Below are 144,179 nucleotides of genomic sequence, written 5' to 3'. Positions count from 1 at the left end.
CGTTTTCTGCGAGAAGCTCAAGATCTTTAATAAATAGAAGATGGTTTGTTTCATAACACTTTCGTGGGTCTGTATTCCTATTTTTGGGTAAGTTGAATTCTGTTTCCTGCTCAACATTTCTTTAAATAGCACAAACAAATGCGGCGAAAGGAATCGCTTTGTAATTTGCCTCTTCAATCTTCAAATTTAGGTTCGTTTCAGACCCTCTTTTTATCTCAATGTGTAGCATTTAATCGTGGCTTCTAAGAATTTACTTTTTCATAAGGGAAATTTGACTTGCTAATACACGTTAATAGACAAGAATGATCTACGGAGTCGTAGGCTTTCTTTACATCTATCCACATAGTCTTCACCTTCTGGCATACTCTTTGTTGACTGCTATGATAATCATAGCTTGCTCTTTAGACTTGTTTGACTGTCTCTAGTTGTTTATCTGCCAATGCCCTAACTTTCTGCAATTGGCTGCATTACTTTCTTAATGAATTTCGTTGTATGCTTGTAGAGCTTGGACATACAAAGAATAGGCCTGAACTCATTACTACTTTTAGTGGGGTATCTTTTGGTATTAAATATTAATCCCAATATAAAACTAAGTTTTGGGGTTTCCCCATCCAGGCATATTTCCCAAACAATTTTGTGAAAGGATGGATGTATATCTCTAAGCTTCTAAATAAATAAATTAACGATTCTATCGCTGACTGTAGGCTTCCATTTGTCAAATATTTTGAACCTACAAATTCTTCCAAGGTCTGGAAAGTGATCTTATACTGGTTAACAATATAGTATTCTAGAGAACACACTTCTAAACTGTTGCAGTATTTGGTTCCTCTTATTATTCCACAAGGCGCAGCATAACAGACTTATTACTTTATAGGTTCATTGTGGGTAAACTCATGGCGCACTTAAGCTTTCTATAAAATTGCTAGTATAGAGCTCTAATTTTCGTTTTTGCCCTTTTACATCTGCGTCGGTCAGCAACCTCTAGCTTCGTTAAGAATAGTGCTTTTCCCTTTTTGAGTAAGCAATGGCTTTAAAAATTATCTCGATGTAGACATGCAGCATGTTGTTTCACTCATTACCTTCTTAGCTTTATGCTTTTTCTTATTCGAAAGTTCATCAAAAGCCTTTGCCTTTTTGATCAGGTTCACATTGTCTTAATGCCTGCAATCTTTTTTCATGAATCTTTTTTCTAAGACAAAGTTAGGCTTTTTAACTAGCTATTTACTGATAGTAGATCTATTTAGCTTGCAGTATTCAGACCCTCTCTGTCATAGTTCTAGTTTTTTTTAAAGTAACATTTATTTCGGCGTATAATATAATTTATTTTGAGCTTATTTTTTTTAATAAAAATGACTGTATTTATTTGAGGAAACATTATTGTTATATATACAAGGCTAATTTATTATTCTTTTTTTCCATTAACATCTAAGATGCTTCATATCCATACTTATACTATTACAACTTTTGCCCCTTATCTGCAATCAATACTTCGTAATTAATATGTGGACTTTTGTATGTCTAACAGTCCTTGAAGAATCTTTACTATTAAATGGTTTATTAGATTTCTTCATGCCCTTCTAGGGATGATTACAATAAAGAAGAGAATATCTATATACTAGTATTCTCTGGCCTCCGGGGTTGGCGTAGGACCCCTGGAGAACTGTCCCTTGACATAATATATCCAATCTTGGCATAGTAATTATCTTACATCTAAATATACAATAAAATATGTATTTTTGTATATAATATTTATTTAGTTCTTTGTATTGGCCTAAATTTACGTAAACAAGTAAATTAGACAAAAATTTAATTCTTTAATTTATCTATCTTATTTTTTTATAAATGTAATAACATAATATCACTTTGTATCGCCATACTAAATCCAAAGTTAGATATTGTAAAATATTGATAAGAAATAAAAAACGAAAAAATCAAATGATTTATTTTTCTTCGTATTCTCCCATACAAAAGAAATATTTTACCACCAAAGCTTTAAATTTGCAAAATATACTGTTGCTCTTTCTGTTATTCTTTTTATATAAACAAATTACATTTTTTTCCTGCTCAGGTATATTTTGAAACGAATCATCTAGCTGATTTAATTTCTCACTTTCTTTAAAAATCTTGTGATAATCATTTATTTTTAAATGCTCGTTTTGTAAGGAATATTTAGAATAAGTCTCTGGCCTTTTCTCAAAATATCTTACATTTATAGATTTCATTTCTAGAATTCCTGCATAAGAATTTTTGCAGTACATTGTGCCATCAAGTTTGTTCATTCTAATATTATTTGATTTTTTTTTCATGTAAATCATTTCTTTGATTTGCACACTAATAGTCTCAACTTCTTGAGTTTTCCAGAAGTTCAATACAGAATTGAAAGATTTGTTCATTGTTTATTTACTTTTAATTTATTTTTAAGTTTACAATTAAAAACAACAAATTTTTTTAAAAATTTGTTTACGTATTTAAATGTTTTTTGTATAACTAACAAGGTGAAAATATAAATTATTTTATATTTATAGAAAGAATAAATCATTTAAATTTTTTTCAATATCACAGAAAAAAATTCAAGATTTTTAATGATGTAGTTGATAATCAATTACATGTCAAATTGTGATTTTTTTTATATTACCAATCTTGTTATAATGTAGAAGCATTATTTTTATATTTACAATGGTTGCTTAATAACAGTGCGTCTCTTTGACTTAGGTCGCAATATAAAAATTATAGTTATAACAGTATTAACAAATATTTGAATTAAACAACCCAATCGAGTAGTGTGTACAATATTCCATGTTTATGATTACACTGAAAGCCTGATATTGAAAAGGCCCAAAATAATTTATTCATCTAAATAAAATATTGATAAAGCTAAGATAAGACAACGTAAAAAACAAAGGTCGATTGGAATGATGACTATACAAAGACGTAGAACATAAAAAAACCTTTCTTTACAAAAAACATCATAACATCTGTTTTTAGTTTTTAGAAGATAAAAAAGCCATAGCGATTGTTTTTATCTTCTTAATTGTGATGTCAAAAACATATTTTTTATTTTGAATATAGATCTTTCTTAACTTCATAATAGTATTATAACAAATTGGTATTATTATTGATAGGACTTTCAAAAAAATTATATTTCATTTTGTTGTATGTTGATTTTAAGCATCTTTTGAACATGCGCTTTATTTAAAACTTGTTAAATTTATAATTTTACAAATCAATTGTGTTAATTAAAAAAACTTCATTTAATTTTAATTTTTGTTGTTGTCCTACTTGAAAATTGTAAATATATTTTTACTATTACAAATATTATTTGAAGATAAGCAATTTTACAAGTTCTATACTTGAGTTATTTTTACTTCTATATATAAATGTGATAATCATCGTGCATTTTTATACACTTATTGTTGCTTTAATATGGGTTTATTATCGTTTAATATTTGAATTAGAAGTGTTGACAACAACATAAATATCAAAACTACAATAGAATTCAATGTTTAGTGTCAGTAAGTAACTTTACTTAGAGTAGAGACTAGGAAAATCTAATCAATACTAATTAAACATTTACCTAAAAGGTTTTATTCTCGGCTATACTGATTCGTTTTCCATCTCATTTGTAAATTTTTAAACGCTGCCATCAAGTGTAGAATAACATAATTTTATATGTTTCACCGCATAATAACTTTGAGCTTACTATTTCGAAAATTTATATCATACGCTTAATATTGTAACTCACTTTAAAGATATAACACTAGTTTAAATACATTATGTGTTATATTCATTTCTTATTTTTCAATAATGAATAAAACATGTCAAGATAATCATATATCTAATTATATTGGTTTATAGTCATGAACTGTTAGCGGAATGAAAATTTTATTAGGATTGGTTTTATTTAGTTGCTAGAATTGAATGACATTCTTTGTTGATATTATAGTATTATTTCATCTTTTATTTTATATAATGTCTAGATCATAATGGCCTTTTGACGTATTTTCGAGATATTATTTAATTTTTAAATCTAAAAAATGAAAATTGTCTACAACTTTATGTATGATTTTTAATTATCATCTTTCGTTTGAGAACATTTACGCATATTCTTTATTGATAACAATCATCAAATAAGTTCGTTAACTTGAGTTTGTAGTCAAACATATCCGATCCTTTTTTTTATTTGAAAATTAAAAATTTCATCCCATTTATTTATTTTTTTTTTCAAATATAAAGTTTGTTGGTTTTATTGATTCTGTTTATTTATTTTGTTTTCAGTTTTTTTTTTCAGTTAAAATTAATTTTTAAAGTAGAAAACGATATTATAGCTATTTTTTTTTGATTTAAAAATGTTATTATCAAAAAAGACTTGTACAATATAGATTTGTCCTATCGGTGCAATATTTGTTTGTGGTAAACTCGGCTGTTATCACATCCTAGAAGATTAAATAATTACTAAAAATAATCTAATAAATGTTTCTGTACAAAAAAATATGTAATACACCTCATTTAAGAGTCCCCACTGACATACTTTTCAAAATTTGAATAATTTCTTACCAACAATTACGATATTGCGACGCGCGACAAACAAAACAGCAAGTTACAAAATAATTACAATATTAAACAATATACTGACATGTAATGACAAAAATAAGATTTAAGAACATAAAAATAACGATATAACAGAGTAGAACAAAAAATTACTATAAATGAATTTAATTGGGGTATGCTTAATTTAGTTTATATTTATAGTTAACAAGGATATGTTCAGCGTCAGTATTTTCTGTTGTAGGTAGCTTCTAGGCTCAATGGTTCTTTCTCGCCGGCGTCTTTTCTCATTCAGCAGCCCAGCGAATGCTTTCAAGCGTATTCTTCGGCTTGATCATCTGGCTGTACGCTTCTACCTTCTTAGGTATTTCAAGTCTTGTGGTATATGATTTGGAAAATTTAGTCACAATACCATCTCAAGTGATTGCGTAATTTTCAATTTCTGTTTATAAACCATATATTGAGAATGTAGAATATAAATTGAATAGTTTTAGATCTGGTCGTACCACTTTAAATGGTAGATTTATAAAAAAAATCTCCTTCTATAAATAACAAAATATTAAAAAAATTCGAAGATTTAAAAATACAATATAATTCGAATGATGGTATATACATACATGATATCCCAAATATCATAAAAATAATTTATAAATATTTCCCGCCAAATTCTTCCAGTTTTCCCTCCAACATTTTTTAACCATTTTATCTGGAGAGGGGTACGGATAATGGAAAGAAGCTCTAAAATTTACAAAAAACATTTTTAATACTTTCCTCAGTGGTGGATACCACAAGATTGTCCAATCAAAAAATTTAATATACAACATATAGTTATTAAACATAATATAGTTTTATGATTATCTTACTTTTTTAAATTAAATTTTGTATACAAATATATATTAATTTGGTATTTTTACTGTTTAAATATGCAAGTAATTTGAGTGCTAATGATTGCTTCTCCTTTATCTTGCACTTCGTTTCTGGAGTTCAAAAAAAAATACAGTGAACACCCTCAAAAGAGGGAAGGTCTGTGGTATCCCTCCTCCTCATTTTCGTATCTATGCTATATTTGATTTTCTTGTATAAGATATAACTTTAGTGGATACAGAACTCTAACACAAGTTAGCGAATACTACGGTGTTTATCTGAGAAAGAATCATGTTTTTGGAATAATAAATATTTAACATAACATTTTTATGGTTTTTTGAAGTTTCAACCTCAATTACACTAGACGCTATTTTTATCATTAACAATCTAAATTGATAAGAAATTATGGTATAACAAATTGGCTTAAAATTTTTAAAAAAAATTATTATGTTAGTCTACGTCAAATATTATACAACTTTTTTTTTCTATAATCATAGTACCTGTCAAAAGTTTTTGATTTTTTCTTGTCGCCAATCAAAAATTTAATTTTTTCAGATGGCCAATAAAACTCAAAGCTACACTGTCAGAATTTATTGTCTAAAAAACATTGCTAATGGTTTTTTCTTATTATGTTTTTGATAAATTTAAAATTTATTAATCAGAATAAATCTTAACAATAATATTGCATTCTTAGCTATCTACATTTTGAAGATTTCAAGCTATTTTGACATTTATTTCAAAAAGTGACATTATTTAATGATAGTTTTTGAAAACTTTTTTAAATACCCCATGAAATTTTTTATTTTTTATATTACTGCAATACTTACTACCTACAATATATTTATAGTTTCATATGAGAACAATATCGAAATTTACATGAATATAAAACAAAAAGATCAACCTGCAATTTATTTTATATCGGATTATACAGTTGAAGAATGTGTCAAAGATTCAATTAATATTAAAAGATCAGATCTAGAGAAGCCCCATATTAATTATTTTTTTAAGCCATTGACTTTAGAAGAGAAAGACGACTTATATGATATCTTGAATTTTTACTTAATGTTTAAGATGAAAGATAAAGCCAAAGTAGATTTATTTAAAAGAAGTAAACTTTTACTAATGGTTAAAATTCCATATATCAAAAATAAAATTTGTATTGATAGAGTGACGACAGTGGATTTATTAACAGCAAACACCTATTCAAGAAGTAAAGTAATTGAGGTTCAAAAGAAGAAAGATTTTTATAAGCTAGAATTTGCCGATTCTTATGATTATAATGAGAATTACTCGTATCCACTTCTTTCATCGTCGTATCAAAAAAATTTAGCAATTTTTAATTCTCAAAATTTAACTGAAATTTTACTTAATTCATATTTTAATATGGAAAGAAATTAAATACTAATGAATTGCATAGTGCTAAAATAATAATAAAAAGAAATTCTATTTTCATAGCACCCTTTATTAGCAATTTTTATTGCTTTATTTATCAATAAGAAAATTAAAGAAGAAATATTTAAATACAACTTAAAAGTTTGGCCAGAATAAAAAGGAAGTTTTTTTTAAAAGTGTTTTTCAAGATTGAACATCTGGAAAATTTGTGATAAAGGATATAAAAATAAAGTAATAATGCATATCAGAACGTCAATCAAGTCATTATAATGAATTAAAGACCCCATAAACATTTAAGTACTAGTGTAATTAATAAATTATATTTTGAAAAGCTAATTTTAATTTTATGCATTTATAATAAACAATTCCATATAGATGAGGTGGCGCTACTTAAAAATTCGCACCCCCCTAAAAAAAATTACATTGACCAATTAAATTTATATAAAAAAAAATATTTTTAACCCTTAAAATTATATTTAAAACAATATTTTTATGAAAATATGAATTTACAAAAGTTAAAATATTCAAAAAAAACAGTTATAACATATTATAAGTTCAAAAATTTAATTACTTTAACATAGAAAAAATATCAATTATTTTTACGAAGGCTAATTTGATTGTTAATGGTTTTGAATATTCTATATTTTCTTTTTTCCATTTAAACTCATCTAACCAACATTTAATTCTTATTTTATTTATTCCACCACGCTTTCTATAATCATGCTTAAGATGCGACCACATATTTTCTACATAATTTGTATTTTGTCCTTCTTCATTACAAAATCCCATAGAGTGATTTACCACACTATGGTGAGAACCAAATTCACTTATAGCACGTGGATAGGATGGATAACCATCAGTTACTATATCCGTGCCTACTTTTACATATTTTTTTAATATTTGTAAAATCGTTTCCCATTTTCTATTGGGTATTAGTTCCACAAAAAACTCTCTACAATTTCCTTCCAATACACCTCCTATTATCCACTGAATTCCAGGTTCAGAATCCAATCGACTAGACGGATTTGATACTATAATTCCATTACAAATAGCTGTTTCGTCTATTTGTATCCTCTGACCAACTCCATCTATCGTTGTAACAACAGTAGAACACTTGGAAATTGTTTCCATTATTATTTCTTTTACAGAAATATATGTTGGTTCAGAAGTTTCACACATGTTGATGGCCTGAAAATTAGTATATGACAGACACCAATAATAAATGCAACGAAGAATTTTTTTAAATTCAATATCTAAAGATTCAAATTTAGAACCTTTATTTAATGAACATCTTCGTTTACAATTTTTTTTGCTACATTTGTACCCCTTTCCTTGAGAAAACAAAGATATGTTTTGAATAAACATAATTCCTTTGCACTGATCATTAGTACAGGGAATACAAGGATATAACAAGTTGTTCTTCAATCCGTAGTCGATTGCCCTGTCATTATCAGTGAAAATAGGATTGTATGGATTGAATTGAAGCATCTCATCCATCATCCTGTTCATTATAAGGGATAGATAAAATAAAAAAATTTCACGTTCAAAATACCATTACTTAAAAATTCGCACCCCCCGGAAAATAAATCCTTTAAAATTTGATTTTATCTCATTTTATACCAAATAATTTTTTTTCAGTGAACGTATTTTTTAGGGGGGTGCAAATTTTTAAGTAGCGCCGATGAGGTTATATCAAATAAAACATAATTTTGACACGAAAATTTGTAGAAATTAAAACATTATATGAGGAGAAAATACCAACCACATGTAATCAATTTGATTGCCGATGAAGTTTCACTATAATATCTTGCTTAAAGAACAACTAAGTAATAAAAATTGGATGATTTTAGTTATTATATCATTTCATTTTTGTAAATACTTTAAAAATTTATAAATCCAGGGATAAATAACTAAAAAACATTAATATATTTATATTTTCTTATATTACTAAAAACCCCCACATGACGCATAAATATATGGTTAGGATACTAATAAAAACAAATCTATTTTTATAAGTTGATGCTAACAAACAGATTGTAATGCGAATCGGCAGTGTTATGCGGTCAAGTAATAAGTCATAAGCTTACGGGATATGGGGTTTCAAAGGAAAATAAAATTATAAAAAAAAATATAATTGTTTATTGTAAAAAAGACAGAATTAGCATACCTAAGAAAAGTCACTAAAAACTTCACTTATAATGAAAAATCGGTACACGGCCGTTTGAAACTCGATTTGGGAAAATGAATCTGCATTGAATTTAAAAAAAATTAAAAAAATTGTAAAATGAGACAAAACAATTTATTTTTAATAATAAAAAGATTATTTATGCGTTAATTTTCGGTATTTAATAAGACCAAAAAAAATGTTTGAGGTAATCGGGTTCGTAATGGTTTATTCCATGTCTATACCGAATATCTCTCTCAAAAAGAAACCAAAATATCTCAAATTGTTTAGTATTGTGTCTCAGAATTCTGGATCGTTATAGTTTACTAAAATGATGATGTAATTCAAATCCTGTGCTCCATCCTTGTGATTTGTATACTGGAGCAACATATACTCTATTTTTATTAGTGATCAGAATAGAACTGGTAAACATTATCTTGTATCCCCTCGAGGAGAATACCCAAATTCACTAGCCACAGGATAAGTATTGCTCCCGCAGGTTTTTATGGAATTTTTGAAATGTACTTTAATTTTGTCATAAAACATCCTTTTAGACCCTCTAGAGATAATAGAGGAGATACATACTAATCCCTCAGTCAGAACTGTCAAATGTCAAAGAAGCCATTTGTTTACCATGAATTATTGTATACATACAATGGACAGAAGACAAAGTAATTAAAACAACTTCATCACTCAAAATATTGCAGTATTTATAACTTCATAAATTTTGAAAGGGCGGTAAAATTAAACTATAAAAGGAATTATTTTAAGCCCAACAACGACGATAAAAGAAATTACTAAAAAAACGTTAATTAAAACATTAGCTATGACTATCTTTACACACTGATCAACCAGGAAAGCAGCTTTTAACCAAATTTATTTTCATATTTAAACAAACTGATCTTTTTTAACAAATTTTATTCTTACCAATTTTGTCATTTTATTGTAGGAGATCCCTATAAATTTCTAAAATAAGTTCCAAACGGCTGTGTATCGAAAAAATATGTATAATTAGCGCGAAAGCGTTGACCCTTTAGAAGTTTCAACCCGTGCACGCATTGACCCCGGAGTTGAATTACGGGAAGCCTCAGTCTAAATCATATCTCAATTAGATAAATAAACGTCCCGAACAGAATTTATACTCACGACCTATGCGCAGGAATCCGTAAGCATATCAGTAGACTATGGCATACTTTGAAAAAAATAAATTTGCAATAAAAAAATTCATGCATAGTGCCATTTGATGGATATAATGATTCTTCAACCAGAAATGCTGTTGATTACGACAATTTAACATTATTTATACAAGACAGGGATATTGAAGTTGCTTAAAAAAGCAATAAATAACGGTTGAAACAAAAAGCTGGCAATTCCCTTCTAATAAATGGGGCGCTATTTTTGGTGGATGGGCCAATAGAAAACACCTAAAGTTTTTCATAGTCAACAGTTAAAAGCCATGGAAGTTTAATGTAGAGCTTCAACCAGCTTCATAACAGGGCATTAACAAATTCGAGTATCATTAAATGAGGCTTTATAAAATCCCTAGGGACATTACAAGATAAGTCGTCTCTTACATGCATCAAATGTGGGCAATTGTAACGAATAAAATTAAAGAGTGCTAATTCATATTATGTCCTCTAAAACGAAAAACGAATTACGATTGATTTAATCGATATGACGCGCTATAAAAAGTTTAAAGATGTGTGTTGTTGATTTTAACTTTAATAGATTTGTACTCTAAGTTTGTCTAGATTTTCTATAATTGAGTAAAACGGGAGAAAAGGTTACAAAATTCTAAAATTTCTATTTTAAAATATGACTGGTCCTCCAAAACCCCTTCAAAGCGATAATAAGAATCAATCTTGTAATTCCCATGTGAAAAACATTGCGTGAACTTTTTTATTGTTCAATAACATAGTAGACTGAGTCACCCACAGTCAAATGGGCAAATAAAAAGGTTTAATTAAACTTTTACTCGCAAAAACTAAAACAATTATTTGAAGAAGGGTTGCTTGCCGTTGACAATTTGGACATTAAAACGAAAGGAATAGTGAAAGATCATAATAAAATCATTTACAACTATAATTTAGACAAAAATAGTGCGACAAAGCAGGTCCCGTTTTATTTATTTATTTTTTACCAGGATTTAATTCTTTTTTTACGCAAGATGAGGACAACGTTTCAGATGATAGCTTAAAAGAAATTGAAATAATACTCGAGGCAGAAAATAAAAGAGATTTAACAAATAGTGTTTTTAAAGAGCAAACTGAAACTGGTTCAGTTGATCCAAATTACCTTGCAAGAATGAATCGTCATTCGTTGGTTAATATCTCAAAATTTACCTTTAAAATCGGTGACAAAGTCATTGTAGCTAAAGACTTTGATAATAATATCAAAACAAAAAAACATAAATTATCTTCCTTTTATTCTAAAGAAGTTAAGATTATAGAAATTTTCTCAAACAACAGAGTGAAATGTAAAACTACAGAAGGTACTCAAATTTTTCCTATGTCTAGGCATAAAAAACTTTAATATTAAACATTCGTTTTTAAAAATTTCTTTGTGTTCTTTTTATTTCATATTTTTTTACGTTTTTGGGGAGATCAACGCTTTCACGGGGTCAACGCTCGCGCGCCACAATAATTATGCTTACACGCCAGCAAATCTTATTGGCCTCGCTTGTAGGTGAAATTTTTGTTCTAGTATGAAACAGATCCTTAGTCATTTATGACTACACTTTTGTGGACCTGACTAAAATAAACGCCTGGTTCAAGCACCATTTAAGAACAAACTCGGTTCAGCGGCAAAATACAGCTTCAATATCATGATTAAACCTGTTCAAGTTAAAAATTTAAAGAATTATTCATAATATACGGCGTCTTTTTCAACAGCAATAGGTCTTCAACACAAGAGTATAACTAACATTACTTATCAACAAACAGTCAGTGATTTGTAAGTTGTAGAGATTTGCACCTAGTTATGAATTATTGCCCTTTCGCTTTCCGACATAAACGCTCTTTTGGGAGGGCGAAAATATAAATGTAAACACTTGTAATACTATGAACCCAAATGAATAATTATATTGCTAAATATATTTTCGGAAGCACTTTTTGCTCTTTTAATACATTCATAGAATACTTCTTTTCCAAACATCTTTATAGATTTTTCTTTAATTATGTACTTGTTGTATGTTGATTTAATTGTCTTTTTGGCTAATTTTTTTAGCCCATCTTTGCCAATATAAATACAGAGTTTTTATTCAATGACCTGTTTTAATAAGTCGAAGCATCCAGAGCGGAAAGGAACATGAAAATCTACGTAGTTGCGGGAGTTAAGGGTCAAGAGATCCGCCCATAGAAGAGAACATGGATCTCATCTATTGATATAAAAATTTAAAAATTCTTTTAAATTTTTTTTTAAATTTACTTTTATAAAAAAAATCTTACGCTCTTAAAGAAAATTTATAGGATTTCCAAAATTGCGTGAAAACAATTGCAACATAAATATGACTAATCTCGAGTTGCAGATTACTAGTAAAATTAAAGGGGTATTTTATGGTTTCCTTTTTTTTAATTAATTTATTTGGAGTTTAACACTGGGGCGGATCTCATCTACTAGTATAAAATTTTCATTTTAAAAGTCGTTAATTTTACGTTTAAGGAGGAAATCTTGCTCCGTCATCCTTTGTACAAAAAATGGTTTTATTAAAATACAATTTCAATAGTATTTATATAAACATTTTTTTAGATTTTTTTAATAACGCATTACTTTAAGATATGTGTCTGCATTTGTAAAGATTTCTTTTTTATAAAATCAATTATTGTTATTGTTAAACATGTTTTTCATCAATTTTTGTTATTATAAGCAGATTATAGGTTGTGTTAAATTATTTTTATGTAGATATATTAATTAAGTCTTTTTAAAAATATTTTTGATTTTTATGGTCAAACACTTTTGTAATATGTAATACTTATGCATTTTTATCTATTCTTAATCATAAATACTTCAATTTTTTGATATGTATTATTTTTTATCCAAAAATAAAAAACATATATTTATACAATTGTTTATTTATAATACGTATATCATTATAACGATTTAGAAACCTTTATAATATTGTTTATATAGAGATTAATCGAGACTTATCTTTATTATACTTTTTAATGTATAATAAAGATTAGTCTCGATCAATAAGTGGAAGAAGGAAAAAAAATCATAAACAAAACCGAAAAATAATTTTTTCATTTTTGGTGATTAGGCTTTTTATAATAACTTCATTTTTTCATAATCCACCTCCACATTTTTCCGAATCGACTTTAGAAAAACATGCATAAAAAACTTCTGTAATTATATTGGTAAGAATGTGGCCAAAGTTGAATTGCTCTCATTCTGATGATTATAAATTTTTTTTGTTTGTTTATCTTAATTAAATAAATTAACAATTTATTTACAAATTTGATATTTTGCATTTAACCTACAATTGTCCATTAAAGCGCATTTATAAAGTTTTTTAAAAAAAATCTCAATTTAATAAACATTTTTTGCATATTAAATAAAAAAATATTTACAGCCCTATAGGATGTATTTTGTTTCAATATTTGTTGTACTAAATATTCAAAGATTAATAGGAAACCCCGTTTCTGAAAACAAGGCGGAAGTATTCGATAAATGTAGGTTATATTTATCACGTAACGTTGGCTTTTATTCTTATGGTCATGAAATCCTTGAAAAGGCAGATAAAATACTTAAAAAAATTTACTATAATGTTCTAAATAAAATTGAATTTCCTCTTAAAGTATAAATTCCACAAAAATCTAAAGTGAAAGAATATGAAATAAATATAGATGACTTTTTTTTATGAAAAGTTTAGAAGTTTTATGACTTTTGAATACGTGTTGGGGATGAACTTACTGGTAAAGAGGAAGCGGTAAATATGTTCATGAATGTGATGATACATCATTTAAGACCTTTATTTAATTATTTTTGTGTTTTAATAATTCCGTTTCTAATTTTAATCTTTGTCAAGTTGAATTAATCGTTGATAAATATGTTAATATTGACATAAAACAGTTAATTACATTAACAGAAGAATTTATTATCATAAATGACCGAAATCAAATCATTAAGTACTTAAAAGATATTTCTGAAGATTGTGCAAACATTACGGATATTCGCGAAAACGTTAATAACGCCCATGGCTCTGACAATAATTTTGGTACAGCATTGAATTTTGATTATAGTACTGCCCTTACACTAAGTAGTTCAATTGGTATCGGATATTTGTATCGCACCAATTTATTTCTACAATAAATGATTCTTTTTATGTTTAGAGTTTAGATAAATCATCAGTAATTTTTTTATTATATTAGATATATAAATGTAATTTAAAGCATATTATATATATATATTTCAGCATGTTCAATTTTTAAGTTATTGATTGACAATATTCGGGGTTGTTAGTAGACATGACCTTCCTTGGCCTTGAATACTAAGATCAATACTTAAGTTTTTTTTTAATGTCAAATATAATTAATTAAGCACTTTTAGCTGCTTTTTTTAAAAATGGTTCTTTTCGTCGATGATGATTGATTTATAGAGAGTTGTGTGTTTTATGTATTTTTAATTTGGTTCTATACTTACCGCGCGAATGTATTATTTATATTACCTTTTTGAAGACATCAAGTAATGAAATACGTGTTAATGTACAAATTAAAGATTTAAATAGACCCTTTCAGAACCCCGCAAAGAAGTATATCAAGTAGGATTAATTTTATCACGGACCTTAATAAAATGAAAGTTAAACTGTTCTAAAATGATTCCGCATGAAATAAATTAGAGCGTAATTGAAACTAGTTTGCAATATGTACAAACTATAGTGTATTGATTGGGATCCTAACCTGAACATTAGACAAAAAGAGTCCTTAATATGACTTAACTAATTTATTCTGTGTCAATAATATATAACTAATACTAATAGCGATATGCTATTAGATTTTTATTTATCGAATTTCTCTAAGAGGTCTTAGTGTTTATGCAGGTAAAGCAGCCCTTACAAATCTTTAAAAAACTTGATTTGTATTCTTACTACAATGATATTTTATATATTGTTTTTTTATATATTATGTTTTACTACATAAATACTGTCTTTTGTATTCTATTAGTCATTATTAAAATAAATGTAAACTTAGTTAAGATATGTCTATGGATTCACATGCATAACAGAAACCAAACATAGATAATTCTTTATTATGCTCTTTGCGTGACCTCAGAAATAAGTTGTTTAATGAATATTGCTAATGTATTACAATGAAGGGTTAAGGTTACCACTGCCTTCTTTCGTATCATACATTGTTAAAAATATTGAGGATTTTAAGACCTTTAAGACCAGATCATTTTTTATTGTGTTATAATTCAATGCCAGTGTTTTATTTTTTTTTACAAAACATCTAGTGATTTTCGAGAATATTTATTAGAAAAGTAGGTTTCCCTCTTTATGCAGGCTGTCTAATCTACTTATTATTTTGATCACAGTTGCCAAATTTTCTATAAATCTAAAAAATTAAAATTGATTTTTTCGTTCTTCGTGCCTACTAAAAGCATTTTCTATACTAAATTTTGGTTTTCTTCCTTATTTATTGCGGTTCTATGCTTGAACTCCTTATAAAATAACATTTTAATATTCTTCTTATTAAGTTGATCGGTACATGACCATTTGGAACCCGTATTGAAAATTTGAAAGGACCCCTTTAAAAAACGACAAAATTGGTAAGAACAAAATAATTTAAAAAGATGAGTTTTTTCTACAAAAATTTAAAAAAATTAAAAAACTGATTAATGCAGAACAAGTTTTTGCTTACTTTTTCTGTGGCCAGTAGAAATGCGGCTATCATCTATAAGGTAATGCAAGATAAAATATTACCTAGTTCTATTGTGATCATCTATCAATGGAAAGCATATGATGCCGCATAGACAAATCGCAGGAATGAGGCACAAGGCTGTAGATCACAACGTCAATTTCGTAAACTTTAACGATCCTGTGACACAATACCAAACAAATTGAGAGAGAGTGTTTTTTTCTTTAATAGACATTAGAAATATTCATAAATAACCCGGGCCGAAAACTTTAAGTACCTTTTACAGTCTCTCCGGTCTTTTAAAATACAGAAAATCGACGTTGTTAAAGAAAATTGTATGTAAAGGGCTATATTTATTTAGCATATATTCTCTACATCCCGCGCTAAATTTAGAACTGGGCGATGTAATTATCATTACTACTACCTACGCTTACAACTTAACTTTCAAAATAAAAGTGATATTTTTTTATGTTAACTGACCATGGGCTGCGCTTTGCCCATGCGTCTTGATATCCCTTTCTGTATTGATCTTGCGGTATTTTTACCTGTTATAATTCATAAAGTCAATGGGCATTCGATTTCTACGTACTCATGTCATTCCAACAATATAACTGGATTTTATCCGCCTATCTCATTCTTCAACTACAACACAGCTTTTTTGATTTATTCTCTTTTTAAATCTCTCTGTATTTTTGAACACGGAGTTCAAAATATCAGCCACGTTAGCTTTTAATGAGAATACTGGAATCTACCACTACATTGCATCTGTTTCTTCTAGATTCTCTACGTCTTCACCTATGCGGGTCCCTCGGCCGATTCAAGCCATCACCTTCCTTTCTGTCAGACAACCAACTATCCCTATTCTAACATATATTGCATTTTTTACGTCTCATGCCTCGATGGAACTTGAAACCTCTTCTTATAATAATGTTTGGATTCGATCACTTTTCTCTTCACCATATATTGATACCTGTAGTTTAAAGTTAAAATTATAGATATATATATTCTTAAAAGACGTATAAATTTCTTCTTTAGCTTTTCAAATTTATCGTTAAGTCTTTTTTCTTTATTTTTTTTATTTTTTCCATTATATAAAATTTTCAATGCGGGTTTTTTTTCTAATGAGGGGTTTAAACGGTCATGTATCAGTTGATCTTATTTTTTTTTATTATTTCCACCCATAGCAATAAATCTTATATGATGTGTTTATTTTCCATAATGAGGGGTAAAAATAATAAGGATATATAACATCCCCCCTCCAAGACGGTAGTCTAATACTAGAACTCATTAATCCCAAGCAGACCTTTTAAATCATAATGCCGCTTTTTCACGATCCTACCATTTTCCAAACTAACTAAGTACGAGTCACCTCCGCAAACTTCCTTGATAACACCATATCCTAAAAACCTTCCTTTCTCATACTTACTACAACCCGATAAGTTCTCTTTCTTCGCTACCCTAACTCTCTGACCTTTTATAGAATTTCTCTCTTTTGCGAGCCACAAACCTCCTACTATAAAATCCTTCAGGTCCATTCTCGATCATAACATGGCCCGTTTCGTCTCTTGAGGCCTCAAACGGTGTACATCTCAACCCTTCATGATAGCTGTTATTATAACGCCATATACATCTATTAACCTTGGCTTCAAAATCCACAGCATCATCTTTCAATATTCCTTCTCTTATGGTTCCTATTACCCTTTCCACTCTTCCATTACTTCTATGACTTTCTACGCTTACTTTCCTATGTAATACATTTTCCTCTGAACACCAATTCCTCATATATTCATTACTAAATTCTTTACCGTTGTCAGTAATTATTTCTACCGGTTTCATTCCTGATCCACACAACTATTTTAAAAATCCTACAACCGAGCTTCCGCGTTTGTCCTCTATTACTTTTCCCCAAACGATCCTAGTATAATAATCAATCACGACCAACACATATTTCCCTAAAACTCTAAACTCAATCAAATCCAAAGCAACCTTTTCCAAATAAAATCTTGAACTAACAAAATCACAACCACCACTCTTTTTCCTATTATATATTTGGCAAACTTCACACTTCTTTAAAACATCCTCGATATCCTTCTTCATACCCGGCCAATAAAATTCAAACTTCATTGCATAGTACACTGATCCTAAACTTCTATGTCCCAAATTTTCATGAGCATTGACAATTAAACCTTCACGCAATTCTTTCTTTGGAATCTCCGCTTCTCTACCAGAGTCAAATACCCAAATTTCCTTCCCATCAACAACTTTAACATGCTTGTCCCATTTACCCTGTGCCTGTTTAATACTTCTCTCCTTATTCATTAGCGTTTTCTCATTTTCATGTACCCTACTCAGTGCATCTGCTACAACCATGGTACTAGGCTCTCTATATTCAATGCTAAAGTCGAACTCTTGAATCTTTTCAATCCACCTGTTAATTCTATTATTGTTAAATGCTGGTTTATTTCTAATCTCGATCAATGCCTTATGATCAGTTTCTACCCTAAATCTTCTTCCGCGTAGTTCATATTCAAACTTTTTAATTCCCCAAAAGACTGCATACATCTCCTTCTCACTGATTCCATATCTCGTTTCCGTAGGCGTAAACTTTTTTGATGCCCACTGTACTGGTACCCAATTACCTTGATCATCTTCCTGCATTAAAACAGCACCCATTCCAACATTACTCGCATCCGTGCGTAACAAAAATTCCTTATTATAATTAACAATTGCTAAACCTTTTAAATCCCTAATCACTTCCCTTAAACTAATATATTCTTTTTCCATTTCTTCTGTCCATTTCCAATTACTTCCTCGTCCTTTAAGAGAATCCGTCAACGCCAATGTACGTTTTGCATAATTATCAATATGATTTCTAAACCATCCAGCCAGCCCAAGAAACTTCCTAACATCTGATACACACTCCGGTTTGGGAAATTCTAACGCTTCATTTTGCTTTATTTCAGATGGCAGTATCTCCTTGCCATTAACTGTTACTCCTAACAACATCACCTCTCGTTTACATAATTGAACCTTAGCCAAATTAATTTTCATACTATTCTCCTCTAATATATCCACAGCCTCTTTCAACAATTTGTCGTGACCCTCTCTTGTCTTACTATGAATCACAATATCGTCCATATAAATTTCGATTCCCTTACCAATAAATTTTTCAAAAATCCCATTCATTATTCTTTGTAATATCTGCGGTGAGTTTTTAAACCCCATGACCATCGAATTCCACTCGTATACCTTTTTATTAAACTCAAAAGCCGTCTTAAACCTATCCTTCTCTTCAATCTCAATACTATAAAACCCCTCCTTTAGATCTATCACGGTAAAAAATTCAGATCCCTGTGTACTTCTAATAACATCTCTTATCCTAGTTAACTCATAAGGATCCTTCTCTACAATGTCATTAAGGGCAATTAAATTACTTACTAATCTTATATCACCATTCGGTTTCTCAATCGCTCTAATGGGATTTCTCCAGTCAGATGTCGACCTTCTAATTATCTTTCTTCTTTCCAAACTATTAATATAATCTTCCGTCTTTTTCAACAAAGCCTGAGCTATAGCCTGCCCTTTTTTAACAACTTTCTTGCCTTCTTGAGTCTTGATAATACATTTTTCAACCTTACAAAAACTAATATCTTCATCCTCTCTTCCTCCTACCCGTGAAATAATCTCCTCTAAATACGCGATGCCTCTTACATCCCTTCTCAACAGAACTCTCTTATTATTGTCCCTTTTGCTATAATCTTGTATATCCCCTAAATTTTTCTTCTTACGTTTCCCACCATCAACATTATAATAATCACATTTGTCCGAATTGAAATCGTCATCACATTTACCCTCTAAGTCTAATTGCACTTTACATTTACCAACATAATTAAAACTACTTTTATTTCTTCTGTCTTCAGAATCTCGCCTCATTCCCCTACAAAATCTAACACTATGGCCTAACTTCCCACAATTGTAGCAACGCATATTCTTTTTATTTTCCTCACGAGACAACTTATTCTTCTCCTCAAATTTAGCCCATAACGCTAGGGACAACTCTTCAAATTCTTTTTTTCTCACTTGTTCCTTTTCCTCCTGAATAGCTAGCAACTCTAATTTTTCCTCAATTTCCTTCCAACTACCCTCTTGCGAGATCCTCTCAACAATAAAATTTCTCAATAAAATAGAACCTCTCCTAAAAATTTCTAATTTAAATCCACACTCATCAATTTTCTCTAAAAACAACTCATAAACAATCCTTTTAACCTCTTTTAATAATATTCTAGCCTCTTGGCCACGGTCCTCCTTTGTAGACCCATTTTCTGGTATCGCCCCCATGTGTTTATTTTCCATAATGAGGGGTAAAAATAATAAGGATATATAACATATGATTAAACATATTCAGACCAACAAGATATGATTAATACAGCAGTCAATAAGAAGAATGGAAGAAGCTAAAGACTATGTGTTTTGTGTTAAAGAAAACCTAAGACTCCGTAGACCATTTTTATCTATTAAAAAGTATTAGCAAGTTAAATAACCAAAACGAACTAATAAATTTTAGAAGCTACTGTTAAAGGTTGCAAATCAAGATAAAATTAGGATCGGAAACGATACTGAATAGAAAGATCGAAGGGGGTATTACAAAAAAATCTCTATTTGCCGCTTTTGTTTGTACTATGTATGGATCCGTTGAGTAGGAAACTGAATTCTTTTTACCAAAAAGGAAATATAGACTCAGGAAAGTGTTTATGTAATAAAATATCTTCAATTTGATGATGATTTTGATCCCTGTAGAAAACGATGTTGTTTAGAAACTGATGAATGTGGAAACTAAAAAGTTTCCTCGCTGTAGATTCCGAAATGCACAGAGGTAAGTCTCCAATTAACGGAAGTGATTGTAGTGAAGATGCAGTGGTACTAAAAGAGCATCAAGGATACAAATGAGAGGAATAACAGATGATGTCTCTGATGCTATCAAAAGGGAGACCCTTAAAAAAGTAAGAAGTGAAATAATACAGAGGGTTGAAAAAATGTGCAAGACGTAATTGAATAGTAAGAATATTATTCAAATTATACATGAGCATGCAATTCTTAGTATAAAACTAGCATATAGGATTATTAAAATTGGAATCAATAAGATATAAAAGTCTCGATTTTGATCTCCGGCAGATAGTTGTTAAGTACAAGGTCCATCTACAGCCATCCTGCAAGGAAGACTACACCTACCTAGATTTGAAAAAAAAGAGGCCTCATAAGTATTAATAATAGAAGCGAAAGTATGCTTCTAATATATATAAAACATTTGATAAGTCTAGAACAGCCCCCTAAGGCGGGCAGCGATACTTAAAGTAGATGCAGAGAGAAAATCCAAACTGTTTGCTTTTAACGAGTATCTAGGATTAGCTATAGCTTTGAAGTCGAGAGCCACTAGAGGATGCTAAAAGAATCCAAAAAGAATCGCTTTACAACAAAATTGACATAAGGATAAATTATGTTAATGAAATTAAAGACAAAGGCAATTATTAGGCAGACATAGGGACTCTTATGCCTGATTAGTCAAAATAAATAATCAGGCTAGATACAAAAATATTTACCGCTTCACACAGGATAGAAATATTTATTGTAAACAAAAGGGACACTGTCCTCATTGTTGATCTCTTAAGAAGACCGTGAATCATTTAGCTACCAAGTTTGATTAAATGGCGGGATTTATTATATAAAAAGACACAACGAGTTCGTTATATGATCTCATCTCTTACTATGCATTAAAAATGGGGTTTATAAGAGCAAGAAAATGCGTAGGCATTCAGTATAAGAGATCACGGATAATGTTCAAGCAGAAATATTAGTAGATAAGAGGTTGATCATAATATAAAGGTGAACTATAATAAGCATACATATTTGTGTTTGATAAAAGGAATGAAAGTTCATTAGTTGAAGTTGATATATGCAAACAGTACCTACTATTATGGTCGAGAATTAAAACTAGAAAACATAACCCTTGCAAATTTACTGGTCTAATACACAAATTAAGAACGAGAATAGTTCCTTTTGTAATGACATGGGGAGGTGTGGAGACCAAATATTACAGAAAGTACATCAAGCTGGTAATTTAACTTCTGTTAAATCATACTACATTCTTTTTGTGCTGAAAAAGAATCTAGAGTTCATCTCTAAGAATACTACCAAGAGGATGCTTGAGAGGGAGAATCGGCTAGTGCTGTAAGCGCACTAGCGAATATTGCGACTGTTAAATGGGTGTTGTCGGCAAAGTGGAATGAGGCTTAAATTTGGAGTTGAAAAACATAAATAATTCCACAGAAACCAAAGTCTTGGAAGAGTCGAATCCCATGAGCGATACCTGGGAATGCTGTGCTATGACTATTTAAATTAAATTATAAATTAACTTAATAAATCTTTTTATACTCAATATATATATTAGTATGCATTTCTAAAAAAGGATATTATAAAAATTATCAAGTAAATTTATAACACAGAATGAAAAATAAATAACAATTTTTTTTACTTTATATTACCCGTCAAAAGTCTTTCATGGGCTTTAAGGCTGTCAAACAAATCAATATTTGTTTTTTTGTTTATAAAAAAATTTATAGATACATTCACAAAGATTCCAACTAAATTATAGATATTAATTTCATGTTATTATGTTTTTTTTGATAAATGAAAATTCTAAAGATAACATGTCTAAAATTAGCTGAACATTTTTACTACTATTTTGTTTCGTAGACTTGAAAAAAATTAATAAATTTTTTTAACGTCAAACATTTCGAAAAAGGACACAACTTAGAAATAATTTTTATCTTTTTTATATAAAAAAAATTATTTGAACACCCCATGATATTTCTTATTTTTTATATTACTGCAATACTTAGTACTTACGATGCATTTATAGTTCCACATGAAAATAATGTCGAAATTTACATAAATATAAAACAAACCGATCCGGCTGCGATTTATTTCATATCAGATTTAACAGCTGAAGATTGCGTAAAAGATTCTGTAAATATCGACGATAAAAGTTCGGATCTAGGTAAAAGTTATATGCAAAATTTTTTTAAGCCATTAACTTCAGAAGAGAAAAGAACTTTATATGATCTCTTGAATCTTCATTCAATTTTAAATCTAAAAGATAAAGCCAGAGCAGATTTATTCAAAAGTGGTGAATGTTTACTAATGGCTAAGATTCCATATGATAAAAATAAAATCTGTATTGATAGAGTAACAACTTTGGATTTACTAACAGCAAACACTTATTCAAGAAGTAAAGATATTGTGTTACATAAAGAGAGAGAATTTTATAAACTAGAATTTTGCGATTCCTATGATTACAATGAGAATTACTTGTATCCACTTATTTCCTCATCGTATCATGAAAATATAGCAAAATTTAAATTCTATAATCCGACAGAAATCTTAAAAGATTTATATTACAATAAGGAAAACGATATAAATGTTTCTAATAAACTTATTCCAAAAAATAATAAAAGAGGACGAATGCAAAGACGTTGCCGCTTGTTTAGTAAACAATTTGAAGAAGATGAAATTTTTGATTGGAAAAATCCAAAAAATAATGAACAAATTACAACTGAAAAACTTGACCAAAACGAAAATAAAAAAAAATTTCTAAGATCAAGAGATTTATCAAGACAGAAATTACGGGAAGAAACTTGTGAAGTTTCAGCGAAGAAAGAATGTTCAAATGGAGGCAATAATTATAATCAAAGCGTTGATAAAGAAGAGAAGGCTCAAAATAATGAAGAAGTTATTAAAGAAGCTACTAACAACCGCCTTAAAAACAAGTACAGATGTATTTGATAACTTTATCTACTAAAAGAAGCTATTATTTAATTTTAATATATAAATGGTATGTTATAGAAAATACATAATTAAGGGCAAAAATGATTGTGTAGATTAACAATTATATTTGAAGAAAATTAATATAGCGCATTATAACAATTTTTTGTATCATTTTATACTAGAAATACAATTAATAAATATTAGCTGATTTTAAATACTAACCTTGTTGCTTTTTTGATGTATATACTTTCATAAAATCAATGCAATAGGGGATTTTAGTCTTCAAATAGTTTTTTTTACTATAACAAAAATTCTCTTTAAATCACACGAATTATGCTTATATACCGATAAAAACAAATATTTATAAAAATTCTAATGATATTTCAATTAATAGAAATTTAGAACAAATTCTCATGTTCCCTGTTATCCAAATAAAGATGTTTATTTAGCGAGGGAGGAAAGCTAAATTTTTTGACTCGGCTAAGAAAAAAATTCTTTTGTGTATTGGATTTTAGGTAGAGCCTATATATCTTGGGAATAGATCTAATAGCTAATTAATGACAATGTAAACTCCATAGTAATTTTCTATCATTGTTCATTATAAAGTGTTTATCCATTAAATATCTCATGTTCTAAAATGGTGTATTGAGCCAGTCGACCAACATTAAAGGTAATTAAGTGTGAAGATGCATTTAATATATGCTTAACAAGCTAAGATACGCAAAAATATTGCAGAAAATTCATCATGAAAAAAATGCTATCTGGCCAAATATAAATATGTAAATAAAAATGTCTAATGCATTTGTCAAGGAACAGTTCTCCAGTGGTCCTAAGATTGCCCTGGAGACCAGAGAATACTATTCTATAAGTATTCTCTTCCTCTTCCCAATAATGTTTTTTGGAGGGAAAATATTGTATATTTTCCCTCCGACAAACATAAAAGAAATTCATGCCCAGAAGGGTATGAAGGATAATAAAAAATATGGTTTAAAACATTCTTCTCGGTCTGTTGGGAAACCAACAGACCACAATGGTGGTAACGATGATGAGGATAAGAGCGATGATCTCGACAACATCCTTTCTCAAATGAAAAAACTATGTCTTCAGAACAGATGGTTAGAATTTACCGGCGAAGATCTAAACAAAGCCGAAGACTTTCTGTCTCAATTTCGAGAAATTGAAGATGTGTACTCTCAAGCGAAGACGCTAGATATTGCCAAGTCAAAACTAAAAGGCAAAGCGTTGAAATGGTTTAAAGCTTTTGAGGGCGAGGAGATTGTAGATTACGAGACATTCAAATCCCACTTTAATAAAAAATACCTTAAAAAAAAACTAGTGGAAGACGTAACAGATCTATTCATGCACCTATACGTAGAGGGTCCGAAGGAAAGCGACATCTTGAGTTACGCTTATGACCTAAAAAGGTGTGCTAAAGGAAGCATTGAGCACTTTGAGAGATCTAAGATTGCGATTGGAAGAAACTCCCCCGAGATATTAAAGGAGGCGATCAGTGAAACCAAAGAGTGGATAGAGTTACTAGAACTCGTAGAAGAAAAGGATTTTTTAATAAATAAATACCTAAAGAAAAGGAAACCTTTTTATAAAAAGCCACAGAATGAAGTAACCTGTCAAGAAATGAAAGAATATAAAACTGTCCCCAAGAAAGCAGTACAGACAAATTCTTCATTTATTTTAAAGATAGGTAGAGTGGCTAAAAACGATAATTTTTCGGATGTCCGAGCAAGGATTAATTTTTTTTCAGGGAGAGAAAAGATTGCTGCGCTCATTGACACGGGAGCAGAAATTAATTGCATTAATAAAAAGAAAGCCCAATTATTGGGTCTGAATCCAAGAAAAGAGACGCTGAATATAGTAGGAGTGGGCGGTACAGTGAAATCAGAAGGCATAGTGGAATTTAGTGTCAAAGAGCCTAAAACTAAGAAATCAAGAATAGTAGAAGCACATGTAGTAGCAAACTTACCAGAAGACCTTATTATTGGCCTCGCAGATGTTCTAAATCTGAACTTACTCAAAATTCTTGATAAGATGAGAAATGCGTTAATAACGAAATCAGTCTGCACAACAACTCCCGAAGTACTCGAAACTCAAACTGTAGACGTCGGAGAAGAAGACACGGCACAGGAGGACAAAGAAAAATTTAATAAACTTATCTCAAAGTATCCAGCTGTTTTCTACAATAATGATTTAAAATCAAGCTTAGATATTGAACACGCCATAGAAATAACAAATGACTTTTCGGAAGTAAGAAATATTCAATACAGAAGATCTCCAGAACAAAACGAGATTATTGAAAGTAAGATTCAAGAGTTTTTGAGTAAAGGATTTATTGAGAACAGTGAATCAGACTATACTTCCCCGGTGGTTCTTGTCAAGAAACCTAATGGTGATATTAGATTTTGCATAGACTATAGAAGGTTGAATAAAATCACAAAGAAGATGATCTATCCTATTCCACTTGTAGAAGAAACTATAGAAGAATTACAAGGAGCATCTATATTTACAGTATTGGACTTGGAATCTGGGTACCATCAAATAAGAATTCGGGAAAAAGATAGATATCTTACAGCTTTTAGGAGTAGGACAGGAACGTTTCAATGGGTTAGGATGCCATTTGGACTCGTGAATGCACCCTTTACATTCCAGAAGATAATGAATTCTATACTGTCTCCGTACCTACATAAATTTGTACAAGTATATCTAGACGACATTATGATATACTCTAGATCGATTGAAGAGCACGTAAAGCACATTGAAGCAGTTTTTGAAATTTTAAACAAATTGAAATTGAAAGTTAATCACAAAAAATGTAAAATCGGAAAGAATACGGTAAATTTTTTGGGATATACGATAAATAAGAATGGAGTAAGTATACCACTTGAGCAACAGACGAAATGTCTTAATTTAAAAATCCCAGCCACTCTTAAAGAAACTAGAGCCTTTATTGGGTTCATAAACTATTTTAGAAAATTTATAAGGAATTATACAGATATAATGGCTCCTATCTATGACTGCTTGAAGAAAGGTAAATTTAAATTTTCTGAAGAAGCAAAACAAAGTGTAGGGAAAATAAAAGAAATTATTACGAGCTCTCCCGTTCTCAAGTTACCGGACTTCAATAAGAGATTTATCTTATACACAGATGCATCCAACCTTTACATAGGAGCAACACTGATGCAAAGATACGAGGAGACTGAAATGCCCGTATATTTTATCTCAAGGAAATTAAATACTGCTGAAATTAATTACACCGTAACCGAAAAGGAATGCTTGGCAATAATATGGAGCATATCCCAGTTCCGGATTTACCTAACAAATACTTTTACAATTCGAACAGATCATCAAGCCCTCAAATGGCTGCTGAGTTATAAAGAGAGCACTGGTAGATTAATGAGATGGATTCTCACACTCGAAAACTACTCATATGACATCGAATATATTAAAGGCAAAGAGAACATTATAGCGGACGGACTAACGAGATTTGTTCATGTAGTAAATTATGAAGATGAACTAGAATTATCGGCCGAGAGTCGTAAAGAAATGATTTTAAAATGTCACGAAGAGTGTGGACATGGCAGTATTTATCCAACATATGCTTTAGTTCTCGATAAAACAAAATGGAAAGGTATGTACGCAGATATTAAACAGGAACTCGAAAAATGTCAGGTGTGTCTAAAATTTAATTTAAAAAGAACACCAAAGCAACATCATAGAATTCGACTCAAGGACCCATTTTCACTGATAGGAATTGATATGGTAGGTCCTCTACCTAAGTCGGAAAATGGGAAAACATATTTAATAGTCGCCACGGATTATCTAACAAGATGGTGCGAAGCAAAAGCCGTAAGAAATAAATCGGCTAAGACGGTAGCTAAATTTATTTTTGAAGAAATAGTATGTAGACATGGTCCGCCCAACGAATTACTATCAGATAGAGGACTGGAATTTTTGAACAACACGGTCAAGGAATTATGTGGAATATTTAAAATAAAGAAATCTTTTACGTCAGCTTACCACCCACAATGCAATGGCACGGTAGAGAGAACCAACCAATCATTAGTAGCAAAACTGGCTAAAATGATAAATGGAAGGTGGAAAGACTGGGATGAATATTTGGAACTGGCTCTGTACGCATACAGAATTTCTCCAAGGAAGAAGACAGGATTTTCTCCTTTTGAATTATTATACGGACGGAAACCCTTATTATGGGAGCATCCCGAAAGAGAACTCTTATGTTTAGAAGATAATTTTTTAATATTTGAAAGATTGAAGCAAACCCGTGATACTATGTTACAAGCCGAAAGAGAGGCCAGAGAAAGGGAAATAGTAGAGGGGAAAGAATTTGCACTTCAAGTAGGTGATGTGGTATTAAGAAGAAAACCACCTATAAGCATTAGAAATAAACTGGACAGCAAATTTGAAGGCCCATACACTATAACGAAAGTCGGGAGGAAAGGTGCATACGAGATAATAAATCCCAATAATGACGTGTTTAAGGTAAATGGGAAAGACTTAAAAAAAATGGACTTTGAGCTGGAAACATGGGAGCCAATAAAGAAGGGGGGAGTGTCAAGGAACAGTTCTCCAGTGGTCCTAAGATTGCCCTGGAGACCAGAGAATACTATTCTATAAGTATTCTCTTCCTCTTCCCAATAATGTTTTTTGGAGGGAAAATATTGTATATTTTCCCTCCGACAAACATAAAAGAAATTCATGCCCAGAAGGGTATGAAGGATAATAAAAAATATGGTTTAAAACATTCTTCTCGGTCTGTTGGGAAACCAACAGACCACAGCATTCATTTCTATAAAATCGTAAATACTTTATTTTTTATAATATTAAATGTGTCAATAGACAAAAAATATTTTTTTTATTAATTAAAAAATAGTTTTAGCCCTATAAAATGTCTATGAAAGAAAGTAAAGAGAAATCTCCAACTAAAAGAATTCCTATTAAATCTCAAAAGAACTGGGCAAAAGATCTCTCCGATGAAGCTCTTATGAAAATTATTAAAGAGGGTATTACAATATCAAAATGCAAATTTAAATTTCTATTGGTTTCTGGATCGTGTTTAGGCGGAACCCACCAATCATGAGACATATGGGCTTCTCTTATAAACATAGAAACAAAGCACATTCCCCTAATCAAGAGGATTATTAATACTGATGTATATTTACTTATGGTTAGAGAAGGTGTGTGCCAAGAGACAAAAGATAAAATTAAAGAAGTTTTTGATGGAGTGTATATATGTGATGATAAAATACTATTTGTGTCTTTTATTTTAAGTAATAAAAAGGTTATTAATGAAGAAATGGTGAGGCTTAGTAATACATATAAAAAATTTGTACCACTTGTAAAAGCATGTAAATTTATTAAGAAACAGTTAAATAGAGAAATGCCAGATTTAGATTCTTTTATTTATTATTAATAGTAATAAGATTTATTAAGAGAGTATGTTATAAAATAATTGCAATATCAAAGTCTTGTAATATCATAGTTTTTTCAATAACAAATATTCGATATTGTCCTTAAAAAATCGACATAAATTTATAAAAAATATTCGTTTTGGTAATCGACTAAAAATAATCTATTGTCAAGTATATAAAATAGCATATACTTGAAAAATTAATGAGATATAAATACTATAGATCTTTTATAAGACAACTCGTGCTATATTCCGAATTTACTTTTACACTTTTGTTTAAAAAAGGTTTTAAAGTAAGATTAATAAAAATTATAAACATTTTTTCATTGACAAATTTATTCCCTATGTGCTTATTTCTTACATGTTAGTTAATATTTACTTTATAATTTTATATTGTCAAACTATATAATGTCCGTGAACATGCTATATCTCTATATTCTTAAAAATAAGCACCTAGTATGATATAAATAAGCAAAGGTTAAGATATTTACCACCTATAATAAATACAATTGATCACATCCACAAATTATATTGTTTCAGTTTGATATATCTGAAAATTTTGTATTAATTCATTTGATGATAGATCATAAGTGTTAAGAAGATATTTATGGAATATAACATTTTATGGTCAATTCATCTTTTAAAGCTTTGATGTCAATAAGTTCTTTCACATATTATAATATTCTCTTCGATCAAAAGTAGTTACATAAATATCTGTAATTATAGACTTTTTTAAACATCTTGGTAAAAAGGAGTTTGTCTCTTTGTTGGCTATTTCGAGTTAGTGTAGAACCTAAGATTTATTAACGCGCCATGATTCTTTTCAATGTTTTTTTGCCACATATATTCATGTAGCTTTCAGTGTTTGATTACATTATTTTTTTACATCTATATACATTGAAGATTATTAGAGGTCATTTCTGTCGTCTTAAGTATGAGTTATAAAACTAGCACCAAACATCCCAAAAATGTTTCAAATAGATTTTGGACGATTAAAACGCAATTTAATGTTCAACAAAACTTGACAATAATCTTCTATGTCAATTGCTCATTTATACCGTTGTAGATAAACAAAAGCAACATGTTTTTACATATATCATTTAACAAGGTAGGTCACATTAACCGAGATATTCACTATAATATCTTACTACTTGTCATTAAATTAAAATTTGATTACATTTAATTTTTGTTGCAGTATAGCTAGTCCACGTGCTCAAATCAATAATGCAATGTCGATATTGGCTGTATATTTTTTTTAATTATCTCAATATTGTCTCGTTTACCTATATATAAATTACAACATACAACCTTTATTGATTTTTTACTTATTTCAAATTTACTGAATCAATATAATTTTTTTTTATTTTCTTTTTATCTTTGTACCACATTCAATATGATACACTATTTATCTAATACATGTTTTTTTGCTTTTTAACAATAAGAGTTTGTAAAGAAGTCTTTTATAGACTATGAAAAGTTCTATACTTTTACAAATGTATACAGATGAAATCAAAGGTTAGTTTTTTTAGTGCAATGCTTGCTATTTGATACGCTCATCTTCTTTGGTTTCGGCATCTTGATTCCCTTCAGACATCCTCTCACTGTATAATTCTAATATTCTCTTTTGTTCAGTATAAAGTTCATGTCTTCTTGACACAATTAGACTTTCACATTAAAAAGACTCTTGTCTTGATATGTGCTCCAATTAGGATGATTGTAGTACTTTCTAAACCTCCAAGCTATAGAAGTTAAATATCTTTTTTAAATATTAAAGAGAGGTAGTTGGTACGAGTTGAAAAGCTTTTAAGACACATCAATATCTTCAGAATTGTAAAAAAGTTTAATTTAATGATCACTACATCCTTAATTTATATTATCAATTAATATAATTTATTTGGGTATAATATTCGGCTTATTAATTATACTAGAAAATGCTGTATACGAAGAAATGCTTAGATTTGTAAATTATACGATTAAAACTTAATCATCTACAATATTTTATTTAATATAAAATTCTAATAAAAATTTTTTAAATATAAAATTCAAAAATTTTAATTTTTTTTCTGTTGCTTCTTAATTCGTATAAATTCTTCTATTTCTTCATCACCACCCATTTCTTTTATTCTTTCTTCTAATTCTTTAACATTTTTTTCTTCATTTTCTCTCTTCAAAAAATGTATTATCAATTTCCTAAACATTTTCACTTCAACTTCATTATTCTTTATAAACTCATTAAACTCTTTTTTATTTATCAATTTCCTATCTAAATATTCATAAGTCGCTTCATTATTTATATGACATTCTAATACTTTTTTTATACCAATTTTTTCTACTATAAAATTTATATTTCTCCATATATTTTTGTAATTAAGTAAAGCTTTTATAAATATTTGAGTATCTGGGGCTTGTTTTAGTAGTTTAAAAATTTTTTTGTATAGAATTGGGTCTATGTCTATGAGATTTAAGAGGTTATAAAAGTATTTAGGGTGACATGGAGTATTAATTTTTAGTATTAGAGAGAGTATATCGCATATTTTGGCGATTTTTTGTTTTTCTTGTTTTGATAGGTTTGGGGTTGTGTATAAAAGTGCTCCTAGTTGTTTATCAAGTCTTTCTATTTCTTCACTGTCTGTTAAGTCGACTAATTCGAAATTTTCCAAACTATTATTATCATCTTGAATATCATCTAATTCATCTTGACGATCATCTTGTTTAATATCTTTTACATTTTTATCTTGACTTTCATCTTGACTATCATCTTGACCATCTGATTCATCTTCCACACACTCTAATTCATCTAATTCATCTTCCACACTTTGAAATTCATTATAGTAGTCCATTTTACATATTTTATATATTGTTCTTATAAATTTCTCTACATATTCATTACTATCTACATATATATTCTCAAAATACCATACACACACTATATTACTAAAATAATCCATCTTATAGACATATTCTTCTATACATGTAATTTTACCATTAACAAGTTTAGAAATACTATTTAGAATTTTATCCACTACGTTACTATCATTACTATCATCTTGAAGATGTTGTTTATCCACTACGTTACTATCGTTTAGATTATCATAATCTAGTATTTTAAGTTTACTGTAGATTTCTTGTGGAGTTTTAAGATTTTTTAATAAAAAAATTATTAAAATTTTTTTATTTAAATTTAAAAGTTCCTTGTTTTGTTTTAAGTTTAAAAGGACAGAGTTTATATTGTCTAGAGTAATGTGAAGAAGTTTTTTCATATTTTGGAAATGGGGTGTCAAAAAATTTAAAAAAATAACGGACAAATAAGAAATTTAAAAAAATGTAATAAATATTTTTATATACTTGTTTATTTTAGTTTCTTTACTATTAGATTGTAGTCATTTTCTTTATCTTCATTTATTTCTATTACTAGTACATCATTATCAAATATTAAATCATCAAATATTAAATTATGAGATATTTTATATTCTGCTTTCATTTTAATGAGGACTCTTCCTCTCTTGATCTTCTCTGTCTCTTTACACATGATTGTATATTCCTCATTTAGACATTTTATTACTATTATATCATTTATATAATATCTTATTAAATAATTTCTCATACCAAAATAGAGGCCTATTATGGAAGAATATAAAAATGAGATTTCTAGATGTCTCAAGATATTAAGAAATAAGCCAGTAAAAGATAGTGAGATTTACAAGATGTATATTTACACTATTTTACAAGTATCAGAGGAGAAGATACTAGTACAGAAACAGAAGAACTTATAAATCGACTTACTATCTTATTAAAATATAATTAACATTAAAATATAATACACATTTATAATGTATTTTAAATATAATATAAACATATTGTATTAATACTATTATAGTATAATACACATTTATAAATAAATAAATGTCATTATATTTTTTTGTCCTTTTTTTCTTGCCCTTATTTTTTTATGGCTGCAAATTGTGAACTTGAAATTTTATTACAAAAATCAAATTCTCTTCTTTCCCGTAAAGAACTCAGTCTCAAAATCCACCACGAGGAGTCACCCGTGCCCCAGAAGAAAGTCATCACTGACAAGCTCAGTAAGCTCTTCCAGACTAAGAATGATAATATAGTAGTATATGATATTACTAATACTCCTGGTACACATACCAGTATAGGAAGAGTGAATATTTACAGTAACCAGGATGATATGAAGAGAGTAGAGAAGAGTTACATGGTGGCAAGGAAGACAGGGGAGACAAGTATAAGGAAGCCCAGACGGACTAGAAAAGATGAGAGGAAGAAAGCTTATAAGAGATTTGGGACAGTGAAGAGAGCGATGAAGAAAGCCGAGAGGAAGAATAAATAATTTAACTATTATATTATATTATATTATATTATATTATATTATATTATATTATATTATATTATATTATATTATATTATATTATATTATATTATATTATATTATATTATATTATATTATATTATATTATATTATATTATATTATATTATATTATATTATATTATATTATATTATATTATATTATATTATATTATATTATATTATATTATATTATATTATATTATATTATATTATATTCAAACTAATATATTTTGTTTATTTTTTAGAATAAATTGTTACTACTGGCGAATCTACTAAATGCATTGGGTGTCTCTGTCTCTTTCTTTACTGTGGGGATTGAGCTCCCACTACTCGGCACATTAGTGCAGATATTTGTGGGGGTACTAATAGTCTGTGTCACATTACCAATATCTACTTTATTAATATCTAGTCTATTATTTATATCTAGTCTATTAGTATTAGTAATATCTACTTTATTATTAGTAATATCTACTCTATTAGTATTATTAATATTGTCTTCCTGTATTATTATGTTACACATACTTTCTATATTCAGTACCTTCTCTAATTCCACCATACAGAAGCCACCACTACTATTACTACTAAGAGTACTACTTATACTAGTTCTTTCTGGCTCCTCTATTATTGCTCTGTTGTATATGAAAGGAGTCCTTGCTTTATTCCTCTGGTTGATCTTCTTATCATAGTACTTTATACTCTTCTTTATATACTCTGAGTCTACACTCTGTCTCATTTGTATCTTATTTATCATGAAGAGTAAGTCATTCTCCATATCCCTCTGGAGATCCCCTGGGTCTTCTAACTTCATTATGTCTCTGTAGAGGGAGTGTAACTTAGAGTCAAGATTGTACTCTGTGTACTTGTAGTCTCTAATAGTAGACTTATTAACCTTTATATTCTTAATGTCCTTAATTATCTTATCCACAGCATCTTCATTTTGAGAATTAGATTTATCTTCATCTATTGTATTAGATTTATTATTAATGACTTCTTTTATACTTGAAAATGAAAAGTGGGCTTGAGACTTGAAATCTGAGAAAGATTTTATAGTCTCCTTTTCAGACTTAAGGGATAAATCATTAGTACTATCTTCCTGCATATTATCTTCTTTAAATATATTTGATATTTCAGGAGTAATACTTTCTTTATCGTCCTTATCTTCTTCATTAATATCTTCTTGTTCTTGTGTCTTTAAGTCGTCTTTGTCTTTCTTATCTTCTTTAAATATATTTGATATTTCAAGGATCTTGTCTTTTTCAAGACTATCTTCTTGTTCCTGCATATTATCTTCTTCCAGTGTCTTTATGTTGTCTTCCTCCATCTTATCTTTTTCAGAAATCTTATCTTCCTCCATATATCTTTCTTTATCTATCTTATCTTCCTCTATAATACTTTCTTTATCTATCTTATCTTCTTCCTGTGTCTTAAATGTTTCTTCCTGTGTCTTTATGTTGTCTTCCTCCATCTTATCTTTTTCAAAGATCTTATCTTCCTCCATATATCTTTCTTTATCTATCTTATCTTCCTGCTTATTATCTTCTTCTCCCTTGGTTGTATCTTCCTCCATCTTTTCTATATCCTTAAGATTCAAATATGATGTGTCTTCATCAATCTTAGCTTCTATAGTATCACTCTTAGTTCCTTCACTTTTTATTATCTTGTGGAATACATTCCTGCTTTCTTCTCCTACATACTCCTTAAAATAATATCCTTCCTCTGATCTCTCCTTGATTTTATATATCTCCACTTCTCCTCTCTCATTAATCTGTCCTATACAATCTTCTCTACTATCAAGTCCCCTTAAATATTTACTCTTCCCTTCTTCATCACATTTCACATAAATCATCTCATTACTAATTTCTTCAAGTTTCTTATTAAACATAATTATACTACTAGACTTATCATTACTAATAAATATATACTCATTTATTATACATGAGTAGTAGAAGACTTCTAAATCATCAAAATCTGTATATTTGACTATATTCTCACATTTATGTCCTTTGTAAGAGATATTGTCATCAGTGATGACAATATCAAGACATTGGAGATTTTCCTTGTTTATGGAAAATTTTGATCTATTTATAGTTTTTTGCATAAACACTTTGTTTGTTATAACAAACAAAGTGAAATCAAGAATATAAATATTTTCTGGATCAGTGATTTCCAGAGTATTATTTTTTTTCTGTACGTTTATAGGAGAGATGAATATTTCTATATTGTTGAATAAGATGAATTTGTCGTAGATTATAATGCAGACATTATTAAAGAGAAAGAGTCTTGAGTAAGGTTTAGGAGAGAGAAGACAATCTCTTGGGAGTGTAGAGATTTGTTTGAGTATTTTGAGCATCTCCATAAAAAAATAAGGGTGGTAAAAAGCATATAGATATTATGTATAGATATTATTTATTGTACTATGTATAGATATTTTATATAGATATTATTTATTGTACTATGTAAAGATATTATGTATAGATTTAATTTATTGTACTATGTTTGTGTATGCATTAATTTATGCTGCATAAATATAATCTACATAATACAATATGCATAATCTGCATTATAAAATAACATACAATCAATTATAAGTCTAAAGTCTATTTATTTGGTTCTAGTCACATAGGTACTTCCTGTCTAGGGCCGCTAGACATATACAGAAGGCTGTCAAGGCAGATAAGGGATATCTATAATCCAGTACAAATCTCTTCTCCCCTATCTTCCCAAATGTCAATATATTATAAGTATTATCTGTAGGATGAACTAACTGGAAGTTCTTTACACTCGGGACACTCACCCTCCCATTAAAATTCAAGGAATAAGACTGACTCTCTAAATTAAACAAGGGCTCTTTATTCCTCAATATCAAGTAACTAAGTCTAACTAAGAAAGATCTAGGCCTTCTCTTTCTAAAGAAAGATGTCTTATATGTAATCTCTAAATCTTTATTATAATAAAAACTCCCTAAGAAATTACTCTTTAAAATGCAGACACTCTTCCCATTTTCTATGATCTCGAAGCCACAGAATCTTCTGAGGCCTGTTAAGATATTCTTAGTAAGAGAGTTTTTATATTCAAACTCGTAGGGAGATATAATGGTTATTATACCTTGACAAGTTATATTAATCTTAAGGGGCTTGTCAAGGGTCAGCATATTAAAGTGGGGACAAGTCATGGGGGGATGTGTATCTTTTAGTATATAGAATTTGTTTCATAGGGGGAGAATTTGTTGGTGTTTCATTTGAATCAGCGTAGTGACAGTAATGATCTTGTCTTGATCTTATTTGATCTTATTTGATCTTGATCTTATTTGTCTCGTCTTGTTCTTAATTTGTCTTGATTTATCTGCTACTAGTAGTGTCATGTTTTATCTGCTACTATTAGATCATGTTTTATGATCTTTGTTCTTGTCATGTTTTATGACTTTATGATCTCGTTCTTATATTTGTTCTTGTCATGTTTTATGACTTGTATTTTTGATCTTTGTATTCTATTTATTAATATGAGTAAGGTCATTTTCATTTGACATATTATATTCTAAGATGTTCTTGTCTCTAGAGAAATATACTAATTCTCCTTCTCTTTTTATATATACTGTGTAGTCGGGTCTGATATTAATACTCTCTAACTCATCTTCCAGAAATATATCTCCTACTTCTATCATGGCATGTACTATATTTATAAGGAACTGGTCTACGAAGCCAGTACTGTAAATAAGCTTATTATTTCTACATACACAGAAGATCATAGTCATAATAAAAATGAGGGCAAGAATATTGTAAAATAGACATTCTAGTAGAAAATGAATATTAAGAATATTGTATATTAACCAGACATTCTAGTAATTTATCAGAAAAATGTGAAACATAACAGCCTGAAACACCAAGTAAGTGTAGTAGACACAATGTAAGTAGATATTATACAGTGTACTGTAATAAATTAGGAAATATCTTAAAAAGATATAAAAAGAAGAGAGAGAAAGAGAGAAGGGAGATAATAAAAAAATATATAAGGAATGAAAACATGGGTTTATTTATTATAAAGAGAAACAAGATAACAAACATTATATACACTTACAAGATAGCAAACATTATATACACTTACAAGATAAATTTATATATATGATAATATAAGTTATTATATATGATAAAACAAATATAATATAAGTTATTATATATGATAATATAAGTTATTATATATGATAAAACAAATATAATATAAGTTATTATATATGATAATATAAGTTATTATATATGATAAAACAAACATAATATTTCATTGGTGTATTATAAAACATTTGGAGACATTCTACCACATATTTGACTAATAAGAAATGACAACATTTCTGAATGTCATATAATATCTATATTTCTGTATGTAATATGATACTACATTTCTGTTTGGGATATGATACTACATTTCTGTTTGGGATATGTATTAGTCTGAGAACAGACATATAAAATCAAGTACTAGACTTGGAAGATGCAACGGACACAATTATGATATCATGTATAAATGATATTTGCAGGAAGATGTCTGGTATTAGGAAAACAGACATAAGATCATATTGAATTTAGATACTAAAATATAATATTGGGTTAAAGAGATAAACACAATTTTGAAACATAAAAATATAATTGGAATTATCAGGTAGATATCAAGAATTAGTACTATGGAACTTCAAAATTGACTCGGAATTTGTTTGTTACGTAAATAAAAAATAATTAATAAGAAGTGTATATATTTGACTTAGTTATTTGGGAAATTTCAATAAGCACTTTTTAGGCGAAGTGTAAATTAATATTTAACGAACTTTATAAGAAAAAATTTAGAAGTACATGGTAGAAAATGATGAAGTCTGGAAATTCAATATAATAGACAAATATCATAATATATAAACAAGATCCCTGTAACAATCAAAATATAAATCGGGGAAACTAAAATAATATATAAAAAAATGAACCAATAAACAATTTACAAATATTATACAAGTAGAAACTTCTTATATTACAACTAATATGTCTTTAATAAGAAGTTCTCATATTTATATTTTTGTGCATATTAAAATTTCGTTGATGATACAAATACGGTGAGAAATATTAAAAAACTGAAAAAACTAATATATGGCAAAAACCATAAATAATTTGATCAAAGAAAAACTTCTTAATTATATAAACATTTTTTTAATCAACTCTATGATAAAAAAAAATCAAAAGTAATATTTATTAATTTGTCTGGTTATGACAACTGGTGCAAAAATAATGAGCAAAATTCCATAAGAATCATTTAAGACTCGGCTAATTTAAGTACTTTTGATGCCTTTATATAAACCTCATTTACTATATAGAAAATGAGGTTTAAATTTTTTTTTTTGTGTGTTTTTATATAAAAATTTACATATATTTTTGTATGTAATATTTATTCTACGACGATACAGTAAAATATAAGAATCTTGTACAGTGTATAGCATTTATATATTACAAAATAATATTCATTGATCATATGTAATATAATAAAATCATATAATTTACAAAGATAATTCTTATTTTTCAGGTTCGATATATGCGCATTACGATTTTCAAAGCAAAATTTAACTACTTTGTGCAAAATTCTGCTTATTTTATATAAAATTACTTTTTTTACAGCATATACGTGTATCTTAATATTTTATATAAAAAAACTTAAGCCACATGATTGAATCTTCCCTTCTGAAAATGACTGTGATATTTTTTTTTAATCTATAAAAAGACCTATATGTCCTAAAAGATATTAATTATCTTAAATTGATACTTAACAACTAAAAAACAATCGACAGCATAAGAAATTAATAAAAGCATGAAAACAATTTGTAGAGATATATAATTACATCAGATCCACGGTGACACATTTGAGATATTATTTACAAGAAAGTGTATCGCCGAGATTTGTTGGCGATAACAAACAATCAATAGGATTTTATTCTGAAATGTTTTACCAAAAATTGCAAAGTATTATTGTTATACATTAATAGAGATACATAGACATAATATTAGAAATTTTCTTTTTAATATGTTTTACAGAAATTTATATATTAAAGTTGTAATCTAATAGACCTAAATGTATATTTATACTAAAAATAGACACTGGGATTAATTGTTATATCTACGTTTATTAAAAAGAACTATCTCAGATGATCTAAATAATAAAAATAATACAATTATTAATAACGATATAAAGAATGTTTTAACTGTATTGACATAAAGAAATTAAATATAGACATTTTTTATAATATTATTTACTTAAATATAATTTCATGCTACTATATTAAATACTCGGAGATTTTTTATATAAAACTTATATGTAATGTAATAACACGGAGTTCTTTTTATATTATATCAAAATATATATATAAACCATTATTATATATTTTAATTGGACAATACATGAAACAGACAAAGTTATATATTAGATATGCATGTATGACTTAATATTGTGCATTTACAAATATTTTCCTGACTAGAAAATTGATATATGTAAAATTTATTAATAAAAAACTACATTATTAATAACATTTTATTATATTTTTCGCCATTCTTAGTGTATTATATAAATTTGTTTAGTCATTTCTTGTATATTGATATTAAAATAAAGTCATAGACAAAAGAAAATTATTATATAAATTAATAAAAAATGTAAACATACTAAATTCATTATCATTCGGTACAGGATAAATCATTTCATTCTATATGAAACATATCCGTTATCAATTTTATAGTTTCAAATTTGATTTGTCAATAAACCTATAATTAAATTTTTTATTACATATCAAAAATTATGAACACACTTATTATCCATTTATTATTACTAACCTTTATCCATTCAAATCTAGTATCGTTTACTAACAAAAAATCTGGTTTAAGTTTATGCTGCAAAAACCGTATTAATATATACGGATGTTCTGAAAAAGAAGATACAATCCAAGCCTTAATTAACCACGAAGAAGGTGGTAAGATATCTATCGAAGTACCAAAACACAATAATTATGTATTTTATCCAATAGAATCACCACAAATTTTGAGCTTATGGCAAAACCAAGCAGGTATTGATAACGAGATTGATATAGTGTTGTATAAAGATGAAGATTATATGATTATGAAAAATGGGAAATGTTTCGGGTATAATGAAAAAGATAATAACTTTGTTGAGTCTGAATGTTTTGATAGTGGATCAATGTTTAATATTAAATTTGAAAATGATGAAAAAGACGAAATTGAAAATGAAACTTATAAAGAAGAAGAAGAAGGGCAGTCAGATGTTGTTGAGGAATACCGGCCTAAAAAACATAAACACTCATGTTCTCACAAGAAAAGACATTATATTCCAATGGACAATTAAATTGTTAATGTTTTTATATAATATTGTATTTGAGTTTAATTTGCTTGATGTTATATTGATTCCATTATTTGCACATATTAAAATTACATGCATTTATACAACTTGCATTGTGTTACATAAAAGGCAGTTAACAAGCAATTACTGTCCGTTAATAAAGATTAATATATTATCTTTTTAAAAATAGAAATTTCAATGTAAGTTTCAAAATTATTTGTTGGGACTATGTTAGTATATACCAGCACATAATTAAATTATTTTGATAAAAGTCTTTATATGAAAAAAATCTACAAACTTCCCATTAATTGTAAAATATATTTGTAATAGACCAAAATTATTTATTCAATGATGTTCAAAACGTCTTCTTCTTAAATGTGAATGGTGTCTATTCCCAAAATGTTCATGTTCATGTTCATTTTCCCTATGATGATGATGACCATCATCATCATGAAGTATTAATATTTTTCTCTTCTCACTAGTTCCAATTTTACTTTTATCAGTAAACTTCGGTTTAGGATCCAATTCGTCTTTATCTTTAAGAACTTGAAATTTCTGATTGTCTTGAAGAGTACAAGCTTTCGAATAATATTTATCATCATTTTTATCATATTCAATACACTTACCTCGATTTTTGATTACAAATGTTTTCGGCGCAATTAAAGATAAATAAAAACGTTGATTATCTTTCCTATGCGCATCTCTGTTGTATGTTAATGTCCATGCATTACCAATATCCCATACAGCTTGTCCATTACTTGATCTCATTCCTTGTACTCCATCGCCCCAGCTATTTATAACAGAAAAATCATCATTTGGACCTAAATCTGATTTCATAACAGAAGTTACATCGCCATTACTTAACGAACCTTTCATAAATCGGTCTTCGTTAAGATGCTTTATGTAGAATTGTAAAGTACTACATAAAAATAATAGAATCATAAAGTGATGAAAATAATATATTTATAAACGACATGAAACATAATCTATTTAATTTAACCAACAAAATCCGAAACACTATTAAATTAATTAACAGATTTTGATGAAACAAAAAAAATCAACATATTAAAAATGCAAAATTTATAAAAAACATGAATACAAGGTTGGCGTCTTTAAAAAGATAGGATTTGTGATATAATTACTCGATTGGCCGTTGTCAAAGTATTACTGTTATGACCAACATAATTTTTTTCGGCCACGTCAAAAAAATATAAAACAAGAAGCAGATGTCAAAAATCGCACCACTTAATGACATTTTCTAAGCAATTTGTTTCGTTTTTAAAATGAAATAAATTGTCTTAAAATATTTCCTTTGCATTATATTATGCATCATAAAAAAAAATATTTCTTTTAATTTTGGTAAAATGCTCTTTACTACAAAAACCTAAAGATACGATTTTTCTCAATATTAAGGAACGTAGTTCAACTGGAACACATAAAAATGCGAACTTTACAATGAAAATCAATGGTAAAAATTTTAGATAAATTAAATATCACAAAGGCAGTAAAATCAAAATCATAAAAAATATCACAAGTCTAGTATTTTTAATGAATTAAAAAATAACATATTAAATAAATTTAGTAATTTATTATGGGGAAATTTTCTTGTTTAGAAATTGGTTGGCAATCAATAACAGGTTTATGTATAGAAAGATCTTGAAAATAATATATAAATGCTCAACTTAAAAAAATGGTAAAAATTAAAATCTACTTAACATGAAAACTTTATTGTAATTGTAGAGTATTTCGTTATGTAATGAGAAATACATATGCATCTTGTCAAATTTTAGGACAATCAATGAAAGCGTTTATTGTTAAAAAAGTAGCAATTTCTGCAAAGCATTTTTAAAATATTAAATAAAATAAAAAGTTATTCAAATATAATTTGTAAATAATTTTTTCGGATCCATGATTTTTTTCTTTTATTATGTATAATCCTTAGGGGTGGGATCGAAGACTTTTGACAAAAAATTATGGGATTAATTTTTTTTATTATTTTTATAGATAAACAGCTTCAAAAAACATTATTGAAAGAAAATGCAAATTATAATTTATTATTTCTATTTTTACTCATTTACTCTCAATCCCGAGAGTAGTTCATTTGTTAAAAAAAACGGGTTTCTTAAAATTTATATTAAGGGTACGCATATAGGGTAAAAAATACATATGTAACAATAGTTGAGGTTAACATTGAACATTGTACTAAGCAGCCTAAAATATCATAAATAAAAAAATAAGAAAAACTATATTTCAAAATGAGTAAATTTCCGTAAAACATCGAAAGTCCTATAATAACATCTCGAAACAAGTAGTTTTGAACAGACAAAGCTTTTACTACTTGATCTTAAAAAAGAAGGATATATAACCTTATTTTACTTCAACGACTTGTTTATACACATCATTCGTTTTTTTGAATGCCCCTTATTTTCTATTCTAAGACTCTCGTAATGATATATAAGTGTAAAACATTCAAGACATCAAAATAAATATTTGTCTTAATGTCGACATGCGCAGCAAAACAAACAGTCAAATTAATACCTCGTTTTCTTTTCTTATAGACACACTCTTATTTTTAAATTTTTTTTTATGCTGGCACAACTAACCATCAGCACCAAGCCTTTTAAAATGGTATAAATTGAAATGGATCTTTACTTTTTTACAATGTTTATATTGCTAATATTACAGGTAAAAATTCTTGATGGTTATAAAATATTGTTTTTTTTCAAATGTAACATATAGTTAGTTTGAACAGCACACATCAAGCAATCGAATCATTATACTCAATATTTTGAATAAATTACTTTTAAAAAGCTTTAATGTATTGAGGATTATGCTCTGTAGCAGTGTATTTGCACAAAAAAAACCAAAATTAGATTTTTAGGTTGCCTCTTGTAAATTCAACGATTTTATTTAATAATACGATCGTATAATATTTTTCTGTGAATTTTTTATTCATTCTTAAATAATAATGTTTTTTATTGTAATCCGAAAAAATAATTTTTTCTACTTGCATTGATATAATAATTTGACCTTACATAAAGATCAGGGATTTTTATGACTGCAATTCTTTATAATCCTTTCGATTTTTACTTTATAGATAATCTACATTAAAATGCAATAGCAAGCTCTGTCATATAAAGATAAACAATATGCAGTTGTTAAAAAATTCCCCCTTATATCCATTTCATCAGCAGAAATATACAGCAGATATTATCTAACCCAAGAAAGAACATCGCCGTACTAGTTCAAAGGTCCCGCAATCATTTGCACAAACTCAAGGCTTCTCATACCGCCACGCCCTAACTTTGCATTTTATTGAAGCGTGATCATTTATCGCACAAATTTCGGACAAGGGGTTTCAGGAATCTTATAGAATACGTATAACAAAAAAAATCCTCTAAGTGTCCTGTCCTTTAATTTGGATTGAGAATTCAATCTCAACGTGCTCCGACCAAAAGAGGCTTTACCCAAGTAGTACTTCACTTATTTCAAAATAGAATTGAACTTACATTCCTTAAGGCCATTAATTGCGTTTTTCAAAATTATGTAAACCCTTATTGTCGGAAATACTAGCTTTATATTAATTAACTTAAATATAACGTAGACATATTTTTAAACCATATAACACACATCAGTAGTAACTAAATTTGGTGTTTTTAGCTCAACTCCCTCCTTTATGTAGCAATACAATACATTTAACCACTATTTTTCGAGCCATAATTTTAAAGCAAAAAATTTTGAGGAGTTCTATCAAATTTTATACTTCAAACGGTTTCCGTCATAATTGCCAAATTCAAACAGAAATAAGTTATTTAAACTTAAGTCACATGATAATTAAAGACACATTATTATCTTATGTGTTCTATTTTATAAATTTTTGAATCATGTTTTACATAAATCTTCACATTATTACTAGCAAATTTATTTTTTCCTTCTTCATAATGATACAATTAAATATATAGGTTATATTTACAACAATTATTCAAGCACTATAAATGAAATATTTAAACGTAAGTGTGCACGGAAATACTTATCTTTTTAATAGAGTATCTTTAATAAAAAAGAACAGACATGACAACATTTAAATATTAGCTCTTACTACAATTGCAATGTTTTTTATGAGGACACAAATAAAAAAAATGAATACATAAGTCATATATTATATAGTATAATTTTTTTTAAAAAACCCCCCATAATTGATATTTTTTTCATTTATAGTATATACAATGATTACACAATATTTTTATGATTAAGTCTATTCCAACTTAGATTATTTTTAATTAAAACTTGGAATTGAGTATGTTTTGTAAAGTACTACATAACTTGTTGGGTTTAAAATTAAATATTGTATAAAAAAGCTAAAATAGAACAAGAATATAAAATGAAACACATACGTATATCACACGATGATTTCAAAGGATCTTTTATGTTAAATTGAAAAAAAATAGACTATGGCAATTTAAAACAGGTATATAAGCGGATATTTATAATATGTTACATAAAGATTAGACCATCTTTACTTTAATGTTTGGAAAGTTCTGAAAAAACATTGTAGAAATTAACTCATTATCTTCATTTTTGTCATAAGGAAATTTTTTATCGACCACTGCATTTGATGCATCATTTAAATTAGAATTAATATCAAATTATGATTACTTAAGAGATGGTCATCTATATGTTGTCGAAAGGTATAATGTTTTTATTTATCACATTTTCATTAAAAACAAAAGTGCTGCAAAAAATTAGTATTTTGTTCATATAGATTATTGCTTATGAGTTTAATATTAACATATACTTAGCCATGAAATTCTATAACAAACATTCATTTAAGTATTCATGTTAGACATATACCGGTCGCAATAAATACATAAGTATATACATGCGCTATTATTATAGCATCGCTCCGCTTTTAAAAATACAGATAGCTGTTACCTTTAAAAAAGTTACTATAAATACTTAATGAACACAGACACCAAAATATCAGTTTTTAAAGTCTATACAAAATCGGAAAGAAGAAAATTTATTCTGCGATGTAAGGAGAAGTTTATGTTTTGTTGTAAAAAATATAAAAAGGACAAAAGTGAACAGACGATTTACAAACTTAAAGAACTAAGAAACCAATATGCAGCTATTAATTACTGCGAAACACATAAAAAACGATTGAAATAAAAAAAAAGGTGCTTCTTTCGTATTCGATCGGACCCAAAGACCCCCCCCTTGTAAAGAAAAAATAATGAAAAAATAGAAAAAAATACTAGAAATATAATTTTAATTAAATAAATTAGATAATAAATAAAGATAACAATCATAAAACTCATTTAAATCGTCACCTTTACAATAAAATTTCCTAAACATAAATTCAATAAGCCAAGTATCAATTTCTGTACGCTTAACTCCATGTTCCTTGGTCATTTCAGATTTTAACTGCGACCAAATGTTCTAATATTTTTTGTATGAGTTCCATCTGGAGATCTAAAACCTAAAGAATGTTTTACAACCTTATGCTCGAGACAAAGATTTCGAGCCAAACCGAATAAGTTGGATGATCATCACTATGTAAAATCGAACTTATACCTATTTTACTTTTTAAAGCCTCTGTTAAACACTCTACGGTTCTGTTCTCAACTCTTGTAATGTAAAAGTTTGCGCGATTATCAGCCTCTACTACCCCTAATATCCAAACAGTGTCAGGAATTGAATCGTCTGAGCTTGTTGGATATCTTATTTTACATCTTCTACAGATGACAGACTCATCAACTTGGACAATTTTACCTGGTCCACCAAAATAAACTTTAGACATTCTATTTTTAAAAATTTGTCTAAGTCGTTTTTTTGCTTTGGCTACAATTGAAGACGAAACTCCCAATTTTGCTTCTAAAATAAAATAGCTACTTCTACATAGAATTAAAAATATTAATTCGCAGTAGTTATTCAAAGACAACTTGCTTCCTTTATTTATGGATACTTTTGGATAGCACTTATAGTCTGTGCACCTGTATACCACTCTTTTAATGCCTCTTTCATTAAATAACATTAATTTTGCAACCTCACTGCATTTAAAACATATTTTTTGTTCTGAAAGCACTTAAAACTCAATTATTAAGTTCAAACAATTGTCATTGCCGTAGAAAATCCTCTTTAGTGGCTTGATTTCACTTTCGTGCCTTTCTTCGGTATTAGATCAGAAATTTCAAAATCCGAATTTTTCATTTTTAGGGGTCGGAATTTTTTTAAAAAAATCTCTGATCGAATACCAAAGAAGCACCAAAAAAAGAATTATTTTTAGCTCATAAAGTACTAAGAAAAGAAGCACTACCAAGTCTTTCTATAAAATATGGGGGTTTAATTTTATTAGTAAAAGATTTATTGCATAGTTTTTAAAAAAACAGTTATTATTTTTGACAAAATGGCTTTGTCTTGTTTTATGCAAATGGTGTCTTGATTAAGTGCTTAAACCTTCCTTATCTTATAATCTATGAAGTATAATTATTTTCATTGTTTTAATTTTTTTATTAGATTTTTGTTTATAATTCAGTTTTCCTTTGGCTTTAGAATATAGAAAATCAACTGCCTCATTTTTATCTTCCAGGACTTGGAATTTCTGATTGTCTTGAAGAGTACAATTTTTTGAATAATATTTATCATCATTTTTATCATATTCAATACATTTACCTCGATTTTTAATTATAAATGTTTTTGGTTCAATTAATGAAAAATAAAAATGTTGATTATCCTTCTTATGCACATTATTGTTGTATGTTAATGTCCATGCATTGCCAATATCCCATACAGCTTTTCCATTACTTGTTTTTATTACAAGCATTCCCTCGCCCATACTAACTACCGCAAAAAAATCCTTATTTGAACTTACATCTGATTTCGCAACAGAATTTACATCGCTATTACTATACGAACCTTTTATAAATCGGTCTTCGTTAAGATGCTTTATGTAGAATTGTAAAGTTTTACATAAAAATATTAGAATCATTGTATGCTACAAATATTAGATTTATACATAACTTAAAACAAATTTTTATTTATAACCAATAAATTTAGAAACAAAGTCTAAACGAATTGTTATAAATTTTCGAAGAAAATTTTGCTACATAATGCCATGATATTTCTATAAAGAATTTTTTATGTATTTTTTTAAGATCATACTTTTTATTCGATTTTTCGGTTTCAGTTTACTCGTTATTGTATTCATTGTTTTTTAGATATGGCCCATTGGTATTTTTTCTTAATGAACGAAAGGCAACGCAAATAATCCTAATGCACTTTTTTAAATAAAAACATTTTGAATTAAATTAAGAATTTATATAAATAAGAAGAGTTTTCTGATACTCACAGTCCAAGAAAACGTTTATTACGCGTTAATAGTTGTTGAATATTTTAAGTATTAAAAGTATATAGGACTTGGCAATGTCGTGGCTATATATATATATATATACGTAATCTTCATACGAAAAAAAAAATTCCAAGCTCACATGAACTACAATGTTTTAGAGAAACATTTTTTTTATGTGGCTTTGTATAATACCAAATTTAAGACACGAGTTCATACATGATTTGGCACTAAAAAACATAGTCTCAAAAATATATAATCAGCTGCCAGTCAAGCGAACTTCTTTTCGTAAGCACTTTCTGTATATATATAATAAGATTTTTTTTTGGGATGCCATAGAGTTAAAATTTAATATAAGATCAAGACCAGAAAAATAATAATCAACTAAAATATAAATCTAGATAGCTCCTTCTTATTTACAATGCAATGACATAAAAAGTAATATAAGATTTAAGAAATAGCAACAGAAATTGTGAAAGAATCATCGAGTTGGGAACATTTATTATAACCTATACTTACAATTATCTTTAACATGGCGGAGAACAAAACAATGTTCGAATTAAAACAAAAAAAACAAGGGAAGAAGTCGTAAGTTGCGTAAAGCATGTGACGTAAAAAATGCAGCAGATGTTAAAATGAGGATGGTTGGTTGTCTGACAGAAGAGAAGGTATTGGCTTGCATCGGTCGACAGACCCAATTATTTGAAGACTTAGAGGAGCTATGGAGAGTAGCAAAGAAACAGTATTGACTGTAAAAAGATTTGGCACAAAAGATGTCTAGATTGAGCGTAGTGGTAGTCCCACTATTTGAATTTAAGCTATTGTGGCAAGATAGCTAAACCACCAGTGTATAAAAATTCAAAAAAATTTAAAAAGAGAAGAAATCAAAAAAACTGCGTCGTAGTTGAAGAATGAGATAGACTGATCAAATCTGGTTTATTTGTTGGGAAGACATGTAATATAAAAAATCTTAAGCCCATATACTATATATATTATAACAAGAAATTAAAGTACCGTAAAGACTAATACAAGAAAGGATAGTAAGAGTGAAATAATTGGCGCCGCCCATGGTCAGTTAACATAAAAATTGCTATTATATTTTGAGAGCTAAGTAGTAGGCGTAGAAAAATAAAGATTATTATATCACCCAGTTTAAATTTACCGCAGGGATATTGAGAATATATACTTAGTAAATTTTACCCTTAACTTACAATTAAGTAAAACAATCGCGATTAATAATTTATATCAGTGATATTTTTTAAACTTATGTAAGCGCACTAGCGAATTTGGCGACTGTTAAAGAGGTGGTGTCGGCAAAGAAAATGAGGCAGAAAATTTGGAATTGAGAAACATAAATATTTCAACAGAAACCAAAGTCTTTGAAGAGCCAATATCCATGAGCAATACCAGAAGCTGTGCTTTAACTATTTAAGACTCATGATAGATTAACTTAATGAATCTTTTTTATTTTAAATTTATGAAAACTTAATTATTGTGGCGAAAAAATTTGTAAGTTTTAGGTTTTCTCTCTATCCTGACCAGTTCAAGGTTAAAAATTCTCAAAGCCATCTTTAAAGATTTATATTTTATATGTTAATATTATCATATTTTTTAGACATAAAAAAGATAGGAACAATATTTATTTGTAATGTCGTAAGATACTTTTACCCCACAATTAATTATTATTTCACGTAAACTTTATGATAAGTGGTTTAAAAATAAACTAGGATTTTTTTATATACATTATTATGCAATTTAATTTTATTTAATGTGAGGCTAAAAAAATTTTGGATGGTTCACAAACACTATTAATCACAGTGTTGGAGTATGTCAACTAAATCCATGGCATAAACATTTAAAAATTTAACGTCTCTGCTTTCAATTAAAAAATTTAATTCCCATAATCTTGTAGGAAACATTCACAATGGACACCTCTTATATATATATATCATTGAATTTTTGAGTAAAGTTTATCTAATCATCATTTTGGATGCATTCGAGTTACGGGTTTTATTAAAGGTCTAATTTTTCAGCTAGGAAAATAGAAAAAAATTTATAATAATAAAATCAAATAAATATACACATATAGATTCTCAATAACTTTATTCATATTTTCCATTAATTCTTTAGGAAATGTTTTAAATACATTTTGTAGTCAATCAAAGCAAGCCGATTGTAAGAAGATGATTGGTCAGTATTTGATCGGCTACGAAATAAATAATTAAAATTAGTGTATATTCTTTGTAATAAGCCGTAAAAATATAAATATACGAAAATGTATTTTTATCGTGGAAATTAAATCATAAATTGCGTCAAGAGTTATTCGATTCAAGATTAAAAATCTTCTTATGACTTTAACGCCGAGAGAATGTAATTATTTTTTCATTGTATCCATATGTGTCTTTAAAAATATAGCTCATATGTAGTTATCATAGTTCAGTTAATCATTATATCTTAATTTATAGCTGTAAATTTTTCCATTTATTCTCTACTTGTATATTTTCAATTAGAACATCTGGTACATAACTTAATAAATTTTCAGAATGCTAAAAATTCTTCCATTTTACAAGTTCTATGTAATAAAAATAAACTAGCGATTTAATATGTAACATTCTAATTTTATTATGGCTAATTGACTTGTGCCAATTTTAAAAACAATAAGTTTTGTAATTTGCTCCTATATCTCCACGTCAAAAAAATATAGTTATAAGAGTCTGAGAAAAGAGACTAAAAGTAAAATTTCGTCAAAAGAAATACAAGATAAAAAATATAATGATTCTAATAAACCCCCTTTACGCAGTAAACGTGATCTGTATAAATTAATACTATAAACTAATTACTTATGCATTATAAAATGAATGTTTAATTGGAATGCTTTTTAATCAATTGAATAAAAAAATAGGGTTATAATTTTTATTGAATATTATTTTTGTTGAAATTTTTCCAAAACAATTGCTTATGTATATATTTCAGATAGCAATCAAATCACTAAATAGTATAACACTTATCTTGATTTTTAGTAATTGTTTTTTATTACTAAAGAATGAAATTTTCGATCGAAGAATCTATGTAGAGAAATGGAAGTAAAATAAAGGCCATATGTAAAGTAAGTAGTATTTTTAATTTTTTTTGTAAAAACGCAAGAAAAGAAGTTTACAGTCACAAATGGATGATTAAAGAACATCTACCTATAGTTAATATACGAAAGCATCACAAAAAATTCACAATTATAGATATTGTCGACAAGTCGTCTCGGCCTGTAAAGAAACAGTTTTTGTTATAAAGGCAAGCCTTTCTACCATCATAGATCCGAATTTTGAGTGCACAAAGAAAAGTGAAGATAAATTTTCTAACTTAAAAGCTCGTTTTTCTTGATATAGGTTGAAATAATTGATTAAATAATTAGCCTCGTATTTTTTTATAAAAAAAATAACGCACAACCGTAATTTAAGCCTGACAAATTATATTTAAATTGATTTTCAAGTAATTTAAAATTTTCTTCTTATGTTAGTTTTCTTTTTTGTGAAATTTATGTTTGGTCGGCATTTTAAAAATCGAATTATTAAAAAAAAAAGAGCGGAACTCTAGATGCATGTCTATTTATTTGACGAAAAATAGTGCCATTGATTCAATGAACTAAGGCAATACTCACAAGAAAAATTAAAAGAATTTTTATGATAGCTATTTGTCAGAAATAGCCATGTACTATTTTTATTCGAGTTTTGAGAACATTTTTTATCAAAAAGAATATCATCAAAATCACAAGTAGATCTAAAATAATTTTCCATACTATAAACAACAATTTACGCCATTCGATATCAGTTATGTAATTTTGATATTATTTTAGTTGGTCCTATTAAGAAGTTTTTTATGTTTTGAGTTTTTATTAAATTTACTATACGCAAATAATTGGCTTTGCGCTTTTGGTCAAAAACCACTTTAGTCCCCCCCTTACATATATAAACAATTTTTCAAAAAAATCCCTTTTTTCGAAAACCAAAATGAAAAAAAAAGGAGGAGGAAAAAATTAAAATGATAAATTTAATAAAACTTCATAATAATTGTCTTTAGAGTTTCTAAGTAACATAAATCTTAATAAAAAGGGTAAATAAACGTTTTTGTTCTACATCTAAGCGGTGTTTGACGTTTTACAGCAGACCAATTACCTTCTATGGTGTGGGTATGAACACCAGTAATGGGATCTTTAACCCACTTACTATGATTAACTGTACAATTATTAGCAATTATAGACTCCATTTTCGTATACCCTTTACACATATCTGAATAAACTGTCGATTGTTTATCTATATATATTGAAATAAGGTTTAGTAAAGTATTTTTTGCATCTATTTGGGACTGGAACAAGTAAAATTTTTCTTTTTACAGTCCGTTCGACCATCCCAAATACCCACACACCTTCTACTTTATGGCCAACGTTGTATTTTCGTTTTCCAAATTTGCTTTCGTCAACTTCAACTATAATATCTTTACCTCCTAATGTTTCTCTTGCTTTTTCCATGTATTTGTGATAAACCTCGTGCAACAAAAACTGTTGAAGGGACCTCGAAACTGCACTGGAGAAAATACCTAACAATTTGGCAATATGTAGAGGCGAGATTTTTGTCGGCCAGAGGTTCAGGATCTTTAACATGGTTATATGATCCAAGTGTGTTTTAGCAAAAATTGTATTGTAAAAAGACTCCTCTCTTTTTTGGCATTTTTTACCAATGCATCTGGCTACATTCGGTTTTTGCTGTCTTATTTTGACTTCTTTCCCACATTTAAAGCATTTTATTAAAAGAAGTTTTTCTTTTATTTTTTTATATGCTTTGTATATTTCTTCGTTGCTAAGCATGAAATAGGGTATTGAATAAAAAATTCTTTATCAGTGTTACTAAGAATACTAAAAATCATTTAATATGAAAAATGATTAAAAGAAGTTCAACAAATGAATTTATAGAAGATTTTGTTTACTTATTATTTTTTGTAAAAATTAAAAACAAAAATACTAAATATGAAACATACGACGACTTAAAGAGTTAAATTTACATTTTTATAATTAATTTGACAATATTTATATCATTATTTTTGGATATTCGATTATTTTAAACAGTACTTTTTTTTAATTTTTTTTCCTACTTCTTTTTTTTTTCATTTTGGTTTTCGAAAAAAAAAGGATATTTTTTAAAAATTGATATTTATATATGTAAGGGGGGACTAAAGTGGGAAAGCTCCGCGCTTTTTTTTATCGTCTTCTATTTAACTAATCTTTTTAAACAAGAAGAAGCGTAAAATTTTACATAGGGTCCAGCTGGACTTTAAATAAATCAAAATTTAGTCAACAAAGTTCGAATGTTCAAATGCCGCATTATTCTAATTTCATGTGTGAAGAAGGCTTTGACGTATCAATTATACTTTGCATGAATAGACATAAGCTATAATTAATTTAAATCACATCATAAAGATCAATATTTAATACGCTTAGCTAGTGATTTGAATGTAAGTAATTTCATTGTGCTAGCTCCGAGATATAAAATATTATCTGCACCTAAACAGTTTTCTTACACTCCTCATTCTCAGGCTTATATCGTGTATGCTGTGCTAAAATTAAGTGCAGGAAGGCCACATTGTCTCAATCGATATGCATAGCCTATAGAGATCATAATATTCTTCTAAGTTCATCAACAAGTTCATCTTCTGATTTTTTAAGAATAATAATTGTACTAAAAGTACTATAAATAGCAAAAATTTGGGTTAATACGGCATTTTAATATAAAGCGGTCTACTAATGTAATATAAAACACGTGTACTTATCGACATACAGTCTACAATGTATAAAATGGAGCTAACCATGCATGAATAAAGTTTTATCGGATTATAAAATTCTTTATTAAAGTTGCGTTGGTTAAATCTATAGTAATCAAATTCCTAGATGAAAAGCCCTTCCTTGCTCTTGCATATTAGATGCAATGATATTATCTGTTATTTTTAAGATTATGTAGTGTTCGTAATGGCCGAGAATAAAAAACCAGAAATATTATGAACAGATGAGGCGAATGGTCTCTTCTAAAAAGAGGAAACTGAAAAAAATAGAAAAAAAACTGATTTGTAATGATTGTAATACTACAACCTTATTTCATTATTTAACTATTTGAAGATCCACCACAGTTTGCCGAAAGAATTTTTTAAGGAACAAATCTCCAGGGGTTCTAAGATTACTCTAGAGACCATCGATGCTATTCTATAAGTATATTCATTCACTCTTTAACTATGTTTATAGACTGAAAATACTACACATTTTTCCGTATAAGTAAAAAAAACTTTTAGATGGGGGTATGAAGACGGATAGGATCAATAAATATTTAGGTTGAGGCCATATTAATTAAATTAAAATGGAACAAAAGCCCACAGACTCTGTTAAGATTTTTCAGCGTTGTTCTTTAATTGTGTAATAAGACGATATCAAGAACGCAAAAACATTATTCTTAAAAATTTACTTTATTTATAAAAATTTTTTTCATAAATATCTTCTTTGGATAACTAGAAGAAAGTGAACTACTGTAAATTAAAAAAAACTTACACTTTGAATTAGCTCGAATAAATTTTACACAAAGAGCTTAAACAACCCCCAATTATCTAATTCATCATCAATTTAACTAAATATAATACTAGAGAAAAAACGCGATCTCAAGATACTCTATATGTTCCGAAATCCAATTTAAGTATTTACTAAGAAAAAGAATTTAAACTTCGTAAAACGACATTATTATGCACAATAGCTCTAATAAACTTCAAAAATATAAAGATACATACTAAATACAAGGGCATTATCAATTTTTTTACGTTAAAGCATATATATATATATACCTAAAATCTTGATTTAAAATAAATTTTGGAATTAATTTATTGTTGTATATGTAGTCAGTTGTTTTCTTAACAGTCCAGGTGATGTTTCAACCAATAATTTATAATAATCATGCCTGTATGCATATGTGTTTCTTTTATTGCTTGCTAACGGAAGATACTGTATATTTTAACATCCGACAATTATTATTGTGTAAAAAAGAGATAACTTAAAAATAGCATTCTTTGATCTACAGGATAATCTCAGGAGCACAGAAGAGCTGTTCCACGACGAACATTAGATAGATAATTTTTTTCCAGATATTTTTTAATTGCTATGCTTTTATAGAGAAGTCTTATATTGTGGTAAAAAATTATGCTTTAAAATTTTTGTCTTTAACATTATTAAGTATAAAGTTATTGTTCCATTTTATTATATTGTCTTTTTTTATGAGAAGATGAGTCTTCATGTTCGAAAGGCCAGTTTTCATGAACAGCGGCAGAATTAACTCCTTCTTGATCTTTAAAAGGGTTAAAATCTTCTTCAACATCATCCCTTTCATCATTTTCAAATTTTATCTTAAACAAAGAGACGGGCTGAAAACATTTAGATTCATTAAAATTATTGTTCTTTTCATTATATCCATAACATTTCTTGCCTTGCATAATCAAATATTCTTCATCTTTAAACCACACAACATCAATCACTGTATGGAGACCTGCATGGTTTTCCCATAGGGTTAGAACATTTGGATATCCTTCTGGGAAAAATACCCTATTGTTGTGTTTTGGTGCCCAAAGAGTCATCAACCCACTTTTAATGTGTCTTATTTCGGCTTGGATTATATCTCTTTTTTCAGAACATCCATATATATCTTTACCATTTTTGCAGCACATACTTAACCCCGACTTTACGTTAGTAAATGATACTAGATATGAACTAATAAAATGAAAAAAAAGTATGATAATACTATTCATATTTTATTAAAGTAAAATTTTTAGTTATATTGAGTGACAAATAAACTTGATGCTGAAATATCTATAACATTTTGTTTCATGTATATAAAAAGTGGCATAAGAAAGCATATATATTCTTTTGTAAAAGAAAAAAAATACAGCTTATTTTATTTGTTTATATTGTTTTTACTCAATAATTTTCCCTAGCATAATTTGTTATTAAACAATGCAAATAAATCAGTTAGAATGGGTTTATTACAATAAGAATTTATTTGGGAAAATTCAAAAGGATATTTTATATATATATTTAAATATAGTTTATGAATAAAATATTTTCTATAACATATTATTTACCTCAAAGAGATATTTGATAGTTTATTTATAAAATTTGTATTTTCTTCCATATATATTACGATTGATGCACAAAAACAATACTTTACAACAATATTCTATTCCAAGAATTTTTTTTTGGACGTGACTATTATTTCACATTAAAAATAAGATAATAATGATCTAAAAAAATTTAAAAAACCATGAATTTATCATCAAAACTTGTGTTATCATTTTACTTTTATTTATACACAGATTTTATTTATTTTAAAAAATCTTAAAATTACAAGTTTTACATTAAACATTATAAAATACACTAATTCAACTTATTATCTGCTTTTGCATCGTATTGTATTATTTTAATAAGATTATGTTTTTTTTAAGTTCCACAATAATTTAGTTTGAAAAAGAATGTTACAGATGTTTTATTATTTATCATTGGTTCATAGCGTTGCAAATTGTCCACTATAAATATATTAAATTATACAAAAAAACAACGCACAAAAATCCATTTCAAAGACCAAATTACATCTTAAAAACGAAATATCTATAATTTTCAGTAAGGTTAATATTTTTCCAACAAATATTTTGATTTTTATAAGATCAAATCATATTAATATAAACAATTTGCAAAACAAAATATAGTTCTAGGCATTTTATAATTCATTTCATTAAACAAAATTACTAAACTTTGATACGTTAAGTATTACAGGGATAACTTGAAATTATAATTTAAAATTTTATTTACAAAATTGACAATTGAGTTTATAACTTATATAAACATACATTTTTCGTAAAACCATGCTTTTTATATTTTTAGTAAAGCTGTACGTACAATTTTACATGAAACATTTTAAAAATGATCTGTTTATGGCCAGAGGATTGTCACATGAAGATGAACACATTATCAAAGCATCAAAAGTTAGTAGCAGTGACAATTTTATACATGATAGACTGTGTGCTTATGGATCCACAAAGCTTTAATCAAAAGACTCAAAAATGGTTTAGGAGATTAGCAGGAATTTTACAGTATTTTTATTATAAATATAATCCTACTTAAAAATTTTTTCTTTAAATGATAAATCTACCAAACATATTTGTCATCAAGATAGACAAATTAGTTCTGATTTTGATTTTTTTCCTAAAATTTATACTTTAAGTATTTTTCAATGATAATAAAAAATATTTGATAAGCAATATAAAAATGATTAGGTATATATGCTTTTATAAATACCACACAAGAAGCAAATAAATCAAATCAATAGTGCTTTATTAAGATATTCCTTTAAAAATAACATTAAGAGAATATTCATGCTTATAAATCTCATATAAGACGTTTCATAATACTTTAAACTGTAGTTTTAGTATAAGTTTTATGAAGATTTTTGTTACTGGCTCTGTTGCACACGCTAATGATCAGACTGAAACTTTATTTTGAAACGAAATATAATGATCTGAAACATACTTGTTTCAGTTCAAGATAAACTGCTTAAGAAATCTTTAATAGAATAAAATGCTAAATAAATATAGTTCTTGATCTGAAAAGGCCTTCTTTAATAACCAGCTCTCCTTCCGTAACAATTTTAAATAAAATTTATATATTTATTTCATCAACAAAAGTAATAGGCGAAAAATGGGTACATGACCGTTTGTAGCCCGCAATGAAAATTTAAAACGCCTCCTATATAAAAATGATAATATTGATAAGAACAAAGTTTGTTAAAACAGTGTGTTTTTTTAATATGTATGTATTCAAAGTTCATTTTTAATAAATTGAATATTGCATAATCAGCATATGCCTTACTTGTCCTGTGCATAGTAGAAATGAGGCTATTCTTCTAGTGTTAAAAAAAAACATATCACTTAGTTCTATTTTAATCACTGATCAGTGGAGAGCAAATGATGCCGCATTGAACAAACCACAGAGATAAAGCACAGTTTTGTATGGCATGTCATCAAATTCGTAAACTTAAGTATCCCGAGACACAATATCAAACAACTTGAGGGGGTTCGATTTCTTTCCAAATAAGATATTTGGTCTAAACATGAATAAATCAGGCCGAACTCTATGAGGATTTTTTACAGTTGTTCTACTTATAACAAATACCAAAAAATCGAAATATAACCTATCTTCTTTTATTATTCATATTAAATTATAAGTCTCTTTTTTATTTTTGTCTTTTTTTAAATTTTTTGTAGGTCCCAAACGGCCATGTACCAATATATTAAATACTGACTTTCAAATAATTATTAGAAATTACTTGTGATAATATTTAAAACATTCTAATGGTTGTAAATACATTAAATTGCTTAATGTGAAATATGATGTAAAAGAAAGAATATCATTTATCACATCAAAAATGTCAATAAAATTTAAGAGCAATATAAAACATTAATGTAATCAAATGAATTATTCTTTTACTAATTTTTTGAACCTTAAAATAAAGATAGTATCTATGCAATGAAATAAGAAAACAAATATTCGATTTTCTTTTGATACAAACAAATTTGATGCTTTTCGTAGAGCCAAATTTGATCTTTTTTATACAAAGATCTATTAATATTTTCATACAAACAAATTAAGTTTAGTGGCGGCCCGGAATGTTCTGATTGTAATTGTCTAGCTCTTTTGACTTGGGTTTTTCTTTATGAAGTCTGTTATGTCTATTGATTTTTTTTTAGTAGGCAGTACTTGTTACTAATATTCGACCCTTTCTCAAAATATCTTACATTCATTTTCATCATTTCGAGCCTTCCTGTATATAAATTCGAGCCGTCCATTTTGCTATCTAATTTATTTCGTCTGATATTTTCTATTTTTGTTTCATAATATCATTTCATTGATTTGTTGGCTAATGGCAACTTCTCTATATCTCATAAAGTTTATCGCAGAGTAAAAAGTTTCTTTCATTGTTTGTTTATATTTAATTTATTTTTATATTTATAATTTAAAACAACAAATTTTTTTATAAAATTTTGTATACTCATTTTAATGTGTTTGTAGAACAAACAAAGTGAATAAAAATAAACTATTATATATTACAGTGACAAAATAAAATATAAAAAAAATTCGTTAAAATAACGAATTAAAAAAAATTAATTTATGAATGGCATTAATACTCTGTTACGAGATATAACACCTTTTATTCTTTTTTTTTGTAATTTATATACTAAGTTTTTGTTTAAATATTTTTAAAGGCTTTATTGATACTATTATGATACTTCAGCAATCAACTGTGCATTTTTTAAAATTAGGGTCAATATATTCTATATTAAAACATAACAGATTCCGAAAGTTCAAATATAAACAGCTGAATTAAATTTATTTGCAATTCTCCTTTGCTACTATTCAAAAAATTTGGTCGTTAAAAGTTTTAACGCAAACAAAAATGTGTAATTTTCGATAAAAATATGTTGAAATAATCAATTAGTTATATTTGATACGGAAAAAGCTTGCCAAAAACTTGGAATGGTGACCCATAAAAATACTATATAACTATCATTTTTTTTAGTCATTGTGTTTGAGCTTTAAATTTAACATATATTTTATTAGATTTTGTAATTTTTCTTTTGTTTTAGTGATTTGTATTAAAACAAATACGAGTTATTATTCTTTTAAATAGTAGACGAGACAGTACGAAATTGCATATTTTTTAAAGAACTTTTGCTTTTATATAAAAGTTTGAAATCGGATTTTGTGATAACCTTATTTGATTGGACCAGCTTGTGGTGGTACAGTTTGATATCTGATTAAGAGCAATGATTGGTAACTAGAGTTACAATTATTATGAAAAAAATTTTACATGAACCAACCATCAATTTTCCGACATTAGGTTATATGTAACGTCTTATAGTAATTGTTTTTTTTTTAAAGTTGTAGAAAATTTTAAATTTAATTATAATTAAAATTCGTAATCAAATGTATAATATTTTTGGTGACCGGAATTTTCGTCCCGGTGGTAGGGGTTAAAAAAATAAAAAAATAAAAAATCTCGGTTTTTTTATTTTTTTATTTTTTTAACCCCTACCACCGGGACGAAAATTCCGAAAAAAATTTAAAAATAAAACTTTAATATTTCAATAATTTCAAAGACAAAATCTAAACCAAACCCTTCATCCACAGTTTTATTCAAAAAATCAGCTAGCCGAATCTCTTTTTCAATGTATTTTTGTTTACGTTCAAAAACATGATTTAAAATTGTTTGTTGGATTATCTTGATTCGCACTATATCTTCTTCATCCTTTAATTTGCTCACTAATAGATAAAAACTGTATCTACTTGTACCAAATGTGTTTTTAAAGGTATTATGCCAACCTTCAATCGCATTATTAGTTCTTGGAAAATCTATATCCATATTATTTCTCGTATGCCACAAATTCGGCGGAAAACGACATCCTAAATCAATATAATTTGTAAAGAAATAGGCATATAACTCAGTCAAGCATTCAGGGAAATTTCTGTCTTGTTTTAATTCCAAAAAAGTAGACAATATTTCGTCATATTCAACATATGCAAGTGCCGTAAGAGACAAAACAAATTTTTTCACCATAGGTGAACATGTGTAAACAGAAGAAAGTCCTGAACTTTTAACACGTCTATCAATAGCCTGGGCCAAGTGAAAAAGACAACCCGAAATTTGACAATCCGGGAAAATTATTGAAAATGCTCTTATCGCAGCATACTCAAAATCGGTTTTTATCAACCTTGGGTTGAGCTCTGGAAACCTTCTCTTTAACATTTGAAACAAAAAAAAATAGGTTTCGAAACTTTTATCTTTTAAAATTGCAAATATAATCGGAAATACATGCGCTTCACGGATAAAACTAATTGTGTAAAGTTGATAATATGGAATTGGAACCACCGTAAAGGTCCCATCCATCGCCCACATGTCATATAGAGCCAGTTTTTCCATGGCCGAATCTGTATAAAAAACTATTATACTGTCATTGGGTTTATCACTCCCGTAATTTTCAGGCCCATATCGATACCATTGTTCGCCTGTATGACTGATTAATAAATCAGCACATAAACCCAATGTTTGGTTGGCGTATGGTTTTGGATTAAAGAAATTTAGCCTAGCTTTCCTTAATATTCTCGTAATAGGCTCAATAGGGCCTATTGCGGCGATTGTTTCTTCACCAGCTCCTCTTAAGGAAGAAAAAAAAATGTTTCTAGGAGAATCTTTGCCAGAGATAATTTCCCGTTTCATTTTATCTATTTTATTCTTCCTACAGACCTGTTCAGGATTTGGTTCATGATTATGAGGCGAAGAAATAATAAAGGATTCGAGATTATTGACGTAAACAATACTACTAATGGCCTTGGCATTACAGCTTCGTACAATGCAGCGCCACTTTATAGTAGTATTGTTGATTCTTTTTTTCTCGTAAATATATAGATTTTCATCTATTATTTGGTCCATATTTCTTTTGCTTTTGATTATCCTTTTCGTCCCGGTCATAGGGGTAAAAAATTAAAAAATAAAAAAGTTCGTTTTTTTTATTTTTTAATTTTTTTAACCCCTATGACCGGGACGAAAAGACCGGGTACCAATATTTTTCATCGTTTGTTTTATGCATAAATTTATTTGTACAAGTAATCATTCTAGACTCAATTTCATTAATTTTGATTTGCTTGATTTTTTTTGCTTTTATTATATTTATAAAACGTATAATGTAAATTTTATTTTCATATTTTGATCTATATTATCACTAATTTATGTGCAGGTAACAGATTTCGGAAGCGTCTAGAACAACATAGGCATTTATAAAATACTGTAATTCAAAATTATATGCAATCTGCGACTCAAACGTTGGTATAAGAACTATAGATATTTGATTATATCAATTAAACATTCACAAGATGGTTTTTTTTCATGTAATAATGGACATCGTTTTCATCTTTAAAAGCAAATGATTATAAGGTGCTATTAAGGCGTAGGAAGAATATGGTTTACGCAGTTTACAATTCTAATAATAAATTTAATATACTTATGTAAATGATCTAGCTATGTTATTAGCTTTATAACACATGTAAACTTTATTTCGCTGGTTGTAAGTAAATTATTGATCACAACACTTTAAATGATCCCAAAAGAAAAAACAAATATAAATATTTATTTAGCATACGGGTTGGATTGGTTTAAATTATGTCTAAAGTTTTTGGGAATAAGAAAATATTTTGGATGTTTTTTTAATTTTCTTTAATTATGTGACATTTCAAGTAATATTTAGACTTGTTATTATCTTTCGTTCTGTCTAGAATTCAAAAATAATTGGTGTTTTTGGCGAATTTTGATAGAATCAAAATACTGGTTGGTCCAATCTGAAGAAATAATTTTTTACACATTAAATACTGACAATTATATTTGGTTTTTTTAAGGCAGAAAACACTTTGTCCTATTAGATAACATTTATCAGAACCTAAAATGAATTATTTGCATTAAATTTGTCTACGTAACTTTTACCTTCCTTCTTGAAATGTGATAATTTATATTTTAAAAGTGAAAAATCTAAAATTTTATCCTAAAAATTTTTATGATTTTTTTGTTAAAAAAAATTATTCGTTTTATTGTTTGAGTCTATTTATTGATTTATTGTTTCTTTGAAAGTAAAAATACATTTTAGGCTAAAAAAGACTCAAAATCACATTTTCTGTTTTTCGGAGGCTAGTATTAAGGGAAAACATACACAGTAAGATATATAACAGGACAAAATAATTCCATAAAATGAAAATTATAAAGGTAATATTGATGGTAACATAAATAAAAGGATTATTAGTAAAAAAATATATACGGATTTTGAATTAAAACTAAGCGTATAACTTTTTTATAGAGGATCTAATTACAAAGCCCCAAGAAATTTTAGTTTGTATATACTCAATAATCTATTGATTACCGACTCATGAATGAAAAATAAATAAATTTTTGAGCATGTTCGATTGTTTGATGACAAATATAAGATTATGGTTTTTAGGAATGGATACAAATCAATATAAGAGCTACAAGCATGGTAAAAATCTACGTTTTTGACAAAGGAGGGGGAAATGAGCTAAAAATCAAAAAAAAAGAACATTCGATAGATGTTTTGAGCCTAATCCCTAAAAGGGAAAATTTTCAAGATATTTTATTCTATTAATCTGTTTTAATATTGGTCGGTATTGTGATAAATAACCTCAACGAAAATTTTTATGGATTATAATAATTTTACATTTGTAAATGGTAATTTTAACCTCCATACTACAATAATCATGGTATACATATTATTAATCATAATATTGTATTTAAATTGTAATATTTTTTATTAAATCTGAGGGTAAAAAAATGTCGCTCTGTTTATTATCAAAAAAAATATTGCATTAGTATTTATTCGATTTATTCGTGAGATGTAGCTATGGCCTCCCCTTATTTTTATTAATTATTCCCTTAACAACAACGATTTTATCTGTTATTATTACCTTGTGCATATTTTTATGAAAGTCCTAAAAAAATATTCCAGTTGTATATAGACAAATTGATACACGATACTTGTAACTGAGTTTTGTGGAATTTTATAACATAGATATGTATCATACAATTTTCTAAAAAACTTCTATTGGTATACATCACAATTATCAATAAAAAGGTAAATTTTTGCAAGTTGATTAAATTGTTCATTTTACACTAATATAATACTAATACATTTGACTTGCTTGTATTCAAATATATTCAAAAATAATTTATTAGTTTTGTTTTTTCTTTTTTAATTTAAGTAACAATTTTTTGATACAATTTTTTACATTCTTTTTTGGAGGAATTAACAATTATCTATCTCAGTAATGTTTTTTTTCGGAGCTAAAAATTTTCTTGTCTGATGATGATTTAGAGCTTGTATTAAGCTATCGTATTCCTCAATAAAAAAAAACATTTTTATAACATGACCTTTTGCCATATCAATATATGCAATAATAATAATGATCCGTCTATGGTTACTATCATAAAATGGCTTTTTTATAATAATATCATTTATTCTTATAACAAAATTGTTTACAATCAATAATTCCAGCTTGACATATTAATATAAAAATCGACGAAATTTCTTTTACTATTTTGTTAATGTTTTTTATCTTATCTGTTTACTGCACAACCTCCTAGAAAGGCCGACGTTGACTTTAATCTTCATCGTGGGGACGTGGCAAGATTCTTGAATAAGACAATACATTCGGCTTCTGTTTTATGACCTTCAAAATACTTTTTGCGTTTTTTATATAGTCTATGACTTTATTTCTTGTGTTTAACACATAATAACATAAATGTTGTCTATTCATACTTCAATATTACTTGTATTTTAGATCCTATCATACGAATATGGACTCTTAAATTTCTTGTTGGTGAGACAACATCAGTACATATTTTTATTGAGCATTCCTCAACGTGGCTTTAGATCTTCAATCTTAATGCTTTGACATGACTGAACGATAATATTCTATTTCATGACTGTTGTATTGGGGTCCGCATTATTATAGTTATATAAACAATCTCTTATGCACATTGTGTATTCACCACAAGTTCTACCTTCGATATTGGGAATGGTGGCTTATTTGAAAATGATACCTTTGTACCTAAACGATTACCTTGGCCATATACATTGTCCTTTTCTATAATTAATTTAAAACTTTACCACGACTTAATTTTTGTAGAATTAGATATAACACCACGTCTTCCCATGGCCTTAATATATCATCTAGTAATCATATGCATGTACCCTCTGCAATGACGCTGTTAATGTTTCCATCAAATTTATCATCAATTCGAAACTTTACAAGTTTTTTTGGGGATAATTTTTTTTTAGATTTACTTGTTTACTTAAATCACTTTGTTAATTAAAAAACAAATTAAATATTAAGAAATACCCCTTTGACATCATTTTTATATTTTAGCAAAAAATTTAAATAAATTTAGCAAAACAAAATAAAGAAAAAAACAAAAAAATACTTTATAAATGTATATTATATCTTACAAAAGCATAATTTTAGATCAGAAAAGTTACAAAAAGATTTCCATCACAGAATATAATATTGATTCTCTTTGTTATAACATTGGTCATTGCTTGGAACAATGAAGTTTTAAAACACATATAATCTCTTTTCACTTTCACTAAATATAAATGATCAGCATCTTGCAAAAAAAAAGATCCGTGATAATATTAATTAAAAAACATATTTGTTACTAAATATTTATTATATAAAATTAGTCGAAAAAAAACATATGGAATGAATTTAAAGCATTGTCCTTATTTCTATCCCTAAAGAATACATTTAAAATTATTCTTGGTATATAGAAGACGGCGAAAATTTACAGAGGAAAATGATGCCGCGAACCAAAGACAAACGATGATTTTGACTATAAGGTTTGCGAAAGTATGTCAAAATTGAAAAATGAATGTTTACAGATTAGTATTTAAAAAAATTAATTTATCAAAGTGAAATACTATTTTATTACTCTAATTGTTCTGCGTATTGAAATTATTTATATGGTTTAATGGGATAAATTTGATATAATGCATTAAACATTCTTTTTGCAGTAATTCATAAAATTCAATGCGTTTGTTACAATTATAATTTGTTACCTTAAACTAAAAATACACATATAAGTAATGAATATCATTTTGATTTTTAGATTTGCATCTAAAAATCAATTTACAGTAAATTCCTCGTCATGCTCAAATAAATTAATTGGCACATTCTTAGAAGTATAATGCAATTCACGATTGCTTACAAGTTACTTCATTCAAAAAGTACATCTTTAATTAATTAAAACTTTAAACATCAACTAAAATTATTTATTTTTTTTAAATGATAAGAAACAAATCTGCATAGGAATAACAACAAACGAGATATAACCAAAAAACACCCAAACACTTCTATAATTATGTTGTTTTCGATCTTTGACATTCCAATACATCAAAAATTTCAAATTTCATTGAACTTTGTCCAACTTAACAATTTGTTGAAATTATTTTCACAACACACTTATTTATATCATATTATAAATAATTTGAGAAGCATTGTTTATTTTTTGAACTATTTTTTAACTGAGCCTCGCAAAGAACATTATACATTCAAATACAAGCAAGTATTGTATAGTCTGTATGTTGTTTTTTTTAATTAGATTGCACGTTACAAATTCTAGAGTCCTTGATCAACTTGACTATCAGCTTATTTTAATATAATTTTTAATTTGACGCCATGATACTAGCCAGACTGCAATAATCAAGCGTTGATGTAAACAATTAACAACATAACATATTTCTAAGGGTGTTGAAAATTCCTCATTTTTTATGGGAAATATATCAATTAGACTTAAATGACTTGTGATGCCCCAAATTAATTTTTATATTTGCTTTTGAATATCATGGAAGACCATATATTCGATTTGAAAAAAACAATGTTTTACTAATAAAAACAAAAATACACATGTAGTGAATAGAATCATGTTTTTTGCGTATAAACAGTATGTTTTTGATGTTAAGACGCGAGTTCCCCTAGGTATTTTTAAAAATGTAAATATTGTTTTTTTATATTACTTAACAGCCCAATAATAAATTAGTGCATAAACATATTAACTATTTTCTGAACAAAAAATTATCAAAATCTTTACAAAGATAATGTTAATAAAAAATTTACATGTAAAAATCTAAAATTACCATTGGGGTTTGATATATTAATTATTATCTCTAAAAACATATAAAAAATTATATTCACTTTATTTGTTGTACAAACACACTAAATTGAGCAAACAAATTTTTCAAAAAAATTTGTTGTTTTAAATTATAAATATAAAAATAAATTAAATGTAAACAAACAATGAATAAAACTTTTTACTCTGCTATGAACTTCTGGAGAACTAGAGAAGTTTTACTTATTAGCGAACAAATCAATGAAATGATGTTTTTTAAACAAAAATTGGAAAATATCAGACGAAATAAATTAGATAGCAAGATGTACGGCACGAATTTTTATACAGGAAGGCTCGAAATGTTGAGAATGAATGTAAGATATTATGAGAAAAGGGCCGATATTAGTGATGGGTACACGTTGCAAAATAGTAATCTAAAAACCAACAATAATCACAGAACCATTACAGCAACTGTGAAGTCGAAAGAGTTAGATGTGTTTAATCAGAAAATACATATACAGAAACAAAAAATTATTAGTCAATATAAACAGAATCAAATGTATCTTCATGAAAATATCCAAATTTGTCTTTATAAAAAAAATCAAATATGTTTGTATGAAAAAGTTCAGATGTGTTTGTATGAAAAGCCACAAATTTGTCTCTATGGAAAGAGACAAAAACATCTCTCTGAAAAAAATGTAATATGTTTATATAAAAAAAATCAAATTAGTTTGTATGGAAAGACACAAATTTGTCCCTCTAGAAAGAATCAAATTTGTCTTTATGAAAAAAAGGAAAAGAAAGCAAGTTTTATTTTTTCTTATTTTATTGCGATGATACTAAATTTGATTTTATGGTGCAAAAAATTAGTAAAAGAATAAATCATTTAGATTTTATTGTTTTTTATTTCCTATTAATATTTATATTATACCAAATATCATAAAATATATTTCTAAAATCTTTCCCTTCAAAGTCGCTCGGGGTTCCCTTCAACATTTATTGAAGTATTTTACCCGTAGAGGGGTACGGAGTTTGGAAAGAAGAGAAAAAATAATAATAAAAATATTTTACATAATTTCCTCAGTGGTGAAAACCACAATATTTTATAGTAACTTAGTTCAAGTATCTAAGTAATAAAAAAATAAAACACCTAAAAGTATTTTTATAATTTTTTTTGTGTATGGACTTCCAACACCAAAATTATTATGTCAATTTAATATCATATAAAAGATTATACTTTGTATATGCTTTGTGCTTATAAATTTGGTCCATGACCGTTTTAACCCACTTTGAGAAAATGAACCTGCATTGGAAATTTGAAGGCCCCCTATGAAAAAAATGACAAAATTGTGAAGAACAAAATTTGTTAAAATATAAATGTTTTTGAATATGGAAATAAATTTAAGTTCTTAAAAAATTGAAATATACAAAACAAGCGCGCGCCTTACTTGTCCTGTGTCTGGTAGAAATGCAGCTATTGTCCTTGGGGTGATACAAGATAATGTATTGCCCGTTCTATTGTGATCATTCAATGGTAGCATATAATGCAGCATTAGAAAAATATCCTGGATGGAGCACAGGACTGTGAATCATGTCTCAATTTCATATATTGAACGATCCTGAGACAAAATACAATACAAATTAAAAAATTTTGCATTCTTTCCAAGAATTTTTGCGGTCTAGACATAGAACAAACCAGGACGAACACTATGAGTACGTAATCAGTTCCTCAAGTCTTATCGAATACCGAAAAATCGATGTATAAATCATTTTAAATTATACAAAATATCATGTAAAGTCTCTTTTTTCTATGATTTTTTTCATATTTCCTTTTTATATATTTTCAATGCGGGTTCTTTTCACAAAATGGGTCCCAAACGGCAATGTTTCATAAATTATGTATCAGCATCAAGCATTATTAGTTACAATATTAATTGTAGGAATGTTAGGAAAAAAAGTTAAAATTACGGGAGCACCGATTAGTAGTTTTTTATTTTGCAAGGTAAAATAGGGAAAGAAAATCACGTCGACTATTTTAAATTGATGTTGTCTGCACACATTTAAGAGATAATTGGTCACTTTAAAAACTTAAATAATTTTGTAACTTATTCATACAATAGATATAAAGCCAATATGAATATAATCTTTAAGCGTGTAATAAACAAAATATTACTTAAACTCTTCATAAGTCATATTTTGTCAAATATACATATAGTGAACGTAAACTATAATGGTCAACATGACTAGTTAATGATCTTAGAAGCCTATTATCAGCATGCCTTAAACCGAGGTACCAATAAATAAATGAAAAACAAGATAAGTACCAATAAATATTATTTGAAGTTTAACAGATGATTAGATGTAAGAAAAAATTATAATAACAGGTAAACATGATAATATTTAGTTTTAGAATTAATACAACGAAGTGGCACTTCGTTTTACGTGTAAATATATGTCGGTATTAAGTGTATGAAATTTTTTAGGAACATCCTCCTTTTGTGTTTCAGTGGTATGCTTTTTAATAATTTTAAGACTTTATAATAGATAAAGAAGAAAATGTTGGTGTATTTATCAATATAAAATCATATAATTAAGTTTTTGTGTTGAAAATGTGTCATTGTACATAAATTTTAAAATTAAACATTTAAGCTCTGTAGTTTTTATACTCAATTGTTTTTTTTCAATATAATGATTTTCATTTTAAAGAAATAAAGAATGATATTTATATTTTACATTGGCAAAATTAAAATAGTATCATAAAAAATTTGCCACATATTTTTATATTTTTTTCATGTGTTGTGCATGTAAACTTTACTATGATAACTAGTCTTTTCCCATTTTTGTATTTACACAGAATAATTTAAGTTAGGTTTGAATACAAAAATCAAATGCTTGCAGAGACTTCATTAGAGTTCGAATCTGAAACATGAAAAAATACCCATAATATATAAAATATAATACTTAAGTTTAAGCAAGAAATATGCTAATAACATGAAAAATGTATACGATGTAACCAATAAACTTTTCTTATATTTCTATGATAAATCAAAAAATCACATATAAAACATTAAAGTATATTATTAGTAGTATATTGGTTTATCATTGTTCTTTTCTACTATTATTTGTCCTAGCGTTTCATCTTAAGTATAAAAAAAAAAAATTTATAACTAGCATGCTTATATTTGTATACGTATTATTATCCACAGCACATCTGATAAAAAATGAAAATTGGGATTTATATCTATGTGATCCCGTCGATGTTAATAGTAAAGATAACAAAGTTAAGATTTGTTCTGCCTTAGAGGCAACAAATTGGATAATACCAAAAAAAGGAGACAAAAAACCGTTTCGAAGTCCAAACACATTTGGAGCTTTAAATACTTCTGGAAATAACTTAATAGTGGACAATGACAATAACTCAGAAAGCGTTTCTTTAGTGGAAATGGACGGATATGAAGGTCAGTTCCATTTAAAAAAAGGGGATAAATGTCTTCAACCCAATAGGGAGACTGGAAATTATGATTTAGCTGAGTGTAGAGGTATTTGGGATCACTTTTACACGGCCGTACCTGTACCTGAAAAAGAGCAAGAGAAAAAAGAGTCTGTTGCAAATAAAAAGAAACCCGAGAACCGACCCAGGAGAAGATACGACGATTCGAGTTCTGACTGCAATAGTGGCGATACTAGTAGTACTGATATTGATCATAATCGACTCAGTGATGATCGCCTACATGATGTATCTTTTATTAAAAAAAGTCCAAGTGTTGGTATCAGCGGATCAATAAAGAAAAGTAAAAGTCAAAGTTCTACAAATCATCCAAGAAAAAAAAAACGTTGTAAAACTACTAAACCACTTCCTACACCAGAAAATTTCCCAGCCAGAATAATACGAACGACCAAAATTGTAAGATCATCTAATCCAATGCATGATCAATCAGCGAATGAAGAATTTGTTCCGCTACTTATCCCAGGAAACGCCGGAGTAATAAGAACGACTAGGTTTGTTCGATATTCAACTCCTGAAATAGGTCAAAATATGTATGAAAATGATGGCCCAGAAAATATACAAGAAAGTATTCCGCCAAATATCAAAGCTCTTGATCAACTCCAAAATAGTTATAATTTGAGTTCGTTTTCTTCACGAAGAATTTCAAATTCTAAAAGTCGTTCAACCGCACAACAATAGTTTTTTATATTAAAACCTCTTTATATTAATATAAATAATTTTATCGGAATGTACATAATTTAAATACACAAATTAATTTTTGTTATTTCGTATTGTCCTATCATTTCTACTTTTACGCATTTGACAAATTATATTGTTGAATATAAAACATACAAATCAGATGTGTTTTAAGTATCAAAAAAATATTTTTATTTGTATAACCATTGTTTTTATGTAATTTATAACAGTAAAAGAATGTTTTTTGTTTAAAAAAAGAATTTGATTTTTATCTAGGTATTATTTTATTTTTTTTTATGTCGAAGCGTTTCCAGCGACTGTGAGTCTGTCGAAAGTTTTAGGAAAAATTTTTAAACTATAAAGTTTGTCATATATTAATTTGGGACATTAATAAAAAGGCTTTATATTTTTTTATATAATTTAATTAATTATAAAATGCTTCACATGTCAATTTATAATATAAAAATGACTGTTTTTTGATATATCACATGACAACGTTTTTAATGTCGATTTCTATGTTTTTATTGGCCATTTATCTATTTAAAAAATAAAAAAAATAAATAATTATATGATTCTCTTTTATTTTGGGTTGTCATTTCAAGTCTATATTAAATCCTTTTATTACGACGTCTACATGTGTGATAGGTCAATCGGAGAATCCGGTCGTTTAGTCACTCCTTGCAGTAAAAGACATGCTAAAAAATTTGTTCTTAATTTTGACGGCTATGGCTACACAAATATTAAACTTGGTTCTGGAGAAGAATATGTAGTAGAAGCAGATTCTAAAGACAACACTCTTAAGTATGTTTGGAAAAATGATGATGACAGACAAGTTTTCCAGTTTTTGATGTTAAATCCTCATACATGTAAAATAAGGAGCAAGTATGGATGCGTTACATATGACGATGAAGATGATAAATTTGTATTGAGCAGTTGTATTGAAGATCAGAAACAGATTTTTAGTATTTCAAATCATAAAGATAAAAAACATAATGGAGTACTAAAAAAGAATACAGGGTTTCCTATATATGGAGATTCGGAGTCTACTTATGGAGTAAATTATGATAGTAGTGAAGAGTTTAACCAGAAGAGCAAAGTGCTTAGTAAAAATAAAAAGTTTTAATTAAAAATACTGTTTTTAGTAACTGCCCTTGTAAAAAAAATTTATACGTACCGTAAAATATATATGGGATTTGAAATATCTAATCTAACTTAGTCTATTCAAATGTAATAATTTAGGCGCAATCCCAAGTAGAAATCTTAAAGAGTATTTCGCGGTCTATTTTAGAAAGTTGTTGAATAAGCACTCTATCGCTGTCCAAATGCTTTGTTAAATTTGAAAAATATTTTAATATAATGTACTATTAGCGTCATGTAACAATAATAAAATCTGATTAATATAATGTTTTTCGTCCGAAGAACGTATAATATTATATTATTATCCTCTGCTTGTATTTTTCAGCCTATTATTTTCAATGATAGCTCCACTAAATTAATCAGATTATAGGAATCTTGCCTCATGATCTGCATCGCCGCTGTTATGACTTAATATAGGACTAAGCTTTTAATTAAATCACAGAAACCTTTCTGTGTGCAGAAATTAATTCCTATTCTGTGGAAAAAATATTTTTTTTTATTTTTCATATTTGAATTTATTCTTGTATGTCTTTAAAAAATCATTTTCACTCTTGTATCAGAAAAATTCTTATAAATGGAAATGAGTTGTATAAATAAAAGCTTTTTATAAATAGCCATTTTTTCTTTTTATTATTTGATTAATTGCAAGATAAATGCAAGCCGCAAACTCATAATTTTGACAATCAGAGTCAAATTATATAATTAAAATTTTTATGGCTTACACATTTTATTATTTTTTTGCGAGATTGTCTTTTGTTTCATATAAAGATGAAAAAAAATCACTTTGGTATGTGTGGGGTTACTGGTTATGTTTTTACATTATTTATATTACATTTATTTTTATTGCGTCTCTTATCCTTGTATGCACATTTTATTTTTCAAAAGTTATATATCTCCCATCTTGTGCTTATTATTTATGATCTTCGCGGTAGATATATTTTTTATCTTAATTTAATCCTGACAAATTTAAATCGAAAATGCTTCCAAATTTCATGGTTTTTTTTTACATGTAGAAATAAAGATATTCGACTTTGGTTTTCAAGTTAGATGTTTTATTTTATTGTGGCTCTACTTTGAATGATGCAAATTAGATTTTTTTACATATTAAATTGTAAAGGCAAGTCTTTTTACAATTTAGTAATATGAATTGCTCCAATTTGCATTCTTTTTGAATTCATCAGAATAGTGCACTAGATGTTCGTTAATTTAGTATAATTGACATATCTAATATGCTTGTTTTTTATTGTCCTTTGACGTATTGGGACTTTTACACAGCAGATGAAGAGTGTGCATCTCATCAATGGTATTAAAATTTTTTTTTTATTTATTAATGACATAGATCATTTTTATAGTATTAATTGATCTATGCTACTTTGCAATGTTTTAATAATAAGTGTAATGTGTTACTATTTTCTCAATAAAACAAATCATTTGGTTTTATTATTCAAAATGTTTTCCCTATCAAACAAACGTTGATGACATTTTGCCTTTGTTAGAACACCATAAACTTCTGGCCAATGTTCCGATTAAAATTTTTATAGGTCCAAATATTATTAATTAAACAGATCAATATACTATTTGAAGTGGCATTGAGAATATTATATATCTTATGTACTGATCTTAAGATATAAAAATCTCTATTTCTATTGAATAATATAAAAACTTTCATATGATATTAAAAAAATTCCTCATATAATTAAGACTATAGAATTTTGACAGTATTTCATGGAGATTGATTATATTTATGATCAGATTTTTGACGTGCCTGCAATATCGCAAAGCTTTGCTAACAGAAGATACAATGATTTCTTTACCTGTGATTAATTTTCTGATAATATTTGATTAAATCCATGTCAGCTTAATACAATAAGCCTAAACATCTCTTGTAAATTTATTTCTTTGTTGATTGTTTATTTTTATTACAATATTCTTTTACATGTAAATATAAGCTCATACAGTTCTTTCAAAATCAATATGCCTTCCTTTATGATTTCCCTTTGTCACACTTGCAAAAAAAGTAGGCTAAATTCTTAGTTTTTTACTCATAATGATAATTTTACTCTTGCCTTGATGTAAATGATGATATTTCTTATTTCGCGGGGGTTTCTCTTATTGTTTATCCAATAATTTAGGGTTATAAAAAAACCGTTATTTATTTAACTACTAAATATTTTGTATTATAATTATTTCTTAAATCTAAATATTTTAGTTAAATCTAACAATTTACATTATATTTTTACCTTTGTATTGTAATTTCTGAGTATATTTGAAAGATCAATTACTTTTAGACATCTATGCTTTGTTTATACAAGCCCTTTTATATTATAGTGTTCTTTTATTCTAAAAAATTCCCATGTACAGATTATAATTGATATGGTTTTTATTTACATTGTATATATGTTTGCACACAATTTTAATTTAGCACATATTACGATTTAATAATTTAATTTGAAGTAAAATACAAAATATATTGTCACTTGTATTTAAAAAATTTACAACTGACCTAAAAACTAATATTTAAAAAATATTTTAAGATAATATAAAATTTATCATTTAGATTGCATGTATAGGAAAAAGAAGAATATGTATCATAATACAATATATAAAAAACTTAATAAATTATAAAAATTTAATTTTAATGATCATCATGATCTAAAAAATGTTCACTTGAGTGACATCGATGCGAATGATGATTATGATCTCTGTGATGATAATCGCCTTTCAACCTACCATCAAAATCATAAATACTTTTATCTCTCGAGAACGGCGTATTAATAGGACACTCGCCTATTAAATGATGTGACAAATGTCCATGGTCATCCACATAATCCATATGTGGCAATTTATCGAGTTTCATAAACTTTTGTTCGTCACTACCATCACAGCTTCTCAACACATATCTTTTAGTTGAATCATCCCATTCAACACATTTTGAATTCTGCATTATATTTATTCGATCACCTATTTCCTTAAAATAAAAATTCTGATTAGAGTTTCCATGTTGAGTGAATATTTTGATAAATCCTGCTCTGCCTATATCCCATACACCATTTGAGACCGGGGTATGAACGATATGAATATTAGCAGTGTCTCCTTCAAGCGCAAAATTGGTAGCTTCATCTTTTTCACATTGAGTAATAGGTCTGTCATTTTTAACAGGTAAAGAAACATCACACATGTATAAATCTTGGTTTAAATGTTTTATATAAACAGATCTCCCTGTGTAAAATACTAAAGGAAGGTATTTCAAAGAAAATTTCATAAATTTTTAGAATGAAAAAAAATTATTTATAAAAAATTTCAAAACAATTTTTTTTGATTGACCAATTTAATGAAAAAAAGATACCAGTAGATCTTGATAGTTGACAGGTTGTAGGAGTTGTAAATATGTATTGTAATTAAATAAAGAATTTCCTTTCTTTTTAAAAAAATTTTATATCTGATAAATAAAAATATATTGACCAAATGAATAATTTTTTGAAGCGTATCAATTTTTCAACTCGTTAAATAAATCATAAACAAAAGGTTACAGCATGCAAATTTTTTAATTTTTTGAAGTTGCAAATGTCAACGTAGGAAGTGTCAATAAAATTTAATGTCATCATTTTAATGAAATCTTTACTATTCGTCGCATATTTTTGGATGCCAAATTTTTTTTGAAGTTTTATCTTGTAAATAACAATAGTAAAAGTAACTTATGTACTTCTTTTTATAATTATGAATCAAATTAACATGACAAATATATTTTTTTCCAAAAAAACATTACAAATATATAAGAATACAAAAAGTTAGTGTCAATAACATATAATAAAATATTTATTTTGTTTGTTCAAAATCAACAAATACTAATATAATCTAGATTACGTTTATAAAAAACATATAAGTTAATTTCTATAGTTTCTTAATCTTTTTGCATTGTAAATGTACTTTTAATATTTTACATCCTATTAGATATCTTACTACAGTATATAATTTAGAGTTGAGATTATTGACATATTTATATATTTACGATCCTTTAAAATATCAAAAATTATATTACTTTCAAAATTTAAAATAAATTTATAATTTGTTTAAACAACAAACTTTTTTGATTTACAGTCAACTTAATGAACTTATAGTTTTTTAAATTAATACTAGTTTAACGGATATTATTTTTGTATTATTTTTTCCCTCCAATTACAAAAAAATCTTTCGTATTTGTTTATAAGAATTTTTTTTCATTTACCCCTTAATGGCAATTAAAAATAATATAGAAATAACGGATTCGTTAGAAGAAAAAGAATTAAAAAAATCAAAATTTGTCGAATTATTACTTGACCCAAAAGAAGAAAGATTCGTCTTATTTCCTATAAAATATCATGATATTTGGCAAATGTATAAAAAAGCCGAATCTTCATTCTGGACAGTTGAAGAGGTTGATTTGACTGCTGATAGAAATGACTGGTTATCGTTAAATGATAATGAGAGGTACTTCATTTCTAATATTTTAGCATTTTTCGCAGCTTCCGATGGTATTGTAAATGCTAATCTGGTTGAGAGATTTATAACTGAAGTTACAGTACTTGAAGCTAAATGCTTTTATGGATTTCAAGTGGCTATAGAAAATATTCATAGTGAAATGTATTCTCTGCTTATTGATGCTTATATTACAGACAGCGATGAAAAAAAACATCTTTTCAATGCTATTTCTACTATACCGTGCATTAAAAAGAAGGCGGACTGGGCCTTGAAATGGATTAATGATCAAAATAGTACTTTTTCCACTCGTGTCATAGCCTTTGCATGCGTAGAAGGAATATTCTTTTCTGGCGCATTCGCCTCTATTTTCTGGCTTAAAAATAGAGGTTTAATGCCCGGTCTGACATTTTCTAATGAACTTATTTCTAGAGACGAAGGATTACACTGCGATTTCGCTTGTTTACTCAACAAATACTTGACTAATAAGTCGCCATACATTCTAGACATAGTAAAAGAAGCTGTTGAGATCGAGAAGGAATTTTTAAGCGTAAGTTTACCAGTAAATTTAATAGGTATGAATTGTAAACTCATGTGTGAATACATTGAATTTGTAGCTGATCGACTTCTAATTAATCTTGGTTTGGAAAAATATTGGAACACAGCAAATCCATTTGATTTTATGGAAAATATTAGTCTTGTAGGCAAGACAAACTTCTTTGATAAACGTGAGTCGCAATATCAGAAAGCATTTGTAGGAGTCGAAAATGGAAATGACTCATTCGCACTTGATGCTGATTTCTAAATTAATAAAGGAAATTTATCATTTAAATATTTATGAATTTTATAAATTTTTATGGTTTGTTTTATTTAAGTTATATTGGTTTATTTTAATTAACATTTATGTCAATTTAAAAATATAACTATAAAGGAGATTTTTAAAAATATTTAGTCATATTAGTTTCATTTGCGATATATATAAGTGACAATTTACATATAAACCATATTCCTAATTAAAATATAAAAGAGATATTTAATCAGATTATTTAGCTAAATATCTACTATAAATGAAACTTTTAGTAACCACATTCCTCATTAATACTTCTCTATCATACAAATTTATATAATCTTCTATTGTCTTCAAATTTCTAGTTACTAAACTCCTAGTACTTAAAATTAATTTATCAAAAACATAACCTCCTTGGGCCGCGCCAAATACAAAATGAAGCAATTGATAATCATCTAATGACCAGGAGCCTTTAGAACCCGCTGGTTCTAAGTTAAACTTAGAAATAAAATGTCTAGAAACACTCCAATATTTTTTAAATAAATTGTAGACCTCATTTAAGCTCAAAATGCTTGCGCATTTTGCTGAATAACAAAAACATAGGAAATTTAGTTCGTGTCCTGTGCCGTAATCAAGTCTTTTACTGTTGCCAAATGAATTTTTCAAATATTTTTCTAAATCTTCAATGTCGTTATATTTAGTATTAGAAATATTTAAAAAAACTTCCTTGGCATTGGGATTGGCATATCGGCCTCTTTCTGAAGATAGGGGCGTGGAGGTAATGATATTATTGATGTCGTCTAATATTTTAGTAAGTTGTTCGTTGTCATTTTGGTCTTCAGTTTTTATAGATTTGACTATTTCATTAATAAAAAGTTTGAGGGATTTATAACTTGACGAGACTGTAAACGAAGATTCAGTGTTCAAGTTCATAAAAGGGGATAAAATATGAAAACTATCTGCTATTTGTTTTTTACTAATATAAAAGTAAGTCAAATATGTACATAAATTTTTGAATTATTAGTTATAATTAAATTTGTGTTTTTATCGTGTATGTCTTGTAATTTGTTGTAGATTTCATCTTATTTTTTATATTCGACTTGTAATATAATATAATCAATAAATTTTAGTATAAATTTTCCATTTTATTACTTTTTAGATATTTGCATTTTAATTTACTATCTTATATTATACTTTTTAATCTGTTAGTAAATTATAGATAGTGCCGTGAAAATATTCACTATCTTTCATTAACTTGTTTATCTCCATAAATTTTCTATAAAACGCTTCTCTATTAATAAAAAACAGGAAATAGTAGATTTCTTCATTTCTAACTTGTAAATCAAGAATTTTTTGCAAGAAATTGCCTTTTGTTTTGACAGGTGAAAATTTTTTAGGCTGACAATGTTTTTTCATATTTTTTATAATAATGTCGTAAATGTCAATTACGTTCCAAATATCTTCATTTTTATATTCTGCACACATGTATTTGCCAATATAAGTTGAGTATTCATTAATAAGAAATAATAAAAAGTCTAAATGTTCTTGATCGCCATTAAAAATAAGTAAAAAATTGTCAATAATCATTTCTGTGATCTCGTCTAGTATGTTTAAAGATAATAAAGATTTGTAATAAGAAGTTGGCTTGTTTTTTAGATCTAGGTGTTTATAATCTGCATCGTCTTTGATAGGTTTAATATCTTGGAATTTGACGTAATATTTACCATATGAGTTTTCTATCATATTTTGTTGATTATCCTTTGAATTTTGTTTATAATCATTAACAATGTCTTTATAATCATTTACATTGTATTTATATTCATTAATATTGGGTTCTAATTTTATTTTTTGTTTATTTTCCAAACTCCATACCTTTTTATTTTCTTTTTCTTTTAATATATACATCATATATATCCCAAATGTCTCTACATCCATATTATTATTAATAAATTGTATCATTTTCTTTGGTAATCTATATTTATGAAACTTACTAAATACATCCAAATTGAACAATAATAAAGTGGCATACCTAAACATCTTATCTTTATGAAAATTATCAGTCAAATATTTTATATAAAACGTGTCTACTTCCATATTATAAACTACCAATCTTTCCGAATATATTAAACAGACTCTACTAGTTAAAATATTTACTACTATAAAATTTTTTAAGTTGTCTTTATTCAATGAACCAATAATTTTTATAAAAAATGTTTCAATATTATAATTTTGTATTAAAGAAAAAGATGCAGCTAGTTCGTTGGTTATAAAATATTTTGTACAATCAGAAGTTGGTTTTGACTGTTCGTAGGAGATGTAGTCGTAAATCGTTTCAAGATTCTCAGAGACATTTTGTAAAGTTAAAACTTTTTCTACAAGTTTTTTGAACTTTTGTAGAGTGTCAGATGATTTTTTAGTGAATGTAGGGATGTAGAAAAGAGCCATTTTTGTTTATTTTAGGGATAAAAATATACAAAGATGAAACAAATTAAATTAAAAACGACATTGATATAATTACAAAAATAAAACTATGTAATTATTAATGCATGCATATTATACTAAGCGTCTTAAATTAAGTTATGATAATTTATCAAACTGTCCTGTATAAAGATAGTTCTAATTTTGGAAAATTATTATCTTATGTAACAATGAGATTCAAAAGACACTGTAAATTGTAGTTATTATATTTTAGATCTCTTTTTAACCCTTATATGAACAAACAAACAATTAGTTTTTAAGTTTTTATTGATTTATTAGCCCTATAATAAGATATACATCAGTATAATTAACTAATAAAGTATTCCAAAACGGGGAAACATTCCTCAAACTAATCCAATAATATTTTGTGAATATATTTGACACATTTCACCTTATAAAATACAAATGTAGTTTTTTTTTAATTAATAAATTAATATTAATACCGTTATAAAATTAATAACGACTTTTAGATTAAAAAAATGTTTCAGGGGCACAAAAAAACAAAGCACAAAAATCATTAAAATGACTTAAAAATTTATTCTAAAAATTTTCTAATAATTTTTATCATTTTTTTCCTCCTTTAATTAAAAATGATCTTTTTATTGGATAATTAAAAGGAGAGATTTATATAAATAGAAGCGAATCAGTTTACCCTTATGCAGGGAGATAAAAGCAATGATGATAACAGAAGACGTAAAAGTATTATGGTAATCGATAAGAAAGGGAATACTAAAGAAGTACCTAAAAAAGATGCAAGTGCGTCAAGGATTATTGACACGACGGAAAAAACCAAATTAGAAGATTTGGCTAAGAAATCTAATGAGAGTGTTCAGAAATTAATACATAGTGGAGTTAGTGAAAAGAAAGAAAGTTCTGAAAGTAATGTATCAAACAAACCAAGTGAACAGGAAAAAACCACAAGTAAGGTGGCCGCCGCAGGAGGAATAGCACAAAAATCAAGTGATGATCCTAAAGCGTCAAGTAATCCTTTTCTTCAAAATAAATCAAGTGAACTTGAAAAATCTAGTTTATCAAATAAACCAGAGAAACCAAATTTATCATCTTTGGCCGCTGAGAAAAAAAACCTAAACATGCGAAATGCAGAAATCGCCGCTGGAGCTACTGCCGCTGGGGCTGGTGCAGCCGCCACTGCCGGCGTTGTGCTTAATAAATCAAATGAAAGTTCAAAGCTATCAAACAAACCAAGTGAACAAAATAAATCAAATATATCAAATAAACCAAGTGAACAAAACAAGTCAAATATATCAAATAAATCAGGTGAAAATGACAAATCGCTTGTTCAGAACAAGTCGAATAATGGTAGAAATGCTGGGATAGTAGCAGGTGCTACTGCAGGCGGGGCTGGTGCCGTCGCCGCAGGAATGGCACTTAATAACCCGAAAGATGACAAGAAAGTGTCAATTGACGAGAAGAAGAATGAAGAGCATAGTGTACAAGCAGAAGGAAATAAAAGCACACCACTCACAGACAAAGATAAAAGTGATCTTAAAGCTAGAAATCCTTCATTTGTCCCATTAAGAATTCCCAATCATGATTTACATCAAGATAGTGAAATATTAAAAGACAGAGAAGAAGGTATAGTTGAAGCAGAGGGACACATGTGGAAAAGAAGAAGGATTTTCGCTTGTTTCTGGCATGAGAAGTATTTTATATTGACTAAAAGTGGTATATTAAGATATCATAAGGCAAATGGAACAAAGAAGGCTAAAGGGAATTTGGAGTTAAAGAATATTGATAGGATTCATGAAGTGTTTATGGGAGGAGATAATCATCCCTTTAGACTTGCACTTATGAGTGAAAATGAGAATTATTTATTTGCCTTTGATGATTCTGATAGTAGAGAATATTGGTTAGGTAAGCTTGGTAAGTTTATAAATAAGAAAGACCCATAATTAGCAATAAATTATTATCGAGTAATATTGTATATTTTTATTATTATTTAAAAAACAGGTCTTAATTATTAGTATGCATGTTTAATAATATTAATTACGAGTGCATTTTATAGTTTACATATAATATTTACTTATTTATTATCAATTACTAAGTTTTATTTTAGTTTGTTTATTGACATATATAAATTTTTGAGCACATGACAAGTAAAAAATAATTAGAGATTTTAAATGACAATTAGACAAGTAAAATTTCTAAATGAGCATTATAAACATTTTTAAAGTGTAAATTTTTTACTTTATTTTTTACATTTAATCGGAGATCATAATTTCCATTACTTTATAAAAGAACTTGGCAATCTGCCCTTTCTCAAAACTTATCTCATCTCCCAGCACTCCTAATTCGTCTATATTTTCTGAATTTACCAGGGAATAAACAAACATGTCTTCTTCGGGCACAAGTTCAAAGTGTAAAAAGCGATTATCTTTGTCCGAATTATATTTGACAACATATTTATCTCCTACCTGGGAAATATCTAGTCCTAAAAACTGGACATATAAATTAGTACTTCTTAGTAATTCATTCTCTTTCTGTAAAGAATTTATCAAATCTTTCTCTGTGTTCTTTATGTCTATTTCTAACTCATTGATAGTTTTATAAGGGTCATCAATTTTATCAGACACTGGCACGACTTCCTCCTTTTTGCCCTTCGTATGATCATTAGACTTGAAAGTCGCCTTCGTACTCCTCTTAGGCGTCTTAAGAGTCATTCTTTTCTTCGGCGTTTTCATTTCTACCCCTAAAAAAAATAATTTTAAAATTTGCATGCCCTCTTTTTGTTGATATGTCACACGTTATAATTATTGGCCCGCCGGGATGTGGAAAAGGCACAGCAAGTAAACAAATATGTAGAGACTTTAATCTTAAACATATAAGCACAGGGGATATACTGAGAAACACAGAAGATAAAGAAATCCACGATCTATTAAAGGCCGGGAAATATGTCTCAGACGAATGTATCACTAGGCTAATAAAGAAAGAATTAGAAAATACTCCCTGCCTACTTGATGGATTTCCTAGGACAGTAAACCAGGCCAAGTCTCTTAATGAATTCTGCAAAGACCCAGTAAGTCTAGTAATTTGCATAGTAACTGGAGACGAGGAATGTATAAAGAGGATACAAGGGAGAAATGAGAAAAGGGAGGACGACAGGAACACAACAGTCATAAAAGAAAGACTAAAGATCTTCCACAGTATCACTGAGCCAGTAATCCAATTCTACAAGGAGAAAGATCTTGTAGAATGGATTAATGGAAATGGAGACATTGAAGAAGTCTACCAACTAATCAAGGAAGCCTTAAAGAAAAGATCAATAAAGTAAAAAATTTAAATCAATTCATCTTGTAAAAAGATTCTGTAAATTCGTACTCTTAATCTTCCCTCCTTTTCGGTTTATTTCCCCTTTAAATTTTCCATTTACAAATATCTACTCTTTATGGTGCTGAGACATATCAAGAATTAACTATTTTCATGGTAATATACAAATAAACACTTCTAATTTTAAATCTAAAAGCATTTCGTTGAAACGTCTGAGAAGGCCTTAAAAGTTGCTTTTTTCAATTGTTCATTTTAATGAGGTTTTAAGCAATGCTAGAAGAAGAATCGACAAACCCTTTCCCAAATAAATCCAATTGATATTAAGAAATTTTTATACATTTTAAAATATATTATCCTGAGAGGAAAAATCTATAATTTATGCAAATTTTTTTTATTATATACTTTTAAAAATGACTTTGTTTGTTAAAAACAACAAACTGAAAAAAATAAAATATTTCAATCACATTTATTTAAGCTGCTGCTCCTTTGTCTTTTCCTTCCTCAGCCTTTTTTTCTTCCTTTTTCTTTTCACCTTCTTCTTCGCCATTTTTAGGACCTGAACTACAAGCTTTAATGGACAATGCAAGAGTAATAAGTACTAAGAAATTGTTCATATTCATGTGGAAAGTGTTATTTTTTTTTCTTTTTATATTTTTTTTTATCAGTTTTGATAAATAATTTGTGTGAAGATTTTTGATTGGGTGAAAAAAAAAATGTAATAAAAATATAAAAATTGGAATTTTATTAATATTGAATGATATTATCTGCTTTTGTTCTTGTTTGGTAAAAATCAAAAAAAACATAAAATATGTTTTGTTTGGGTATTATTAATGATACCATCACTTCGTCATATCTCATATAAAGTGTCAAATAACATTATTTGTTTTGATATGACAAAGCTCAAACAGTATAGATTCAATAGACATAGCTTGACAAAAAAAACAAATTTTCGGTATTGATATAATGTTTTCTAAAAAATAATGATGAAAGGTTGACAGAAATATTCTGAAACGATGACTGTCGTGTTTAATGGTAGTAGATATAGAAACAATGACATGAAAATCAATATTAACCTATAAACTTCAATATAGTCAAAGTGCATTGTAAGGTAAAAAATTCTCTTTAGTTTAATCAATATATAAAAGTCATATTTAAATTAAGTGCAAAACATTAAAAAGATTTATTAAAAAACTCACTAATATTCTAAAATAGTACTGAAATTAAATTTCAAAGCTGTTAAGTTTTGGTCAAACACATAAATCTATGATAAATATTATTTTGATATAATTTATTAAAAAGGCCTTTGAATCAGTCAACTTGAGCAGAAAATGGATTATGTTATTATTACTGAAAATCCACGTTTGTTTTCATTTTACGGTTTACTTTCATAAGTTAAAAATCTGTGTAAAAAAAACTAAAAGTAGTTGCCATATAACACTATTAAAAAAAAAACACAGATGACAATTCATATTGCATATTTTTTTAATACAATTTATTCCAAAAAATTCTTAGTATATTTTCTAAAATTCCACTTAAACTCTGCTTACATGTCTATGGTGTCGAAGCAGCTTAAAAACATCTGATTCTTATTGGAATATAACAAAACATACTAAGATTAAGCATTACTGTTTGATAATATATATCAAATGCACAATATATCTACTGCAATCAAGCGTAAAGCCAGAATAAAATACATCAAACCAAATAAAGTTGTTATAGAAGAGATTTCTATATAAATTTTTGGCGTATTAGAGTCTCTCAAGTGAACTTTACAACAATTATTCTTACAAATTTAACGATTATAGTACATTATAACAAACAAACTTATTTTTCACGGGCGGAAGACTGAGATGAACTCATGTAATCTTACATGGGATAATATAATGACAAAGTACAACACAAAAAAGCAAAAGAAGCTTTTAATTTTCGCACAAATGACAACCATGTTTTATAGGGCATTTTAAGAAACCTTCTGAGAGCATCTAGGTAAATTTCAGACGAGGAAAATATTCGACGACAGAGACCATAGAAACAGAGAGCTTTCTTATTATTTGCGCTTACCGTACTTGTATTTTGCTATTGTAAAGCTAAATTGACACTAACATAAAAAAAATATTTAAAAAAATCAAAAAAATATGTACCTTTGACAATAATAATATAATATTTTGTATAAATTATATTTATAAATATGTTTCACTGAGCTTATAATTTATACAAATATTTTTTTAATAAAACATACTTATAAAGTTGTCTTCGTTTGTAAAAAAAACTGTAAATAAAAAAAAGTTTCAAATAAATGGACATTTATTCATCGCCTGTTTTAGGATTTCCTGATTTTTTAGCTTCTTTTGTGCCTTTTTTACCTTCTTCACCTTCTTCACCTTTTTTACCTTCTTCCTCTTCTTTGTTATCTGGGCCTCCGAAGCACGAAGCTTTAGCAAATACAACAAAAGTAATAAGTAATAAGAAGTTGTTCATATTCATGTGAAGTTTGTTATTTTTTTTTCTTTTATACTTTTTTTTAACAGTTTTAACAAATAATTTGTAAAAAGTGTATTGATTGGTACATTAAAAAGCATCAAAAAAATGAAAAAAACGAATATTTTTTTATATAATAATTATATATGCATTATATTTTTTTTGTTGTACAAAATCATAAACTTCTAACTGGGTTTGATTTGTTATTTGTCTATTAAATCGAAAATAAACCAATAATATCAATTATAAGTTACATATCATATTTTATGATACTGTTTGAGATTGTTATGATTACTCGTACGCAAGCAAATAAATTCATACTTAAAAAAAGGTATAATATTAGTATGAATGCACATTGATTAGTAGAAATATTACCTAATTATTTCTTATTATTATTTTAATTGAATATTCGCCAAGTTATGCCATAAATATATTGGTTAATTATAAACTTTATTTATTGCTTAAACTATTTATTTGTTTTATTATATTTTGTTTTCTGATCAAGTAATGTCAATAATATTGTTGAACTTCACTATTGGTTTTTTGTGCCACCAGTAAACCTTTTTACTTCTCAAAAACATTCCACCTAAACTTCTACTTACACACCACATCTCTATTTTCTTAATAATGTTTATATAGAGTTCCGACTTATCTAAATGTACAATTCTGGATTTTTTATATTTGCTACTTTCAAAATACAATAATTTGGTAATAATTCCTTTAAATCCTTGTCCTATAATAATATCTGTTACAGTGAATATGTTCAAAAAATATTTCCTTCCTTCTATTAGTAATGATATTACACCTTTATCTACTATTATTTCAAAATATATTGTATTATTCACTTTAAATTCGTGGTTAATGTCTTTATAGGTTCTTATATTATTAATTAATGTTTTATAATATAACCTTCCATTATTAATTCCTAATACGAACTTATCTTGATTATTTTTTAGAATTATATAGTTCTGATTGCCCAATAAATCATATTGCAGCATTAACATATTCAGTGTGAAGCTCTTCGAAGTATTTTTAAATTCTAAATATGAATTATTAAAATATAAACCTTCAGGTAATATATCATAATTATTGGTAATTTTATGTATAACGGCCTTGCCCCAATAATCTTGCGGCACATTAAGTTGATGATCTTGTCTTAGATATGGAAACATCTTATGTATTTTTATAAACAATAAATTAAGTTCTACGTATCTAGTGAAATATCGTATGAACATCTTTTTATTTATACGGTAAAGACTAAAAATTGTGGTTTTTGGTACATCGGGATTATTATAAATAAAAAGAAGTTTCATAGCATGTTTCATTTTTTTCTTAAAGCAGTAACAAATAGTAGAATTACTTGTACGGAAAATATTAGAATGGTTTATATCTAAAAGGGAAATGTCTTTTAGTGTTGAATCACAATTTTGCTGGTATTTTTTGATAGTCGTATTGCAATTTTTTTCATCTGTAATACTACAATTTTGTTGTATAATTTTTTTCTTCATTTTATCTTTTAATCTGATTAAATCTTTCCATTCTTTTATTAATCTGGCTAATATTCTTATAATTTGGTCATAAAATACTTCCTTTGGTATCTTAAAATTTTTATACAAAAATATTAATATTTTAGGATTATTAAAAAACTTGGCAATTAATTTAATATCTAAAATTTTTTTATCATATAAAATTCTTAAGAAATATTTAAATGCCTTAGTATTATTTATCAACCTATCTAGATTACTATATCTTTGGATTTTATTTAACAGCGTATTGTCGCACAGATTTAGTAATTTATAATTTATCTTGAATGTATCTATAACATCTTCAGTAATTGGATCTAATACATCTTTATTTTGTAAACTATTTATGAAATATTCATTGAAATTTATCTTATCCACCATCATAAGATTTTTAATCAGAATTGTATGAAATTCGTATGATTTGTATCTTATAAATTTACATATTTCAATGGTGTACAAATAATTAGTTTTATCATGTGACTGCACTATCATTTTATAAAAATCTTCCGAAAACTTTAAATGCTTAATAAGATAATCAATAAATCTGTAATTTATACTATTACACGATATCTGACGAAGTATCGATAAATTTTTTATGTATCGTAATTCTATAAAAGGGAAAGTTCCTGTATTTTTTATTTTTATAATTTCCCAATTAGTACATTTAGGCTTTTTAGTAATCCAATGAACTATTAATTGCGGATCAAAAGTGATGATATATTTTAAGAAATAAAAAACATCGGAATCTACTAAAGGTTTATCAACTTCCAATAAACATTCTACAATAAAAATTCTTAAAAAATTTATATCAATACTCATCGAAAAATTTGAATTTCGCAATAAATTAGCAAGAGAGTCTAATTTATAAAATTCGACTTCTTTACATAGAGAAATTTTTACATTGTGTTTTTCATTTATTTTTGTCTTCTTTAAAAAATATTCTAAATTAAAATTTATATTTTTAAGATAAAGAATACAAACAATTTCTAACATTTCGACATCCAGAGAAGACGTGTCTTCTTCAAGTTTTAAAGTCAAAATATGCAAAATATTTTTTAGCTCATTTGGGTCTACGGTACTATAAATTAATATTTTTAAATTTTCAAGAAGTTCGTCTATGTTATTCATATTTTGATTTATATTAGTTAATATATTAGAAATAATGTTCTTGATGTTTATATCTAATGGCTTGTCTGCTATCGGTATAAACTTATCCATATATTTGTTTACAAATTTCCATATAAAACATTATGAAACAGTGTGTTTATACATGAAAAAACAAAAAACAGTAATATCAATGCTATAAACAAAAGTATTAGCCATAAAAAATTATTTAATTTAGTACAAGATTTAAAAGTAAGGCCGTAATAAAATTTTGCGTGTTTAATCCAGTAAATTTAAAAAGGTCCACTAATTATTTTTGACTTTTTTTGCACTATAATTTAGCACATATTCATTGAATTATTATCTTCTTCTTCTTAATTCGAGATGTATTTTTCTTTCATAAAATTTTTTATTTTCTGTGTATCGTATTTCTCTAATTATCTACAAAAGGATATTTTTGTACAATTTCATTTAAAATCTTATATTTTTGTTTTATAGATTTTCAAATTTTATAGCACGTAGTCTAAAAAAGACATAAAAAGCGTAAAGTTACTTTGTGTAATGATATTGCAATATTAAAACAATTTTAAATCCCAATTTCCAATATCTCAAAACATTTATAAATATAATTGTGATTTTATGAACTACACTCAATAAAATATTTAGCACAAATTTTATTTTTTAAACTTTGTTTGTTAACAAACAAATTTAGAACAAATACATCAATAATTTACTTTCACCAAAAAATAAATTTTCAATAAAATTCTTAAAATGCGTTTTTTTTCTCACCCAGAAATAATGGATCTCAAAACACCAAAGGGCACAATTGATTACAACCCAGAAGACGCTTTATTATATGAATCACTTATTGATAAAACAAAACAAATCTATAAACTGCACGGTGCTATTCCTATTGACACACCTGTGTTTGAATTGAAATCTATTTTATTAAACAAGTACGGGGAAGATACAAAGCTAATTTATGACTTAAAAGACAATGGTGGAGAAGAATGTGCTCTAAGATATGATCTAACAGTACCTTTTTCACGGTATATGACCATGAACAAATTAAAAAAAATAAAAAGATATCAAATTGGAAAAGTTTTTAGACGAGATCAACCTAGTGTAAAACAAGGAAGATTGAGGGAATTTATACAATCAGATTTCGATATAGCAGGGGAAGGTCTTCCTATAATGCCTGATTCTGAACTTATTTGTTGTTTAAATAGACTTTTAAAATCCTTTGATATCGGGAAATTTGTTATAAGACTGAGCGATAAACGTGTTTTGTTTGGTATTTTCCAAGTGTGTGAAATTCCTCCTAACTTGTTCGCTACTGTTTCTTCAAGTGTTGATAAAATGGATAAAATGTCCATTGATGATATTAATAAAGAATTAAAAACTAAAGGACTTAACGATGAACAAATAAATAACCTAAATCTATACATAAAAAAGTCTGGTAAAGAAGATATCTTGGATTTTTTAGCGTCTAGTAAAGTATATGAAATTTGCAAAGAAGCCATTGATGAATTATCTATTTTGCTAAGATATTGTAAAATAATGAATTGTGAAGAAAATCTCTTAATTGATTTAAGTTTAGCTAGAGGTCTTGATTATTACACGGGCATGATCTTAGAAGGAAGATATATTGGCCATGATATGGGTTCTGTTGCTGGTGGAGGCCGATACGACAACTTAATAGGCACAAAACAAAGCAAGGTTCCATGTGCAGGATTTTCCATAGGACTAACCAGAATATTTTATTTAATAAAAAATAGAAACGTCAATTCTTCAGTGGATGTTTTTATTAGTTCTTCTGGTAAAATTTTTTTGGAAGAGAGATTACGTATTCAAAATATATTATGGGATGCCAATATCAAGGTGGAAACATTTTACACCAAGAGGGCCAATGTAGCAGAACATAAAAAATATTGTCAAAAAAAAAATATAAAATTTTTAATAGTTTTGGGGGAGAATGAACTCGAACAAGACAGTGTCATCTTAATAAATATAGAAACTGAAGAAAAGGAGGTGGTGCAAGTAGAAACACTTCAATCTCTTCTTAAATCTAAATAAAAAACTTATTATAAAAACTTTTTATGTTATATATCTTTATTGCGCCGGAATTTCTACAGTTTTTTATATATCTTCCTCTAATATTCAAGACCATACTCATCAATATTCTTTCTCATTCTTCATCTTTAAAATATGCAGTTGAAACTTTTTATTAGATTTTCTTTCATTTCCTCAACAAATTTCTGTTTTTTACTTCCTCTCAGAATTGAAGCCATATTTATGATATTCATTTATTAAATGTGTATACTTATCTGTAAAATGTTCATCAATTCCGCTTAAAAATGCCAATATATCATTCAGCACTATTTTATTTCTTTTTATTATATTAGAACTAATTGCAATTAAACACTCGAAATTGCACTCTAGAAGATATAATAATTTTTTTAATTGTGACTTACACAATTTTATATGTTCAATCAAAATTTCTTTAATTCATCATACAATTATATTTTCAATAAAAACTTAAATTGTTACTTTAAAAAACATTTTGAATATATTGGCAATGTTTTTTCAGAATTTTTTCTTTTTAGTGATATTTGAGCTTTGTAACTTTCTTCAAATGTAGACTTTCAATATATTGCCATTTAAATTTTTTTATTATAGTTATTTTTATAAAGATTATATCCGAGCTCTGTGCATAGTTCAGATTTACAAAATCAATGTGTCTGCTAATTTTTATCTTTGAAAGATGTTTTGAAGTTTCAAACAAAAATGCCATTGATAAGATAAATTCTTTAACCATATTACTATCTAATCTCGGTTTTAATATGCGGTGTAGTCATATTAAGTTTCATTAAATCAATATATTCGTTGTATTTTAATTTTAATCTATTCCATCCTGTAGGTTGACAAACATTGTTCGTCATTGACTTGATGATGTTTTCATCCTTTAAAAATAATCTGTAATCAAATGACATTAGATATTATAATCGAACGATTCGCTTCAGTAATACTTTTTGCTAGATTTTTATAAATTATCGATTTATCATTAGTAGAAATTTAGCAAATTACATCACTATTATATTTAAACTAGTACCGGGCCGTTTTAGAATTTTTAATATATCGAATTAAATAAATTATTCTTTATTAATAATTTAAAGAATATACAAATCCCTTGAAGCTTTTTTCTCGTCTTTTAAAAATTACTTTATAAGAAAAATTTTTGCATAACAACTTAGAGCAACAATTATTAGCATTATTATGGTCAAAACTAATATTTTCGTGTGGAATATATCGAATAAAGTTCTCAAAACTAATGCAGATTTCGCGAATAGTAATCGAAAATCTTGTATATTCAAAAAAAATAGTTTATTTCAACACCTATGTAAAAATATAAGCATTTTATGTTAGATAGCTAAAAATTGCAATATTATTATTGAGTACACCTTATGTCTTCTATTCTCAACAGTAAGAATTTTACCAGACCATGAAGTTGTTGGTACATGTAGTAGTCATCTGTTTTTAAACAATTTTTCTATTCTCAGTATGATAAAAAATTTTTACCACATTTATTGATATTCTTTTTACGTGCACTAAAAAAATTTTTTATCCAAAATCAATAAAGACTTTTATCACATTAAAAATAAACTTAAATTATACACTAAAATAATATTTAGTTTAAAATCACTAATATACACAGTAAATTAAAAAACAAGTAATTTTTACTACAAATTTTAATAATTTATTTAATGAAGTAAATAAATTTTTGCTATTTATGAATTGCAAATGAAGTTAACTAAATACCTTTTATAATTTTATAGTCATGGGACTATGTAAAAAACACCCTGTGCGGGACTCGAACCCGCGACCCTTAGGTTAAAAGCCTAATGCTCTACCACTGAGCTAACAGGGCTTAAAGATTAAACTTTAATATAATACAATACGATAGAAAATGTTTCTCTTAGAAATATATAACAAAACAACTCTCCGAAAATGAAAAAATTGTAAGTACTTAATATTATTCTAATTATAATTAAACCATTTTTTTAACAATATTTGTTGAGAATATAGATTTAATAAATTTAACCCCTAACTTACAATTGTCTTTAACATGGTGGAGAATAAAATTATTGAACTTAAACAAAAACAAAAGAAGAGGTCGTAAGTTCCGTCGAAGCATGAGACGTAAAAAAATGCAGTCTAGGTTAGAATGGGGATGGTTGGTTGTCTAACAAAAGAGAAGGTGATGGCTTGCATCAGCCGAGGGACCCGGATAGGTGAAGACGTAAAGTAGCTATAAAGAGCTTTGGAGAAACAGTATTGGCTGTAATAAGATCCAGCTAAGAGTTGTCGAGATTGAGTGCAGTGGTAATCCCACTATTTACATTAAAGCTATCGTGGCAAGATAGTTGAACCAATAGTGTTCAAAAATCCAGAGAGATTTAAAAAGAGAAGAAAATCAAAAAGAAACTGTGTTATAGTCGAAGAATGAGATAGACGGAAAAAATTCGATTTCATTGTTGGGAAGACTTGTGTAAAGAAAAATCACATGCCCATAGACTTTATGTATTATAACAGGGAAAGAAAGTATCGCGAAGACTAGGCTAACAGGGATAGTAAGACGCAGGAAAGTAAAGCGCAGCCATGATCAGTTAACATAAAAATGCACTTTTATTTTGAGAGCCAAGTAGTAGGCGTAGGAAGTAGTAAAGAATATTACATCACTCAGTTCGAAATTTAGCGCGATGTTGAGAATATATATTTATTAAGAACCTCAAAACTTACAATTATCTTTAACAATCATAAATAAATTGCTGTAAATTACAACAACGAATAAACTCGATTTGTCATAAGATTAAGACTTGTATGAAAAACTATGAAAATTGAACAATTCCATTTTAAGTACCAAGCTTTACTCGTGTTTGCTCGCACAAGAAAAGTTTTACTATCCAGTTTCTTAAAATTTTTTCGTTAATAGTTATGTATAACATGTTAGAAATTAAAACTAAAAGTGTTGGGTTTTAATTATATGTTATATATTCTTATATTTTTGATCCCCAATTATGATAAATAAATACATGGGGGCGATACCGAATCGTGAGTTAACAAGTGTTGGCTGTGGTCAAGAGGCCAGAAGGTTAAAAGAAGAGTTTAAGAGGATTGTTTATGGATTAGTATTGTCTGATTATGATTTTAAGAAGAATGTAAAGAAGGAGATTTTTGATCTTGGAACTGATGAGTTGAAAGAATTTATGGTTAAGAATATTAAGATTGGAGATCATTGGAAAGTTATGGAAACCAAATTAGAGGAATTGGTTTAAGTACAGGAGGAAAAGGATATGAGATTACGGATGATTGAGGAGGTCACAAAGATGGTGGCAGAGGAGATTAGAAATATTAGTAGAGAGGAAAGAATATTTGAGAAGAGAAGAACAATGAGATGTTATAATTGTTCAAGAATGGGACATAAGAGTCAAATGTGTTATTATAGATATAGAAATGTTAAGAATAAAGACGAATGTGAGAGTATTAAAGAAGAAGGTAGCAGTAGCTGTGGTGAAAGGACTTATAGGAACACATGGGATGCTAAAAGACAAAAGAAACAAGAATGGAAGACAAGAAATAAAAGATGTTATGATGAGGTAGAAAAGAACGGTCTAACATTAGAAGACATGAGAAAGAGGTTCAGGAACGTTATAGACAACGAAGAAGAGAAAATAAGATATTGTAAAATTGAAAAATTCAGAATCAGAACTGAAGAAGGTAAGAAAGTTGTAAGGAAAGGTCAGCAGGTGCCACAAGCGCATAAAGAAGAGCTGAGAAAATAGATTCAGAGGTTAGAGACAAGGAATGTCATAAGAAGATCGACGTCGGAATGGAGAAATCCGATTAAAGCTTTAATTAAGCCAGATGGAAGTATAAGACTGGTTATCAATCTCATGGCATTAAATGGTTTAGTGGAGAAAGACCCTTATGAATTAGTGAACATTAGGGATATCATAAGGAACACGCAAGGATCGAAGTTTTTCAGTGTTATAGACCTTAAGGAGGCTTTTTATGGAATCGAAATAGAAGAGCAAGACAAGCATAAGACTGCATTTGAGTATGATAAGATAGTATATGAATGGAATAGTATGGTCATGGGGTTTAAAAACTCGCCTCAGATCATGCAGAGAATATGAATAAGATTTTTGAAAAACATTTGGGTGGTAAAATAGAAGTGTACATGGATGATATAGTGATTCATGCGAAGACTAGAAAAGAACATGATAAATTATTTGTAGAAGCGATGAAATTGTTAGAACGGAATAATATGCGGATAAATTCAAGGAAAATTCAGTATTGCCAAAAGGAAGTCAAGTTATTGGGAGTTACATTAAACGGAGATGATATGATGCCGTCTGAAATCAAGAAAAACGAAGCACTAGAGTTTCCAACGCCGCAGAATGTGTCTGACATAAGAAGATTTTTAGGACCGAGTGGATGGTTTCGAGGATTTATTAAGAATTATGCGGAGAAGACATTATATATGACTGAAAGTTTGAAAGGTAAAAGTAAAGTATTGAATTGGACTGATGACTTAAATAAAGAGTTCGAAAAAATGAAGGAAACGTTAAGAAGTATGAGTAAGTTAAAAATTGTAAACTATGACAAAGAATTTTTATTAAGAACTGACGCGAGCAATATAGGAATGGGCGCAGTACTCATGCAGAAGAATGATAAAGAAGAGTGGGTGCCAGTACAATGGGCATCGAAGAAATTCACCCCGACGGAAACTAGATATGGTATAAGTGAAAAGGAAATGTATGCCATATATTGGGCAATAAAGAAATTTGAGTACGAGTTAAGAGGACGAAAATTTAAAGTAGAAACGGATCACAAAGCATTGGCGGAAATAAGAAGAAGGCCGTGTTTTAATAATAATAGAATTAATCGATGGATTGAGAAGATCCAAGAATTTGACTTTGAAATAGATTCTAGGAAACCAGAACATATGGTCGTGGCGGATGCTTTGAGTAGGATACACGAGGAGGTTGATCCAAGAAAAGAAATGATAAAAAAAGAAGTGAGCGTCAAATTGAAGGTAAATGGTTGAAGCACGTCGAGACAATAGACGGTAAAGAATACTGGAATTTTGATTCGGGGAGGAAAGCATTGATTCCTAAAATAAAAGAAAGAGATGAGCTTATGAGACGTTATCATGAAGAGCATGGACACAGAGGACTAGGAAGCATGTATTATGGCATGAAGTTTGATTATTATTGGCCAGGAATAAAAGAAGATATAGGGAAAATGATAAAAAGGTGCGAGGAGTGTCTAATTTACAATAGGAAAAAGTCTGGAGGATGTGATTTTGTTGCTACAAGCAGGTATTTAGAAAAAGTAGCGAAAGATTTGATTGATTTTAGAAATAAAGGGCAAATATGTATTAGTTGCGATAGATTACCATACGAGGATAGCGTGGGGATGTGTATTATACGATAAGAAGAGATCCTCTGTGGCCCAGTTTATTGAGAACTTATGTAGAAATGGCAGGAGGCCGAAGGAAATAATAACGGATAATGGGAAGGAATTTGATAATGTTGACTTTAAGGATTTGTGTAGAAAATTGGATATTACCCATAATAAGGTGAGTGTCGAGTCTCATAGAAGCAATAGTAGAGTTGAAAGAGTTATAGGAACGCTTAGAGAGCTAATATTGAAAATGAGTAAAGAGATGGCGAGTTTTGAAGACATAGTGATGGAAAGCTTTAAAATTTATAATAATAGTTGCCATGAAGGTATAAGAAGTACTCTTAATGAAGCGGCAAAAGACAATACGGGAAAAGTGATGATATTAAATGGACCAGAAGGAGACTACAGTAAAAGATTCGTTAGAAGATATAGAGAGCGGTTTATTGAAGAACAACGAGTAAGGATAGCTAAGAAAGAAAACATCAAAGTATGTAATAAATATGAAAAGGGAAGGTTTTTAGACGAAGGTATTATAATGGTGGTATGCCCCGGGGACTCGTATGTTGTGAAGCTATCTAATGGGCGATATATTAAAAAGAGACATTATGACTTGAAAAATCTGCTTAGGGTTAATGGTGATGTAGGAGACTAACCGTCTTAGAGGGGGGATGTTATATATTCTTATATTTTTGATCCCCAATTATGATAAATAAATACATTATATATGTCGCAGTCCATCAAGTCCAGCCAATCATCTTTTGACAAATGGACGTTTTTGATTGGATCTTAAACTATTTATAATCATTTCCAAAAGAGGAGAGGGAAAACTTGAATAAAACTATTGACAATATATATATATATATGCATATAATTCTCTATACTATAAATATTATGTGGATTACAGAGAAAAAGAGTTTTAATTTTAATAATACTGTATGTTTTAACTTTTAAATCTGATGACGCAAGTAGCAAAATCTCCTTTTGGACGTAAACAACTCTGGCTTGGTATTATAAACTTATTTTCCAATTAAAATTGAATTGATTTTGATGTTTATAAAAAGAAGGATTACTAAAACAAAACAATGCTTTGGAATTTGCAGTATATGATAAGGTCATGGTTTATCCAATGTTATTCCCTAAATATGACAAGAGAATAAAACTTTACACATAATTTCAAACATACGCACTTATTTTAAAGCAGATTTTAATTTTAAATGGTAAAATATGTGCAAATAACATTCAAATAGTATAAACTTCTAATTCGATTTGTTGTGTAAGCAAACCCATTAGATCAAATCATATTTTAATTTTACATTTCGTGTAAGTTAATGTCAAGTATCTCACACGTCATCGTTTACGAGATTGATTTTTTGACGTTGTATGTTTTAATACATGTAACTAGTCTTTTTAAAGTTGAATTTATGTTCTATTGGAACACCAAAAAATAAAAAAAAAAATCTATGAAATTTAACATTAATTTTTATTAATAAAAATAAAATTTAATGTTTAATATATTTAATTCGTCTCTAGTTTTATAGATAATTTAGAAGAAATAATTTTTTTGTCATATAAGAAGATAATGATGTGAGTAATCAAGAACATCAGACAACATTTATAATTCTGGGCTATTAAAAACTTTAAGAACTTAAACAACTTTTAAATATAACAAAACGGCTCTAATTTAATATTTTTTCCACGTCAACAACTACTTTATTGTAAAAAATAAATTTTTTTTTACCCCCCATGAAATTTATAAATTTTTTTATTATACAAAACATTAAATCATTCTGCGATGCATTTACTGAATCATTAAAACATAAGATAATAAACAAAGATTATTGCACGCTTGACAACAATCTTAAATATTGGAGACTTTGGGTTCATTACAACAATGATGATAATTTAATAATAGGCAAAATAAATAAAGATATTGTGAGTTATTATGACCAAAAAATAGAAAATACATTTACTATTGAATGTGATAATAAATCAATAGAATTGATTTCAAGGGAGATTGAAGAAAATATACAAAAAAATAATCAAATATTTCTCACAGATTCCATTTTTCTGGTTTATGAATTAAATGATGTAGTAAATTATCTTTTGATGAAAAATCTTATTAAGTATATAAAAGATAATAACCAAAAATCCAAAGAAGTATATTATGAATATATTTTAGAATACGATGAAGATATAGAACCAACTTTTTTAATTCAAAAATTTAATATTTCATTTGATGACTTGCGCCAAATTATGACCAATAAAGTTTACTACGTGATTAGAAAAAATAACAAGCAATATATAAGATTAGTAATTAATAGAAAAAAAAATTATTTTTTCTTTGAAGTCGATTGCGATGTATTTGATTCTATTTCGATACTAACACCAGAAGTTTATGACGATAAAATAATGACATCTTTAATTGAACTATACAAATTTGTTGATATTGAAAAAATAAAAATATACTTTGCAGATGACATATTCGAAACTATATATACTGAATTTGTAATTGAATATAGTGGTTTAAGAATTGAAATATATGATACCGGCATATTATTTAGACAAGCTTTCCGTCATGATTATTATCTACTTTCAAATAATACAAATATAGATTTGAATATCATCGATGAGAGATGTCACAAAGAATTTAAAAAACTTTTACAATTTATCTGTAAAATTATAGAGAAAAAATTTCAAGGAGTAGAATTACTTTATAGATTGTTGGAAAATAGAAATAAGGTCAAAGATATCATTTTAAGAATTCTCAATAGCCCGGGTACTGCTTTAAATATTTGGGTAATTCAGATAAGTAAATATTGTGGGATTATAATAGATGAAGATCTCAACAAACATGAATTAAATAACAATGAAAAAATCAATTTAGCAACGAGAATCACATCAGAGCTTTTAATTGAAGATAACTTTCATCTTTTCTTAATTAAAGTTTGTCTGTTCTTTGAAGCAGAAAAAATCATCAATGAGTCTGAAGGAAAAGAAGAGTTCATATTTGCTTCTTTAGTAAATATTAGTAGATTTAAATTTAAGAATACTAAATACGTTGCTTTAATGGAGTTATTTGAGCATATAAATCCCTATATAAAAGTAATAAGAGGGTTTAATATGAATGTTAAGAGGTATTTGTTACCAATATTATCCTCATTTACAGACTCGGAATCTTTTCCTCCAATAGAAGATATGGCAAATCCTATTTTTAGTGAATATAAATTTCTTGAAGAGTTGGGCTATGACATTGACAAAGTATTGGAAAATGCCGAAGAGTCGATTAAAATATTAGATAAAAATATTTTAGAATCAATGAATGAAGAAAAATATAGGATGCAGGCGATAACTATTAGGAAGAAGTTTGAAAATAAAATATTAAAAAAATGTTACGAGTCTTGTGATAAAGTGATAAATGAGGGTTGTATTGATAATATAATTGATGAAGATGAATTGAGATTACTTCAAGCAAATTTGACAAAGCACTGTAGATTTCTAATAGAGAATGTTTTTAAATCTGCAGAAATACAGATTCTGCGAATTGAATTAGATTTAGCTTTACAAAAATATAAACCAACAATAACAAGTCATGTGCAAGAGCATATAGATAAATTTGAAAAAGGCATATGCGAATATTTATTGAATAAGTATACCAATATAATAAATTCAGAATTCGAAAAATTATTAGAAATTATAAAAGAGAAAATCAAAAGGAAAACCGTCGATGAATTAAGAAACTTACTTATAATAAATTTTAAAAATATAATAGAGACGGGAATGGAAGACGAAAAATGTGCAACTAAAATCAAAGATATTAGATCAAAATTTACGCAAAGCGAAATAGTAAAATTGTTTTTTGACGGGCAAAAAGATTTAGAGTTGCATGATACATTGGTAGAAATCCTAAAACAATCGAAATAAAACTCAAAACATTTTAATATCAATTTTTGGCATTTTACACAATATAAATTTTTTTTTTTTTATATTGTTTTAAAAATTAATGAATCTTTTTATAAAATACCTCGCGTTAAATATATCATAACCAAGTTTTAAAATATAAGGCATATAGTTATCTAAAATAATATAAAAGCCACGTTTTATTTCGATAATTTTTCGAAGAACTATAAAAACTTTCGTATCCTAAAGAACCAAGAGAAGATATACATCGCATTCTTACAGCGTGTTAGAAGTAATGGGGTAAGATAATGCCTCTGTTCAAATATTTGAAAAGAAAAGGCGTGGGATTGTTTGTATCCACTGCCAATTGACCTTCCACTAAAAAAGTCAACAAAGACTTAAAAAGAGAGGTATAATAATAGCGTGGTTTGAAAAATAAACGTTAATAAACTTTGAGGCTCAAAATATTTATGTGTTTATGTTCTAAATTACTCGGATAAATGATAGATTGGAGCAAGAGAATTTTTACTCTAAATATAATTATTTCCTTAGTATAGAAAGAATGTCAAATAATTTAACAATTGTTTTATTGAAGAAAAAAATATTGATAGATTGTTTCACAAACTATAATAATGTTAAATTAACAAAGAAACATCATAAGCAGTGATACTACATGGACAGATATGTGGGTAGATGGAATTAGGGGAAAGGGTAACTACAAGAAGAATTGGAGATCGAGAGGAACGAAACAAATAAATGTGTTTTTGTGAACAAAAGGCGCTATGTAATTTAAAATTGAAATTTGATAACTTCTGAGAAAACGCTAGGAAGTAGAATAAAAGAGTAATACTATAAAAAGAAAGATCTATAAAAATTTACTTTCAATCATTATTTTTTTTGGGTCTAATAATAAATTTCATTTATAAATTCCGTATAAATACCTAAAGCAAAATTTAAATGGCTGACTATACAAGTGCAGATTGGAGTTTGAAAAGACCAGAGATGTTACTACATGCTAACTTATTAATATTTCGAAACAATAACTTATAGCAGACAAAAGATTGAGGTAAAGATCATTGAAAAACTTTAGCAGAAATTATAAACAGAAGAGAATGATATTTAAAGATAAATTGTAAAACGTGAGAGATCACAATCTTAAGTATCAAAAAACATGATCTATTAGATAAAAAAAATTTAAAATTAAAATTTAGAGATAATGTATAAAAGGGTCCGGGAAAAGGCAAAACTATAGGGGGATTTTGTTTATAAAAAGAACAAAACCAAATATTACCTCAATTACAAGTTTTGTGTTGCAAAAACTGAAAAGAGTCTTTTTTGGTAAAATCAGACCAGTGAAAGCGCATGTAAAGTATAATCATGGCGTAAAAGAATGGAAATCATAGGAGATGGCTTGGTTAGGGTGAATTGAATTCGCGACGATTAAAAATATTTAACAACATCGAATTATGAGTATCCCCAATACACAAAAGAAAGTTGCTTATACGGCCCAAATTATTTTTACAGTGGATATAGCAATGTTAATATCGAAAAGATAGTCTGTTGTATTTAGGGAAGGTTATTCAAACTATTAAAATGTCGCTTAAACTTGTTAATGTCTTGGCTACAAAATACGGTTGTTACAAAACGTTTTAAGGCAATTCATAATTATGATTGGTATAGTATACATATATGATATATTTATATGTAGTAAAACATAATTATCATCCAAATATTTAGAAATAAGCTCAAAATAACTCGAATTTGTGGGATTTAATTTTAAGAAAACGAAATGATATTAAATTTTTGTTCTTGATGTTCAACAAAATACGGGAATATATATAGACGAAGAAAAAATATGATTACAAAAACATATATTTCTTAAAGTTATAAGAACTTTTTTATCATTTTTAGATTATATTTTGGTTGGTGGAAAGTCCGCCAAAATTTAAAAGAAAATTTGAAAAAAAATAGCCCTTAAAAATGAATTTCGAAACGGACAAACAGCATCTTGAAGAAACACCATAAACTAAAATCACAAATTTATAATAATATAATACTAAATAAATAATTATTTGCCATATAACAAATGTGTTAACCCTTCATATACAATTTTTAGACATTAAATTATTATTTAGATTTTTATATAATTATATTCAACCAATAATTTTTAGAATCCCTCTTAATAAGGTGCCCTTAGCACAGTGGTAGAATGCAATGCTTCCATTGAGCAATGGCTGGGTTCGATTCCCAGGGGCACCAAAATTGTTTCTACTTTCTATGATGCAGTTGGAACAACTCAGATGATGAAAATGTCCACGATAATCATTAAGTTGATTCAATGAAACTTGTGTGTGTCCAGCCACGAGGGGATTAGCATCTAGTATAGAAACACACCTCAAAGCCAAAAAGCAGTATCGCCTTTGGGGACTTGATGATACATAAAAATATCTAATGGGTACGGCCTAGTTGGAGCCCATGGCTGGTGCACTCTAGAGTGGGATCCTAGAGCTAACTAAGAGACTAGACGAAGTAGGGCAATAGAAGGTCTCGTGGACCCTATCCTACAAAATTCTGTAACACGGTTGCCAAAATTAGTGGGAGACTGGTGGTCAACGCAGCTTAATAAAAAACGCCGGGCTGGTGATGTGGTCGTGTAAGGAGCCGTGTGTGCAATACGGATGATTGTAGGGACCTTTGAGTCAGTACGATGATGTCTCTCTTCGGGTTATAGATAATCATGCCCGTTAAGTATATCCGCTGTGAGGTCACTCCGAACGCGACCCGAGATATAAATGAAAAAATATTTTAGAGCTAAGTTCATGGGTATGGCGAAGCTTGTTGTATTGGCAAGTTATGTTTAGAAAGTTACAGCGAGTAATGATCTCACAGTAACAGTTGGACAAGTATTATACTCAAATCCCTTCGACCTTTGTAATGTTTCTCCCTACTTCTTTTTTGCAAAGAATAAAAATTTGATATAACAAGGCACAAGAATGAGAATTTAGATTGTTTCTGGAAAAATGCGAAATACAGCGGTAAATATGTAATTAAATTGAAGAGGTAAGACAGGCCATGATGAGAACGTTCCTAGCGATCACATCAAATTTGAAGGATAAATTTATATTCATCACAAATGCATCAAATGAAGGATATGTTGTCATGCAACAAACGATCATGAAAAAAGAAAATGTTGATGCTTCTTACAACTATTTACACTCTAAGACGTAAAGATTTTTATACCTCAGAACAAAAATCTTTGCTGTAAAAGCCTATTTAACAATTCAGAAAATACTTATCTAGTAAAAATATATTTAAATGAACTATCTAGCTATAAAAATAGATTTTAAGTCATGGAATATTAAAAATAGGTTGGCTAGATGAATTTTGATGCTACGGCTACGTTTTTGATTTTGTTTGTAACTTGGGACCTATGAACTATATAGAGTAGCTAGGCTCAGAATACAATAAGAAAAGATAGAATGTTCTGGTAATACTTAAAAAAAAGTATACTTAGCACTATAAACCCTTATTACGATTTATTAATTTTTAATAAAAACGAATTGTAAGACAATTATGGACCTTGCCCTACTTAGAAGAAGAGGAATAGAGATAAAAAATTATACATATAAGTTTGGAATTTGCCAAAAGAAGAACCTTAAAAATTGAAGATTTCATACCTTTAGGTGCATTTACGTTGTGCGAGACTACATAATTAGACATTATGTGGTCTTTGGGTGTATAAAGATTAGAAATTTATACTTATAATGACAATGATTTACCTTTTCTCAAAGACTGCAAAAGTAGTGTCTATTTATACAAAGGATATGAAAAAGCTACTTATTTGGTAGATAAAAATATATTCAGAAAATGCCGTGTTTTGAAGACTATTTTTTCAGATAATTGAAGAGAGGTTTCAAGATAGAATTTGTCAAAAATATACGAAAAGTAAAAATTTTAAACAGAAGTGTAATTTTCAATATTAATCTACGCCCCAGTCATGTGTGGTATATGTAATAATTGGCTCTACGTTTGAAAAAAACACAAAATCTGGGAAATTTGATTGGGAAAAATGTGTACATAAATTGGCAAAAGCCTATATGTCGTCATACCACGGAGCTTAAGGAAATGCCAAGTAGGCCCTTAAGGAATTTTGTATGATAGTATTGACATAGAGAAAGAACTCGGTCTTAAAAAAAATAATATAAGGTTTTAAAAGCAGCAAATAAACGTTTGGAAGACCATAGACGTGAATGTAACTCAAGTGAAAAGAAAAATCGGGACAGTAAGAATATCAACAAAGTAGGAGATGGAGTCTAGTATCATTTATAATTTTCATGCAAAGAAAAACTCAAACCCGCTGTAAAGAAATTGGATTATCAATGGAACAAGGAGTTTATTAATTTAAAGCCTTATAGATAATGAAAAGGCGGTTACAACTAGATTACTCACTTCAATCTTTGAAAGCGGAATAAAGGGCGATGAAGAACTACTAGTGTCAAATATTTCGTGGCTAGGTTTGAAATTTTTGCCTACTCGTTTGTTTAAATATTACATAATAAATGAATCCCGCTTCCATTCGACCATTTTTTTGAGAAGCTTTATACCATTCCTGTTGCTAAATGTTTTGCGAATTTTCGATATTTAGCGCACTTCTATCTAGTATTATTATAAAAAATTAAAATTTTGTTTTTTTATTGATGATAAATTTTCGCAATGAAATATGAACCACACTCAAATCTCAAAATTATCATTTACAATATTCAATTGTCTTCAACAGTAAGAAGAATAGATAGTTATTGCATTACTGCAAAATATCTTACATATTTGATATCAAATGAATCTAAGATTTTGTAAAAATATTTTTTAATCAGAGATAAAAAAAGTGTAATTAACATTATGCACAAACAGTTCATGAGGGTTGTAGGATTATGATAACTATTCATTTTTAGCAAAAACACATATGATTTCTAAGCTTTAGATTTGTAACAAAAACGTTAGACCTATTTTAAAAGAAGAAATGTTGCACGTATATAAAGTTGTGTGGACTGTAATTTTAAACCAAATATCGATGTGAGTCTTTTTTAAAGGATAGACCAGTAATTTCGTTATTATGCAAAATTTAAGTAACGCACATATAAGTATTTGTATTGTCATAGAAAACTCAACAAAAAAATTAAGATAATTTCATTTCTAAATTTGGCTTTACTAGACCTAACGACTTACAAAACGCTAAAAAAATAAACATAAAAAATTACTTCACAGTAGAAGTTTAATTGTCTACATAAAATATATTATTACTTTTTTTTTATGTAAAAACATTGCGTCATATATGTTAATTAAAGGCATCAACATTACATATTGAAGCATAGAGCTTATTATAATTCGAAATATGCAATGCTCCTGAAAATAAAAGTGATGTTAAGAATTGGTGGCATACAATTATGGAACTTAAAATTGTTTCTGTAACTCTAGGTATAAATGCTAAAGTATTTACGTGTTTTGTATATATAAATTGGAATAAAAGAATTATAAAGAAATAAAAATACTAGTATTTTATTTAATTTAATCTTCTCGCATTAAGACTTTGAACCTTTTATCCGTACTATATTTTTAATTTATTGTTTTTCTTTATCATGATTAATTTTTTTTATAAAATCAATATGTTTTAAAGCTACTTTTGCCGAATTTCATGCCTTTCTATGCTTAAAATTCGAATAAACCAAATGCTAAAATGATGTAACTTTGATAACATTCTCAAGACATACATTTTAATCTTTTGCTTCGTTTTTACTATATTAGAAAAATAATGTTGAACAATATATAATCACTTATAGAATTTATAAATAACGAAATAATACCTATTGTGTTCAAAAACATCAAGGTATATTATTTTTTAACCTCATACATTTGAATACATTTGTTGATCATTTTTATTGATAAAAAATTTTAACACCCCATAAAAATGTTTTCTAAATTTCTTTATCTTAAACTCTTAGTAGCCATCATCTTTAAAGATATAAACAGTGGAAATTCTTCGCTTGAATTTCAGAATATTTTATTCCCAAAATTCGATAATGCCTGTTTTTTATTTGAGAGCCATTCAAACAAAGCTAGCTTATCAAAAAGTACTATTCTGGCAGTTGGAGAAGTAATTTGGAAAGCCATCACTTTGGCTCCGGAGTTTCGCGATATTTCAAAAAAAGATAATTTGGAAGTCTTTTTCAAAAAATATCGTAAGGTACTAAAAAAGATTTTTTTAAGCATATTAGAAGATAATTATCCCAGGCTTGAAGAAAGTACTATTTATAAAGCAGAAAATAGTGCTAGTTATAAGGAGGTCCCCGACTTTGATTATAGTTTTTTTTATAATATATATTTCAAAACATTTGATATCATAAGATCATTAAATTTTTGTTATAAAGAGAGAATAATTGTTGCGAATTTTCAGCAGAAAGAAATTCGAGAGATATTTAAAGAAAATTTATGTTTTGAATCTAATGGGAAAAATAATTTACCAAATGTTTATTATAAATGGTGTGAAGGTATTGTATTGAATTTAGATAAATGTATAAAAGAGAAATATAAAAGTCAGTACCTTCTTGAACTTAGATATAACCAAAAGGAGATACTGTGTTCTGAATGTGGTGATAATTATTATTATTTTGCGAATATGAATCCTGATGTTGCAAGTTTAAAGGAATCTATTAATAATACTGATAAAAATTGGACAGAAGTTAGTTTGAATGATTATTGTATAGATAATATTTCGTTATCTAATATTAATTTTACAAGTGACAATTCTGGAAATTCTTCTACCGTCGATACAATTTATACACACGATTCTGCCGATTTCAGAAATGCAACTACTAAGACTTCTCATAATTTTACTTCCGACATTTCCTTTCCTAAATCAAATTCTACTAATAATAGTGAGGCAGCTATCCGCGATGCTCATATTAATATATCGGATTTTGCCACTAATGACACTATCGACAATGTTCATGGTTTAGATCTAAATGATATATTTACTAATGATACAAATCATTCGGGGATAATATCTATATGTTGTGTTGTTGCGATCATTATTTTAGGTGGTTTGTATTACATGTTATATAAATATAAGAAATGCAACCACAAAAGACGCTTTAAAAATGTAGTTTATGATTTAGCTAAAGCTGAAGCAAACAAAAAAGATACTAACGACTTGTAAGTCATAAATAAAAAGTTATTTTTTAAAAAAAATGGGTACCATAATCTCTTTTTTATATAAAATTGAATGTGAAGTTAATAATTTCTTATTATGTTTAAATAATTATGAAGTATGTTTATGACATTATTTCTATATTTTTGTATAATTACGAAAAAAAATGTAACTTTTTATATAATGAAAAGTTGCGAATAAAGTGTCAACTTTCTAATAAATTTAGATAGAAGTAGTCTTTAAGCCATACATTCAGAATCAGAATGTATATGTAGAGATTACTCTTCTTCTGATTATTGAAGAAGATCATCAAGGCACTTAAGTGAAATCGCATGAGTTTTAACAGGTATGGAACTAACAGTATGAAAAACTAATAAGCCATATGTCTAAGAAGCATATGTAAATATATTTTTTAAAGTTAATACTTAATGATTTTGCACAGGTATCAATCGCAATAAAGCACAATCTAGCCGCTTTAATTTTTATTGATAATAGAGATTTAGAAATTATTTTATAAGTATAAAAGCAGGTATAAAAAAAGATACATGAACAGAAATAAGCTAGTTATGCTTATTTGCCGATTAAAATATTTTGTCGCAGTATAATTGTACAATAATTTCGTCTAATGAAATGAGTGGCAAATTAACATAATTCTACGAGTAACACAATAACAAACGAAATACAGATTGGGGTTTATATTGCATTTAATAAAATTGTATACAATAGACCGCTCGAGATTATTTTTTTTAGTTTACATCAAGACTTGCGACTTTGATGTAGAGCGGTTTGACCTAAAAGCCAGTAGATGTTTCTTATACAGTTAATTGTAGATTAAATTGTAAACGACATTTGTACTTAATATTATAAATAGACATAAAAGTAACTTATAAAATCATTAATTTTTATTATTAAGCACACCACAGTAGTATAACATGGCATATAAAAACGAAGCAGATCTTATAAATACATCATAAGTAAGACATTAAACGCGGGTCTTTTGTTAAAAATATCATTTTCATAATCTTTACATATTCAGGCCAGCATACTAATTAAAACTAATAAAATGCTACTTTTGTAATTAAATTTGTACTCGTAATAGCATTTTACGAGCCAATGATCACGGATCTTTTTTTTTTATATAACCGTAAATCCAGGAACTCAAGATCTAATGTCCATAGTACATGTAAGCAAAATATATTTTTTTATTTACATTTTGTTTGATACAATATCATTAAAATTTGTATCAGCACTATTCTTATGTCATCTAGTTATATTAGATCAAGACCTTAATTTATGATATTTTAATAATCATTATATTTAGATTTCTTAAAAAAAAACGTTGTAGATATCTATACAATAGCACATGAAATAATAAATGCACATATAATGTCACAATATAAAATAAGACTTTTATTTCTTCATACGTAAAATAATTTTTCATCAAGTGATGGATTATGTTGCTTCATACTGATCTTATCCGACTTATGATCTTTCTCAAGATACGCTTTTCCTCTGAATGCCGCCAAATGAGCATAATAAATTGGTGGCACAACTGACACTGCCTTAGTAGCTCTGGCGTAATTATGACAGATACCGTACACGAAATCATAAAGCTCTTCAGACTTGAAACCTGACTCATTCAATAAGACTAAATACCTAACAGGTCTGGCTGTGCCTTGTAAGGCATGATGAGAGACTAAATAGAAATCGAACAAGGTAGGATGCCCAATATCTTCCACAACTGTACCAGGGGGGACATTACCATTTTCACCAGCCTTGAAATTATTCGCGGCAGGATTATTAAATCTGACTGAGTGTCTCTTCTGAGCCACAATGAAAGTAATTTTAGGGGTGTAACCTGACTCGATCCTATTGCAAGCTTCCTTGATGGCTATAATTTCCTTATGGAAAACTTCTTGGAACATCGTATCGCCCACACCATCTCTGAAGACAACTATCTGCTCAGGCTTGACCTTAGACTTCATATAGAAAGACTTTAACATAGTGACAATGTCCTCGTCAAATTTCTCTACTATTTCATGTCTCCTGTCTTGCTGCTTGATAATAGTCTTGAAAGAAGTCAAATTCTTATTCATTCCTCCTACTATGGCCACTATACTTGGACTATTTAAGTCACCGATACCAGGATGATTTACATCAATCCCGAGGACTAAAGTCGGCTTGGACAAAATCACAGAACTCTTAGAAATCACAGAATTTTCTCCACCTAACTTAGAGTTAATTTTCAACAACAAATTCCCAACAAAAGGAGGTTTCTGTAAATTCCCAAAATTCTTCTCTAATAGACACTGAGTGACCATTCTGGTCTCAGTCTCTGTCCTTCTCTTGACTTCTTCATATCTCGAAGTACTCTTGTCTGGTAATACTACCAGAGATATTTCTGCATTCGCTTGTCTGATAATATCGTCGACTGTCTTAACAAAAATCACATTGGGATCTTTTTCAAAAATGACGCCATATTTCCTGGCTAAATCTACTAGAGAGTGAATACATCTTCTTATATCGACATTTCTTGGCTCTCTAAAGAGGAACACATTACAAGAGTGCACTTTGGCAGGATTGTAGGCAGACACGCCCATTAAATTCCATCCTCCTCTTCTCACATCCATAGTGGCATTTTTCCCGAAGAGAATCTTAGGGGCCTGTAATAATTTCCCTGTACATTTAGTGAAATTTGACTCGAAGACCACTCCAAAAGAATCTGACTTATTATTATTCAAGATTGGTAAATCTCTTAATTTATCTTGGATAATCCTGAATCTGTCAATTGGTGGCTTCGCTGCGTATTTTATAAGAGTAGAAGTTTGTTGTTCGTCTAGTTTCTTAATATATCTCTGGCCTCCATGAACATCCAATACTTCTATGGGGAAATATAACTCCATGCCTCTTTTCTTGATCAAAACTACTGGTAAATTTGGAAATTTCAAGGGTCCATAAGTCTGGGCAAAATATTCAGCGACAGTATACGACTTCCCGTCCATTTCAAATTTACATGAGGAAGCGGGTTCCTGTAAAATGCCTGATGCCTTGAAACTCAGTTCTTTCTGTTTAGGTCCTCTGTGATTAGTCTTGACTTTTATATTCTTAATAAATTTCTCAAAATTATACCAGAAATCCCTTCCTAAGTTTTCTCTGGCTAAATCTACTGACTCGTCTCTTCTTTTATTCTGAGTATTGTCTCGCCTGTCAAATCTTTGTCCTTGTCTTCTCGTCTCAGATATCAAATTCTGAATTACTTCAAGAAGAGGCATGCTCTTATAAAATCCAGAGAAAGCAGTATCAACATTCAAATAAAATCCACTAGCTGTCAATTTTATATTATGAGCCAGTCCTATTCTCAATTCTATTACAGAACTCAATGTTCCATCACTCTGTTCACCAAAGACTCTGTGCCTGTCACTTATGCTATTCAATTTCTGCCAGTATCTGGTGACTACTTCTAAACACTGTATGTGTTGACTCACATCACTTCCTTTTCTCAAATCATCCATATCGTATGTATTCTTATACATAATATCAATAGTAACAACCTTCTCTTTCCCCAATTTCAGGGTCTTATTCTGAAACTGGGAAGTAGACACTAAAGTGTTTACTCCATCAAAAGCTATTTCTGGGAACTCGTCTTTGTGCTCACTATAAGCGCGCATAAATGTCTCAAATACAAACTTCCTGTTAATTTCAGGAGTAAATCGTACATCGTAATGATGTATGCTAGACAAAGTCCCTGTGTACTTGAACATGTTGGTTTCCAGGTCTAGAGTCCTCGAAGTACTAGTTTCGGTTTTGGGCCTTTCCGCTGGGTAATTGCTCAACTCCATTAGGGGGCAAGAAAATTTTCCTATTTATAGTTTTTTTGCATAAAAAATAAAACAAACAAACCAACTGAAATTTGACAAACAAATTTCTCAAATTTGTTTGTTTCAGAAATGATATTTAGAATGATTTCTGGTATAATTGTTTCTGTATTAAGAATATAAACAAAATAAATTGCTTTATTCTATAACCAAATTAATTAAGATTTATCATAAATATTTATGATACAATTTATGGAATTTTGATTCCCTTGAAAATAAGCATCAAATTATTTAATGTTTATTTTAGGATACTTTGTTTACTAAGAAATACATAATTTATTTAAATATGAAAATATTTAGAATGTAGAAAAGAAAAGGCATTATGTTGATAATGCATGTTAAGTTCTTGTTAAAATGTAATATTGTATTATTATTGTTTTATGTAAACATATTATAATTATTTTTTTTATTTGTTTATCTAAGCCTGGGAAATAATTTCATTCGTCCTTCAAATGCCGTGCCCTTGTTTGCGTAAAAAAATAACCATAAGTAGAGGGTAAATTTCGTTAAATATTCTAAGCTGCTTGCATTTCTGTAAATCTTCTGCTTGTTCCATTTCTGCACTTGTTTTCAACTCTGCTTCACATTTCTTTAATGTGTTCTCTACTTCTCCAGCATATTTTATTTTCTTTCTGTTTCCAATAAAGCAATTGAATTGATGGCCTTCTTTTTTTATCCCTCATGATTATTATCAAGTATTATAATCTTTATGTTCCTTTAAATCAAAATACAAATTCCTTTAGACACTACGGTATAAAGTTTGATAAGATTTTGTTCTTTGAATTACATGAACTATTTCATGTCATAAGTAGTGACATGAGAAAAGACTATCCTCCTTTTATAAAGGCTTATTTCGATATGAAGTCAAGATACAATCTACTCAGAGATGGCGTAGATTTGTCTCTCATTATTCCTTTTAATAGACATTTGTACACTGAAATGTTATCTTCTAACAAGTACATCATTGACAAATTCATACTAAAGAATGCTGCAGTAATAGACTGGGAAGAAATCTTAAGAGAAGCTCCTAATAAATTGAACAATAAAGAGATGGGCTTGTTTCAAAATCTAAGTGAAAAACTATTAAAACATGAAACATATTTTAGAAAGTTTGATGATTTCATTGTCAATCCTTCAATTCCTCCTGTTCCTGTTCTACCTAAGTCGAATTTATATACTCTTTTTAATATTATTGAAGAATTTAATAATTTCTCTATTTCTTTTCCGGCTGTAGACAATAACTCTAATTATCTGAAGAGTCAAAGTAAAACAAGCTCAGAGATAAATTTACTGGACTATTTACAGTTTAAAGTGTACCATTGTAAAACTAACTTTAGTAGGACTAAAGACAAGCCTTTGTCTGATATATTATTTATAAACAAATATGTCAAGATAAAAGACATGTTATTGAATCTAAAGAATAAAATAGTGTGTTGTATCTCTAATAATGAATATGTAATACTGAATGTGAAGGAGAAGATACTTGACACGAAGGTGACACCAAAACATATTAAGAAAAGAAAAACAAACAATAAATAAAATCAAATATCTTATTAATAGCATATGACTATGTTTTAAAAAATTTTAAAAAAATAAAACAAAGATAAAAATTTTAGCAGAATAAAGTACATGTGTTTTGTGTAGTGTAAAGAATTAAAAAACACATAAAATTTGTATAAACTTGTAAAATATGTAAAGTAAAAATATTTTGTAAAAATATTCTAACAATTTAAAAAAAAATTAGGACACTATTAAATATTAATTAGACACTTGAAAACAAATCAAGGATATAAAAAGTTTGGATACATGTATATGGTGGATATTAATGTTTTATTGTAATATTTAATTGATAAGTGAACATTTAATTATAAACTTATGCTTTGATGATCAACATCACTGTGTCATTCATTGTCAGAAAAGTGTCAAATATATATTAATATTGATGTAATTTAACAAACAAACAAATTATAAAATATAAAGAAAGGTAGATGAATTCAGTATATACAAATATTTGGAAAGTGGCAATAATCAATTAAAGAAACCCCTGACATTTAATACAAGTTTTAGTATGTAATATACAAAGACTATCATAAGTATAAGAATATTTAAAAAAATATTTGAGTCTGTAATATAGAAAGTATAAAAAGTACCACAAAATGCCTTTTTTTAAAATAAACATGGCAAATGGAAAAAATATAAAAAAATTAATTCAATTGATTCATTTCGAAAAGATCTACAAGGTCTATGCAAGAAATGATAATAAAGGAAAGACAATGGAATATAACTTTCTTAGGCCCACAAAGATTTTTATAAAAATATTATTTAAAGTAAATCAAATTGTCAAACCAAGTACAATTCATTTTAAGCAATCTTTTGGTTTTATATTTAATCATAATGTTAAAAAATATATAAACAAATAAAAAGGCGGAGATTTGTACGAACTAACATTTAAAAACAAAAACTTGTCAAGTTCATAAAATACGATGAGTATGGAATTATCTACCACATTATTTCTTTTTATTTTATTTTCCCCCAAAATCAATTTTCTTGAAAATATTTTCCCTTTATTTTACCCATACAATTTTTGATAAAGATGAGAAGAACAAACGAGGAGTCTTTAAGAACTAACAATAAAATTAAATATATAATAACTACAAAAATTGCAGGGAGGAAAACCATCAAGTGCTATTTACAAACAGGCCGCCTATCTGGTGGTAACACCACAATGAGTTACAATATAAAGTGTCTATAACTTGTAAATAATATGTATATAAAATATACGATTGCAGTTTATCAAGAGTATTATGACAACATGTCTATTGTTGTTTTTGAACGGAAATTATCGTTTCAAGTTGATAAAAAACGACAATTCTATTGAAAAAAAATTATTTGTGCCTATTCCTTACCAGATGAAAAGGAAACAATTTTTTATCATCAAAATAAAATACTACAAAAAGGCAACCAATAACAGACGATAATTACAAATATTAAAGCTTATTAGAATATTACTTTAGTACAAGCCGCAATTCTATAAAGCATGCCACTATACTCATATAAGTATTATAGATAGACTATATGTCTGAAATATATATATAAATGTAAGTTAGAATTACTAAAAGTAGAAAAATAAATATAACTATATATACTATTCGAATAGCTGAATAAACTACAAATTTGATCTAATGTGTTATCAAAACAAAATAAGATAATACAAACACAATCTGAATATTCAAAGAATTGATTTGCCAAATATTACATCAATAGATTTTTTATATAGGTGATATCAATGAATGGCCATTTAGAAAATTTTTACTTTTTGATTATAATCTTATTATTTGTTTATTCATGTAAAAACAATTACGAGATCTACACATAAGAACTTGAGACTGTTTTCATCTTTCGGCAATTACTGTATTTTTACTGGATAAAGCTATTCCATTGAATTATCTAACATAAAAGAATTTCGTGTTTTATAATTGCGAACTAGACTTGAGGTTATAAGTTATACTTATTATGCATCTAAGGGGATATAAAGCAGATATAATTATATTTTTCTAAAGGTTGTTATTTAAAAATGAAACAACATAATTACAGACTCAAAATTATACTAATTTGTTAACAAATCATTTTGCTCAATTTGAACTTTAATATATAATATGTACACACTATATTAGTTATTTTGGTAATGTCTAGTTGTGAGTCATGTTTATCCACAGGCTAAAAAATCTGAAGCTTTAATTACTTTATATAACAATTTAGGATAAAATAATTTTTATGCATAGGAAATGATATACTTTTTAATGGGTTACAGTTTATTTTAACTTATATGGAGCATATGAAACCTACAGCCAACCCTATTTGTGGGGAAATTCTATATTTTCGACGTAGTAATACGTGAAAATTTTTATTTTAACCTATACATGCAATCAGTATGATTCGCTATAGGTATATATAATCCGATCACAATGTAATAAAGTTATTTGTTTTTTTTTGTTCAAGCCATTGACTTTGAAAAAATGTTTTTTTTATCAAAATCCTATAAGATCCCTCTGTATTACAATCTATAGACACTTTTAAGATTTTTGTGTATTTTTTTACAAAAGCATACATAGATATTTTTTTTTATTATAAACATAAAAATTATAAAATCAAAATGGCAAAATTACTAATTTAAAAATGAATTTACTATTGATTTTGATAAAAACAAATCATCCACATAACTTCATAACTTATAAAAAAATAAAAACTATACATGTTCTTTATGCTACTACAACAAAAAAAGAAATATGATTATGAAGTGTGACAAATATAAAACCAAGAATGATTTGATTTAAAATTTAAAACAAAGATTTTTTTTAATACTTTACTGATTAATAAAGCTTTCGAAGTTTTTTTTTTTTTGTAGAAATGGATTAGTGAAAATTGAAAAAAGAAAAAATTATAAATTCGACGTTTCTCCAAAAAATTGTCTAAATTAATATATGTGTTGATTCCTCCATAAAATTTTATGTGGAATCTCAAAGTCGACAATTTGTAAAAACATTTTATGCTCCAATCTTTATTTTATTAGTAGTTGTTAACGGGTATTTAACATGTAAGTCGCTGTATTCGTTCATAATGAATATATAATATATGACAAAATTTTACTCTTCTTCCTTCCACAAATATTGATTATAGGTAAAACTAAGAGTAAAAGAAAAAATGAACTAGAAAGATTTTTTAGAGGTTTAATTTTATAGATAAGGTAAAATAATATTTTTTCGTTAATAAACGTCGTAAAGTTTAAATAAAATTTATTGATTGTCATCCCACGGGGATAAGACCCGTCTTTAGAGTATCTTTCAACGATACTTATAATATATTTATTATCAAAGATGTTTATTTCTAGATATCTTGGCCCTTGTCCTTGTCTAGGCCTATCTTGATTTATTTCTCCTCTTCTCATTTTTTCTTGCCCTTTTTATAAAATTTTTATCTAAATATTTTTTGATAAAAATTAATTGTTGATTTTTTATAATAAGAAAACGATCAAACATTCTTAACATGGCATCAGGCTATGACAATGGCTAAAGAGAACTTACAGCCCCCGCATTTGAGGCGCTACGATTTTTTTTTCCGAACCCCAAAATTGAAGTGTTAAAAAAAGGAGGAGCAAAGAAGAGACGAAAATTACTAGGCACTTATGATATTAAAAATACTAAATAAATATATATTTATGTACACAATTATATTTTAATACAAGTTTTTACAATAATATAAACCACTAAGCATTTTTTGCCCTTCTGATTTTTTAGAATTGGGGACAAAAACGCACCCCTCTAAGGGTGTTCACTTTATTATTTTGAACCCCAAAAACGAAGTGCAAAATAAAGGATAAGCAATCATTAGTACTCAAATTACTTGCATCTTCAAACAATAAAAATACCAAATGAATATATATTCTTATACGAAATTTAATTTTAAAAAAAGAATATAACCATAAAACTATATAATTTTAAATAACTTAACATATTTAAATTAAATTTTTTGATTTAACAATCTGTATAGATCGTTGAACATTTATTTAAATTTTCTTATATAAATAATATTTACAATTTTAATTGTTGGTTTATTAATAAAGTAGATTTTTGAAGAAAATCTACTTTCATAATAAACCAACAATTAAAAAAAATTGAAAAAATAAGAGGTGAAAAAGGACACAATACTATAAATTTTATTATAACTAAATCTAAAATTAATTTTTGTATAAAAGCATATATTTATTTAGTATTTTTAATATCATAAGTGCCTAGTAATTTTCGTCTCTTCTTGGCTCTTCCTTTTTTTACACTTCATTTTGGGGGTTTGAAAAAAAAAATCGTAGCGCCTCAAATGCGGGGGCTGTAAGTATCCCAGCTCCTATGACAATTATTAAAAATGGTGATATTTAACTTTATCAATGATCAATCTGAGATAATTCATGCTTGAAAGAGACTTTATGTAAAGTAGATGAAATAATCAATACTTTGTTGTATTAAATAGAACAGACTTATAATTCCGCTGCACGTTACTTGTCTCAAAAAACAACTTAATTTTGCCTAATATTGTTATCTGTTTCACTTAAAAAAATAGTATTATATAAATAAACGAAAATATTTATTAAAACTGCATATAACAATCATGATCAATTTTTTTTTGATAATTCGATGGTATCGAATGTATGTTTTTTCATATTTCTGCTAAAAGAAATCCTTACTAGAATCTTAATTGATACAACAAAAAGAATCAATGTTATAAAGTCTTCTTTTCGACTTTTTGAGCTAATGTAAAAGAACATAGAAGTGCCTTGATAAATAAAAAAAATAGGTCTAGGCAGGCAATATGAATCACGCTGTCACAAAACATATATACATAATGGGTTTTATGCATATAAAGAAGACTACATCTGAGGATAAAAATTTAAATTGAGATTTTCAAACCGGAGAAGTGCATAAATCCACATAAACTACACTCTGTTTTTGATGTTTTACAAAAAACGAAATTTTTTTCCAGTAAAATATATGGGTTTAAAAGCTCAAATCTAATAACAAACAAGTAAGGTATTTTGATATACTAGCATTATATTGTGTTAACTTAATTAAAGATATTCGATCTAGAACTATTATAAATAGAGTCTTACCCATGCTATTTAAAAATATTAAGTTATAATAACAATTGAGATATTTAACTAATCTATGCTTTGCCAAACTTCAAGGTATGGAGTTTGATAATTTCTATGTAAAAAATATTTTACTAATCTCATATGAAAGTTATGGTCTTGTGATTAATGTGTATACAAAACTAAGATGAATGAATAATGGAACATTTATAAAAACAAATGAATATCATTAACCTATAGTATGCAATTTGCAAACTAAAATTATAAAAGCATTGTTAAATCTTCATATGCAGCATTACTTTTTCTGTTGTCAAAAATTTGGCGAAATGTAAAACTTTAAAATTGTTGTTATAATAAAATTTGCAATTTGTATGTAAATAAATTTAATTATGGATCATAATCATTATCTTTGTTTTCTTTATAAGTCACTGTATTATAACCGCTTTTTTTTTCTCTTTTGGTTCTCCAGTCTGAAATTCTAATGTACAAGCAAATACATGAAAACAAACAGAACGCCCCAACTGCAAAAATTACGAATCCAATCAAAGAAAAAGCTATCTTTTTAAGAACACTAGTAAATGTTGTACTATTATGAGAAACGCCTCTATGCTCATTTATACTGGAAAGAATAGATTCAGTAAAATTATTTATATTAGCAATGGTGCTATTGTAATTTTCCATCCCCTCTTAGCATAATCGTTTTAAATACTTTTAGTAGCCAATCAAATGTCCCGAAAGAGCATTAGTTTAAAAAAATATAGGGTTAAAATTTTTATAAAATCTCATTTTTTTAGTAAAGAAGTTAAATCTCTTTTAGAAAATCTTAATGTATGATATTAAATGATAATTTTAATACAAAAAAGTATAATTTATATAAATCTGCATATAATATCCGTTTTTAAAAAACGAAATGAGTATGTCCTTACTAATTTGTAAAAAATATTCTTTTTAATCGTATTTAACTTACAAAAGGAAGGATACTAAAATGCAAATTTTTGATTTTTGTATTATTTTTTGGCTTGAAAGGAAGAGTACAAAAACGGAAAGTGTATGATACAACGGACGATAGAAATTTTTAAAAAATGAAAAAATAGAGTACATTCTTGCTCCAGCTGGCCCTTGCAATAAAAAATTTTCCATTTAACTCTTGTTTTTTTGAAAGTCGAAGCGGAAAAAATGTGGAGGATCAAAAACCAACAAAATAAAGTTCCAATAACATAGAATAATGGCCAAAAAATTATTCAAAATTTCTTTTCACAACTTATTAGTATTGCTTTCTTCTCCTCATTTGATCAGGACTTTTTTTTACTATACATTGCGCTGTCTAAAAATAATTATTCTTGAATCATCACTATATAAACAAAATTTTAAAAGCAAATCACAATGTTATAGACGAAATTATCAAATAAATAGACAGTTTAATGAATAATATTTCATTTTTCGAGAAAAACACAACATATATTATAGAATTGATGTTATGTATGATTTAAGAATACAAAAAAAAATTTAGAATACATTTTTATTTTATATTGTCTTTAACTTCTAAGAATGTCCAAAAAGGATAAATGTATGTATTCACTATCAAAATAAGGCTAAAGTAACCTTTAGCACACAATTTTCGATATAGGGTTTTTTTGCCCCTTTTTTTCAAAAATGGAAGAAAGAAAATGTGGAGGAAGAAACAAAAATAAAAATTAAAACAATAAATTTATTAATGCTTCAAACACAGAACTAGAAGAATTTCTTTGAATCATGTACCTAAATAAATAAATAAAGCTTGGCACTGCATGATGACCTATTTCTATTAAAAATAGCATTTTTGAGGGGACGCCAATTACCTTCGATGGTATTGGTATGAACACCAGTATTGGGATCTCGAAAGTGCAACGAGTGGTTAACCATATGGTGTTTTTTAAATATGGTCCTTAAAGAATGATAAGCCTTCCACATATCACTATGTATAGTACTTTTTGTACTTACAAATTTTAATAAATGACCCGTAAGAGTTTCTTTATCTCTTTTTTTAATATATAACACTAAAATTCTACGTTTGATGGTACGTTCTATAATACCGAAACACCAAAATCCCTTCACTAATTTTCCTCTGTTATGTTTATTCTTTCCTATTTTAGTTTCATCAATTTCTACAACAACATCTTCCCCGCCTATCTTACTAAAAGAAGATAAATATTTGTCATAAATGGTTATTTCTTTTAATTTTGTTAATATAAAGGACACAGACTTTTTGGTACAACCTAACATTTGACAAATATATTTACGTGGATAACCAAGAATCCACAGATTAAGTATTTGTAATATTGTTATATGATTAAGGTGAGAACTTATAAAGAAAGAATCTTTCCATATAGAAAATGACTTTTTGCAATCCTTCCAAGTAAATATAAATAAGCCTTTCCCTTTACGTTGTACTCGAATCCTAGATGTACAATTATCACAAACAGTAGGTTGTCTTTTTATTGATAATTCATTATACATCGCTTCAGTTCATCTCTTGTCCAAATTCTTTCTTCCATTTTTGAAAAAAAGGGGCAAAAAAAACAAAAAAATCCCTATATCGAAAATTGTGTACTAAAGGTTAATTTAGCCCAAAATAATAATAACCATACCCAAAATTTGTTTTAAAAAACTAAATGATTGAAAACATATTTAAAAGTAACAAAAAATAATTGTAATGACAAAATAGTAGAGAAAACATACAAATATTATTATAAATTTAAACTTCTTTAAACGCATATTTTTATAAAAATAAATCATTAAAAGAATTTATTGCATATTTTATAATCATGTTTCTAAATAATATCATTATTGCCTTATGTAAAAAATTTTTTTTCTTTCCGTTCTCGACGCTTCAACTTTAGAAAATAGGGGCACAATGAATTTTTAATTTGCAGGGGAGCTAGAGTATTATTAGTAAAACATATAAAGACCTTTTATTTTATTACATGACCGTTTGGAACCCGCTTCTAAAATTTTAAAAAGAAAGGGAAAATAAAAAAAAATATAAAAAAGAGACTTAACAATTTATTTTTAATAATGAAAGAGACGATTAATCCGTAGATTTTGGGGGATTTGGAAAGCCCAGAGGATTTTTTAAAAGGTACTCATAAAGTTTGTCCTGGTTTATTCCATGTCTAGATCGAACCTTTCAATTTAAAATGAGCCAAAACCAACTAAATTATTTTATATTGTGTCTCAGAATCCCTGGGGGCTACTGTATTATTGGAATGATTCACAGTCCTGTGCTCCATCCCTTTGATTGTCGCATGTGTCCTCATATGCTACCCTTTGATTAGTGATCATAATAGAAACAGGTTATACATTATCTTGTATTACCTCAGGAAAATAATTGTATTTCTAAGTTATAGAACCGAGCAAAGCACACGCCGATTCAGCATCAAATGTTTTCAAAATAAACCTTTCATTAATTTTTATTAAATCTATTTCATCACTAAAAAGCTCATCTGCCTCAACAAACATTAGTTTTGCCAATTTTGTCATTGTTTGAATAAGGGGGTCATTAAAATTTTCAAAGCGGGTTCCAAACGGTCATATACCTTTTTTTTCTAAATTTAATGAAAAATTATGATCGTATCTAGTCAACAGCCATATACAAATGAAAAAAACACTACATTTATAATTAATAGTACAAAAAGGGCTTGCAAAAAAAAAATAAATTATTAAAAATTATATAAACAGAATCATGCTATTTTATTGCTACATAATAAGATAGTAAATAAAACACGCTTTTTAATATATTTTTTCAATTTCATACAAATATGCATCTTTGTCATCGTTTATGTTTTCCTCTGCTTGCACTGGTTCATAAAAAACACTATTGGATTTTTTGATCGCCTTTTTTATACTATATTTTCTATATCTATAAAAGCAGTAAAACGACCCAATAAGGATAAGCGGCAAGAAAATCATACATAAAATAATTATATAAGCATTATTTGCACTACTGGTATATAAATCATAATATGTGCCATTCCTATCAGAAGTGGTAGAAATTATAGAATTGTCTTTATCATTCATTTGAGTCTCGTTAGAAAAAGTACTAAGGAGGCTAGTATAATCAAAGCCAGTATTATTAGAAATTTCATTTATGTAATTGTAAGTCATATTTCTCGTAGTACTGAAAGACGTAGTTGGTCTACAGAAATTTTTTAAGCTTTCGCCGTCCCAATAAATTTCCGCATTATCATTAGTGTTATTTAGATCAGAAACATTCGGGGTTATGTTTTTAAAGTCGTAAAAATCACTGCTACACTCAGAACATAGTATATTCTTTTGATTAGTTTTAAGCTTTTCAATATAATAAAATCTCTTATCTTGCTCAATACATTTATCTATATTCAACACAATCCCTTCACAGCATTTAAAATAGACAGATGGCCAATTGTTCATACCGTTAGATTTAAAACATAAATTTTCATCGAGTATCTTTTGTAATTCTTCTTCGCGGATTTTCGAATTTAGCATTCTATCTTTATAACAAAAGTTCAATGATCTCAAAATATCAAAAGTCATGTAATAGATTTTACAACTAAAATCAAACCCCAACTTTGTCACATCAACTGTTTTTGAACTTATATCTAGATAGAAATTAATCAAATAATTCCACCTCAATATATGAAAATATGAAACTTCATACAATTTTTTATTTTTTTCAAAAACCATCGTTATATTATCTTTTTTTAAAATATCGTTGAACTTTGGATTACTTACTATATTTTTCCAAATAGATTCTCCCATAACAAAAGCAGTCTTTTGTGGTAGTTTGTCTGTGTCTAGTAAGTCATCAAATAAAAAGCAAGTATTTTCTGATTCTGAGAAAAGTGGATTGTTAATTAATAGACGATCTCTTTTACTAGATTTCAATTTAATTGCCAGTATTGATAAAATATGAAAGAAAAGAAAGTTTGATACCATTTTTTTTTGTGATTGGGGGTAAAAAAGATTTTTTTTATGATACTAAACAAATAATAAAATAATTTAATAACAAAGTCGTATATAAGTTCATAGATATATATTTTATCTGAAACAATGAGGACTTAGATACTAAAACACTGCTTTTTCAGTCTGTTGACTGTGTAAATGATAAAAATTCTAAACTTAGAATTTGCCCAAAAAAAATGTGCACCATTAATGTCCCTTTTTTATATTTGCATTTAAAGTGTCATAGCCTGATGCTATGATTAAAATGTTTGATATTTAAATTTTTATCAAAAATTAACAATCAGTTCTAATCAAAAAATATTTTAAAAAACTTTTTAAAGAAATGAGAAAAATAGAGAGTAATCAAGATAGGCCTAGACCAGGACAAGGGCCAAGATTTCATGAATTAAAAAATTTAAGGGAATAATTTTATTACGACATGCTTAGTGTAGTTTATATTCTAATTTAACAACAAAAGGTTCCGCGTTAGCGTCTCCTGCTTGTAGATAGCTTCCAGCTTCATCTCCTTTCCTTCGGTAGTCTAGAGAGTGCTTTCTAGCGTCTTCGGAGCTGGGATAATCTGGATGTACGCTTCTACCTTCTTAAGGATTTGGACTCTTGTGGTATAAGATTTGTAAAACTTAGTCACTTAGCCATCCTAAGTGATGAGTAAGGAATTATTTCAGTTTTAAAATTATATATTAAGCCCAGTTCGTTTGCAAGGGCATCATACTTTCTTAACTTATCGTTTTATACTTGCTGTAGATTTTCTTGTGAAACAAATAAAATAGTAAATATATTTTAAGTTTTTTTTCTTGCAAGTAAGAGGTAGGGAGAAACCTTACATAGGGACCAGAGGGATTTGGCTGTGATCCTCATCTAACTGTACTGTGAGATTCTTACTCACTAAAACTCCCTCCATACAACTTGCCGGCGCAGCAAGCTCCGCCGTATCCATTGGACTTTGGCTCCAGGAGAACACATTCCATTTATACCTCAAATCGCGTCCAGAGTAACCTCACAGCGAATATACTTAACGGGCATGGTTATCTATAGCCCGAGGAGAGACATCATCGTACTGACTCAAAGATCCCTAAAATTATCTGATTGTACACACGGCTCCTTACACGGCCACATCACCAGCCCGGCGTTTTTATTGGGCTGCGTTGACCACCAGCTCCCACTAGTTTCGGCCACCGTGTTACAGAATCTTGTAGGATAGGGTCCACGAGACCTTATATTGCCCTACTTCGTCTAGTCTCTTAGTTAGCTCTAAGATCTTACCCTGGAGTGCACCAGCCGTGGGCTTCAACTAGGCCATTTTCATCAAACACTTATATATATCAATAAGTCCTTACGAAGAAGACACTGTTTTTCGGCCTCGATGTGCGTTTATACACTTGATGCTAATCCCCTTGTGGCTGTACACACATAAGTATCATTGATACGACTATATGATTATCCTAAACATTTTTATTTCAGAGTTGTTCCAACTGCATCATAGAATTTAGAATTATTTTGTGTATGGGCTTCGGACACAGCCATGCTCAATTTAAACCCTGTCTTCTACCAATGCGCCAAGGGTTTTACATACTACTTTAACATAGGATGTTTGAAAATAGTTAAACTTTTTTAAATTAATTTCAACGTGATTAAATTACAAACTTCAAAATAGTTTTATTAAAGATTATTTTTTATAATTTTATTTACAGTAATAATCGGCTATTCTATTTTTTATTTGCAAAAAAAAAAACTTTTTTATTTGAATTATATGTGTGGTGTTTTGCATGTAGTCGGTAATTTCTTGTATTTCTGACATAGCTCCTATTATAAAATTTGTATAAAATAAACTTGCGGGTCCAAAAATATTATAAATGATAACTAATTTATGGATACAGCTATATTATTCTCGATCTGGCATTTTCATACACCTGCACAAAGGACAGCATTTTTTTAGCAAATTTTATTTTTATGTCTTATATTAATTTTTTTTTCAGGTATAGTATTATACATTTTCATTCTATTGTTTTTTCAACAGTTTCTGTGTCACAAACTTAAAAAGATCTGTACATTATATTATTTTTCTATCTTTTTTGCTTTCAGAAACTTTACGGCAAATATTTTAGCGTTTTTTTTCTATAGTAAATACTTATAATTTATTAACTTTTTTCTTAGTTTTTTTTTGAAATGCTAAAGTAACTGTCTGATATGCGAAATTATAATATAAAAAACAAAAAAAAAACAGCATTAAGAGGTTGTTTTATCTTAATAAATCATTATACTAGAGGTTTTGGACACACTAAATGTAGTTTTTCTATTTTTTTACATATTGTGGTTTAAAGAACATTTGAAGCTTTTTAAATGAACTATACTTACTTTCAGTGTTTTACAAAACATTTAAAAAAAATTATATTTAATTATTCTTTCCAGATACGGATTAAAATTTAATCTCGGCTTTACTTAATTCAAACCTATAAAAATAAGGGTAAAAAGTATGTTGATTTTCAGATACCAGTTAGTTTGAATCTGATTATTTCGTAGTAACAATAATTACATATTCAAAAAAAAATTGCAATATCAATTTCCTTAACTTTTCATTCATGAAAAAAATATATATGAATATAATAAATATTAAAAAAAATACTGTTAATATACTTTTAATTTTACGTTTATCAATATTGAACTGAAATGTATTTCGAGTCTATAATAAAAATTTGAAATACAAAATTTTTGTGTGACTACACAGGATTTGTTTACAAAAACGCAGTTAGAGTCTATATTACAAATATCGATATTTTTGTGCTCTTAAAGTGTAAAAACAATTACAAAAATCAAAATAACGGGAATATTACAAGGATAAATATTGATAGTAGAAGGATCATCAAAATTGTGGCTAAATAATGATTTAACTGATGATTTGTAGAATTATAAATTCGGCGGTTAACAGGGTGGTTTAAAGGATGATTTAACTGTTGGTCTAAATGATGATTAAGCTGATGATTAAACCGAATGTTAATATGCTGATTAAAACAATAATACATATTAAAAGCATAATGATGATAATTTCGACAATTATCATAAATCGAGAAATTTAAAAAAAGATCTCTATCATTAATTGTTTTAAAATTAATTACATACGGGTTCATATTCTTATTGTTGTAATAATTATTTGTACTTTTTGAGAATAGTACGTTCTGCATATTGTAAATCAGTTTATATAAATAGAGATGTCTCTTATTCGTATTTGTATATTTATTAAATTTTCGTACCCTATTTTCGCACCACTTATAATGAATAGGAAACCTGCATAAAGGAACTTCGGATTCACAACACAAATTTTCTTTTTGTATCTGTTTGAATATTTCGCATAAAGAGCCATAAACTTGCAAACTATCTTCTAAAGAAAAATTTGTAGACCAGATGATATAAAAAGGTCTTGAATAAATTATATACCTATAAATTTTTTTTGTTTGTTTCGAGTTATATCTGTTAATATTTTTATATGTCTGATGAATATCCAAATAATACATATCTAAAATGTATTTATGTTCTAAACCAGCGTTATTTCTAATATTTATATTATAAATGCAAAAAAATATTCTTTCGGAAAAATCAAAAAACTTTATATCTTCATCTTTGTCATCTATAATTCGTTTTTTGATAACAAAAACAGTATTAAATCGTTGTTTATTATAATATAAAAGCCAATCAACAAAAAAGCAGCTATCATAATGATATATGTATAGAAGTTTCGTAGAACCAACGTTTATGTATTTTCCAGTTATCATTTTAGTAATAATTTCTTTTAGCAGTTGGAATGGGAGAAATTTTAAACTCATTTTAATGGGTCTTAAAATTTTTATTTTGTAATAAATATAAAATAATCGTCTAAATCTTATTAACTCAACGAAGATACCACAACTTCTGATCGCACCGAAAAAAAAGACATATATATTCGATTTTTATTATTCCTAACTTAATTCTTAATTAAATAGTAATGTTTTCAATATAATAGAAGATAGTTAGAAACAAATCGCATTCGAATCCCTAACTTGATAAAAATTTTTTAATTTATCATAATTATTCTTATTTTACATCAAAAAAATAAACAAAGAATAATATAATAGCGCAAATACTTTTTAATGTATCTTCTATGGATCTGTATGTTTGATATTTTTTAATATAATAAAACAATGGTTTGTAACAATATTCTTCATATTATAAGCACACATTATTTTGTATACTTATGAAAGTTAGCATAATACGGGGTTTAGATATTGAATATAGTATTTTCGTAACTAAAAATCTATCAGCCTCATGCATGCATCTCTTCTTTACATCTAATTTTACATTTAGTGATTCGAGCTCTATCTGGCCATTCTTCCATTTTTCTTTGATCAAAAGAATACATTCTAAAGTCTTTTTTCACAATAAATGGGATTTTAAATTCTAAATATACTTTCTGAAATGTTTGATCGCAAGATCATCTCGTTTAATAACACGGGTTTATTGTTTTATACATTAAAAACAGAAATTTTATATGATTTTTCTTTAATCTTTATATTTTCTACCATAGTATACTAGTATTGGTGATCATAATAACTTCAAATATTGATGGCCATGTTTTTTTTCTTGTAGACAAGAATAATAAGCTTGTTTCGGCGCGTATGTGAATTTTTAGATATTTTTCTTATTCTTTTTTCAGATCGTCTTTCGTATGATGCCCTGTACTATGTGCCTGTGTATCTTTTTTTAAATTTGTATAACAATTTTATACGATAAAAAGAGAAAAAACTAATTACTTTTGTTGGAACAAAACATGGGTTTATTTTTATAAAATTATTTAAAAGATCAGATGTCAAATATATCAACTTGATTATATATTTGACATTGACATATATTCCTACACTACTTCCCCTTTAAAAGTTTTACATGATTTCGATTCGCTGTAATCGTTCTTCCGTCGTCAAGTAAAACACTATACGATTTAAACCTTTTATCCAAGACCGTTCCTTTATCTTGCCATTTTGGTTCCAGTTTCCCTCCTTGGGGCAAAATTAGTCTGTACCATACCCTGTCACCTACCTTTATTTCTTCCAATTGGGGCGCACCCGTTTTCTCATGTGTTGCATACTCCCCTCTGTATCGTTCTAAATTCTCCTTCGCTCTAGTCCTAAAGTCTGTTCTATCCATTCTAATATTAATTCCCTCCTGCAGATCCATATGATTAAGAACTAATCCTTGGTGCAATTCTATGGGCGCACAGCCTATGGCACGGTGATAGGACTGCATATAGGCTTTATTTACTTTTTTTGCACATTTGGCCCAATCGAACTTGCCAAATTCCGTGAGCTTCCTCAGTTTAATTCCTATTGTTCTGTTAAATCTCTCTATTAATCCTGTGGTGGTCGGACTGTATGGTGATCCGTATTTCCAAGTAAACTGTTTCTCTTTTGCATAATCCTCACAGATTCGATTTTTAAACTCTCGTCCATTATCTGTTAAAATTGCCTTCGGAATTCCATATTTCTTTATGATGTATCTGTCCACTAAATGCACTATTGTGTTCATGTCTTTTGTATGGATCGGGATAATCTCCCCCGTTTTTGAGAAATGATCTACCATTGTCAGTAGATACCTGTACCCGTCCTCACTCTCCTTGAATGGTCCTACTATGTCAATTTCCCAAATCTCACCAATGTTGTTTGCCACCAATGGTACAATATCTTTGAATTGTTTTTGTTCTCTTTCCTGTTGGCAGATTTCGCAGTTCTCTACAAACTGATCTATATCTTTGTTAATTTCCTTCCATTCATATTTACGTCTCATGTTATATTTCATATTTTTCTTTGAGCCATGGCCCAACATATCGTGGTAAAATCTGACCAGTTCAAGTCCCCTTTCCCTGTTTATAACTTTCCTTTCTTCAGCAGTGCTTACTGTTTCAATTTTCTTCATCTCTATTTTAAAGTCTCTACTTAAATGGTCTACATAGTTTGAGGGTCCCGCAATATACTCAATTTCAAAATCATATTCCTGAAGGAGGAGCGACCATCTCGCTAACCTTGCCTTAATATTCCTTGACTTAAAAAGATACTTTAAAGCCTGATGGTCCGTTCTTAAGGTAAACTTTCCCAACAGTAGATATTCTCTGAAGTGTTGAAATGCTTTGACTACCGCCAACAGCTCCTGTTCTGTTGTAGAATAATTTTTTTCCGCTTTCGTGTGCAAAGAACTAAAGTATGCTACCATTTTTTCCTCTCCTTCTATTACCTGGGATAGCATGGCTCCACTTCCTTCATTTGACGCGTCCGTCGTCAAAATGAATTTATCTCTCGTATTTGGGATAGTCAATAATGTCGCTTTATTCACAGCTGCCTTTAACGCTTCTATGGCTTCGATAAACTGCCTGTTTTCTGATGCCCTTTTCCAAAATTTGATTTCCTCTTCCTTTTTCAACTTAATGATCCTATACAATGGGCTTACTATCTTATGACTGTCTTTTATAAATTTCGAAATGTAATTATATAGCCCCAACAATGATTGCAATTTCTTTTTGTTTTTTGGAATCGGCAATTCCTCAATACTCTTTATCCTTTCTGTGTCGATCCTAACTCCTTCCTTCGAGATCACATGCCCCAAGATTTTAAGTTCTTTCTTATTAAATTCACACTTTTTCTCATTCAGCTTTACTCCAGCATTTACCAACTTCTCCATAACCAGCCTAACATGCGCTTGATGTTCCTCGAACGTTCTACTATAGACCAAGATATCATCCAAATAAACAACCACAAATTTGTATAAAAACTCTCTCAGTATGTTATTCATTGCTCTCTGAAATGTGGCTGGCCCGTTTACTAGGCCGAAAGGCATCTTTACAAATTCAAAAAGTCCTTCTCTGCATGCAAAGGCAGTCTTCTCAATATCCTTTGGAGGCATATTGATCTGGTGATATCCCGATTCTGCATCCATCTTAGTAAAATAACTTGCACCCTCTAGTGCATCAATAAACTCATCCACTCTAGGCATGGGGTATGCATCCTTAATCGTAATATCATTAAGCCGCCTGTAATCTATACACAATCTATATCCTCCATCTTTTTTTTGGTACTACAATCACTGGACTTCGCCAAGCACTCTCACTTGGCCGTATCACCCCCAGCTCAAGGTATTCTTTTATTATTTTAGATGCCTCCTTTTCTTTCGTTCCGCCTAATTTATATAGCTGAGCCATGACTGGCTCACTATCTCCCGTGTTAATCCTATGATATCCAATTGCATTTCCTTTAAGGATTTGTCCCGACTCCATGTTGACCTTTCCATTTCCAAATCTTAGGTCAACTTCATATTTGTCCAATAATGTCCATCCTACTATGCACGGCATGGTGATGTCCCGTGTTACAATAAATTCGTCTTCAAATATGTATCCTTCTATTTTTATTTTCAGCATCGTTTTCCCTATGATTCTTATCTGTGACCCGTTGGCCGCCTGTAATTGAAGATTATCTCTAGTCAATCTTGTTTTGTCTTCAAGGTGTTCCGGCCTAATCAAATTAACTTCTGCACCTGTATCTAATAATACCTTAAACGGTCGTTTACTGTTCTCAAGTGTAGCCAACTTAACAGTGGATCGATTACTTCTGCTATTTAATAACCTATAATTAAAAATAAATTTATTCAAGTCTTCTTCTTCCACATCTATCTCATCATTCCCTTGTGGTATACTAACCTCTCTAACTTGTTTTTTCACCTTAGAGCTTTTCCTTAAACTGTTAAAACGACATTGAGAGACCACATGTCCTTGCTCGCTACAGATCAAACATCTAATTTTTGAATAGCTTGATTTTTTACTATTAACTTTGTTTCTTATTGCTTCGACTTTAACTTCTTGACCGTATGAGGATGCTATCTGGTTTCGCTCGGTCTCTCTCGTATCCTTAATATTCTTTAATGAATCATAGATGTATTTCCACGCAAGGCCCTCTTTGTTGTTAATAAGCACGATGTTAGCTAGATTATTCGGCAGACCATTCAATGTAAACGCTACCAGGACTTGTTCTGGTACATTTCCTTTCCTCGCTATGGCACCCATTCTATCGAGATAGTTCAGAATAGATCCACCTGTATACTTCAATGCTGCAAGCTTTTCCAAACTAATCTTCAGAATCATATTACTGACAAATCTCTCCCTGAATCTATCTATTAGTTCACCCAAGTCTAGCTCTACTGGTTGGGCCATTATTCAATCTTTTGCTTCTTCCCTAAGAGACATCTTGAATGTAAGTAACAGCTTACCCTCGCTGTACTCATTCAACCTGCCCACTTCCATCAAGTCCTCTATGAACTGTTGTGGGTCGTCTTTCTCTTCATTTCTGAAGATGAGAAGAATATTTTTGTCGCTTGTCGCCAAATTGTTGGAACAAAACATGGGTTTATTTTTATAAAATTATTTAAAAGATCAGATGTCAAATATATCAACTTGATTATATATTTGACATTGACATATATTCCTACAACTTTATTGCCTTCTAATAAGATTAAAACAATATTTGATCATACATGATAGCATCAATCAACAGCCATAATATTAGATTTCAGTAGGATCATGGTTCTATATGTTCAAGGTTTTTTTGAACTACTATTTACGCAGTTATAAAGTTCTTATATGTAATATCTATATAATAGGTACAATTAGCTAATTATTATAGCCTTCTACTATATATAAGGTCTTGTCTCTTGAATGTCTTTACGTATTCATTTGTGAACCATGATCTACAAAACAAGAATTGTTATTATAACTTTCAGAAGTACTTTTTTCAGATGAATTTACAGTTAGGGGGTGTTATTGGCCTTAGTCTATACTTATTTATTTTATTTTACTTAAATAAACAAAGGGTTATAGACATTTATGATAGCAAATGATGCAAATTATGACAATCCATAACACTATTTGTGGCGATATTCATCCAATATAAAATGTATTATACAATTTTATATTCTTACTTGATTTATCGATTACGTCAAAAAACATATATACTTGCTTTTGTTTTATATATTAGAAAACTATAAATCTTTTAGGATCAGTTTTATATTTAAAAGTGCAAAACTGATGTAAGACATGAAAATTTCATTCATACACGCTTTAATTATATTAAGAAAATTTTTAATCAAATTATTTTAAACGGATTATGAAGATATTTATGTCATATATGGGGATATACGACATATAATTTTGAAGTAAAAGCAGAAAGACTTTTTTTTGTATCACACAATATAGCTTTTAGATAATTTAACATAAACCACTGCCGAAAAAAACTAAAATTATTATAAATAAAACTTCCAGGCGAAATTTTTCAGTTTTTTTTTGTATAAAATCAAACAAACAAAGTGAAGCATTTCCGACTTCGAAAAACAATCTTGTGATATCCTCAGGATGAAAGTCACTGTTTTTATTTACAAAACAATAATGCCGTTAATTAAAAGCAAATTTTTTTTAAAATAATTTTACGCTGTATTGTTTTTGTTTTAAACTTTCTACAAATTTATCGTGAAATTCTATAGCTGATTGTTTCTTTAAAAAGTATTTAATTATGCCATCATTCTCAATTTTTGATTAAATATTTTAATTTTCTTTTCACACTTATATTCTTCTCTTCCATTCTTTAATATATGTTCAAGATTTTAAAAAAACTAAATTTTAGTTTCTAGAAAATTTTCTGTTTACTTTTATCTCCAAAATTTTTAAGTATTATATAAATCCTTTGTAAATATAGCTGTATACTCGGCTAATAAATATTAATACAGACCCTTTTCCAATTTATTAATATGTTCTTCCACATTATATGTAGCTTTTGAATTAAATTTATACATAGACATTTTCAATTAACTTCTAAATCTTGTATTTTGGCGGACGAAAAGCTATTTTTAATTAATAAATTAATGATTTATCAAATTTGATTATAAATTTAATAATTGTTCTTCATTCCATATGTTTTTAGTGTAAAATTAATCGACTACTTTAACACGATGTTCTTACATTTCATAATTACAACTTTCTTAAATTTTAGTCTTAATCTAAACTTTTGCCTGTAAAACCCTTCTTTTCTTCTAGCTTTTATTATATTTTTTGTCTAAAATAATTATCAATTATACAGTAGTCTTAATTATTTTATTAATATTCTTCACACAACTCATATTTACTAAATTTATATAATTCTTTATCTTTTAGACGCAAGAATTTTTCTGTATTTGACAGCTATGATGCCATTGATAAAATACAGTCTTATATATTCTCATTTAATTCTCTTTTTCTTCTATATAGGGGCCATAAATCCATATAGATCCATCATATTGATTTATTTTGAGAATTAGAGATACTAAATTGAATTAAATTTGTGAATATAGATAAATTATTAGTACCCATTTCATGAATATGTTTTACCCTATAAAAACAAACATACTTTTATAAGAAAAGATGAATAGTGTCATTGTGCAACGAATATGTGTTGATTTCCTTTGCAAAAAAAAAAATTTTTTATATTTTTAAATTGTGGATCAAAATTATCATTAATTTTAAATAATGCAGAATATTTGCAAATATGCATCACAAATATAAAGAAAGCCTTACTCGGCTTATATTGGATTCTTAATTCTCATTTAATATACATGCGAAGGATGATATATGTGGTAGGCGATTAAATAATATTGACCATGAGCATTAGAAGTGTTAATTTTACTTTAGCAATTTGTTCTATACGGAATAGACCCCGAAATGGTCTATTCCAAATATTTCCTATTTATTTTCTAGACCTTACCCTTAATGATATGTCTAAATCATAATTCAAATAAATCTATTTTGAATACTTCGTCTTCTATTTCAAATCAGACCTCGTGTCTAATCACAATGAGTATTGAAGAAATTTTTTTAAACTTTCATCATCCCACCTTTTATAATGTGATTGAAAGTGTCTACCAAATTGCCAACATCAGGACTCAAGTCCTGAAAAGAATAGTAATTATTTTTACTTACAACAAAAATACATTTTTGTTGGTTTTAAAACTTATCTAGACAATAAACCTCTTATTCCGGCCTATGATTTCTCTATATCAACAACCATCCCGTCACACTACTTATAACTACAGAGGATATTTTTTTTATATCGTTATATTTATAACATGATTTTTATTTGAGATATTCATACTTTTTTCTTTGTACTGTCTCGTATGTCTCGATCTATCCTTGTAAAAAAAAATCAAAATTTGAGAGTTTCTAATGTTCTATGTAATATTCTTTGAGCAAAATAATATTCTTGTTGTGCTAAAGTATTTGGCTGCAATTTTTTTACCTTATTAATTTTTCTTAATAATGTTAATTATTATTTCCAAATTCTTTTTCTATTAACAAAAATTACGGTCAAATTTTCTCTCTAAGATAGTTTTGAACTTTGGATTAAAAATTTTGGTCTTCCAAATTACTATCTATAATCAAAGGCATCATTCTAAAGACTTTTATTTTTAATAACTCAACAACTGAAAAGCAATTTATTTGTGCTTTAATTACGTTAGATCCGAATCGATAGTTCAAGTTCTGACAGAAATTGGAAACAATGTCATATCAGTGATAGTAGAATATAATAACATATTATTTTCATTTTGGCGAACTAATTTTTTTTTCTATAAAAAATATAAACAAATGTTTTATACAAAATATTGCAGTCAAAATAAAAAACTATTGAAAATTATAGAAATTTACCACATAAATGTCACAAACAGTATTCGCGTGATATTTTGTTTGAGAACTTTATTAAATTATTTATTTTGACAAATTGCTTAATAGGTAATAATTATCAGAAGTATAAACATAATTTTATGGTATTTACCATAATGTAATGTAATACGCGAATTTATTTACATTAATTGAATCAAATTCTAAAAAAAAAATATAAATAACTTTGTGTTATTTGTATAAAAAAAGCTACATTGAACTGGACCTAAGAGAATAATATTTGATACTTTAATACTCAAAAGATATCATTAAATAAAACTCTTGTTTTAGTTTCTTCCATGTTCATACACTATTATAATCCTGAAATAGGTTACTTACATTATATTATAAGTTCCAGAACAAAACTTATGTGGTTCTTCGTTGTTCATAACAAATGCTTTTTTGACTTGTGTACCCCTTATTGATATAAACATCAACATAGGATATCATATTGCAAAAATGTAATTTATATTTGATTCAGTCGCAATATGCCCTAATGTTACGAATTATCGGAAGATATTGACAAGAAAGTTTTCTAAAAATCTAAAATATATTTTATAAATTTTTCTGTAAGTATTTTTGCATGTTTTCACAAGGAAAGAATTTATATTTAATTCAACCTTGTACTTTTGTTTGTAATTTTCAAATTAAGATATAAAGCACGTATATGCAATTATCTTTCTATTTATTCATTGCTACACTAGTACTTTTTATATATATGATATCACAGCCCACACCTATAAAATTTTTAGCTTATTTTTTATACGTATAAATAAAAATTGAAAATGCATACGAATAATTTGCTATTAAACCATTTATAAATTTATGTGATTATATACTATACGTAAATTATTTATTATATGTAAGAAGTTAGAATATAGGGCTACATTTTAAATTCAATTAATTTTCGATATAAAATTCGGTAATTATAAGATAGTATTGTACACAAAAGAATACGCATTAAGCTAAAAAATGAGAAATGATTACCCGACTACTTTATATAAGAATTTATTTAATTTTTTATCTCTTAAGCAAAAATAGAAAACCTAAAATAATTACTTGAATATCTTTATGATGATATAATTAGATTATAAATTTATTAATAGATAGAATTCTACTACTTGTGTAGATATTTTTCTGAATAAAATCTACGTTTTTTTTTTAAATTTTTATTATTACATAAAAACTAACTAAATTAAACTCATTTTGAAATTTTAAACATGATTGCTTAAGATAATATGGTAGATAAAAAAATTTTTATTTTAATTTACGAGTAAAGTCATCTTTTAATGCTCATTGTATGACGTAAACATCCGCCAATTCCCTGCTTTTTAGAAATTTGAATGTTTTGTTTTTCTGTTCTAATATGAATTTGTACAAATTAAATAAGAATAACTAATTAATACAAATTCATAAAAATAAAATACTTTAAAGACAAAATAATTGGTAAATATTTGTTCTAAAAAAAGGAAAAAGGAAAACAATTTATCAAAAAAATAATTGCAGTTTACATTCTTGTTAAAATTAATTCCTTAATTTGTCTAATTATATTTATTTTTATATTGATGTACTTTCTAAATTAAATAAAGCATACTAATCTATTTAATTTTACGTTTAAACAAGACAAATAGAATATATATTTGTTTTTTAAGCCAAGTTATTCAATATATATTATTTTTAAAAAATATTTATTTTCCAATAAAATTACCCCATGTTTGTGTCAATTATAATTTTTATATTTGCTTTTGCCGCTACTAAACAACATATGATATTTTTATCTATAAATAAAAATGTCTGCACATTTTATTTAGGATTAAACTATGGTCTAGAACCATTTGAACATCACAAGTATAAGATAGTTCTTTCTTCAACAGATTTTTATTCACAGAAAGTGAATGAAGCTTGCACTAATTCGTCATTCGAAACATTCAATTTTATTAAATGCAAATATGACGCAGAATTATTATCAATTTTAGAAATGACATTAACTAGAAACAATGATAAAATGAATTTTATGGCTTGTAGAACATTTTTAAAATCCGAAATTAATTTTAAAGCATCTAAAAAATATTTTACGACAGAAGTATCTTCAACAAATAATAAAAGCATGCAAACTCCGTGTAATTCTTTTTTTTATTATTTACAAGATATAAGATATCATGATCACATACGATTTAGACTGTCTAAAAAGGATTATGATGAATTGAGAAATGTTCTACCATCAACGCCATATAATTTTTTTATAGCCAAAAAATCAAATCAAAAATATTTAGCTGAAAATTACAAACAAAAATGCGATAATGACGCAATGAGCACATTATCTAATGATATAGAGCTAGATTATGTAACAATTTACATTGATGACGATGAAGATGAAAACAAGATAATTAGTACGGAATCTATTGATTTAGGACAAGGCTATAATAATAACAACGACCAAGAAGATGGAGAAGAAAATATAACACAAAAGCGAAATAATAGATTGATAGAGCTTTTTGGCAAAGAAGACAATATTCAAATAAGAGATCTTTATGAATACGAAATATTGAATGGGATACATGAAACATTCTGCGAAAAAATTATACGCATAATAGCAGAATTTTTTATCTAATAAAAATTTATTTTTCTTTTTAAATTAAACATCCATAGAAATTTAATCTAAATTACCACTACTTTCTTATATAGTTTGAAATCATTTTTTGTAAAAAAAATCGTCATTAAAATAGGTAATTAAAAATTTTTTCGATTAAAATCCTCTAAAAATCTTTATTGTAGAAATTTTACAATTTGTTATGAAGTGTATTAAAGTTTTTAATGGTTTATTGTCAATAGTTGTGATGATGCAAAGCGCCAAAAGGCAAAAATATAGGAATAATTCTCAAGTAATTTTTATAAAAATATTATTTATCACAAATTATACACAATCAACATCATATAATAGTTCTGCCATAATGCCTACTAAAGCTTTTATTGTCTTGAAGTGCAAAATGACTACCAACTCTTTAGTAGCAAAAACTACTAGGTTGAAATTTGTATGTTTTAAAAAACTTAGCAGATGTTGTTTATAGCTTTAAAAACTTCTTCTGTGTCAATTCGATAAATCATACAAACAGACCACAAGCAAGATGCTCCTATATTGGATAACATATTGGCGGTTGTTAAGTTTGTGATGTTAAAACATAGTTGGTAAAAATCTTTGTCTTGATTAGCGAAGTTTCTTGCAGAATTTAGGTATTGATAATGTAATTTTTTTTTTGATTGAAGGCAAATCTATGATGATTTTTTATATAGGTGAATTGTTGTTAAGATAATGTGAGAATGACAGGTTAAATTGAGTTATGTTGCCTTTAGTACTAGTTTTTGGGTCAAGTTTACGCAATAAAAATATTTCAGGCATTTCAAATTTAAGTCGAATTTTTTCAGATTAAATATTTTTGAATTATATTTTTTTAAATGCCTTATGTTGTGTTCTCAGAGATTCTGTTTAGATTTTTTTTTTCTTATAAAAAATTTAAGACTCTTTCCCACAAATTAGGATGAGAATGTATGTACTAACAACTTCTAAAAAATCTTTAAATATAATTAATTAATTCTTTATAAATAAAACTTTATTATAGATTTATTGTTTGTTTTTAATACTTTCAACAAACTCTTTGGCTCGTGTTCTAACTTCATCTACATTCCCATTATTTTCTTTTTCATATTGCATCCACATCCTGTACCATTCTTTCATATCACCAACCTTCCAGTCCATATTGACAACTCTACGAAATAAAATTCTTTTATAGTCTTGTGTTTCGTTTTCTATGTATTTAATCCAACCAGGTTTAATATTGCCAATAATCTTTTCTGTTTTTATACGAGGTGTATCTTCGTATTTGTAAATGTAGTCAACGGCCACGTCCATATAATTGTAATCAGTTATTTTCTTTCCCAATTTATAACACATATCAATGTATTTAGTGTACAGTTCTCTGCTTAATTTTTTCTTATAGCAAAATTCTATAACTTCAAAATTGTCTGATACACTACCAACTTTATCGAGGAATTTATCGCTGCAATGTCCTACAACTTTCTTCATTTCTTTAATCAAATCAGTTGTGTCACTAGTTGTATATTGTAAAAAATTACAATACACAAGACTTAGATTATCTTTATCAGTTGAATTTAGTGTATTTATATGTTTATAATATAATTCCCTAACCTCTTTATATTTTTTATCCTCTGTATATCTTTTGATAGAAGCTAATAAATCCATAAGTGTGCCGCTACATTCAAGCTCTTCGTCTTCTTCTATTTCTTCGCTTTCGCTGACGACTGCATCAAATGGCACGCTGATATTTTGTACCTGCGATAATTCAAATTCGCCATCTTTTATATTAATTATACGTCCTTTTATAGTCATGGCCTTATTGTTATTAGACATAAATTGGTCCATATTCGTAGTATTAATAAATCCGCTATATGTTTGATACTCGAGTGTGTATTTATTATCTAATTTTTTAACTACTTTAGCTTCAATATAATCATTAATGTTAATTGCGGAAAGTATTTCAAAAATGTAAAACCCTAGAAGTTCTTCTTTTACATAGACTTTAATTGTCTTCTTTTTCCTTTTTATATCGTCGTACTCGTTTATTTCATTTGTAAATACAATTCCTTTAATATTTTCATTTGAGACCATTAAAAAATTTTCACGCACCGTGTCCACTGTAACTTCAATTGCGTCTTTCACGGGATTATCAATCTCAACAAAAAACATCTTGTCATCTTTTATCTTCCATAAAATAGCCGAAACTTGTTTGTTGTGTTTATTATTTTGCAAGACACATTCGCCTTTACCAATAGGAGTAATAATTTCATTTTTTTTCTTTTGATGTTTTATTTTTCCAGTAGTGTGTTTACCAACCCAGTTAATATCATATTTAAATATTTCACAAATACGTAGCGAATTAGTTTCTTCTATTACTTTAAACGTGTAAAGTGTGTTTGGCTCTATTTTTGTTTTCGTAATTGTAGTTTTATTGTCCTTAGAAAATAATTTGTAAACTTCTTCTTCTTCTATCGTTAAAAAACTATTAAAAACTGCTGAATTATAAAAAACTTGTAAATTGTTAGAGTCGTCAAGGACACAAGGAAGATATTTATTTATATGCATTTTTTGAGGAAAAGATGTTTTATGGGAATATGTTCTATGAGGAGTATAAAATTTTGATTTAGTAAGTTTCCCGTAAATGTATGTTGGCATATGAAAGGGTGAAAATCTTAAAGTATTAGAAAATATTAATTTTTAACCGTCAAAAAATAAAATTTTTATAAATCAATATCATATTTTACTCTAGGATTTGAACTACAAATTTCATTTGAATATTGGAAAGAATTTTAATTATTTTTTAATTATCTTTTTTATAACTGTAACTGACACATATAAAATCCCTATCAAAGTGTAAAATGATTCTTTTTTCGAAAAATAGAAAAGCTTGTCTTTTTTCATATATAAGGAGATTGAATAACCCTTTTTTTGTTCTTTTACATTTGTTTACCCCTTTTTAATTACTAAAATAGAAATGTTCTTATTTGTCAGTTAGCCCCTTTTCTAATATAAGAGAACTTTTCGGATTTGATTTTATGAAAAAGACTCTTTCCATTATAAAAAGACTAGCGTATGCACACCCGTTCTGAGAACGGGTTGTTTGTGTTTGCATGGGTACATGTTTTAATTTTATCACATTATATTTATTCTTTAAAAAAATGGCATAGTTTTTGTACGCTCACGGCGCATTTTATCATCTTTTATCTCATCCTTATTGGAAGAAAAATGGCATAGTGCTTGTACGCTCACGCGCATTTCTTCATCTCTTGGCTCTTATGGGCCAATTAGTTCACGTAGAACTACATTTTTAGTATTGCTTCCTCTTGTCCCCAACTTGACTCTCAAGTTTTCACTCTTCTTCACTCTTGACAAAGCTACGTATAATTGACCATGAGAAAATACATCCTCAGGCAAATACACTCCCACTTTGTCAAAAGACTGTCCCTGTGCTTTATGTATTGTCGTCGCATATGACAATACCACAGGAAACTGTCTTCTTTTAAGTACAAACGGAAGAAGAGTGTCACTTGGCATCATGTCTATCTTTGGTATAACAGCAAGGGTGCCCCTTCCCCTTCCTGTTATTATTTCACCTAAGATGTAATTATCTTTAAGACCTTTTATCTTCAATCTGGTCCCATTTAATAATCCATTCTTAGGATCAATATTGCGTAACAACATCACTATTGCCCCTATCTTCAATACTAACTTATGTGGAGGAAGTCCTGATGGCTGTTGCATGTTCAAGAACTCAAGAGGAAATCTCAGTTGTTCTTCGATATCCTCTGATTCTATAGCATCAGAACTCACATATACCCTCGAAGATCCATTAAGTAGGTTTAACACTTTGGCATTCAATTCATTTGCATGTTCATTTTTGCTCGTTAAGATAATCTTATCAAACAAAGAATCATCACCTGCTTCAATTTTGATTGTTCCAAAAATGCTATCGACTATGTCCCCTTCTTCAAGATATTCTTTGGGTATCTCCACACATCCTTTACTATCTCTAGTACGCCCCTCGCCTATATCTAACAACCACTTATTAAACTCCAATTGATTATATGATCTCATGTTCGTTTCAAGCTTTAGTACACAGACATGTACCCAAAGTCTTGAACTAATTAATGAGTTCTCGATGATATCATTTGGAGTACCCTTCATTACAATGGTTGATGTCTGTCTAAAGTCACCACCCAACAATAGAGTTTTCCCTCCAAAGATATCATCATTGTCACAGAGTCTTTTAAGCACCTCATCTATTGCGTTCAATGCATGTTTTGACATCATCGAAACTTCATCTATTAGCAATAAAGAGGCCTTTATTATTCTCTCTGCTTCTGGAGTATTTTGCTTTAGTCTAGATACGCTGGTCTCTGTCAAAGGAACAGGAAGTTTCATACAACTATGCATTGTTCTTCCATCTTTTAATAGATCTGCAGCAATTCCTGTAGTGGCCATCTGTATTGAAGATTTTTTATTCTTATTTAGATATTCAATCAGGACATTGTATAGATATGTCTTTCCTGATCCAGCTGGTCCATCTAAAAAGAATAAATTGCCTTTTTCATCTATACTATCTGTTATTGTATTAAATGCATTTCTCTGTTTTTCGTTCAAAGAGGATATCATCTGATCTAGATCATGTTCAATGCCAGAGACGGCTCTTTCATTCTTGATATAGTTAATCGGCTCATCTAAACCCAGAGCATTTAAGCTCCATCCATGAGCATTAACTATATCTTTTAATCTACTTAATATTTCGTCTCTACTATTCTGATCTAGATCTTCAGACATATCTCCAAGATACTTCTCAAAGAGTTCTTTGGTATTTTTAGGCTTATTGAAAGCACAAATATATCCAAACAATGCTCTTATTATTGATGGGGACTCGGTCGATACGGCCTCATCCAAAGCCCTTTCCCATTCTTTATCATCTTGAAGAAGTCCTCTTTCTTCCACCGCCTCTGCGAAAGAACTGTAAACTACACCATTTACAGTTCTCAAATCCTCATATGACTTAGCCCCCTTTACATTGATCAATAGAACTCTGAGGCTAAATCTTTCCTTCTCTATTGGAGATACAGAATAAAGTCTAGTAATTATCTTACTATACTTATTCTTTCTCCTAATCCATTCTCCCCTTTTATATGTATAGTGATAGGGTATCTCACTATACGAAAATCGATGTGCTCCTTCATCAACTTCATTCAATTTGAAGTAGGCTAAAAGAGGAGTCTGTCTAAGATCGGACAATCTAACGGCTTCCTCTTCTCTGCCTTCTTCGAAAGTGATCAATTGTTCTTGTGGAAGATGCACAGGAAGTCTATGGATCTTATGAGATCTTCCATGCATCTTGTATTCCATTAATCTCCAGGTAGCCTCTGGTGCTGAGACATATCTGGAATTCACAAAATGATCAATTTCATTGTTGTCAGTTATTCTCATTTCAGCACAATCAAATCCCTTGTAAATATACTTGAAAATATACTTTACTGACTTGATAGAAGTACAAACTTCTACATTGATATGACAATTGTATTTTTCAAGTAGATAAGCATTATAAGGGACCACGTTAGCATTAGTAACAATGTTGCCCCTTACATTGTACTCGGCCCCTCTAGATCGTCTGTACTCAGGATATCCGTCTTTATTGATCCTTGTTTCAGTATTATGTTCCTTAGGATATTCCTTGGTGCAGAGACCATTTTCCATACATGGACTTGTCAAGTTATTTAGTCCACATGGTCCATGAATCATATGTTTTGTTACACAGGTGTGTAACACTTCATTTTCCATGGGCGATGGTATTTCTGCACTTACAAACTTATCTATTCTTTCTTCATCCCGAATCTTATCCTTTAACATTATCAATATGTGAGCATGGGGAAGTCCACGTTTTTGGAACTCAATAGAATAGACATGAGCCACAACTTCCCCAAATACTCTTCCTGACAAAATCTCCCCCATCATGCTTTTTAATTTCAAGTTGAAGACCTTTGCTACCAAATCAGGCCTATCAACTGCAGTTTGTCCCTCAAATAGATTCTCCTTTATCTCCTTCCAATTTGGATTGCAAGTCATAGTAATGAAAAGATCGGGCTTGCCGAAATTTCTTACGATAGACATTGCATCGTGGTATCTTTCCCTCATATTTCTTGGAGATCCCTGGAAGCTTGATGGTAAAATTACAGGCTTAGCATTACTTTCTATTCCATTGTTCACATAATCTACTAAGCCTTTGTAAAGATCTACCCTCAACTTCTTCTGATTTAACTTTATGAAGTTTAAGTTATTTGCTTCGACTTGTAGATATGAATCTACAATCCATTGTTGAAATAACTTTCCTCCATAGAGTAAAGGATTGAACTTATCTTTTCTTATAGATATTTGTGCTACTTTATATTGTAGTAAAGATATCTTCTGTGATTCCCCATGATAAGACTCAATCCTTAAATTTGCGTTCCATCCAGCTTCGCCATGTGGATAGAACAAAGTATACGTCATTGGATCTAAATGTGGACTTAAAATATCCAAATGTAAATTATCAGAACTAAGACCCTTGCTATATACTTTAATGTCCCTTTCAAATGGTGGTTCTCCATTTGGATCAGTAAAAATCATTGCGATTTCACTTGTAGAGGGAGCATTATATCTTCTCTGATCTCTTTCTAAATTCTTATTAAAGACCATAGAAATGTCTTTAACTTCTTTTCCCATCTCCTTTTGCTCCTTTATTACTTCAGACATATTCTTGTATGCATTGGAATATGGATTGGCAGATCTTATAAATCCATCTAATTTGCTCATGATATATATATCACAATTTCTATTAGATGGATTCATCATTCTTTGAACATTTGCCATATCACTATCTACTACATATAATTGAGCATACTTCTTTGGTGCATTAGAGTCCATATTATTTACATTATAAGTGTTATGATACACTTGACCATGTATTTTAAATACATACGGTCCATTGGATACAGTTTCTATTTGAGCACCAAGAGAAGCAAAAGAAAGAGCAGCATTGTAGGATCTAATATTATCTCTGAAGTTTTTTGCATCTTTATTTTTTCCTATATATAAATTCTTAATGTCATCTGGGAAGTCTCTTGTTCTTTGTAATTTAACTTTCCCAAAATGACAGCAGCTTTTGTATAATCCATTGCTGCTTGCTTCTCCAGCAAAATGTAATGCACCACAAAAGGCACATTCTTCTTTCAGATCTCCACAATAATGTTCAGCATGGTTTCTGCTTGTGATTCTACATGCTAAATCTAATCTTTCCGTAAGAGCTTCTATTATTCTGTTATCTTTTAAGTCATCTAATTCTTTTTTGTTGTTTATTGGTTTGCTTGGTGTTTTGTTGTCGCTAGAGAAACTGAATATAGAATTC

At 27.9% G+C, this 144,179-nt stretch overlaps 33 protein-coding genes and 1 non-coding gene across 35 annotated transcripts; 15 read left to right on the top strand and 19 right to left on the bottom strand.

Annotated features, from left to right (window-relative positions):
- Positions 1–1,940: 1,940 nt before the first annotated feature.
- On the bottom strand, positions 1,941–2,393 carry VNE69_01050 (uncharacterized protein; the record flags this gene model as incomplete). Its single annotated transcript, XM_065472182.1, has 1 exon — positions 1,941–2,393. The coding sequence occupies one exon, from the start codon at positions 2,391–2,393 to the stop codon at positions 1,941–1,943; it is 453 nt and encodes a 150-aa protein (XP_065328254.1).
- Positions 2,394–6,198: 3,805 nt separating this feature from the next.
- VNE69_01049 (putative SP-containing protein) lies at positions 6,199–6,807 on the top strand (the record flags this gene model as incomplete). The annotated part of the gene is made up of 1 exon (XM_065472181.1): positions 6,199–6,807. One exon carries the CDS (start codon positions 6,199–6,201, stop codon positions 6,805–6,807), a length of 609 nt encoding a protein of 202 aa, XP_065328253.1.
- A 15,870-nt stretch (positions 6,808–22,677) lies between these two features.
- On the top strand, positions 22,678–23,658 carry VNE69_01048 (putative SP-containing protein; the record flags this gene model as incomplete). The annotated part of the gene is made up of 1 exon (XM_065472180.1): positions 22,678–23,658. One exon carries the CDS (start codon positions 22,678–22,680, stop codon positions 23,656–23,658), a length of 981 nt encoding a protein of 326 aa, XP_065328252.1.
- A 5,179-nt stretch (positions 23,659–28,837) lies between these two features.
- Positions 28,838–29,086, top strand: VNE69_01047 (uncharacterized protein; the record flags this gene model as incomplete). Its single annotated transcript, XM_065472179.1, has 1 exon — positions 28,838–29,086. One exon carries the CDS (start codon positions 28,838–28,840, stop codon positions 29,084–29,086), a length of 249 nt encoding a protein of 82 aa, XP_065328251.1.
- A 2,048-nt stretch (positions 29,087–31,134) lies between these two features.
- On the bottom strand, positions 31,135–32,343 carry VNE69_01046 (uncharacterized protein; the record flags this gene model as incomplete). Its single annotated transcript, XM_065472178.1, has 1 exon — positions 31,135–32,343. One exon carries the CDS (start codon positions 32,341–32,343, stop codon positions 31,135–31,137), a length of 1,209 nt encoding a protein of 402 aa, XP_065328250.1.
- Positions 32,344–32,432: 89 nt separating this feature from the next.
- VNE69_01045 (uncharacterized protein) lies at positions 32,433–32,687 on the bottom strand (the record flags this gene model as incomplete). The annotated part of the gene is made up of 1 exon (XM_065472177.1): positions 32,433–32,687. The coding sequence occupies one exon, from the start codon at positions 32,685–32,687 to the stop codon at positions 32,433–32,435; it is 255 nt and encodes an 84-aa protein (XP_065328249.1).
- A 345-nt stretch (positions 32,688–33,032) lies between these two features.
- Positions 33,033–33,434, top strand: VNE69_01044 (ribosomal protein eS24; the record flags this gene model as incomplete). Its single annotated transcript, XM_065472176.1, has 1 exon — positions 33,033–33,434. One exon carries the CDS (start codon positions 33,033–33,035, stop codon positions 33,432–33,434), a length of 402 nt encoding a protein of 133 aa, XP_065328248.1.
- Positions 33,435–33,694: 260 nt separating this feature from the next.
- On the bottom strand, positions 33,695–35,803 carry VNE69_01043 (uncharacterized protein; the record flags this gene model as incomplete). Its single annotated transcript, XM_065472175.1, has 1 exon — positions 33,695–35,803. One exon carries the CDS (start codon positions 35,801–35,803, stop codon positions 33,695–33,697), a length of 2,109 nt encoding a protein of 702 aa, XP_065328247.1.
- A 261-nt stretch (positions 35,804–36,064) lies between these two features.
- Positions 36,065–36,625, bottom strand: VNE69_01042 (tubby-related protein 1; the record flags this gene model as incomplete). The annotated part of the gene is made up of 1 exon (XM_065472174.1): positions 36,065–36,625. The coding sequence occupies one exon, from the start codon at positions 36,623–36,625 to the stop codon at positions 36,065–36,067; it is 561 nt and encodes a 186-aa protein (XP_065328246.1).
- Positions 36,626–36,940: 315 nt separating this feature from the next.
- VNE69_01041 (uncharacterized protein) lies at positions 36,941–37,204 on the bottom strand (the record flags this gene model as incomplete). The annotated part of the gene is made up of 1 exon (XM_065472173.1): positions 36,941–37,204. One exon carries the CDS (start codon positions 37,202–37,204, stop codon positions 36,941–36,943), a length of 264 nt encoding a protein of 87 aa, XP_065328245.1.
- Positions 37,205–40,263: 3,059 nt separating this feature from the next.
- VNE69_01040 (ricin B lectin (RBL4c)) lies at positions 40,264–40,824 on the top strand (the record flags this gene model as incomplete). The annotated part of the gene is made up of 1 exon (XM_065472172.1): positions 40,264–40,824. One exon carries the CDS (start codon positions 40,264–40,266, stop codon positions 40,822–40,824), a length of 561 nt encoding a protein of 186 aa, XP_065328244.1.
- A 339-nt stretch (positions 40,825–41,163) lies between these two features.
- VNE69_01039 (ricin B lectin (PTP6d)) lies at positions 41,164–41,760 on the bottom strand (the record flags this gene model as incomplete). The annotated part of the gene is made up of 1 exon (XM_065472171.1): positions 41,164–41,760. One exon carries the CDS (start codon positions 41,758–41,760, stop codon positions 41,164–41,166), a length of 597 nt encoding a protein of 198 aa, XP_065328243.1.
- A 5,524-nt stretch (positions 41,761–47,284) lies between these two features.
- Positions 47,285–47,806, bottom strand: VNE69_01038 (ricin B lectin (PTP6c); the record flags this gene model as incomplete). Its single annotated transcript, XM_065472170.1, has 1 exon — positions 47,285–47,806. One exon carries the CDS (start codon positions 47,804–47,806, stop codon positions 47,285–47,287), a length of 522 nt encoding a protein of 173 aa, XP_065328242.1.
- Positions 47,807–55,423: 7,617 nt separating this feature from the next.
- On the bottom strand, positions 55,424–55,903 carry VNE69_01037 (uncharacterized protein; the record flags this gene model as incomplete). Its single annotated transcript, XM_065472169.1, has 1 exon — positions 55,424–55,903. The coding sequence occupies one exon, from the start codon at positions 55,901–55,903 to the stop codon at positions 55,424–55,426; it is 480 nt and encodes a 159-aa protein (XP_065328241.1).
- Positions 55,904–67,160: 11,257 nt separating this feature from the next.
- Positions 67,161–71,134, top strand: VNE69_01036 (uncharacterized protein; the record flags this gene model as incomplete). Its single annotated transcript, XM_065472168.1, has 2 exons — positions 67,161–67,755; positions 70,155–71,134. 2 exons carry the CDS (start codon positions 67,161–67,163, stop codon positions 71,132–71,134), a joined length of 1,575 nt encoding a protein of 524 aa, XP_065328240.1.
- Positions 71,135–71,699: 565 nt separating this feature from the next.
- On the top strand, positions 71,700–72,254 carry VNE69_01035 (ricin B lectin (PTP6b); the record flags this gene model as incomplete). Its single annotated transcript, XM_065472167.1, has 1 exon — positions 71,700–72,254. One exon carries the CDS (start codon positions 71,700–71,702, stop codon positions 72,252–72,254), a length of 555 nt encoding a protein of 184 aa, XP_065328239.1.
- A 2,649-nt stretch (positions 72,255–74,903) lies between these two features.
- Positions 74,904–75,530, bottom strand: VNE69_01034 (ricin B lectin (PTP6a); the record flags this gene model as incomplete). The annotated part of the gene is made up of 1 exon (XM_065472166.1): positions 74,904–75,530. The coding sequence occupies one exon, from the start codon at positions 75,528–75,530 to the stop codon at positions 74,904–74,906; it is 627 nt and encodes a 208-aa protein (XP_065328238.1).
- Positions 75,531–76,499: 969 nt separating this feature from the next.
- On the top strand, positions 76,500–77,528 carry VNE69_01033 (ribonucleoside-diphosphate reductase subunit M2 (RIR2); the record flags this gene model as incomplete). Its single annotated transcript, XM_065472165.1, has 1 exon — positions 76,500–77,528. One exon carries the CDS (start codon positions 76,500–76,502, stop codon positions 77,526–77,528), a length of 1,029 nt encoding a protein of 342 aa, XP_065328237.1.
- A 237-nt stretch (positions 77,529–77,765) lies between these two features.
- VNE69_01032 (serine/threonine-protein phosphatase 2A activator (PTPA)) lies at positions 77,766–78,443 on the bottom strand (the record flags this gene model as incomplete). The annotated part of the gene is made up of 1 exon (XM_065472164.1): positions 77,766–78,443. One exon carries the CDS (start codon positions 78,441–78,443, stop codon positions 77,766–77,768), a length of 678 nt encoding a protein of 225 aa, XP_065328236.1.
- A 264-nt stretch (positions 78,444–78,707) lies between these two features.
- Positions 78,708–79,955, bottom strand: VNE69_01031 (uncharacterized protein; the record flags this gene model as incomplete). The annotated part of the gene is made up of 1 exon (XM_065472163.1): positions 78,708–79,955. The coding sequence occupies one exon, from the start codon at positions 79,953–79,955 to the stop codon at positions 78,708–78,710; it is 1,248 nt and encodes a 415-aa protein (XP_065328235.1).
- Positions 79,956–80,644: 689 nt separating this feature from the next.
- VNE69_01030 (PH domain-containing protein) lies at positions 80,645–81,901 on the top strand (the record flags this gene model as incomplete). The annotated part of the gene is made up of 1 exon (XM_065472162.1): positions 80,645–81,901. The coding sequence occupies one exon, from the start codon at positions 80,645–80,647 to the stop codon at positions 81,899–81,901; it is 1,257 nt and encodes a 418-aa protein (XP_065328234.1).
- Positions 81,902–82,210: 309 nt separating this feature from the next.
- VNE69_01029 (uncharacterized protein) lies at positions 82,211–82,690 on the bottom strand (the record flags this gene model as incomplete). The annotated part of the gene is made up of 1 exon (XM_065472161.1): positions 82,211–82,690. The coding sequence occupies one exon, from the start codon at positions 82,688–82,690 to the stop codon at positions 82,211–82,213; it is 480 nt and encodes a 159-aa protein (XP_065328233.1).
- A 53-nt stretch (positions 82,691–82,743) lies between these two features.
- On the top strand, positions 82,744–83,280 carry VNE69_01028 (adenylate kinase; the record flags this gene model as incomplete). The annotated part of the gene is made up of 1 exon (XM_065472160.1): positions 82,744–83,280. The coding sequence occupies one exon, from the start codon at positions 82,744–82,746 to the stop codon at positions 83,278–83,280; it is 537 nt and encodes a 178-aa protein (XP_065328232.1).
- Positions 83,281–86,254: 2,974 nt separating this feature from the next.
- VNE69_01027 (uncharacterized protein) lies at positions 86,255–88,495 on the bottom strand (the record flags this gene model as incomplete). Its single annotated transcript, XM_065472159.1, has 1 exon — positions 86,255–88,495. The coding sequence occupies one exon, from the start codon at positions 88,493–88,495 to the stop codon at positions 86,255–86,257; it is 2,241 nt and encodes a 746-aa protein (XP_065328231.1).
- A 684-nt stretch (positions 88,496–89,179) lies between these two features.
- On the top strand, positions 89,180–90,457 carry VNE69_01026 (histidine-tRNA ligase (HARS1); the record flags this gene model as incomplete). The annotated part of the gene is made up of 1 exon (XM_065472158.1): positions 89,180–90,457. One exon carries the CDS (start codon positions 89,180–89,182, stop codon positions 90,455–90,457), a length of 1,278 nt encoding a protein of 425 aa, XP_065328230.1.
- A 1,780-nt stretch (positions 90,458–92,237) lies between these two features.
- Positions 92,238–92,309, bottom strand: VNE69_01902. Its single transcript has one exon. It is a non-coding gene; the product is annotated as a tRNA-Lys (tRNA).
- Positions 92,310–97,594: 5,285 nt separating this feature from the next.
- Positions 97,595–99,772, top strand: VNE69_01025 (uncharacterized protein; the record flags this gene model as incomplete). Its single annotated transcript, XM_065472157.1, has 1 exon — positions 97,595–99,772. One exon carries the CDS (start codon positions 97,595–97,597, stop codon positions 99,770–99,772), a length of 2,178 nt encoding a protein of 725 aa, XP_065328229.1.
- A 5,938-nt stretch (positions 99,773–105,710) lies between these two features.
- VNE69_01024 (uncharacterized protein) lies at positions 105,711–106,958 on the top strand (the record flags this gene model as incomplete). Of its 2 annotated transcripts, none has more annotated exons than XM_065472155.1 (1): positions 105,711–106,958. In XM_065472155.1, the coding sequence occupies one exon, from the start codon at positions 105,711–105,713 to the stop codon at positions 106,956–106,958; it is 1,248 nt and encodes a 415-aa protein (XP_065328227.1). The 2 variants fall into 2 exon arrangements, with proteins under 2 accessions (XP_065328227.1, XP_065328228.1); XM_065472156.1 differs by having other exon boundaries at positions 106,419–106,958.
- Positions 106,959–108,367: 1,409 nt separating this feature from the next.
- VNE69_01023 (protein argonaute-2 (AGO2)) lies at positions 108,368–110,788 on the bottom strand (the record flags this gene model as incomplete). The annotated part of the gene is made up of 1 exon (XM_065472154.1): positions 108,368–110,788. One exon carries the CDS (start codon positions 110,786–110,788, stop codon positions 108,368–108,370), a length of 2,421 nt encoding a protein of 806 aa, XP_065328226.1.
- Positions 110,789–111,505: 717 nt separating this feature from the next.
- Positions 111,506–112,363, top strand: VNE69_01022 (uncharacterized protein; the record flags this gene model as incomplete). Its single annotated transcript, XM_065472153.1, has 1 exon — positions 111,506–112,363. The coding sequence occupies one exon, from the start codon at positions 111,506–111,508 to the stop codon at positions 112,361–112,363; it is 858 nt and encodes a 285-aa protein (XP_065328225.1).
- Positions 112,364–121,229: 8,866 nt separating this feature from the next.
- VNE69_01021 (putative SP-containing membrane protein) lies at positions 121,230–122,414 on the bottom strand (the record flags this gene model as incomplete). The annotated part of the gene is made up of 1 exon (XM_065472152.1): positions 121,230–122,414. One exon carries the CDS (start codon positions 122,412–122,414, stop codon positions 121,230–121,232), a length of 1,185 nt encoding a protein of 394 aa, XP_065328224.1.
- A 2,837-nt stretch (positions 122,415–125,251) lies between these two features.
- On the bottom strand, positions 125,252–126,259 carry VNE69_01020 (uncharacterized protein; the record flags this gene model as incomplete). Its single annotated transcript, XM_065472151.1, has 1 exon — positions 125,252–126,259. The coding sequence occupies one exon, from the start codon at positions 126,257–126,259 to the stop codon at positions 125,252–125,254; it is 1,008 nt and encodes a 335-aa protein (XP_065328223.1).
- Positions 126,260–135,895: 9,636 nt separating this feature from the next.
- VNE69_01019 (uncharacterized protein) lies at positions 135,896–136,795 on the top strand (the record flags this gene model as incomplete). Its single annotated transcript, XM_065472150.1, has 1 exon — positions 135,896–136,795. The coding sequence occupies one exon, from the start codon at positions 135,896–135,898 to the stop codon at positions 136,793–136,795; it is 900 nt and encodes a 299-aa protein (XP_065328222.1).
- Positions 136,796–137,803: 1,008 nt separating this feature from the next.
- On the bottom strand, positions 137,804–139,432 carry VNE69_01018 (ribosome biogenesis factor RRP5; the record flags this gene model as incomplete). Its single annotated transcript, XM_065472149.1, has 1 exon — positions 137,804–139,432. The coding sequence occupies one exon, from the start codon at positions 139,430–139,432 to the stop codon at positions 137,804–137,806; it is 1,629 nt and encodes a 542-aa protein (XP_065328221.1).
- Between the last annotated feature and the right edge of the window lie 4,747 nt (positions 139,433–144,179).

Source organism: Vairimorpha necatrix, chromosome 1, assembly GCF_036630325.1.
Source record: "Vairimorpha necatrix chromosome 1, complete sequence".
Lineage (NCBI taxonomy): Eukaryota > Fungi > Microsporidia > Nosematidae > Vairimorpha > Vairimorpha necatrix.
This window is presented reverse-complemented; position numbering and strand designations above follow the sequence as displayed.